Source organism: Crotalus tigris, unplaced genomic scaffold, assembly GCF_016545835.1.
Source record: "Crotalus tigris isolate CLP2741 ecotype Arizona unplaced genomic scaffold, ASM1654583v1 scf7180000017600.4437325, whole genome shotgun sequence".
In the NCBI taxonomy this organism is placed as follows: domain Eukaryota; kingdom Metazoa; phylum Chordata; class Lepidosauria; order Squamata; family Viperidae; genus Crotalus; species Crotalus tigris.
In genome coordinates this window covers 4,005,697-4,145,802 of record NW_024096504.1, presented here as the reverse complement: position 1 = coordinate 4,145,802, position 140,106 = coordinate 4,005,697, and the positions used below count along the sequence as shown (strand labels likewise).

Sequence of the window (140,106 nt, the reverse complement as noted above, 5' to 3'; positions counted from 1 at the left end):
CTTTGTAATTAATAAACATGTTCTTTGAGGAATTCACACGCCTCCAAATTCTGCATCATCTGTGTCTATCGTAACCATGACATTATTTGAGAGTTATACATAGCTTTCAAATTATCTTGGTAGGGATTCTATTAATTTACCAAACTGGCACCCATGGGCTCCCAACATGGACAGCTTCCATATCCATGTCTTCTTTCACTATATTTTCCAGCTTCTCAGTCTAGCCAGCAATTCTTCCTAGCTTTTTAGGATCAAGGAAGCTTGCCTTAATGCTGCTATTTAATTGGGCTCACTGTAATAACCCTTTCAAAGCATGGACACAGCAACTAATCATAAGAAATAAATTGCATTGGATGCTGAAAGTGATTTGGGTTTTTTAAAAGTTGCCATGGGTGTAGTCACTACTAATTATGCGGCCGTAACAATCTTGCGGTTGTAAGATTGATGAATGCTATGCAAAGAAGACTTGCTTTTATATGCCCAAATCTTTCACCATTTTTTTTGCATCATTTTGTAGATATCGTAGCATTGTTATTTTCACAACAACAAAAATCCTCAATCACAAAGAAAGTGTATCTATGGTGATTCTCAGTCATCCAGGTCATGGTTATCCCATGGTTGAAAAAAGGTGCTTTTTTCAAAAGACAACTGGACTTTCTTTGTTTTTCCTTGAAGACTTTTTGTTTCTCATCCAACAAGCTTCTTCAGTTCTGACTGAGTCAGAACTGTTGACTGAATCAGAACTTCTGGATTTCTATCTACATGCCTGTTGACCTTCTGAAGAATTTTTAAGATTAGTGAGGTAGGACTTCCAGATACTGCCTTATTTTTCTTTATATCCTTGTAGTTTTAGTAATGACTTAAGCGAGTTAATCCAGAAAAAAACTTGCTTGTAATTTCTTTCATCAGTATTGTGTACTCCTTTACATTCCTCCAGAGTGTAATATATTAGAATACTGAAGTTCTTATAGAAGAGAATATAGCTAGCTCAAGAATGAACTGTAGAATCCACCAGGAATGAATTCATCCACTAGGACTCCAAGGTCTCTCTCACAGATACTGTTTTTGAGCCAGGTCTCACCTAATCTGTACTTATACCTTTGATTTTTCCTGCCTAAATGTAAAACTTTGCTTTTCTCCACATTAAAATTCATTTTGTTGGATCGGGCCCATTGTTCAAGATCTTTTTGGATCCTGAGCTTGTCTTCTGGGGTGTTGGGTATTCCTGTCAGTTTAGTGTCATCTGCAAAAGAGTCCCCCTTCTATTCCCTCATCTAAGTCATTTATGAAGATATTAAAGAGTACTGGGTCTAAGACGGAGCCTTGTGGTACATTGTTGCTTACTTCTCTCCATGTGGATGTAATATCATTGAGGACTATTCACTGAATATGGTTTGTCAGCCAGCTACAGATCCATCTGCTGTTGATGTTGTCTATCCCAGCTTTTTCTAGTTTACTAAGCAGCAGGTTGTGGTCTACTTTGTCGAATGCCGTACTGAAATCTACTATGTCCACAGCATTTCGCTGGTCTACTAATTGAGTCACTTTATCAAAGAATGAAATAAGATTCATTTGGCATAATCTATTATTAACCCCTGCTGGCTACTAATTATAACTTTGTTTACTTCTAGTTGTTTGCAGATCTGTTTTTTGATTATCTTTTCCAGGATCTTCCCAGATATTGATGTTAGGCTGATTGCTCTGTAGTTTCCTGGGTCTGGTTTTTTTTTTCCTTTCTTGAAGATGGGAACCACATCAGCCCTTTCCCACTCCTGAGGTACTTCCCTAATGTTCCAGGAGTGGTAGTCACTCTTTCCTATTAGTTCAAGTAATCTGAAAATTCACAATAGATCCAAGCCGCCATTTAGGATTAATTCTGAAGTCATTTCTAGGGTGTAGTTAGTTCCCCTGTGCATTTGTTCAAGCCATGTAAATCTGAGTGACGCACCCATTAGAATTCTTCATTTAAATGTTCTGATTTCACTCTCTGATTCAAACTCCTGATAGTCACTTTCAACTTACATTATCACTTTTAACTTGTATTTTCACTCTCATCAATTCTGTGAAGATGTCTATTGGATCTGTGTTTAGAGCAAACTCTTGAAATCCAGAATTCAATGTTCTACTGTATGACAGTATGTTGTCTATCATACAATACTGGATTTGTCAATAATGAAATACATCAACAGCACAGGATATACAGATCCATATGCACAAAAATCCAACATGTTTTCTTTCTTTTTAAATTAACATGTCATCAGTTCCCACCAGATTCATGAAAGCTTTCAAACCATACAAAACCAATGTGTATGGTACATAAATTCCAAATATACAAGAACAGAATTTTAATAACAATATCAAATATAAATAACAATATTATAATAAATAAATAAGGAAAATCACCTGGACAAACAAAACAAATTCTCAAAAGCTCTTTGGCAAAAAAGCTTTTACTAATCTCTGGAAGGCTGTGTTATTAAGAGCTCCATTGCTAATGTAAGTACCCACATAAAGAAGTTTTTTTTTTTTTTAGTTTCTCTCTTCCCCTCTGTGTTTTCTATTCTTTTTCAGGAAGCAAAGTGCAAAGTTAAATCCTTGAAACATGAAGAAGAGGAAGTGAAAATGTAGAATGTATATTCTATTAAAGCAAGGAAGATATTGACCTTCAGTTGACTCCAATTTGCCTCTAGCAAAACTTTGGAGGTATTCTGTTTTCTCACAAAGACTTAAAAGTGTTCTTTTGCTTCTCTCTCCAATTCCAATGTGACAAAGTCTTTAAAACTGGTGCCACTTTCCAGTGAAAACCTCACAGTGATGACATGAGTGGAATTCAAAGACAGCATTGAATGCAAACGTTCCCATTATATGTGTAGTGCATTGAAAATCAAAAATAAACATCAGTGGGTTAATACTTGTTTTTTCCTGGAACTTCATAAACAATTATGTGCAACATAAACTGATCACACTTCCCATTATATGGATTAAATGGTGATAAGAGAATAAGATAGATAGAAATGACCAGGGAAAAGAAGACCCAATTTTGCGTTGTGCACCAGTTGCGACTTTTCCTGGACCAGGATTCCCTGTGCTCAGTCATTCAGTCTCTAGTCATCTCATGGCTGGGCTATGATGATGCACTCTACATGGGGTTACCCTTGAAGAGCATCCGGAAGCTACAGCTGGTGCAGAGTTTGGCAGCGCAGGCAGTTTTGGGTGGGCCCTGTGACACCACTGCTCTGCAAGCTGCACAAGTTACCAGTCTGCTTCTGGGTGCAGTCCAAGGTGTTGCTGATTACTTTTAAAGTCCTTCGTGGCATGGGTCCAGGTTACTTGAGGGACTATCTCACCCCACTGAGATTGGCCTGTACCACTTGTGCCAGCAGAGGAGGCATGCTGTGGGTCCTGTCAACCTGATTATTCCGGCTGGCAGGGTCCAAGAGGAGGGCCTTCTCTGCTGTTGCTCCTGCCCTCTGGAACATCTCCCCCCCCCAAGGTGAGATTGGTCCCAACCCTCCTATCCTTTCATAAGGGCCTTAAGATGTGGCTCTGCCAGTCAGCTTGGGACCCCAGTGGGGTCAGCACAGTGGAGATGGTTGATTAATCACAAATCCCACCCCCACTCCACCCTCCCTCTCCCCCGTGTGTCTTTGGTTTTAAGGTTTGATTTTAACATTTTTGTTTTAACCAAGGTATAAGTGTAAGCAGCCCAGAGTTAACATATGGTAAGATAGGTGACCAATAAATTTTATAAATAAATAAATAAAACTAGCTGAGATATCAACCCCATCTAACATAAAGCTGTGCAAAAAAGATTTGGATCCTGTCTATTGCATTTAGGTCACATTGAAATGAATAGAATTTGAGTCTTAATTAACTGATCTGGTTGATATTAGTGGAACCCAAATTCATCTTAAATAGCTTGGCTTCAGTCTTGTTGAAAATAAATAATCCTTACTATATGCACAGAGATGGAAAGATACAGCACTTCCTAGTCTGAAGAAATGGTTGATGAAGTTGATAGATTTTGCTGAAATGTATAAATTGACTTCTTTGATTAGAGGAAACTGGAACTCTCTTACGGACCTTTTTCATAAAACTGAATTTGTAATCTATGGGTTTGATGATTAGACAGGATAGATTATAGAAAGAAAAGTACTGTGATATAACTTCAGAGAGAGAGGTTAGAATATATTTGTACATATAACTGTTGGGAAGAATAATGGAAGTTACTTCTTTATATCTCTTTTTTCCTATTTTTCTTCACCTTTTCCTTTCTTGCATTTTTTTCTTTTGTTTGTTTTCTTTCTCTTTTTTTTCTTCCTTACTTTGTATTAGTTTGTGTTCATTTTTATCCTCTTGTTTAAAAACCTTAATAAAAAGTATATAGAAAAAAAATAAAATAATCCAATATGTTATAAAGGAGATATGCAAATATCCAAAATCCCTTTTTAACGTGACAAAAGGAGAAGCTATTTCTTTGCAAAATCAATCAAAATTATTATTTTTCTTTCCTGTTGTGCCCATAACTGGAATGCAATTCTGGAATGACACTCACATTCCATTCACTCACAGACATTCAGCCAAAGAAACTTTGTGTTTTTTCTGGCAATTCTTTTTGTCCAATACTTTTTGGCTCTTTTCTACATCCTTTTCAACATCATTCCCCCTTCTATACAATCATTTTTCAGGAAAAAATCTCTCCCCCTACCTCCCAATTATTTCTTATTTGGCTTTAAATATTTGGATGAAATAAATAATTTAACAGGCAAACACAATTACCATTCCAGCTGCCTTTTTTTTTTTTTTTTTACAAAATTTCTTGCCCATGATGGGTTATACAATGTTTCATCCTGGGTATTCTCCTTATCTCTGTTATTATCACTTACCAAAGGATTCCTGCACTACTATTAGCAGCAAGCAATTAAAAATATGATGATGAGTATAATCCCCAATGCAAAGTACTGTATAATGTTGGAGCGTAAATATAATAGTATAAGAGTAGGTTTTAGAGATTAAATGTAGAAGCATAAAGAGAAGGATTTAGAGATATGGATTTCATTTCCTATTTCCACATCTCATTTATTTCTCTATTTTTACAAAATGCTTATTTGATTCATTTTTTTGTATACTGCTGTTTCAGCATGTTGCCTTAGATTATTTTTCCATTGTCTACCTTGGTCTTCAGTTCCAGTAATGTTTCCGTTAAAGCCAAGTAAATTCTTTTTTCTTGCTTTTCTTGCTATTTTTAACTTTTGTCATGATGGAATGTGAGCTCCTAGAGTTGTAGTCTCACTTGTTTTTTTCCCTTTAATGTGAATTCCCCCCCCCCCTCTAGTTCTTTGACCCTTAGCAATCAATTTTGGAAGTATGTCTTATCTGCAGTGTTCAGCCTTGAAGTAAACAGCCCCAGGGCATTGTCATGGGAAGCTAGTTCTTGATGGCTTCACAATAGCTACAAAACACCAATGTTTCTCAATCCCCATTCCTGAAAGTTATTTCAGGTAGTCTTTGACTTACAACTACAATTGAGGTCAAGATTTCTGTTGTTAAATGAGACATTTGCTAAGTAAAAATGTGGGTTAGACAGCATCACCACCAGATGGATTTGTAGCTGCCTGACCGGCCGTACTCAGCATGTGGTCCTCAATGGAACTGCATCTACATGGAAGGATGTGTGTAGTGGGGTGCCCCAGGGCTCTGTTCTAGGCCCAGTGCTCTTCAACATCTTCATCAATGATTTGGACGAGGGGATAGATGGGGAACTCATCAAATTTGCAGATGACACCAAGCTGGCAGGAATAGCCAACACTACAGAAGACAGGCTTAAGATACAGGAGGACCTGGACAGACTTGAACACTGGGCACTATCTAACAAAATGAAATTCAATGGTGAAAAAAGTAAGGTTCTACATTTAGGCAAGAAAAACCAAATGTACAGGTACAGTATAGGGGGTACCTTGCTCAATAGTAGTAACTGTGAGAGGGATCTTGGAGTCCTTAAATATGAGCCAGCAGTGTGCTGCAGCTGCCAAAAAAGCCAACACAGTGCTGGGCTGCATTAACAGAGGGATAGAATCAAGATCACATGAAGTATTAATATACTTTACAATGCCTTGGTAAGGCCACACTTGGAATACTGCATCCAGTTTTGGTCACCACGATGTAAAAAAGATGCTGAGACTCTAGAAAGAGTACAGAGAAGAGCAACAAAGATGATTAGGGGACTGGAGGCTAAAACATATAAGGAACGGTTGCTGGAATTGGGTATGTCTAGTTTAACGAAGTGATGGAAATTAGCCCAGAGAAGAAATATTAAAAAGGGCAGAAAAATATATTTTTCCTCAAAAGGACTTTTTAAAACCAAACCTGGCCCCAAATCTATCTCTCTGCCCCAAGCAAGACTTTAGCCCTATACAAATGCAGATGTAAAACCATCAGAAAGTTGAAGCCAGAGCAATCAAGAAGACAAAAGAGAAGATCTGCATACCCCACCCAAACTCTAGGAGTCAGCCCCATCACCTGGGAATCAGGATATGATAATACAATTAAACCACAGATATCAAGGCCTAGACAAACACTGAGAAACAGCCTCAAGGTTCATGCCACAGGAACAGGAAACTATTCCAAACAAGGCTAGAGGGGGTATAAAAGCCTACTGCTCTGTGTGCTCAGCCCTTCTCTCTCCTCTGCACTTTCCTGAAGAACCATCTTTCTGCAATAAACTGTAACCTTCTTCCCAAAGCAGTCGCCATGTTTGCTTATTTATTCCCAGCTTGGTTGAACCAGGATGAAGACTTTACTTCTAACAATTTGGCGACCCAGATGGGACTCCAAGCTAACCTCTCCAATGGACTGAGACTGGTAAGCCCCATCTTGCCGGCAGCAGACCCCCTTGTGTCTGTGGATGGGTTTCCCAGGCCTTGCCATGTGGAGCTAGGGTAGTAAAGGGAGTTTTGGGAGTTTGAGCTCAAGGACTGCTTTGGAAAGAAGGTGAAGGTGAGTACCTCTAAATTTTAAGTTTAAAGCCCAGGGGAACAAAGAAAATGTGTGTATTTCTGTTTGTGTGAGTGAGAAGATCTTTTTTTTTCCCAATCACAGTTGGATTGTGCTGCTTCTGGCCTTTCCTAGCCGCAGAAAGGATCTGTTTAATTGGCAGAACCTGGAAAGCATGGGGGTTGGCCAGAGCACAGAACCTTTTGTTAGGGAAAGGGGAGAGACTGTGTGAAAATGAAATGGAATGAGTGAATGAAAGAATTGGATTTGGGCAACTAGCTAGTAAGGCCCTATAAGCAAAGCAAAGTTAGGAAATTAAGCCTCAAGAAGGGAGCGACCACCTACCTCCGAGAGCAAGTGGAGGTGCCCACGGACATTGGAGGCATCCGTAAACGGTGGGATAAAGCCGGCCGGTCGAAGAGTAGCCCGTACCTTCTGAGGGAAACTGGAAGGTCTCTGCAGGCCCCTTTTTGGTCTGAAAACGTGGAGGATCCCTCGGAGGAGCCCACAAACTCTGAGAGGGATCCAGAGAAGCTCCGTGAGTCCCCTTTTTTCGGACTCACAAAATCGTGATAGTAGGAAGAAGTCTCACAAGGAGACTTCTGACGGATCGTGCCCTTTAGTGGTAGGGAAATCCCATTATAGAAACATGGGAAGTTCTAATTCAAGGGCGGAAGTAGGTTTCCTGGTTGAGAGCTTGCTCGTGGCCTGGGACAGGAACCAGTTACCTGTCCAGGCCGGAATGGAAAAGAGGTAGGTAAAGAAACTATATGGGGGAAAAGAAAAAAAAATACAGACTTTGCTTAGGGCCTTGCTGGGAAACCAATTTGGCTAAATAAAGGTACTTAAAAGGGAAAATAAGAAATAGTGATTCTCTCTCTCTCTCTCTCTCTCTCTCTCTCTCTCCTCTATGCAATCACATGGTATGTTTAAAATGTATGCCTTCCCTAACTTGAGTTATCTGAAATTTATGGTGGGAATGACTAGGATGTGTAAAACTAAGACTTCTGTTCTCTTGTCTTTGTGTATATATGTTTGTCAAAGTCTGTGGGTGAGAGGTAAATGTGACTGTTAACTGTTTCAAATCCAAAGGAAAAAGAATTTTAAATTCTGCTAGAAATTCTGCTTAAAATAAGCCACAAAAAGGAAAAACCTCACTCTGTTTGTCTGGCCAACAAACAGAGTGAAGAAAAAAAAAATTGTGTTTGTTTGTTTGTTTTCCTCTTTCTCTCTGTGTACTCTCAAGAACAGCCTTAAGTTACCAGGAGGGATTGCTTTAAGTTTATCTGTTGGAAACGTTTCACTTGCATTTACTGTATGTGTTTTATCTATCCTTTTCCTGAAAAATGTGTGTCTATCTACAAGAGCCTTTTGAAGCTCAAGTCTGCTTGTGTGGGGAAATAATTTTCCTAAGTTACTTTTCATATCCTAAAACTTACTGGTGAAACTACTATGAAACTTTTCTGAAACAAATAAGCATTTTCTAATCTTTAAAATAATGTGGTCTATTTTAGAATAAATGTTCTCCTACCCTTGGCAAGTTGCACATCTTAAAATATTAGGCTTTTAAAATTATTTGGAGTTTTCAGCATTTTCAAACTGCCTGCAAGCTACCCCCCTTCCAATTCTTTTCCTGCCCTTTGTTCTCCATACCTTTTGTCTGCCTCTCCTGGGAGAGTCCACCTTGTTCTTGTATCTTTCAGCCCTGAAACCCTCTCCCAAGCCTTTGAAACAGAACACACAGACCCAGATGCTGCCTCCATCCATTTGAGCCATGGAATTGAGTTTTGAATCCAGCCATCCACTAAAAAGCCACCATGCAATCTGAGTGGAACATCTTCCCAAGTCCTACTATTTACCCAGATGCCTGTGAGAGCTGCAGAAGGAAGGTGGTGCCATGTGAAGCCTCAGAAGAGAAAATTAGACTATGGGGGGAGGATGGAAACTCATTGTAAACTTTTATTTCTTGCCGCATTTGTATTGTAACAAGCCAGTTGAATGTATTAGTGGAGAGATGGCACTTGGGAATATGTGGCAGAACAAGTACTGAACACCTTGGACTTCTATGTGGTGGGAGGGAAAATTTATCCAGAATGTTTGTATTGACTATTTTGTAAAAGTGCACACACACACCCCATTCAGAATCATACTTGAGTCTATCCCCTCCACCTACCTTTAGTAAAGTTCCCCAGGCTGATTTTTGCTCTATTGCACCAAAGCTTTGTGGGACCAACTTCCAACAGATTCCAAGGGGGAGGGAAACAAGCCCCCTCAGGTGATTTGCAATTCATATGCCCTGACTAAGGAAGCAACAGGAAAAATCCCAAACTTCAGCCCTGAATATCTTGCACTGGTGAGCCCAGATTGGGATTCCTAGAGCTCAGTATGTGCAATTTAAAGACAATTTAATAGCCTGGCATACTGGCTAACCTCAATTGGGCATTACAAACCTGGATGCACTGAATTAAGAGCTAAGGCAGGAAACAACCCTTGAAATTGGGCAGCCAGTGGTCATGTACTAAGGAAAACCATGGCTGTGAAGAATTTTGGGAGGTATACAAACCTGACTGAAAGCTAAAGGTGATATCCAACATTTGAAAATGATTGGCACAGAATATTGGACACTATAAATTTATTTTCCACCTAACAAAATTTTGCCCTGACTTTTAGAACTTTATGGGTGCAAGCTCCCCTTTTGGGAGCCACTAAAGGGATTTTTTTCTGCTGCCCCCATTAATGTCTTATTATTATTATTATTTTGCTTAACAGTTTAAAAGCTTGCCCACCAAGTCTCCCTGACCAGATCAATTTTAATGTTGTGCCAATAAGTGTGTCATAAATTCACACTTAAGGCACAAAGCGGGGATTGATGGAAGTTAGCCCAGAGAAGAAATATTAAAAAGGGCAGAAAAATATATTTTTCCTCAAAAGGACTTTTTAAAACCAAACCTGGCCCCAAATCTATCTCTCTGCCCCAAGCAAGACTTTAGCCCTATACAAATGCAGATGTAAAACCATCAGAAAGTTGAAGCCAGAGCAATCAAGAAGACAAAAGAGAAGATCTACATAACCCACCCAAACTCTAGGAGTCAGCCCCATCACCTGGGAAGCAGGATATGATAATAGAATTAAACCACAGATATCAAGGCCTAGACAAACACTGAGAAACAGCCTCAAGGTTCATGCCACAGGAACAGGAAACTATTCCAAACAAGGCTAGAGGGGGTATAAAAGCCTACTGCTCCATGTGCTCAGCCCTTCTCTCTCCTCTGCACTTTCCTGAAGAACCATCTTTCTGCAATAAACTGTAACCTTCTTCCCAAAGCAGTCGCCATGTTTGCTTATTTATTCCCGGCTTGGATGAACCAGGATGAAGACTTTACTTCTAACAGAAGAGAAGGACGAGGGGGGACATGATAGCAGCGTTCCAATACCTCCGGGGCTGCCAGAGAAGAGGGAGTCAAGCTATTCTCTAAGGCTCCTGAAGGCAGGATGAGAAGCAATGGATGGAAACTGATCAAGGAGAGAAGCAACTTAGAACTAAGGAGAAACTTCCTAACAGTTAGAACAATTAATCAATGGAACAACCTGCCTCCAGAAGCGGTGAATGCTCCAACACTGGAAGTTTTTAAGAAGAGATTGGACAGCCATTTGTTTGAAATGGTGTAGGGTTCCTGTTTGAGTAGGGAATTGGACTCAGTGACCTCCAAGGTCCCTTCCAACTTTATTATTATTATTATTATTATTATTATTATTATTATTATTATTATTATTATTATTATTATCGATCATCGCACAGTCAGCCAGATGTTCAGACTGGATTTGGCATTTTGTCTACCTATCGAGTCCTTACCCAGGACCTGGGATAGGCAGATGTGGATGTTTGATGGTATTACAGATATCGTCGCAGGATGGAAGCAGTTCCTAATAAGGCCGCCTTTTGCAATTGACTAATAGCGAATTTGTCAATGCCAATGGTGTTCAAGTGGTGCTCCAGTTGTTTTGGGATTGCACCCAAGGAGCCTATGACTATTGGTACTACCCTTGCTTGCTTTTGCCACAGTCTTTCTATTTCTATTTGTAGGTCTTTGTATTTTGTTATCTTCTCCAGTTCTTTCTCTTCTATTCTGCTATCTCCAGGCACTGCCACGTCCACTATCCAGACTTTTTTGTCTTTCTTATCGACAATTGTTAAGTCTGGGGTGTTATGTTGCAGGTGCTTGTCTGTTTGAATTCTGAAGTCCCAGAGCAGTTTAATTTTATCATTTTCTATGACTTTCTCTATTTTATGATCCCACCAGTTTTTGCTTACAGGCAAATGATATTTTTTGCAGATCTTCCAATGCACCATTGTTGCTACTTTGTCATGCCGCTGCTTGTAATCAGTTTGTGCAATCTTCTTGCAACAGCTTACCAAGTCGTCCACTGTTTCTTCAGCTTCTTTGCATAGGCGGCACTTACTGTCTGTTGCTGTCTTCTCAATTTTGACTTTGTATGCATTTGTCCTTAAGGCTTGGTCTTGTGCAGCCAGAATTAGTCCCTCGGTCTCTTTCTTCAATTTTCCTGCTCTTAGCCATTGCCAGGTTTTATTATTATCTGCTTTCCCAGCTATTTTTTTCATGTATTGGCCATGTAGTGCTTTGTCTTCCCATGCCTCTATTCTGTTCTTCGAATAGAGGCATGGGAAGACAAAGCACTACATGGTCAATACATGAAAAAAATAGCTGGGAAAGCAGATAATAATAAAACCTGGCAATGGTATTATTATTATTATTATTATTATTATTATTATTATTATTATTAAACAACTTTGTCCCGTTTTACAACCTTGCTTGCCACAGTTGTTAAGTGAATCACTGCAGTTATTATATTAGTAACACTGTTGTTAAATCAATCTGACTTGCCCACTGACTTTGCTTGTCAGAAGGTCGCAAAAAATTATCACATGACCCCAGGACACTGCAATGGTCATAAATATGAGTCAGATGCTGAGCATCTGAATTTTGATCACCCAATAGGATGCCACAATGGTCATAAGTATAAAAAACTTAAGTCACATTTTTCAGTGCTGCTGTAACTGTCAGTGGTCACTGAAGGAACAGTTATAAGTCAAGAATTACCTGTACTTAATGTGGCTATTTAATATATATGTAACACACACACATATCCACACACACATGCACACACATGCACACACACAAATATTTATGGTATCTGCCTGGAATGCAAAATAGAAGAGGGAATTAGTATCAGAAATGATCAGAATTTGAAAATGTGAACAAAGGAACCTTTAGTTGATTTTAGTCTTCATGAAATCTGCATTGCTGTCTGCTCAGAATCTATGTTTCTAAATAAATATTTCTATATCAGTAAGAAGTTTGAAACAATCCTCAGTTTGAAAGTGATAATCTTCTGGACAACATCATTCTTCTATTATGTTATATACTGTTTCTACTTATCCAGAAACAATGCAATTCTTAATTCTAGAAAAATACCTCTCAGGAGATTAGAAATTGTTATGTCCCGAGCCTTGAAAACGGCTCGGGCGTTTGCAGGCAGTCCCGGGCAGGTGCAAAGCTGCCCGGGACCAGACAGGCTGTCGCCAGCGCCGTGCGCATGCGCGGGCGCTGGCACGGGAAAAGTAACACTTTTACCCGGGAGTTGCCTATATAAGAGGCTGCAAAGCGTTTGGGCGTGCCAGAAGCCATCTACCTGTAAGCTGAACGCTGAATAAAGAAACCTGAGAACTCCAGCTGCTTCTCGTGTCTGTTTTCCCGCCACGGACTCAACACTGGCGACGAAGGTGGGATGCCTTGCACTACCTGGAAAGGAAGAAGTGTAAGCTTACCCAAGGAGTCCTGAGCGGCGGAAAGGAACGGCGTCGATTCGGCAGCTGCCCGCCAATCCGGTGCGCATTCGGGGGTAGGCTGGCTGATAGACCCGTCTCCTGAAGATTTGAAGATGGTGAAAATCGGAAGGCTTTCGGAATTCGACGTCTCACATCCAGAGCGGTGGGAGTCCTATGTATCCAGGATGGAGAACTACTTCAAGGCAAACCAAGTGAGGGAAGATAGCTTGAAGGCTGCCACCCTGCTTTGCGTTTGCGGCCAGGACGCCTTCGAAATCGCAGAAAACCTTGCAGCACCTGCTCCAGTAGAGTCTGTAAGCTACGCAGACCTGAAGAAGCTGCTGAAGGAGCACTTCCACCCCAAGGTGTCTGTCATCGCATGGCGCCACACCTTCGAACAGAGGGATCAACGGTCCGATGAGTCAGCCAAGGAATACATCGCCGCATTACGGAAGGCCGCCAAGCACTGCGAGTTTAAGGACCTCGAGGAACGACTGAGGGACCGATTCGTGTGCGGTTTAAGGCATCGAGAGCTACAACAGAGACTTTTCGCTAAGGAAGAATTATCCTTCCAAGATGCCTTAAGGGAAGTCACCGCAGAAGAAGCAGCAGGCGGCGCTGTCAAGAACATGCGGCCGATCAGAAACAGTCCAGAGGGTGCATCCGTGCACCAGGAAGACGTCCAACGAAACTCCGAGGAGGATCCGGACGAGGAAGTCGACCGTCTACACCCCGCGAAGGAAGAAAATCAGAAGGGAAGCTCTTCAGCTCCGCTCAAGTGCATCGGCTGTGGAGGTCGCCACAGGAGAACCGACTGCAAGTTCCGCTCCGCTACCTGCAGGGCATGTGGCAAACAAGGACACATTGCAGCTGTGTGTCTGGGCCGACGAAAGGTACAACCTCAGGAAGAACTGCGCCTGAAAGGTACCAGATTCCCCAGCCAGAATAGGGTAGGTTTTTGCGCTTCGCGAAGAAGCATCTGTAGGACAGGCACACACAAGCCCATTAAGAAAAAGCTGTCACTCAAAGTGAAGCTACAAGGGGTTCCATTATCTATGGAACTAGATACAGGGTCTGCCCTTTCCATCATTTCCTTGCATACATTTAGGAAGATCTGTTCCAGTAGTGGGACTAAGGCCAAGTTAAGGCCTTCTGATATTGTATTGACAGATTTTCAAAACTCAAGAGTGTGTATTAAGGGGGAGGCCACCCTTAATGTGCAATACAAGAGTTTTGAAGGTCCACTAGACTTATTAGTAGTAGGGGGTGAACGAACGAGTCTCATAGGACTCGATTGGTTTGAGGCCCTGGGGATACACGTCACAGGACTCAACAGTTTACAAACACTCGACCTACAGAAAGTCTGCAAAGAATTTGCAGATGTTTTCAGCCCCCAGCTGGGCACATTCAAAGGACCACCTGTGTCCTTAAAGCTAGACCCCACTGTCACTCCCATTAGAATTAAAGCAAGAAGGGTCCCTTTTGCTTTAAAGAGTAAGATTGACACTGAGTTAGACAAACTAATCCAACAGGGAGTTCTAGAACCTGTTGATTCCAGCCCTTGGGAGACCCCCATTGTCACGCCTCTAAAGGCAAATGGGGACATTCGCATTTGTGCTGATTACAAATGCACAATTAATAAGGCATTGCAGCAACATGCCTACCCTGTTCCTGTGGTCAGCCACATCCTGGCCTCCCTCAAGGGGGGGCGTGTTTTTGCAAAGCTTGACCTGGCTCAAGCATATCAACAGCTGCCTGTTGATGATGATGCTGCCATAGCTCAGACTATTGTGACCCACAGGGGAGACTTTAAGGTAAAAAGGCTACAGTTTGGAGTGAATGTCGCTCCTGGGATTTTCCAAAGCGTGATGGAAAACACACTACGAGGTATACCAGGGGTTTGCCCCTACTTTGATGATGTCTTGATTGCAGGAGACTCCACACACATTCTAGCTGAGAGGCTTAGGGCTGTCCTGTTAAGATTCAGGAAATCAGGCCTCAAGCTCAGAAAAGACAAATGCAAGATTGGGGTGCCTTCTACTGAATTTCTGGGATTCAAAATTGATGCTGCTGGGATTCATCCTGCTGAATCCAAACTAACTGCTATTTTAGAAGCACCCAGGCCAAAGTCCAAGGCCGAACTTCAGGCCTTCCTAGGCCTCCTGAATTTCTACAATTCTTTTCTTCCACATAAAGCTAGTGTAGCTGAGCCCCTTCACAGGCTACTAGACAAACAAGCTGTGTGGCAGTGGTCACAAGCGCATGAGGCTTGCTTTAAAGAAGTCAAGGCCTTGCTCACTTCTAACAGTGTTCTTGCACATTTCAACGAGTCTCTTCCTGTGTGCATCGCTTGTGATGCGTCCCCCTACGGGGTTGGAGCTGTCCTGAGTCACCTCAGGTCTGATGGAACTCAGGTTCCTATTGCATACTACTCCAGAACACTGTCTTCTGCTGAACGCAACTATGCTCAGATAGACAGGGAGGCTCTGGCTGTTGTTGCTGGAATTAAAAAATTCCATGACTTTCTATATGGCAGGCATTTCACGGTCTTCACTGACCATAAGCCTCTGCTGGGACTGTTTACCACACGTAAGCAGACTCCCCAAATCATTTCCCCTAGAATGCTTAGGTGGTCTATTTTTTTGTCTGCATATGATTTTTCCTTACTCCACAAGCCTGGAAAAGAAATGGGCCATGCTGATGGCCTCAGTAGATTGCCTCTGCCAGTAGTAGAAGCTGACCCTGCGCCAGCTGTCAACATTCTATCAATCCAAGCCTTGCCCAAGCTCCCTCTTAGTGCCAGGGATGTTGCCACTGAAACAGGTACAGATCACACACTTTCACGTGTCCGTTCCTGGGTTTTGTCTGGTTGGCCTGAGCACTGCCCTAGTCCTGAGTTTCAGAGTTTCTGGTCCAAAAGAAACGAGCTGTCCCTTTCTCAGGGTTGTCTGCTTTGGGGAAACAGAGTTGTCATTCCCACCTCAATGAGGACTAGGGTCTTAGATTCCCCCCACGAGGGTCATCCTGGCATTGTTCGTATGAAGACTCTTGCACGCAGCCACTTGTAGTGGCCTGTTTTAGATAAAGATATTGAGGCTAAGGTGCATGCATGCCACCTGTGCCAACGATCTCGCCCAGAGATGCCCCAAGCTCCTGTGCATAGATGGGAGGAAACACAATCCCCATGGTCTAGGGTGCACATTGACTACGCTGGGCCCTTTCAGGGCCAGTTCTTCTTGGTCCTTGTTGACAGCCATTCAAAATGGCTTGAGGTTGTGCCTGTCTCATCCACCACCACTGCAAAGACTATTCAGGTACTGAGGGGGATTTTTGCTGCACACGGGCTGCCAGATGTCATTGTGTCCGACAACGGCCCTCAATTCACTTCCTCCGAATTCCAAGCTTTTTTGCAGGCAAACCTGATTCGTCATGCCACATCTGCACCTTTTCACCCATCCACCAACGGTATGGCTGAACGTATGGTGCGCATCACAAAGGATGCCTTGAAGAGACTCACCTACGGGGACTGGCATCACAGGTTGGCTGACTTTCTCCTTTCTTATCGCACCACACCGTCCACTTCTACAGGGAGAAGTCCAGCTGAACTTCGTTGGGGGCGTCAACTTACTACTAAGCTTGACCGGTTGCATCCTGACAGATTGCCTCCATCTACCTCACATCCTAGGGCACCGAGACAATTACTTGTGGGTGCCCCGGTCTGGACTCGCAATTACGGGCCTGGTCATACATGGGTCCCCGCTTCTGTTTCCAGGGTCACTGGTCCTCTATCCTACGAGGTAGCCTTGGACAACGGTCGTGTCCTGCGCAGGCACATTGATCAACTCCGCCCTAGGCGGCATCTTCCAACTGAGACTCCTGGGTCTTTTCCAGGGGGGGGAGGGGGACCCTTTGGAGCAAAGGGAAGGGCAAGAGCTACTGCCCATCTCCACTGAAGGAGCCACAAACGGCCCATCCCAGGGTTCCGCAATTGCTCCGAAAAGGAATTCATGGAGCTTACCCACACAACAGGCACTCACGCCTACTCCAGCCAGGGAGTTACCCCGGGGGCATACTCACTTTCCATACACATCACACAGCACTCCAGCCAGGGAGGAAACCCGGGAGCATCCCAACAAATCATTCCCCGCAAGAGAGCTGGCATACAATCCCCAAAGTTGGCCTGACCTTACCCCAAATCCTACAGGGGGTCAAACATACACAGAGATAGTCGAGGAACCAAGTCCCGACTACAACACTTCTAGCACAAATCAGGGAACACCTGAGTTTTGGGAAAGTACAGAAACCCACACAAGCCCAAACACAGAACGAGGTTCAGGGAATGGACAGCCTCCTGACAGGTCTTGGACTGACCTAGGAGGTTCTACAGAGACGCCCAGCAGCGGCTATCACTTCAAGGGGCCCGAGGGTCTACAGCTAGGCAGGTCAACCAGGTCACATAGTGACAGAAGCCCTGGCCTGACGAGCCCGGTGGGCAAGCAAGCAGGCCAGGCATCGGGGTACAGTCCTTGGAAGGCACCAAGGCACAATAAGGAGAACAGGCTCACACCTCCCTTCAGTCAGGGAACTTCTGCTAGTAACCCAGAGCTGAGAAGGTCACAGAGAGCAAAGAAATCTCCTAAGTACTTAGAGGATTACATAACATTGCTGGCAAGGCAAAAGCCAGTAAACAGTGGGAGCACTGGGGAGCAAAATGTTGTATAAAATAAATGTTGTATGTTGGTAGTAGTTTTAGCCCGGGGGAAAGGGGTGTTATGTCCCGAGCTTTGCAAACGGCTCGGGCATTTGCAGGCAGTCCCGGGCAGGTGCAAAGCTGCCCGGGACCAGACAGGCTGTCGCCAGCGCCGTGCGCATGCACGGGCGCTGGCGCGGGAAAAGTAACACTTTTACCCGGGAGTTGCCTATATAAGAGGCTGCAAAGTGTTTGGGCGTGCCAGAAGCCATCTACCTGTAAGCTGAACGCTGAATAAAGAAACCTGAGAACTCCAGCTGCTTCTCGTGTCTGTTTTCCCGCCACGGACTCAACAGAAATCACATAACATTCTTCCACCATAGAATGGGAGATGGCGTTACTTCTCTGTTGCAGCCTTTAAAATAGGACAAACCTGAACTAGAGGTCACTGATCTTTTTGTTATAATCATTTCTCACTGAAAACCAGAGAGCTGAACCTAGTTTCAAAATGAATAATGTGAGCTATCAATGTATGCTGGGCAGGGAAAGGAAAACCAAGCACTAGAATCTTAATAGGTGCTGCTATTTCAAACCTGACATTTGTAATTTTAAAACTAAAGAATACAACAGCTCTTGCTCTGTAGTTGCTTCTCCCGTATTGTTCTATCTTCATCTACAGAAAAACCTACCATTTTTCTGTAAGGGTTCTGCAGTTTAAAAAAAAAAATCCGTTTTCATTCATTTGCTACCTATCAGTTTTTATCACAGCCATTTTCCACCTCTTCCCCATCACCCAATTACACGCAGAGGGAAATCTATGATTTTTAGGGTTGGTTAACCATTTTCAGCACTGCTCAGTGATTTCAGCTTGCCACAATTTCCCACCTATCATATACCAAAATAAGTCATTTTCCCCCCCTTGATTGACTCAAAAGATATCTGGCTCACCCTTTTGACCTTTCAAATTTGTGGGGGATGAACTATTTCCCAACATCTTTGGGGACAGATTGTTTCCCATCTTTAATCTCTTAATTCTCTCCTCCATCATCTACTCCTTTCTAACACCCAACTCACCCATTCTTGAGTAAGATGCTTCTGGGTTTTTCTAAAAGAATAAGAAAATGTGATTTCTTTCTGAACTATAGTTGCTTACATTAGGTAGAACCAAGTGGGGCTAAATCATAAAGAGATTTATGAGATTTGCCTTCTATTAAATCAAATAATTACAGGTGAGTCAAGATCCATAACAAGGCATGCAGAGATTGCACCTTTTTGGAGAGGAGGTGGGTGGGTTTGGAAGGGAAATGCAGTCAAAACATGTAGATGGCTTGGTGACCAGAATGGGACAACTCACCACTGACATTTCACCATGGCCAAGTCGCTGTGACCAACTCACTGTGGGACAACTTGTTGCGGGACAATTCAACAAATACAAAAGTTAAATTAATTTCAATGGAACCATGGCCAATAATAATAATTTTTTTATTTCAACAAAAATGTGGTCACCGATAATTCAACAAAAATGTGGTCACCGATAATAAATGGACCTGAATGAAACAATTAATGCAGTGTTGAATTGTCCCATGGTGAGTCGTCTTGTGGTGATTGATTGTGGCAAGTGAGCTGTGGCGAGTTGGCCACTGCTAGTAGACTTAGACCCTTTGGTGACAGATTGGGAAAGTTAAAAAATACAATTTAGGCAATCTATGTCCAGTCAACAACACAGTCCTTTCAGCAGTTCCAAGAAAGCTCCACACCCTTTTGCACTACTCATGTGACTCTGATGACACAGATAAACCTCCAAGTGGTCTCAACGACTCTCTAAAAGAAGGCAAATGACTAGCTCTCAGCAAGGAATATAAATCCTTCCATTCCCCACCATCCAGTCAGAGCTGAAGAAGCTTCTTGGATGAGAGACAAAACATCTTCAAAGAAAAACAAGAAAGTCCAGTTGCCTCATGAAAAACCACCTTTAGGATAGTTTTTTGCTTGTTTTCCAAGGCCTAACACAGAAGATCCATCTGGTTCCTTCTCTAATACCACTAGACATTTATTATTGTGGCCAGCTGAATGTCTGAAATGTATATTGCTGTATCTTATTCTGTATTATGTTTCTCTTGCTTGCAATGCTCTATTTCAGTATTCAATGTAGTGATGGGTTGATTAAAATTTTGTTTTAAATTTGCAAATAAATGTTTCTTAGATGGGCAAGAAAGAAGGGGTTGAAATTCTTGAATAATGTTCCTTGGAGTAGAAGTATTACTTGGTTCAGTAGGCCCAAGGAAACCAGCAACCTTTGACTTTGACTGACAATCGATGTTTATGGGATTTGCAACAGCAGGCAAAATCACCAGCTACAGATAATGTCAATCCATCATAACAAAGGAGCAAGGACAAAGGGGTGGGGCAGGAAAAAACAACCTCCGAAGTCTGAGTTCCCTGTGCTCCAGCCTAAAATTGCTGATGGCTCATCCTTGAATTCCTTGCTCAGAAGTTCTACACCAACACACCGGAAGTAGGTTACCTTTATAATGGTAGGAAATGCCTTTAGTTTATTCATTTTGCTTGGATGGTATCAGCCAGCCATATCAGACTATAGCCAGCTGGTGACAGAATTGGCAGCTGTAGTTTCACACATTTGGAGAACACCAGATTTGGAGAAGGCTTCACAGGGTTTCCTCCACCCCAAAATGTTTCCCTCCATTTTAGCAAAACCAGGAGTGAAGTATTGTTCTCTGTTGTTCTTCAATTTCAGAGTTGCTTTTCTTAGTCATAGAAGCAGAAAAGATAGATAAAGGCCACCATCTTCCCCCATCTCAACAGGATGTCTGTGTGTCTCTTCCTTAGTTGTCCTTCTGGATAAGATAGCAGATAGGTCACTACAGGGCACATTGCAAGCAAACAATTGGAGGATGGCTTTGCAAACAAAATGAATGACTCTGGGGAGAAAAATACCCCCCCTTGTCTCTGAAAAGCATTGCTGTTGTGGGCAGGTCAAGGCTACAGTGGAGGCTATTATCATCTTGGCCTCTTCCTCTGATAAAACCCCAGTGTCCACAAGACTTTCTCTCCGTATGTACACTTTGCTTCAAAATAGCAGAGCCTGAAGCTACCTGCTAGAATTATAAGAAATAGACTTCTTCAATGCATCCTGCTGAGTCTTCTCGATGCAGATATCTTTGCCACCAAGAGATGTTCCTGCTGTTTGTGTTGTCCTTTTGTGTCCACACTAATACGCAGTCCTTGCAGGAGAATACAGTGGGTGAGTACTTCAAACATCCGTTAACTGGAAAAAGGCTGTGTTCTTGTCCAGACCTGGTGTTTCTTTTGAGGCCTTTACAGGGCACTCATACGTAGTGGACAAAATGCCTCGTTGCTTGCTTGCTGCATGCAATTTGGAAGAAGATTTGCACTTTCTGTTTTGTTTTGTTTTGCAGACAACATGGATTTCTGTAGCATTTAGCACAGTAAATTGTTCTTGTAATTATTTTGTGTGATCCCAGAGGAATTAGAGTAACCAAAACTTCATATATAGTGTGAAAGGGTTGAGATGACTTTAATTCTCCTCACATCTGTTGTTGCCTGCTTGCTTATGCCATAGCTAGCTAAAGAATTCTGTAGACTCCCAGCAGCAGAATTTCAGATAACTACAGAAAAAGTAATGAGAAGTGGGAAGGACCCAATATATTAATGGAATTCTGTTCTATTTATGCCTTTGATGTGTAATAGAGTATCACCACTCACAAATATGGATACTTTCTCCTTTACTTTCTAATAAGACCAACATGGCTATATCTTTCTGCGGTAAGTAATGCACAACAGTTTCAGTCTACTCTATTTTTATTCAGTTCTGTGAAAATGGGAAAATTTATCCCATTCTAGTGCTAAAATACACAAGGAATAAACAGATTTTGCAATAGTCCCAGAAATCAAGACATCTCTCCCTCCCCCCCATTTAAAATTAAATGAGATCATCTTGAGTGAACCATAAAATGCTAGGTAGAATATTATTGCAAATAGAAGCATATTATTATTAAATAGAAGCATATTATTAGAACATGATTCTTGTGATTTGTAAATTTCTTTCAAATTATAGCTACATAACAGTTGAGGAGAGTCTTCTATATTCTAACATACTTTTGAATACTCTGATGTATTTGTGTGATACGTTTTATTCAGAGGCTAATACTGTGTGCCTAGAAATTTAGCAATTTTATTTTTATCCCAATTGTATTAGGTAGGTTATGCGCAAAAGACGACTTTCCCATTGCTACCATAAGGTTCATGGCAGATATTTCATTATACATGGGGAAGTCAAGCAAATATTGAGTGTTGATATATTTCCATATTTATTTGATAAGCAATTCTAAATTAGAATTCAATGAAGATGTCTCTAAAGAGTATGACAAAACACGGAAACATCCACACATTTACTGCTATTTTGAAATCAAGGGATGATTTTGAAAGGGAAATTGATTTATTGGTTATGTGATATCAAGTCAGCACTGACTCTTTGTAGCCATATAGCTAGATCTTCACCAGGATGAACAGTTCCCAGCCTGGTCCTTCAAGTCTTCCAATGGTGTATTCATCACTGTGCAGCTTGCTACTGGTCATCCTCTTCTTTTCTTCTGCCTTTCCCAGAATTATAGACTTCTCAAGGGAGCTTGGTCTTCACATAATGTGTCCCAAATATAACTACAATTAAAAATAATTAAAAGGGAGATTAGTATTGATAAATTCCAGTGGCAACAATCCATCTTCCAAGATCAGTCCATTCAGACGTTTGTGGAAAAGTGTTATGAGCCATAATTATATGAGCCATAATCCATAATACTATCATATTAACAGGGTGAAATTAATTATTCTAAATTCTGTGCAACCACAGAAGAAATTCAATTTTTAAGAATGTAATGGTAGAAAAGATCTATGAAATTCTAGACCAGTCAATCATAGTTTAGTCTGGCATGAAGGTACTTAATCTGGACAGCAAAATCTGGATGTTTACTTTTACAAATGTCTACTTGAATTCTTGTAACCCAAATCAGATACCCTTAGCCATGCAAGCAGTGGTGTAAATGCATTAAGATAGCAGTGATAGTTATTTTCTAACCCAGAGGCTCTTAGTCAGACTTTCAGCCTTTAAACCAAACCAACCTCTTTCTGATATGCAGCTACAGGGTCAAAAGGCATCCATAGAGGAGCCAAATTGCCTAGAAGGGTGGACTGGGTTGGACAGAATGACATGCAGGAGGTGCTGTGAGTGAGCAGAGTGGCCACACTCAGTGCATACCGACTAGACTGACCACTAGTTGGCAGCAAAGAGATACAACCCTCCTCTTTGCTATCATCTTGTGGTCATCTGGATACTTACAACCTATATCCAGGGCTTTTTTTGTCATAGAACACCCAGAACGGAGTTCCGGCACCTTTTTTGGATGGAACCTTTTAGGGTAGGCAAGGTGGGTTGTATGACGTGTGTGAGTTCCTGCACCTTTTTTTTTTTAACAAAAAAAGCACTGCCTATATCTGATAACTTAGTACTGACACAACTTAGTGGCATCGATCCATCCCCAAGAGAATGTCCTGAATTGCATAACTGCAGCTTCTCCTCAAAAAAAGCGTCTGCGCAAATCCCAGGCACTAACAAATCTGATCCCTTGAAATTGACCATTAGAGTATAAGCTGATTCCTAAAATTAACACAGAGATTCCATCTGATATTTTGCCTTGGGGCCCGGAAACCTTGACATATTCCTCCACTAGTATGATACCCAAACTTAGTTCATATGGTTGATTGCAACCTCAGAAAATTGTTTTAAATTAAGTAAATCATGATTAAGAGTTGCATGAAAACAGCCATTGACAAACATATACATTCATTCGGTGAGATTTATGTAACTGCTGAACTCATAGAACTACAACATAGAAAAGTAAAACAAGACACCCATAAACTTAAAATCATCACACATAACACAAATGCCATACCACTCACATATCATGTGTATTGAGTTCAATTCTCATCCTGGCCCACATAATCATGTGTTTAAATTTAAATCATGTATTTTTATTTTGACTCTAGCAACCGGCATGTATTGTCTGAATATTGGAAACAAAGAATGTGATGAATTGCACACACTCCACAATCTATATTCATAAGCAAATGAACCCACAATAAATTGCTAGCCATCACAGTATTTTCTCATTAAGTAACAAGGCATTTACATCGATATTTCACTGTACCTAAAATTCAGGTTGGATAATATAGGAGTCGAAGGCAGCCCAACGGCCAATGAAATTCTAAGAGGGAGGAAAATGTTTTTTGCTTCATTTTGATGTACCAAATTAAAGAAACTGACTTATTTAGCAAAAGAAGAAAGAAAACAATCCATTTGTTTCAGTCCCAAGAAGGTTAATAATAAATCCTGCTTTACTCCTACAGTCAGCTGGGATTACCTGGTGTTTAATCAGGTGTTAAATATATGCACAAATATAAAGGGCAAATTTGGAAGCTGCAGTGAATTAGATGCATCACCGATGAAAAGTGTAATGAATGTTCTTATCATATTCTCTTTTGCAGTCTTCACTTTAAATCTTGGGAGTTTTCTGAAATTCTGTTTGCTGGGAGGAGGTTGACAGAGATGTCTTTTGCTCATCTGAAATCTTGCATTGCAGGTGACAGGTTGTTGGATAATCAAGATCTGAGAATTGTTCAAAGGCAGCAACTCCTAGATCTGAATTGCAAAAAGGCGGACAGAGAGAGCTGGAAAGGAAAGCATGATGGCAAGGATCAGGGTTTGAAGATGGCTCATTATGGTCAAATGACACAGAACACTGACTCTTTCATTAGGAATGTAGAACCTGGATTCTTTGTTTGCATGAATTGGGAATCTCTAGCTCTCTGGTATCAGTCAGAATAACAGAATAATAAGAGTTGGAAGAGACCTTGGAAGTCTTCTAGTCCAACCCCCTGCTCAGGCAGGAGACCCTGGCAGATACCATTCCAGACAAGTGGCTCTCCAGTCTCTTCTTAAAAACCTCCACTGATGGATCACCCACAACTTCAGAAAGCAAGCTGTTCAAAATTGCTAAGATTTTGTCTTGTCTCCCTTTTAAGCCTATTTAAGCAGGTACTAATTTTCACATTCCCATTTGGTTATGTCTTGTTTAAAAAAAAGGAAAAGAAAAACATCTTCTTTGCAGAATAACACTAGCTTTCCTACTACCTGTCTGCAAATCTTTTGGGATGTATTTGTTTCCATTAAAATGAAGGATAAGCAAAATAAGTGTTGGGCATGATTTGTTATGCCCCTGTGACCACAAATGTTTTGCAAGCTGCACTTATTACCAGTTGGCACTTCAAGATGCTGGTTATCACTATGAAGCCACGAAGGGCTTGGTTATTTGAGGGATGGTCCATCTATGGCTGTTTCTAAGGTCCAGAGTGATCAGGCAGAGTGGACAAGCTCTGAGTCCTTCTGATCAAGCAGTGTTCTCTAATGTAGGGGTCTCCTGTCAGCTAGGCTCTGAAGCCCCAAGGAATTCCTCATATATATGCTGAATATAAGAGAGCCAGTTTGGTTAGGCAGGGCAGTTAATAATTAAGGTTGCAGGCTGGAAACAAGGAGATTGTAAATTCTAGTCCTGCCTTGGATACAAAGCCAACTGGGGCACCTTGAGCCAATCATTCACTCTCAGTTTCCCCAGGAAGCAGGCAATGGTAAACCGCTTCCAAAATCTTGCCAAGAAAACTGCATGGACTTGTGCAGGCATTCGCCAGGAGTCAACACTGACACAAATACCCTGTTTTGCTCCAGACCTACAGATCAGAGAAAAAAATCTCCTTCTTTTGCTTACTGATAGAAGATTAATGGGCTCATATAACACAACTTTCTTTTGATGGCAAAAGAAAAATCCTCTGGCATGCTTTATGCATCAATCAGATTAGTCCTTCCTTTGCTAGTTACAAGCAGCCCTTCTTGACAGAGCTGTCCTCAATTACTACCATAGGAAACTGAGAAGACATCCTAATCACACAGCCAAGCAAGAAAAGGCTTTGCTTTGTCTCTCTTTATAAGAAATAGGAAAGTTCTTCCTTCTTCCCAGAGACATTCTCACTCTCAATTATTGATTAAATATGTTTTCCCCAAGCCATCTATCAATGTTGGCTGTTGTAGTTATAGTTCTCACAATTTCCCATTGGTCACACTAGTGGGACTTTCAGTTGCATCGCAACAAGTGAGGAAAGCCTGAATAAATAAATGATATATTGCCAATATGCATCTGTTTTCCATCTTTTCCTTTTAAAGGAATCTTGAAACTTAGTTGGATTTGGGGTTTCAGGTACTATTTGAATGTTAAATGTTGTAGATACGTAGAAGGAGGAAGAAACCCTGTTTTTATTAAGTCTTTCCACATATGATCTCAGTAGAAGATGGCCTGGACTTTTCATTTTTCTCTTATTACAGTAGAAATCTGTAATTATTTCTTCAAGTTAGTATTGGACGTATTTTCTACAAATGAACCAGGCTGATTTGGCAGAGCCTGCAGCTGGTTAAGATACGTAAGAGATTGCTGAGAATGTTGAACTTGCAGGCAAGATTCCCTATCAAGATAATTTCTTGTGGACCTCAATTAACCTACAATAAACTATCACAGAATTGTGAATTGTGGAGTTAGAAAGTCCTCAAGGATCGTCTGGCCTTAAGTAAAAGAAAAATCAACCCTACAAGCCCCATAATGTAAAACTGCATCTTATGGATATTGAATGTAGTGATACATCCAGATTCCCCATAAGGCAACAAGTGATTTTCAGACTAGAAAATAGATTCCAGAATGAAAGATTGAGGGGACTGGGTTTATTTAGCCTCAGGAAGACATACTTGAATAATAGAAAAAGGCCATGAGTTAAGTCTGTATCACAGAGAGTTCAAGCCAAGTAATATTGTAGAAAAGCAGATCCCGCTGAAAATATTTAAATAGGACTACTTGGTTTAACAACAGAACCAACTGCCTAGAGTAGGGGTGTCAAACTGCCAGCCCATGGGCCCGATGCATCATGCCAAAACCACGCCCACCCCATGGTTGGCAATGGAAAAAAAGTCACGATACGTCGTGACACATTACATGACATTGCAAGTTTGACACCCCTGGTCTAGAGAAATGGTGAGCTTTCCCATAATTGGTTATGATCAAATTCATGTACTGGGCAGAAGATTGGCTTTAGTGGCCTTTCCCAAATATATGACTTTATGTTAGTAAATGTTTTATAAGGAAAATACAGCAAATTATTGTGAGAGAGCCCCACCTGACCATGAAGCTTGACTATGGATAAATATGTAATCTTGTGTAGTTGTGTAGAAAGTAAAGTGCCCCCAAGAATTCAACAATTGGCTGGTTCTATTCCTGCAATCGAACATTTATTTATCTCTTCCTCCTTATTGCTACAGGGTTCCAGTATCATCCTGCTACGGATAATGACTAGATTTTCTCTTCCTGTATTCCAGCTCTTGATCCTTGTTCTGCCTACATTAGTCTGAATGAGCCTTGGAGGAACACGGAATTCCAGTTCAATGACTCTACCGATCAGCCTGAATGTGACAGTCACGTGGATGGGGAATGGTATCGCTTTACAGGGATGGCCGGGGATGCCATGCCTACCTTCTGCATTCCTGAGAACCACTGTGGCACCCATGCCCCAATCTGGCTGAATGGCAGCCATCCTCAAGAATCAGATGGCATTGTCCAAAGGCAGGCCTGTGCAACTTTCAGTGGAAACTGCTGCCTCTGGAATACAACTGTTGAAATCAAGGCATGTCCAGGAGGTTATTATGTCTACCATCTAGCCAAGCCCAGTGTCTGCTACCATGCTTACTGTGGACGTAAGTGACCAAAACTTAATTGCTCTTTCCCATAGAAGAAAATATTTGGAGCTGAGGGGTCTCTGATCCCCTCTTGTGTGTGAGTCACCGTGAGCGTCATGGACGTTCATAGCCCCATGCACACAAGTGCTCATGGCCCCATGTGCATGAGCAAGGGATGTTTGTGCACATGCATGTGCACACACATGCATTCAACCCCCCCCACACAAAAAACCATTCCTTCTTTCCCCCCTCTCCCTGCTCCAGGCCGCCAACTCTGAAAGCCTGGGGAACTCTGCTCTATGAGGTTAATTGTTTTCTTGCAGACGTTTCATTACCAAACTAGGTAGGGAATGGGGTTTGCTCTCATTATATATACTAGTTGCTTGCCCTGTCAGTATTGGCGGGAGTGGTCTTGGAGGTTCTTGATTAGGCTACTTATTATTAACTTGTTCATCTAATTTGGTAGTTCCTTGATTGGAGCTTCTTGATTGTTGGTCTAATGTGAATCTTGGTATTAATCTCTGCTCATCTGGGTGTTGATTGCTGGTGAGGTTTTTTGGTCTTTTGTTTCCTTTTTAGCTTTTTTTATTTTCTTTTTTGAATGGTTTTGAACACCATTCCTTACTAGCAGTGACGATGTTAGCTAGTTTGGCAATGAAACATCTGCAAGAAAGTAACCAAGTTAGAGAACACCCTACACTTAATTGTCCTTTCTTATGTAAACACTTCTCTGAACACAGTATAACAAGAGGAATTTCACTTAGGGCCAAGTATATGCTTCTGTGTATGAATGATTCCTCATGATTTTGTTTCCCTCAAACAAATAGCAAACCTCCTTGCATGAACATAACTAATTTAGTTTACCATTTTACATGATTCTTCTCACTGGTAAGTGACCTCTTTTGCAATTTGTTCACTTATTACAAGAAATATATTTGTAGCTGTTCGAACATTCAGACCTGTGAAGCTTGGAATGATACATTTCTGCAAACAAAAAGCAGCTCCCCACCAATTTCTTGGCAAGATCATCTAAAAAATGGGTCTTATTCCTGCTCATAGCAAACATACTGTTGGGAATTATTCTGAGATGGGCAGTATCTAAATTTGAAAAATAAGTAAATAAAAATTTAGAATATAATTCACTGAAGGAGGCTCGGTAGCATCCGAGGTATTCCTTTGGCTGTGACAGGTCTCATTTTTCAGCTCTGGATCCAACCAAGTGTTATATCTGAACAGAACTTCAGAATCTGAGACCCAGGGGTGGGATTCAGCCAGTTTGCACCACTTTGGCAGAACTGGTAGCTAATTTTTTGTTGCCCAAGCCCAGAATGGACTTCTGGAAGCGACATCCACATAGAGAACCAGTTGTTCACATATTTGAATCCCACCACTGCTGAGACCCAATGCCTTGTCTGACCTTGGAAATTTTCTCATCCTTGAACACCATTCATGACAGAATGGCAAACTGGGGAGAGTCACCAGAATCAGCTGTAAGAGTGATCATTAGCATCATTAGACCATTAGCATCTAGCTTCTATTGAAGAACTGCTTGGTTTTATTTTTGCTCTGATTTCTTGCCATATAGTTTCCCCACTACCTTGAATTTTCTTTGGCATTTTGTTCCACGACCATTTGGATTCCAGTCACAGATCCATTCAGGAGCTCCTTCATCTCTTCAGCCTGGCAGAATAGTCAACCACGCTGCAGAATTGTTATAAAAAAATAAACCTATCATGATTGTACATTTCAGATTGGAGAATTATGAATAATCACGTTTTGACAATAGAAGCCAGGGCTCAGAAAGCAATTTGCTGTATTTCATGGATAATACATAAATGTGCTTTTGCCTATCCCTTATCTGTTTTGGAAGTTTTAAATCTATATTGACAGTGTATTTATCTCTATCTCTATTATCTCTATCTCAATGTCATCTCTATCTATGTAGTCTCTATCTCTATCATCTCTGTCTCTATATCTCTATTGTCTCTATCTATCATCTCTATCTCTATGTCAGCGGTTCTCAACCTGTGGGTCGGGACTCCATTTGGGGTTGAACGACCATTTCATGGGGGTCGCCAAACAATGCAGTCCGCCATTTTTCCCCTTTTTTCTTAGCTGTGCTACTCCCTTTTATTCTATTGGCTTTTGAAAGCCAATAGAATAGACTCTCTTGAATAGAGTCTAATTCTATTGGCTTTCAAAAGCCAATAGAAATTGTCCAGGCTGTCTCTGCCCTGCTGAGCCCACCAAAAGTCCCATTCTGCAAACGGTGCTGCAAGTTGTCTTCAGCGAAGGCAAGCTGTCTGGAAGTTTCTACCCCTCCCTGCTGAGCAACTACTAACTACAGGTGCAGGGAGGGTTGCTGGTGCACATGGGGCCCAGTGGGTGCCTTACCTCCCTTGGACTGGGCCAGCTGGTGGCCCAGCCGGTGGTCGGCCTGCTCCATCTCTGCCGCTTGTCAGCTATGCCTTGGCCGGCGCAGGGGGCGGCACCACGCATGTGCGGTGCTCCCGGGCAGGGAAAGTCCTCGACTTACGACCGGTTGGGTAGACCTCGACTTATGACCGATTTAGTCCTCAACTTACGACTGGTTTAGTCCTCGACTTACGACCGGTTGGGGGTCGCGGCATTAAAAAGGTTGAGAACCACTGCTCTATGTCATCTCTATCTGTATCTGTATCTCTATCATCTCTATCTCTATCATCTCTATCTCTCTATCTCTATTTCTATCATCTCTATCTTTAAATCAAGAAGCAATGGATGGAAACTAATCAAGCAGAGAAACAACCTAGAACAGTGATGGCGAACCTTTTAGAGACTGAGTGCCCAAACTGCAACCCAAAACTCACTTATGCATTGTTGGGTGCCGGGTGGGTGTGGCCCATTGGGTGGTTGTGGCCCATTGGGTGGGTGTGGCTGCAGTGGTAACAGACTGGGTGGGACTAAAAAGTTCAATCAATCAATTCCAACTTTGCAAGATCTTTTTTTTCCGCGAGAAGTTGAAATTGACTGACTGATTGTTTTTTGCACCCGGCGGCGGAGGCCTAAAGCAAAAAGGTTTTATAAAACCAAGCTGAAGGCCTAGGACTGGGGCGACAGCGCGCATGCTCACAGAGAAGGCTCTGAGTGCCGCCTCTGGCACCCGTGCCATAGGTTCACCACCACTGACCTAGAATTAAGGAGAAATCTGACAAAAATCAGTGGGACGACTTTTCTCCAGAAGTTGTGGGTCCTCCAACACTAGAGGTTTTTAAGAAGGGATTGGACAAAACATTTGTTTGAAATGGTATAGGGTTGCCTGCCTGAACAGGGGGTTGGTGTAGGACAGTGTTTCCCAAACTTGACAATTTTAAGGCATGTGGACTTCAACTCCCAGAATTCCACAGCCAGCATTGCTGGCTGTGGAATTCTGGGAGTTGAAGTCCACATGCCTTAAAATTGTCAAGTTTGGGAAACACTGGTGTAGAAGACCTCCAAGGTTCCTCCCAACTCTGTCATTCTATTCTATTCTATTCTATTCTATTCTATTCTATTCTATTCTATTCTATTCTATTCTATTCTATTCTATTCTATCTATTCTATTCTATTCTACTCTACTCTACTCTACTCTACTCTACTCTATTCTATTCTATTCCTATATCTATATCCTCTATAGCAACAAAACAGCACTCCTCTTGTTCTCTCTCTCTCTCTCTCTCTCTCTCTCTCTCTCACACACACACACACACACACACACACATACACACACACACACACACACAAATAGCATTCAAAAATACATTGGTATTGATATCAAAAGTTGTCTTCACTGGCTCAGATTACAATTTCTTTTCATATTACAATTTTCCTTTCTTTGAGGAAAAATTTTAGATTGTCAAATTTGAACAGTCTAAATTTTGGATTGTCAAATTTTGGACCCCCTCTTCTTTGTGGCAGTTCCTCAAATATTGGGACACTGCTATCAGGACTAGGGGTAACATGATAGTAGTCTTCCAATATTTGAGGGGCTGCTACAAAGAAGAGGGAGTCAACCTATTTTCCAAAGTACAGCTATTCTGTTATTCTGAATTTGTCAGTAAACTTTTTTTTTTAGTAATATTGCATACTGTTTTAAAAGTTGGCATTTAGTAAATTGTCTAAATGTACACTGACGAAATAGCTATTGTGCACATACAAGTAGTCCTTGACTTACAACCATTCATTTAGTGACCATTCAAAGTTACCACTGCACTGAAAAAAGTGACTTATGACCATTTTTCATACTTACAACTGTTGCAGCATCCTGTGGTCATGTGATCAGAATTTGGACACTTGACAACTGGCATGTATTTATGATGACTGCAGTGTCCCAGGGTCATGTGTGATCCCCTTTTGCGACTTTCTGATAAGCAAAGTCAATGGGGAAGCCAGTTTCACTTAACAAACGTGTTACTAACTTAACAACTGCAGTGATTCACTTAACAACTGTGGCAAGAAAGGTTGTAAAATGGGGCAAAACTCACTTAACTTGCTTAGCAATGGAAATGTTGTGCTCTATTGTGATCATAAGTCAAGGACTACCTGTATATTTGTGCGTGTATTTATGGCTGACTACATTTGTGGGTATCTTAATGGAAGGATTTTACCCTGCTGGACTTCAAGGTCCATTAGGCTCATCAAGTAACTTAATCCAAAAAGTTCACAACAGATTCTACAGACCTTAATAATGCTTTGAGTTTTTATTTCTTGACAGTTGTTTTATCCAATATTGTCTATGAGATATTAATCACTAATCTATAGCATATTCTTTGATCCAGGATTTGCTCAAACATAAATTTCGTCGTGATTTAAACTAACTGGTATCTCTTAAGTATCATCCTCAATTCATAAGAATGGGAGAAAAATATAAGCTTCTTGGAGAATTTTGGGTTCAAACTTAATAAATACAATTTTTTTTTAGGAAAAAAAAATCCTTTTGATCCTACTTACATACTGCTTTTCACACTCAAATCATCTACCACTGATTCAACTTCTCTAAACTGAAGAAAAATCCTATATATTTTTTATTGTATTGATGATTAGTTCTAAAAGAATGCACATGGACCAGCATTGATGCTGTAATAATTTCTAGATGGTATATACAAAATGTAAGGCCATGATGGGAGATTATTAAGTTAATTCGTTAAATTATTCTAAGGCAGTAAAAAAATTAAGCAAGTATACACTTAATTATAATTAATTAAATGCATATTTGCTTAATATACATTATATGTATATTAATATATGTTAAATGTATATTTGCTTAATATACATTAAGCAAATATACATTTAACATATATTTAACATAATTAATATAATATAATTTAATATGATATATATCAGTGATGGCGAACCTTTTAGAGACCGAATGCCCAAACTGCAACCCAAAACCCACTTATGCATTGTTGGGTGCCAGGTGGGTGTGGCCCATTGGGTGAATGTGGCCCATTGGGTGGGCGTGGCTGCGGTGGTAACAGTAGACTGGATGGGACTAAACAGTTTAATCAATCAATTCCAACTTTGCAAGATCTTTTTTTTCCGCGAGAAGTGGAAATTGACTGACTGAGTGAACCTCTTTTTTTTTTTGCACACGGTGGCAGAGGCCTAAAGCAAAAAGGCTTTATAAAACCCAGCTGAAGGCCTAGGACTGGGGCAACGGTGCGCGTGCCCACAGAGAGGGCTCTGAGTGCCACCTCTGGCACCCATGCCATAGGTTCGCCACCACTGATATATATATTTAATATGATACATTATTATAATTAATTATAATTCTGCTAATTAGCAGAAGGAGCTACGATTTCAGAAAATCATGGAAGAAAATGTACTAACTTTATGACATCTCCAAATGAGTGTCCATCTGACTTTGAAAAATACTTTTTTTTTCTTGGAGGATAAACTATTGATTTCCTTCCTTCTTGTTCAAGGTCTTATCAAACTGACTTATAAAACAGTTACAAATCAATAATATCAAACTTTTGCAGGCATGTCCAGTCTTTTCACATTACAGCATTTAAATCTTGAAAATTCTACAATAACACTAGACAACATGGTGCTAATGTGCCCATCTCCCTTAGTCTCCTCTCTGCCACTCCAGCTTTTCTGAAAAGTTTATTTTCATTAAAGAGAGAGAGAGATGGAGAGAGAGAGATGAAAAGAGAGAAGAAGTGCATAAGTTGTTGATGAAGACCTTGATTCAAGTTCATGGAAATTCACAGAGTGAATGTGATTGATCACTTTTTTCAGCCTAACCTATCTTAGTAGGATAGTAGTAGGTTGTGAGAAATAATGCAGTGCTATGTATATCTCACTGAATGCCTGCATTAAAGGCAAGCTATAAATCTAGCAAAGAGCCTCTAATATACATAAGTAAATGTGAAGTTCACTTATTTACTTACTTGTAATAAGTAAATGTGAAGTTTATTTATTACAAGTAAATGTGAAGTTCTTTACAAAGCCTTAATAAGACCATGCTTGGAATACTGCATCCAGTTCTGGTCACCACAATACAAAAAAGATGTTAGACTATGGAAAGAGTGAAGAAAAGAGCAATAAAAATGTTTAGGGGTCTGGAGACTAAAACATATGAACAATAGTTACAGGAATTGGGTATGCTTAGTCCAATAAAAAGGACTAGGGGGGACATGATAACACTATTCCAATATTTGAGGGGCTTCTACAAAGAGGGGGGGGGTCAAACTATTTTCCAAAGTTCTAGAATGTAAGACAAGAAACAATAGTTGGAAACTAACCAAGGAGAGAAGCAACATAGAAATAAGGAGAAATTTCCTGACAATTAGAACAATTAATTAGAGGAACGACTTGCCTCCAGAAGTTGAGGGTGCTCCAACACTGGGTTTTTAAGAAAAGATTGGACAACCATTTGTCTGAAATGGTATAGGGTCTCCTACTCGAGCAGAGGTTTGGACTAGAAGATCTCCCAGGTCCCTTCCAACTCTATTATTCTATGTTCTAAATCAGCAGTTCTCAACCTGTGGGTCGCGACCCTTTTGGGGCTCACATGAGCCTTTCACAGGGTTGCCTAAGACCATCGGAAAACACATATCTCCAATGGTCTTAGGCAGGGCTTGTCAACCGCCTTCTCTTCCTCTCCCCCTCTGCTCCACCTTGTTTGTGGAAAATATGCTGCTTGGCGGCAATCTGCACAAACTCTACCAAATGTGTCCTGCAGGGGGTGCATGAAGAGTGCAGGCGCAGACCAAGGCCCCGCCCTTCCCAGAGACTCATTGTGCAGCAACCGGATTGACTTCTTCTCGTGCACACAGATCAGCGAAGGGGAGGCCGCCGCAGCATCCAACTCCTGCGCCCGTCAGCTGGCGACCCCCGAACTTGCGCTTGTCAGCCGGGAGGTCTGGTGACGGCCGCCGGTCTCCTTCGCCACCCTGCCCGTCCTCGACTCTTCCTCCGCCCATTCATGTCAGGTCCACTGGGGCTTGACAGGGAGAGAGGGAGGGAAGGAGGAAGGGACTCCTCCTCCTCTCCTAAGCTTCAAAGCACAATCAGCTTCCCAAGGGTGCCACAATCCTCACGAAAGTGGAGGAGGGGGGAGAGAAACAAAGGGGGTGAGAAAGCTTGCGGCGGGCTCAAAGGAGCACCTGTCAGCGTTGTTGACGAGAAATTCCCCACAAACCCAGGGAAGGGGTGGAGAAAAGGAGCCCCCTTTGGGAGGAAACCGCCACCTTCTTCTCCTTGGCTTTGCGCTCTTCTGTTCCTCGGCAGCCTGGCTGTCAAGCCTCTGCTGGTTGGAACTTCCTTTCCTTCCCTCCCTCTTGGTCTCTTCCTCCTTCCCTCCCTCTCCCATTGTCCCTTCCTTCCTTCCTTCCTTCCTTCCTTCCTTCCTTCCTTCCTTCCTTTCCTTTGCCTCCCACTTTGTCCCTCCATCCCTCCCTCTTTCCCCTTGTCCCTTCTGTCCTTCCCTCTTGTCCAGGATTGGGGCGAACCTCTACAGCTGATCTGCGCTTTTGCAGAGCAGCCAAGAAGCAGGTCAGCTGTAGCAGCTCTCCTTGGCTCCTGCCCAGCAAACTTGCTCGAGCTTTGCTAGAAAACATGCCACTTGCTAATTTAGCAGAAGCGCGAATCAGCTGTAGCCCAGTGCTGATCCTGGGGCTTCTGCTAATTTAGCAAGCGGCTTGTTTTCTGGCGAAGCTGAGCAAGTGAGCTGGGCAGAGCTCTCCTCTGCCTCTGGCAGCCTGTCCCTCCCCTTGTCCCTTCCTGTGCATGGAGGGGGGGAGGAAGGAAGGGATGAAGAGGGAGGGAAGTAAGGGACAATGAGCAAGGGAAGGAAGGAAGGAACAATAGAAGGAGGGAAGGAAGGAAGGGACAAAGAGGAAAGGAAGGAAGGAAGCTAGGAAGGAAGGAAGGAAGGAAGGAAGGACGGAAGGAAGGAAGGAACTAAGAGGGAGGGGAACAAAAGGAAGGAAAGAAGGAAGGGACAATGGGCAAGAGGAAGGGAAGGAGGAAGAGACTAAGGGAGGTGAAGGAAAGGAAGGAAAGAGGGAAGGAAGGGACAATGGGAGAGAGAGAGGGAAGGAGGAAGAGACTAAAAAGGAGGTGAAGAAAAGGAAGGAAAGAAGGAGGGACAATGGGAAAGAGAGAGGGAAGGAGGAAGAGACTAAGGGAGGTGAAGGAAAGGAAGAAAAGAAGGAAGAAAGGAAGGAAGAGACAATGAGAGAGGGAGGGAAGGAGGAAGAGACTAAGAGGGAGGTGAAGGAAAGGAGGAAAAGAAGGAAGGAAGGGACAAGGGGAGAGAAGGGAGGGAAGGAAGGAAGGCACCCACCCCAGTCCCATCCCAGAGACCCACAGATTCCCCCCCACAGGTACTCTGCAACCTGAGTGATCAGCTGGCCTTGCCCCCGGCCATTGATCATGTGACCCTTGGACACTGTGAATGTCATAAGTATGAATCAGTTGTCAAGCATCCGAATGTAAATCACATGACCCTGGGGATGCTGCAACAATCATAAGTGTGAAAAATGATCATAATTCGCTTTTTCAGTGCTATTGTAACTTCTAACAGTCACTAAGTGAATTGTTGTAAGTCGAGGACTACCTATACTTTCCCATTTTTTCCTCTTTTTTTGTCAAGTTTTTGATACCCCCTCCTGGCCAGCCGGATGGGGAGTTGGGGGTCACCACAAAATGAAGAACTGTATTAAAGGGTCGCGGCATTAGGAAGGTTGAGAACCACTGTTCTAAATAGAAATTGGTGTGTTGCAAATGAAGGTTCTACCTTCTACCTGTGTTTTCATAAATTTATTTGGGTCCCATAAGGGTCCCACTGGACTGGAAGAGAACAATCTGATGGCTAGTTTCACTTTTGGTAAATATATTTTATGATTGATCATGCCTACCAATGATAAACATTTTATGAACATATAGTTTTCTCATAATAGCCATTGTGTGAATACATCTACAACAAGATATCAAAGTTCCTAATATGCATTTAGTCCAAAGATATTTTCACCAGTTTTCCTACAGAGATGATAGTTTTTATGCTTTTCAGCTTTTCAAATTAAAACTAGTTGTTCTAAGTATTCATAGATAGTACCCAGCAATCTTTTTTGATGAATTAGTCTGTGAGATCAAAACAGTTCCTTCTCTGCTGGCATTTAGAAAGGCAATGTACCTTTTTAAAGACTTTGTGCTACTACTTTCAAGATTTGTCTACTATTAGTTTTACTATTTGTTGCTGTTTTCTACTGTGTGCTATATGTTTTTTACTGTTAATAACATACATCATTCTGAATTTGAGGAATTGTTTCAGATGGCAGATAAAACAGCCTAAATATTAAAGCGATTGTTTGCCGTATAGCTCATAACAAGCTAGAATTGTATAGCAATATAAAATCATTACTGTATGGTTGTATGACATAACATTTGTCCCTATGATAAATGCATACACGCATGACCAAAATGGGGACCAGAATTTCTATTCCTAACCAAGGCAGTTCTTAAATGAATCATGCCAGATATTTTTGCCATGGCTGTTAACCAAATCACTGCAGTTGTTAAGTGAATTGTGTGGTCATTTCCCATTTGCTTGTTGGAAGTTGGCTGGGAAAATTGCAAGTGATGATTATATGACAGAAAACTGCAACTGTCATAAATACATGTCAGTTTTCATGTGCCCGAATTTTGATCCCATGGCTAAGGGAATATTCCTTCCTCTTCCTGTTTTCCCTACAACGCTGTGAGATGAGTTGGGCTGAGAGAGAGTGACTAGCTCTTAGCTTAAGTCCAACTAATTTAATTAAGTACGCCCAATCAGTTAATCAGCTTTTCTAACAACTTTCTTTTATCGTTTTGCAGATTTCTATGACATCTGTGATGTGGTTGATTGTCGAGGTTCCTGTTTGGACACTGGAGAATGCATTTGTTCCTTGGGGACAATTATGGGACCAGATGGACAGACTTGCCTTGGTAAGAAGCCTCTACACAAAGAAATATGAGAACCAAAAGGAAAATACCAAGCCAGGGGAGAGTTCTGAGGCAGGGAAAATTAAAAAGTTGCTTATAGATTGCACCACTACACAGAAATGGGCTCCACTTTTCTTAAGTGATAAGGAAAAAAAGAGGAATGTAAGCAATTATTATCACTATAAGAAGGAACTAACTTTCATTGTAAATGTCATCTGCTCATTGGTCCCACCCAGACAAATTGATCTCTGAAAAACTAATTAGAACAGGAACATAATTACGTACTTACTAATTCTGAATGAACTCATCTTCAAGAAATAACCCAGAGTTCTTCCAGCAGATGTGTACAAGGTTCAGTTTCAACTGATAGATTTTTCAGGGTAGAAACAAGAGTATTGTGGAGTTGAATACAGTTTATCTGCATGCTCTAATGAAATAACAGAATTGGAAGCACCTTGGAGGTCTTCAGGTCAACCCCCCTGCACAAACAGGAGGCCCTATACCATTCCAAATGGCTGTCCAATCTTGTCTTAAAAGCCTCCAGTGGTGGAACATCCAGAACTTCTGAAGGCAAGCTGTTCCACTGGTCAATTGTTCTCACTGTCCTTAGTTCTAGGCTGCTTCTCTCCTTAGTTAGTTTCCATCCATTCCTTCTTTCCTGTCTTCTGGTGCTTTGGTAAATAGATTGATCCCTTCTTCGTTGTGGCGGCCCTTCAAATATTGGAACACTGCTATCATGTCACCCCTGGTCTTTCTTTTCACTAGACTAGACATACCCAATTCCTGCAACTGTTCTTCCTATGTTTTAGCCCCCAGCCCCTAATCCTCTTTGTTGCTCTTTTCTGAACTCGTTCCAGAATCTCAATTTTTTTAATATAATATGGTAAGTAAAACTGGATGCAGTATTCTGATATTCTTGGAGTAAAATGGTAGCTAATGATCCCAGACAACTCCAGGAAATTATGTCAAGATTGTTGACTTTACAATGAAAAAATAAATCTGCAAACTCTAGAAAGAGTGTAGAGAAGATCACCAAAGATGATTAGGGCAATGGAAGCTAAAACATGAAGAACAGCTGGAGAAATTGGATATATCTAGTATAGTGAAAAGAAGGAATAGGGGTGACATGTTAGCAGTCTTCCAATATTTGAGGAGCTATCACAAAGAAGAAGGGATCAACCTATTTTCCAAACCACTTGAAGGCAGGGCAAGAAGCAATGGATGGAAACTAAACAAGGAGAGAACCAACCTAGAACTAAGGAGAAATTTCCTGACAGTTAGAACAATTAACTAGTGGAAAGGCTTGCCTTCAGAAGTTGTGGGTGCTCCATTACTGGACTTGAAGACCTCCAAGGTCCCTTCCAACTCTGTTATTTTGTTATTCTTTTCAAAACAGTATCCCAATGTATTTAACCAAAACAATACATTAATACAAAGAAAGTTAATAAAAGTTAGCTGCAGGTAAAGGGGAAAAAAGTTAAATTCCATCTAAGCTTTGTTTTAATTAGATTTTTGGTTTTGACGCTGTGCCAATAGTTTTAATTTGTTGAAGGTGTAGAAAGGACAATCAGAGAAGGTAATCTCCAGTGCAACACCACTTGGTAATATAATCAATTGCCACGAGTCAGAAAACAGCTGCATCACTATTAGGTTTTAAATTATCTTTCAGAATAATCAGATTCATGAAAGATAGACCATTATCTGTTAAATGTGTAAAGAGCATTCAGATGAGATACCTCATAAAGCATGAATTTCACCTTTACAAGCAAATATTCTGCCATATCCACACAAAAGCCCTTTAGAAAGCTCGTTTCTAAAGTTTCCCTCAAAGTTACCTTTGATTATATGATTTGTTTCATTTCACCATCAAAGTCTGATTCTTTTTCATGCGTGTGAACCCACACACACACACAAACACACACACCTACTGTGGCCTAAAAGCCAAGCACTGTGGGGCAGATTAGAAGCAACTCTTAATTACTGTGTTCACACAACACACCACTTAAGTCAGGAAAAACCTAGCAGATTAGAGAAGGGCAAGGAAGATGATGCAGGGACTTGAGGATGTGCCCTGTCAGGACAGGCTGAAAAAATCTGAGAAGTTCAATCTGAAGAAAAGAAAATTTAGGCCATCAGCTGTATTATTAATGGCCACCAGAAAGTAGGAACCAAAATAATGTGGCATATAAGTTTCAGCTGTCTAGATTTTGTTCAAATATAAGGAAAGGCTTCCTTAATTTTAAGGGTATGACAGTAAGATACTTAGCATGTTATAATAATTCATTCTGTATTAGGGTTAGTTAGTAGTAGTTTCATTGCAACTTACTAGGTATTAGTTAGATCAGTGTTTTTTTCAAATTCAGCCACTTTAAGGTATGTAAACTTTGAATGCCAGAATTCCCCAGCCAGAACTCAAAATTCAAGTTTGAAAAACACTGTGCTAGATGTTATGAATCTTACGTCTCAACTGCCATTGCTGAATTCCGTCTGCATCAGGCAGAAAAACCTAGAAAGACACATTAGAGATTTTTCTAACCAGATTTCTTTATTGTTCTTCACCTATAGACTGAAATCTTGCCAAACTAAAGCAGATTACTTGCCTCATAAAACATGTAATCTGAGAATTGTTAGACAGGAGCCATCTTTGCCCTCTTTTTCTCACACAAACTATCTAAATTTTGTTATCTTTTGCTCCTCCTCTCTTCCTCCTGGGAAACCAAACAACATTTCATCACAAGCTGGTTTTCTGATGTACTGCAGCTATCTCCAAGCAAATGAAGTTTATAACATTAGAATTTACACAAACATTTTTACATTTTAAAATAGCTATGCTTAAGTTGAACGTGCAAATGTTCAAGCCAGAGCTGGTCTATATAATCAGTTCATTAATGCTGGAAAATTATGGAGTATATAATTTGCAGTTTAATTTGCACCAGGATCCCAATCATTCTCTATATCAAAAATAAATATGTTTGAAGCTTATTTATTAAAAGTTAGCAAACATCCCAAAACAGCTAATTGGCAAATGTGAAAAATGGTCATGTCACTTTTTTCAGTGTCATTGTAACTTCGAACAGTCACTATACAAATAGTTGTAAATAGAGGGCTAGCTGGATTGAGTCTTATGTAACTGAGCTCCTTATCTTTATTCAGGGACAATGTATGGGACACAGAAAGCTTCTTTCATTCATGTTTTCCATTTGTGAGTGTTTGAGTCTATTACTTTCACATCCAAATGCTAGCTGTTCATATTGGTGGAAGCAGATAATTGCTTCATCGATGCTTCTTAATGAAAAATTGATTTCTCACATCAAATCATGCAAATTATGATGAAATGCACAATTGGAAACATAAGGGAAACAACAGGACAGTTACAGGAGGGAACAGGAACCATTACATAAGCAATTCTTGAGTCTGGGTCAGGGGGACACTTCAGAAGAGACTTAAGGAACTCCACCTAAAATGTTCTCAGTATACAGTAGGTTGAGTGGGAGAATTACTCTGGGTAGTTTTCAAGCAAGATCTAGCAAGAAAGATCTCAGAATTCAAGCGGGTCTGAACTCAGCAGCCTTGAAGGGCTTAACACAAATGGAGTCATTGGCTTTTGTACTTTTGTGGTGCAAAAATACCAAATCAGGCACATCTAACTTTTATGGATCAACCATCAAGGATGCTGACAAAATTCCACCCAACAAATACAGTTCTTTCAAACTGATGATCTAAAGATAGTATTACTGCACATGTCTTTCGCATATGTTTCCTTGTAGATGAAAATGAATGCGAAAGGAATAATGGAGGCTGCAGCGAATTCTGTATTAACCTAAAGAACTCCTATCGCTGTGAATGTGGAGTTGGCCGTGTCCTGGGGCTGGATGGAAAGATTTGTGAAGGTAAGGAAATAATTTAGAATTACTAGGAGAACTTTTCTAACTGACTAGTAGATTGATTTAATTAACATGCTTTAGGATTCTTGAGAGGATAAGGTCCAAAGTGCCAGAATATACTCTAGAAATCCGTGGTGGTGTTTGAGAGAAGGGGAAGGAGAGGAGAGGGGTGGAGAGGGGATGAGAGGGGAGGGAGGGGAAGGGAGGAAAGAGGAGAAAAAGGAAGGAGAGGAGGGAGGGGATGAAAGTGAATGGGAGGGGAGGGGGAAGAGAAGAGAGAGAAGAGAAGAGGAGAGAAGAGGAGAAGAAAAGAGAAGAGAAGAGGAAAATAAAATAAAATAAAATACAGGGCAATATTGTGGCAGCTTTCTGTTTTTGCAAGCTCCATCCAAAAACAGGTATTAGAGTGCCAGTGGGGATTTCCTTTAGTGCTGAGACGTGGGTGGAAAAATTGCAAAGACAGATATATGTCTTCATGTAACTAGATCTTGTATTGAAAGCCCAGAATTCACAAAAAGGATTATGCATAAATCCAAAGAGCAGTTTTCTTTCTGGAAGCATCAGTTAAGGTGACCTGCTTCCACAAAGAAGACACCTGCTAAGAAGGATCCATTTCAGGAGCTTATTATAATTTCTGCTTCTAGTTCCTTCACACAGTTTATCTTTGTAAGGCTTAATTGGAACAACTCTGAAACAGCACCTGTTCTCTGTGCTTTCCACAACTCATTAATTTCAGTGCAGAGATTCCTGAAACCTCTTTGCCCAATACAATTAAGAGGACATTGAAACATTTAGACAATTTAAATGACTATGAAATATGTAAATGTAATCGCCCCTCATATTTATCTGATTCTATAGTTTCATTCAATGTGAGCAGATAAGGGACATAGTTTCAGAGGCACTGCTAGATGGAAAAAAAGATTGTTTTTCTACTCATTATTTCTGCCTTAGAAATTGAAGGGTGTCACAACAACAATGGAGGCTGCAGCCATACATGCAACATGATGGAAACCAGTTATCAATGTGAATGCCCTCGAGGTCTTGTTTTGTCAGAGGACAACCACAGCTGCCAAGGTACAAAGGAAAAAGGGATGTGGCTGGTCTAGGATAATTTGTTAATTTGTTTATTTAGTAGATGTATATCCTGCTTTTGCTTTAGGAGGTGAAGGCCACAATTACTTTCTGGTGAGCTTCCAGGTTGAGGTGGTTCCTGAACCTAAATTTCTGTAGTAATTATTGTTACATTGCTATCTTATTTCTATGCCCCATCCTATCGGCATGGAAATGCATTTTGAAAAGACTGAATCAAAACATAATTTTAATCTGCAGGTCATCCCCATTATATTTTACCAGCCAGCCCAGAATTTGTAATCTGGTCCCTTCAGAGAGTTTAGCTGTGTGGCCAACAGCTAAAGATGACAGGAAGCAACAACCTCAGAGATCTGGCAGGCACTGGCTTGAGGGCTTCCTAGGAATTGAAGAAATGATTATCCAACACACATTTGGAGGGCATTGAAGAAGACTTAAAGATGATTGATCTATGAACAGACATAATGTCATATTCCACCACCACCAGTCCCATAGGAGAGGTTAATATTAAAGGGCTGGACATTGCTTTTTATGGAGGTATGAGTTGCATATCCACACATATGTGCCCAGTTTGATCATTGCAAAAGGGCCTGCTAAGTGTTACTCCACTTTCTGACATATGTGGGCTGTGGTAAGGTAGTAAGTCTTCTCAGAAGCAGCTTCCATATTATGGAACATCTCTCTCTCCCCCACCCCCACAAGTACATGCAACCTCCGTATTTCTGACTTTACATGAATTAGTGAACAAATTTATTCCAGGAATACCTTTGGTCCAGCAGACAAGGGAGGCCACTATGGCCTCATTAAAAGGGGCCACTTGTTAAAAGGGAAGGTCATTTAATTGCATAGAGAGAGCTGCCATCTTTATTTCTTTTTACCCTTGTACTCCTTCCCATAGATGTCTCTCATGGGAGTGACCTATTCTAATATGGTTTTTAATTCCAGTATTATATTGTTTTTCTAGCCAAGATAATTTTGTTTTGTTTTTTTAATTGTACACAACCAAGAGTCTACTTGGGGTGTGAAAGTAGACATCAAAAGGGGGAGAAAAAGTGAGAGAGGGAAAGGAAGAGAAAGGGAGAGAGAAGGAGAAGGAAAGGAAGAGGGAGGGAGAGAGAGAGGGAGAGAGGGAAAGAGGGAGGGAGAGAGAGAGAGATGAATTGCATGCAACACCATGCCCTTCATTCAATTTCCCTCTCCTTTCCTATCGTGGTATATTGTCTAAGAAGGGAGACATGGACAAGCATTAAGAATATGCAACTTTCTTGGAAACTTCCTTTCAAAAAAAGAAAGAAAAAAAATTTGGCCTCCAAAGCTCAAGGGAGCAGTGAAGATTTTTTAAATATATATATTTTGGGGGGAAGTTTTGGGGAGCCCCTCCAATCTTTCAGCTTGGTGCTTCTCACCTTCAAGTCTGTCTAAAGTTGGGCTGAAGGTCTCACCAATTACAATAGTGTCAGTCTTGTGGCAGCTGGAGTTGGCATTGCCACTGCATTGCTGCCACTACAGATGTGTGGTGACTGATGAGCTGGAAGAACAGTGAGTTTGATTGGAATTGACAGTTGAGGCAAGCAGGGCCTCACTGCACTGGAAAAATTTTTGGGGGGAGAGGCATGCACGTGTTGGATCTCTGTTCTACCTGGACCATGAGCTTCAGATTTTCACCTGAACTATTGATAACTTTGGCTTGCTGGTTTTAGAGCAGGGGGTCTTCAAACTTGGCAACTTTAAGACTTGTGGACCAACTCCCAGAATTCTTCAGCCAGCCAGTCCATAAGTCTTAAAGTGGAGCCAAGTTTGAAGACCACTGTTTTAGAGTTACTGAGCCTCCACTTCGTAGTGCTTTATAGCCCTCTCTAAGCAGTTTATAGAGCTGGCATATTGTGCCCAACAATCTGGGTCCTCATTTTACTGACCTCGGAAGTATGGAAAGCTGAGTCAACATTGAGCCAGTGCGAATTGAACTGCTGGCAATCAGCAGAGTCAGCCTGCAATTCTGCATTCTAACCACTGTGCCACCATGGCAAATCAAAGCATCATTTCTCCAGGCCCAAACCTGGAAAATTTGATTTAGAAGTGACAGATATTGAAAGGCTTCATCTTTTTCTTACAGGAACATCACTGAAAGGCAGTGTTTTAACCTCCAATTCACTTACTAGCTGTGCTCTTTCTTACAGTTCCAGTTATATGTAAATCTACATCTATAGAAGTGAATATTCCCAAGGATCTCGTTGGGGGAATGGACCTCTCGCTTACCAATGGCTCCTGCAAGGGAATATCCAATGGTACCCATGTCAACCTCATCTTCTCTCTGAAAACTTGTGGAACCTCTATAGATGTATGTATTGATTGCATTTGTTTGCTTTTGTCTTGCATTCATATCCTATCTTTCCTCTTGATATCTCAAGGTAGAGTCCATGGGGATCTCTCCTCATTTTTTTCACATAATATAACCTTTTGAGATAGAGCAATTGCAACTGAGCCAAGGGTGTCTACAAGTAGTCCTCAAATTATGACCACAATTAAGCTCAAAATTTCTGTTGCTAAATGAGACATTTGTTAAGTGAGTTTTGCCTCATTTAACGACCTTTCTTGCCACAGTTGCTAAGTGAATCGCTGCAGTTGTTAAGTTAACAATATGATTGTTAAATGAAGCTGGCTTCCCCATTGACTCTGCTTCTCAGAAGGTCGCAAAAGGTGATCACATGACCCTGGGACACTGCAACCATCACAAATATGAGTCAGTTGCCGAGTGTCCGAATTTTGATCACATGACCATAGGGATACTGCAACGGTCCTAAGTGTGAAAAATGTGTATAAGTCACTGTAGTCAGTGCCGTTGCAACTTCAAATGATCATTAAATGAACTGGTGTTGTTGAGTCCTTGGTTAATGGCAATGACGGCGCGAGACATTCTGTGGTTTCAGGAACTTTTTATTGGTCTTCAGTAGCCCCCGTTACAACTCTGAGCAGAACAAACCTCTCAGCCTCTGTTAAAGACGATCCCCGGGCCAAAAAGCAACATTTAGGCGCGCTGCGCGCCTCGCGCATGCGCACGAGTGCTGGCACCAGCCAGTCTGGTCCCGGGCAGCTTGCAACTGCCCGGGACCATTGCAATGTCCCGAGCCCTTCCCCCCCCCCGGCTAAGACTACATGAATAATTACACGCGACCTCAACACGAGCGTGGTGTGCCTACCCTTGCTCAATGGTACCATGCTATTGTTCTGGAGATTAATTCCCAGTGTCCCCTTTTGCGGCTTCCACAGAAACACCCTCTTACTGTTTCTGCTTTGCCAGCAGAGTTATAAAATCTTCGAGATATTTGGGAGACCTCTTATCTCTCTGTGATCTCCGTAGGCCCTGATAATTCCCAGATACACCTTGTCCAGAGGAGGCTATAGGTTCACCCCCTTTCTCAGACCCTGGTGGCCCCCGTGGACCATGCCCCGCTGCCTGGCCTGCTTGCTTGCCCACCGGGCTCGTCAGACCAGGACTTTGCTCTCTCTCTAACCTGGTTGACCTGCCTAGTTGCAGGCGTTCTGGCCCCTCTAGAAGGCTGCCACTGTTGGGCAACTCTGAAGAGCCTCTCGAGCCCACACTGGACCTAGCATGAGGCTGCCTTCCTCCACTCCCCAGTTCCATAGTAGGACTGTCTGTAATTTCAGTACTGTCCCAAAACTCAGTTGCCCCCTCCGTTGAACCAGAGGGTTCAGGATCTGTATTTGGCCCTTCTATCACTTCCCGGTGGAAGTGTCCTTTTCTGGGGATGGTGGCGAAGTTGGGCCAATTGCGTTGATTGTGTGCCAGCTCTCATGCAATGTTTGACTTATTAGGATGCTCCCGGTTATTCTCCCTGACTGGAGTGCTGAAAGGTGTAAGTGTGTAATGATTATGCCCCCGGGGTGACTCCCTGGCTGGAGTATGCACTGTAGCCTGTGTGCTAGCTGGTTCCCCTGAATTCCTGTTTGGAACACTCGTGGAATCTTGAGATAGGCCATCTGTGGCCTCTCTGTTGGGGCCTGGTTGCTGCCAACACCCCTCCCTTTGCCCGTAAGGGTCCCCCTCCCCCCTGGAAAGGAACCAGGAATCTCTGAAGGTAAGTCCAGTCTTGTACGCAGCTGGTCGATATGCCGTCGCAGGATACAACCGTCATCCAAGGAGACCTCGTAGGACAAAGGACCTGTAACCTTGCAAACTAGAGCAGGAACCCACAAGTGATCTGGCCCGTAGTTACGGGTCCATACTGGGGCACCCACTTGTAATTGCCTCGGTGCCCTGGGTTGTGTACCCCTAGGAGGCAATCTGTCTGGGTGCAACCGGTCAAGTTTAGTAGTCAGTTTGCGCCCCCAGCGAAGTTCAGCTGGGCTTCTCCCCGTAGAAGTGGAAGGTGTAGTGCGGTAAGCAAGGAGGAAGTCAGCCAACCTGTGATGCCAGTCCCCATAAGTCAGTTTCTTTAAAGCATCCTTGGTGATGCGGACCATCCGTTCAGCCATCCTGTTGGTAGAAGGGTGGAAGGGCGCAGAGGTGGCATGACGAATCATGTTGGCCTGTAAGAAAGCTTGGAATTCGGAAGAAGTGAATTGAGGGCCATTGTCAGACACCAAAACATCCGGAAGCCCATGTGCAGCAAAAATCCCCCTCAGTACTTGGATAGTCTTTGCAGTGGTGGTGGAAGAGACAGGTACAACCTCAAGCCATTTTGAATAGCTATCAACCAGGACCAAGAAGAATTGACCCTGAAAGGGCCCAGCGTAATCGATGTGCACCCTAGACCATGGAGACTGTGTTTCTTCCCATCTATGCACAGGAGCCTGAGGCATTTCTGGGCGTGAGCGCTGACAAAGGTGGCAAGTGTGCACCTTAGCCTCAATTTCCTTGTCTAACCCAGGCCACCACAAATGGCTGCGCGCAAGCGCCTTCATTCGTACAATGCCAGGATGACCCTCGTGAAGGGAACCTAAGACTCTAGACCTCATTGAGGTAGGAATAACAACTCTGCTGCCCCACAGCAGACAACCCTGAAAAGTGGATAACTCATGTCTCTTAAGCCAGACACTCTGAAACTCAGTGCCTGGACAACTCTCTGGCCATCCAGACAAAACCCAGGATAAGACATGAGAGAGTGTGAGATCTGTGGCTGATTCAGCAGCCACATCCCTGGCGTTTAGAGGTGATTCAGGCAGTCCTGAATTGAAAGGATGTTGATTGCCGGGGCCGGATCAGCCTCTACTACTTGTAAGGGTAATCTACTGAGGCCATCAGCATGGTCCATTTCTTTGCCAGGTTTGTGAATTAGAGAAAAGTCATAGGCTGACAGGAATATTGACCATCTGAGCATCCTGGGGGAGATGATGTGGGGGGTCTGTTTGTTAGTGGTAAACAACCCCAACAAAGGCTTATGATCAGTGTAGACCGTGAAATGTCTGCCATATAAAAAATCATGGAATTTTTTAATTCCAGCAACAACAGCTAAGGCCTCCCTGTCTATCTGGGCATAATTCCTTTCAGCAGAAGACAAGGTTCTGGAGTAATATGCAACAGGAACCTGAGTTCCATCTGGTCTGAGGTGACTGAGTACTGCTCCTACTCCATAAGGAGAAGCATCACAAGCGATGCACACAGGAAGAGTTTCATTGAAGTGTGCAAGCACATTGTTGGACGTTAGTGAGGCCTTAACCTCATTGAAGCTTGCCACACCGCCTGTTCGTCCAGAAGCCTATGAAGTGATTCAGCTACATTAGCCTTGTTAGGAATGAATGAATTCTAAAAATTCAAGAGTCCCAGAAAAGCTTGCAGTTCAGCTTTGGACTTAGGTCTAGGAGCTTGCATGATAGCTGTCAGAATCCAATTATATTTCATCTTTAATCATCAAATATAGAAAACCCCAATTCTGCCTTCTCTGGATTCTGCCATAAGAGGGAGAGAAGGGGGAGAACAAAGGGGCTTTATGGCCCTCACTTCCTTCAGTATACTTCTAAGGAATTGAATGTGTTTATTGCAACCTCAAAGAGTTTGAATGTAGTTAGCACCAAAGAACCTTACCATAACAAAGGGGGCTATTTACCTTTCATGTAGTTTATCTGAAGTCCCCATCCAGACGGAAGAAAGGAACAAAGGGGTGGAACTGTGATGCCTGAAACTATCACTGGAAGGGGGGTGATTGGGTGGGACTGCTGGGGAACCCCTTAAAACCTTGAATGGGAGAGCTTGGACCCCAAGTCCTGCCTAGCACACCTGCAACCACTTCTTCTTAATAAAGGATTCCTGTTGGAAGAATTATTCCAAGAGTTCTGTCTTCTTAAGATGCAAAGTGGGGTGGGTCCTTACAATAGCTTTTAATTTGGACTCAGCAGGATGAATCCCATTAGCATCAATTTTGAATCCCAGGAAATCTGTAGAAGGCACCCCAATTTTACATTTGTCCTTTTTAAGCTTGAGTCCTGTTTTCCGGAACCGCAGCAGGACAGCCCTCAATCTCTCAGCTAGATTTTGGGTGGAGTCTCCAGCAATTAAGACATCATCAAAATAGGGGCAAACCCCTGGTATACCCCTCAAAGTATTTTCCATTACACTTTGGAAAATTCCAGGAGCCACGTTTACTCCAAATTGTAGTCTCTTGACTTTGAATGCCCCCCTATGAGTTACAATGGTTTGTGCTACAGCAGCAGCTTCATCAACAGCCAGCTGTTGATAAGCCTGTGCTAAGTCAAGCTTTGCAAAAACACGCCCCCCCTTGAGGGAGGCCAGAATATGGCTGACTACAGGTACAGGATAGGCATGTTGTTGCAATGCCTTATTTTTTTATTATTATTATTATTAAAAGTTTTACAATTTTACAATAAAATCCCTCTCCCACTACCTCCCTGCCCTCCCAAAAACCCTCCCCCCCTCTTCCCAGAGCTGAATACAGGGTTAACTATAACTAAGAATACAAAACATTTAAACTTAAGTAAACCCCAAACAAAAGTTACATTAAAAAAAAAATCCAATATATATATATATATATAATAAAAAAATCCAATACATATATATAATTAAAAATACTTATTATCTTAAACTTTAAACTTTAAACATAAATTATTCAAAAGCTAAGTAATATCTTTTAATATCATACTTATACTGTATAAAGTTTATCCATTTTTTCCACTCCAAGAGATATTTCTCTTGCGATTGATCTTTCAAATAAGCCGAAATTTTTGCCATTTCAGATAAATAAGAAACTTTTAAAAACCATTCCTCCAAGGTAGGCAAAAATTCCTTCTTCCAATATTGTCCTATCAACAACCTTGCCGCTGTAATTAAATTTAACATTAAAATAATTTCTTTATCATCACAATTAACAATAATACCTAACAAAAACAATTGTGGAGTGAATTTTATCCTTCTCTTAAAAATTCTTTGAATATTCCACCATATCTTTATCCAAAAAGCTTTTATACTTTTACATGACCACCAAATATGATAATACGTTGCATCCAAACAACCACATCTCCAACATTTAGGTTGCAAATTTGAATACATACGAGACATCTTTTGTGGATCAAGGTGCCATCTGTAAAACATTTTGTAAAAATTTTCCCGTAAATTTTGTGCTTGCGTGAATTTAACATTCCTCACCCAAATTATCTCCCATGTTTCTAATAAAACCGGCTCATCAAAATTTTGAGCCCATTTAACCATGCAATCTTTAACTAATTCTGTTTCTGAATCCAACTCCACTAATACATCATAAATTCTTTTTATATGAGATCGACTTTGATCTTTAATTTGTTTCAACAAATTTTCATCCTCTCTAATCAAACCCACTTTATAATCTATCTTCCACCTTTCCAATAATTGTCTATACTGAAACCACGAATAAATAATATTTTCTTGTGCTAATTCATCTATATGTTTTAATTGCCAATTCTTCCCATCCCAATTAAGTAATTGTTTATAAGAAATACTGTCCATCTTCACTCCTTTCCTTATTCCTTCTACTGCATTCCCCGGGATAGCCCATAATGGAATTCTTGAGTCTATTCTACAATATTTCTTCCAAACTCAAAGTAGAGAAATTCTTAAAATATGAGACTTAAAAGCCCTATCTACCTTCTTGTTATAAATTAAATAGGCATGCCATCTATATAATAAATCCCACCCCTCCAAAAGGAGTATATCTTCATTTGTTAAATTAATCCAATCACTAATCAATGTTAAAACCACAGAATCATAATACAATTTGAAATTCGGTACCTTGAGTCCACCTCTCTCTCGTACATCTTGTATAATTTTAAATTTTACTCTTGGTTTTTTCCCTGCCCAAATAAATTTATTAATACCTTTCTGCCATTCATCTAAACTTGCCTCGTTCTTCAAAATAGGTATCATTTGAAATAAAAAAAGAAACTTTGGCAAAACATTCATTTTAACCGCTGCTATTCTCCCCAACAAAGATAATTGCAACTTTTTCCAATCGTTTAAATCCTTTTGTACTTTAAGTCACAACCTTTCATAATTATTTTTATACAGTTTTGCATTAGAAGCGGATAAAAATACCCCCAAATATTTCATATTTTACCTTATTAACAATTTCAAAACCTGTCAATCTAACTAAAGCCTCCTTATCCAAATTAGTCATATTTTTGGCAATATTTTAGTCTTATTGTTATTAACTTTAAAACCAGAGACTTGTCCAAATTGATTTATCAATTGTAACAACTCCATTACTGAATAAGTTGGTTGAGACAAAGTAACAACCAGATCATCTGCAATTAATCTCTATTCCTTAATTAATTTATTAATCTCTATTCCTTTTATTTTAGATGATTCACGAATTTTAATCAACAAAATTTCCAAAGTTAAAACAAACAACAAAGGCGACAATGGACAACCCTGTCTAGTCCCCTTTTCAATTTGAAATAATTCAGATAAACCTCCATTAACTTTAAGTTGTGCTGTTTGTCTTTGATAAATTGCTCGAAGAGCCTGTAAAATTTTATCTCCAAAATTCATTTCCTCAACCAATCTTAACATAAATTGCCAATTTACCTGATCAAAGGCTTTCTCAGCATCTAGAAAAATCAATCCTGCAGAGATCTGATTGTTCTTATCCAAATATTCTATTAAATTGATAATTTGTCCAACATTATTCTTCATATATCTTCCAGTTATAAAACCTGTTTGATCCATGTGTATTACTTGATTCAATACAATCATAAGTCTATTAGCTAAAATTTTTGAAAAGATTTTATAATCTACATTCAGAAGAGATATAGGTCTATAGTTTTTTGGTAAAGTAAGATCTTGATCCTCTTTTGGAATCAAAGATATAAAAGCCCTACCCCATGATGGGGGGGTCTCTGTTCCCTGTAATATCTTGTTAAAAAGTTCCTTTAAAGGTTCTATCAACTCATCTATCAGAGTTTTATAATAAATTGATGTCAATCCATCAGTGCCCGGTGCTTTACCTAATTTTAATTGTTTAATTGCCATAATAATTTCATCTGTAGTAATAAGTCCATTAATCTCTTGTTTCTGATCTTCTGTTAACTTAGAAAAATGAGCATCTTGTAAATATTTATCTATATCTAAACCCTGTACTTTCTTGCCCATACATAATTTTGTATAATAATCCCAAAAATATTTTTTAATCAATTCCTTCTGAAAAACCAATTTACCATTATAATTTATTTTATCTATAATTCTCAACCTCTGTTTCTTCCGCAGTTGATAAGCCAGCCATCTCCCTGGCTTATTGGCATTGCAAAATGTGTTATGTTTCATGTAAAGCAAATTGGTTGCAGTCTGGTCAGCCATTAACATATTAAACTGTGATTTGAGTAAATTTATAGCTACCTTTGCCTTCTCATCTAAAGGATTCAAAATTAAAGCTTTTTCTTTTAATTTAATCTCATCTTCCAACTCCTTACGTTTTTGCAGCTGTTTTTGCCTATAAGCCTTATTCGTTTGTATCAGAACCCCACTCATATAAGCTTTACTTGCATCCCATACCATTGACATTGGAATTCCCTTATACATGTTTAAAATAAAATATTCCTTTAAATAGTCTTTAAGTTTCTGAACATTCATTTCTTGTCTAAATAAATTCTCGTTCAGCCTCCAGGATCTTCTCTCCTCTTTTTCCATGGCTAACTCCATCCACACAGGACTATGATCTGTCAATGTCCTTGGAAAAATCTTTACATTCTTTACCCTAAAATATAAATCCGTTGTAATAAAAAAAAAAATCAATTCTTGAAAAAGATTGATGTCTATCAGAAAAAAAAGTAAAATCTCTCTCTTCCATATTATGTTCTCACCAATAGTCTCGCAACTCCCAGTCCTCTTTCAAATCAAAAAAGGCCTTAGGTAATTTAGCCTGTTTAAAAGAAGTAGAAAGTCCTTTTTTATCTCTATGTGTATCCAAAACTCCATTCCAATCTCCCATCAATATAACAGATCTATAATCCAATGAAATCAATTTTTGGTGTAAAAGCTTATAAAATTGTTCTTGTTGTTGATTTGGAGCATACAAACCCACTATAAGTATTTTTTTACCATACATTCCCACTTCAATCATTACATATCTCCCTTGAGGATTGGAATCTAGTAAAGAAGCTGATAAATTTTGCTTAACATAAATAACTACACCCCCTTTTTTCCCAGAAGCAAAGGATACAAAATGAGATCCCAATCGGGCATTAACTAAATATTTTTGATCTTTAGAAATAATATGGGTTTCCTGCAAACAAATAATACCATTATTATGTTGCTTCAAATAATGAAATATTTTCTTCCTTTTCTGTGGAGAATTAAGGCCGTTAACATTCCAGGTCAGGAGCTTTGCCATCTCCTCCATCCATTAGCCTAGAGAAGACTGCTTGGAGATCTGCCATCGAGGATTGCACCGATGATCTCTTAGGTCTTGCTCCTCCCACAGGCTCAGAAACAAATTCTTGTAAAACTTGTTTAACCTCCTTCTTCTGTTGTTCCTTTTCCTTACGCTTATGTGCTGCTCGAGTCATTCTCTGTTCCTTCATCTCAGCTTGTTGGTACCACTCAGCCTGTATTTTCCCAGCTTTCATCAATACAGCTTCTTCAGACTGCTGTTCTACCTCCTTTTCTTCCAAAACTTTCAACATTATAGGTGGTGATGAGCGCGCTCCCAGGACCGAAGTATAAAACTCTCTTGCTTTAAAAACAGTATTAAGTCTATAACATGTCCCTGCGTGATTCATCACAATTCCAGTTGGAATATCCCATCTGAATGGCATCTGCCTCTTTTTAAGTTCATCTGCTAAGAAAGCAAACTCTTTTCTTCTTCTTAGAATTTTAGATGGGATCTCCTTTAAAATTATTACATCTTGTGCAGCAATTTGAAATCTCTTGTTATAAAAAGCTTGTATAATTTCATTGCGTAAAGATCTTTTCCCAAAATAAATTACCACATGTCTTGGCAAATTTCTCTGTTTTGCCACCCAAGAATTAACTAAATATTTTTTCTATTTCTCCAAGTATTTCCTCCTTTTCTCTGTCCAAAATCACAGTAAAGTCATTTGCCACCATCTCTCTCAAGTTTTCTTGCATATTTTCCCTCAAGCCTCTGATTCTTAAAGCATACTCCATCTCTCTGTATTGAGACATAACAATTTCATCTTGTGAAATTTCCATCTTTTTTCCATTCTTTCAAACTTTTCCTCCAATATATCACTTTATCTACTACTTCTTCAACACAAGAATCCAACTTTTCAACAACAGAAGCAAGTCCTTTTAGGGCCAGAACTATATCTTGCCTCAAAATATTATTATTCTCCACTAAAATCTCCTTCACTTCTCCTCTAATTTGAGATATAACATTTCCCATGACATCTTGCAAGTCTTTTACCATGAGTGGTTGTATAGGAGGAGAAGATGGTTGTTGGGCTGGTAATATCGCCGGAGAAGAAGCCACCTTAGGTACTGTGGAAACTTGACGCTTTGAAGCCATTTTAAACAAAAGAAAAAAAATTTCCTTCTTTCCTTCTTCTTAAAAAAAAGTACAAAAAGATCCCAAACAAAAATAAAAAGATAAACAAAAGAGAGGGAAAATAACTAAACCCAAGTCTCTTTCAAAAAACCATAATAATAAAAAGCAAAAAAAAAATAAATAAAGAAAAAGTAACAAAGTAACAAAATCCGTTCCGTTTCTTTTCAAGCACTCAAAAAAAAAAAAGCCTCACATCGCCATTTTACTTTCCCTCTCAACCAAAAAAAAAAAAGAGAGAAAGTGAAAATAATTCTTTAAAATTAAAGTCCAAATAAATCCAAAAAGTAAAAATTCCCCAAAAAAACTTTTGGGGGGGTTTCAGAGGCTCTACCACTATTCAGGGTAAAACTCCCCTCCTTCCTTTAGCCCAGGAAGAAGGTTTTAAACCACGGAACAGCTGATATCTGCTGTCCTCGGCGGTTTTAACACTGTCTCAGGAGGACGGCTAAAAAATAACCGCCATCGACATTGCGACACCACCAGAAGTCGTTGCAATGCCTTATTGAGAGTGCATTTGTAATCTGCACAGATGCGAATGTCCCCATTAGTCTTAAGAGGCGTGACTATGGGAGTTTCCCAAGGACTGGAGTCAACAGGTTCTAAGATTCCTTGCTGAATTAATTTGTCCAATTCAGCATCAATTTTTCCTTTTAAAGCAAAAGGTACCCTTCTTGCCTTTACTCTGATAGGAGTGACAGTGGGGTCCAACTTCAAAGAGACTGGGGGCCCTTTGTATGTGCCCAGCTGTGGGCTGAAAACATCTGCAAATTCTTTGCAGACTTCCTGTAAATCTACTGTTTGCATGCTATTGAGCCCTGTAACTTGTATTCCCAAGGCCTCAAACCAATCGAATCCTATGAGACTCGTGCGCTCACACCCCACTATCAATACATCTAATGGACCTTCAAAATCCTTATACTGTACGTTAAGGGTGGTCTCCCCCTTAACACACACTTTGGAGTTTTGAAAGTCTGTTAGCACTATATTAGAGGGCCTAAGCTTGGCCTGAAAACCACTACCAGAACAAATCTTTCTGAATGTGTGAATGGAGATAATTGAAAGTGCAGACCCAGTGTCTAGTTCCATGATCAATGGAACCCCTTGCAATTTCACCTTAAGTGACAGTTTCTTTTTGAGTGGCTTGGTGTGCCTGTCCTATAAATGCTTCTTCGTGAAGCACAGAAACCCACCCTGTTTTGGCTGGGGACCCTGGTACCTTTCAGGCGCAATTCTTCTCAGGGTTGTACCTTCTGATGGCCCAGACACACAGCTGCTATGTGGCCTTGCTTCCCACATGCTCTACAGATTGCAGAACGGAACTTGCAGTCGGTCCTCTTGTGGCAACCTCCACACCCGAAGCACTTGGGTACAGCCTTCCTTCTGCTTCCTTTCTTTGGTTGGATAGAAATGATCTACTTCTTCATCAGGTTCCTCTTCCGAGCTTCCTTGGACTCCCTTGTGGGAACAAAAACAGCTTCTGGAGTACTTCTGATAGGCCTCATATTCTTGATTGCCCCACTTGCTGCCTCTTCTGCAGTAACCTCTCTCAAGGCATCTTGGAACGATATATCCTCTTTAGCAAAAAGTCTTTGCTGCACATCTCTGTTTCTCAGCCCACATACAAATCTGTCTCTCAGTCTTTCCTCTAAGTCTTTAAACTCACAATGTTTAGCTGCTCTTCTTAATGCAGCAATGTACTCTTTAGCTGACTCACCAGCCGTTGATCCCTCTGTTCAAAAGTATGTCTCCATGCAATAACAGAAAACTTGGGCTGAAAATGCTCTTTTAATAATTTCTTTAAATCTGTGTAGGTAACAGATTCAAGAGGTGCAGGGGCTACTAAGTTTTCAGCAATTTCAAATGCATCTTGACCACAAACACACAGCAGGGTGGCAGCCTTTAAGCCCTCTTCTCTCACTTGATTTACTCTGAAATAGTTTTCTGCTCGGGCCACATAAGATTCCCATCTTTCTGGATGTGTAACATCAAACTCAGAAAGTTTCCCTATCTTTGCCGTCTTCAGTACAGCCGGAAGGGTCTATCAGCCAGCTTAACTCCAACGAAGCTGTATTGGCAGGCAGTTGCTGAATTTAACGCCGTTTCCTCGCTGTCTCAGAACTCCAGGGTAAGCTTACAATCTTTTGTGTAATTGTAAGGCAATCCCACCTTCGTCACCAGTGTTGAGTCCTCGGTTAATGGCAATGACGGCGCGAGACATTCTGTGGTTTCAGGAACTCTTTATTGGTCTTCAGTAGCCCCCGTTACAACTCTGAGCAGAACAAACCTCTCAGCCTCTCTTAAAGACGATCCCCAGGCCAAAAAGCAACATTTAGGCACGCTGCGCACCTCGCACATGCGCGTGAGCGCTGGTGCCAGCCAGTCTGGTCCCGGGCAGCTTGCAACTGCCCGGGACCATTGCAACGTCCCGAGCCTGCCTTTGCAAGCTCAGGACACAACAGTTGTAATTTAAGGACTACTTGTATTGAGGACCATGTTCAAGTGAAGTATTATCTTGGCCCTCTGCACTTCAACTTGGCCATTATACTTTATTCCTTCATTATTAAATTTTCCACAGTGGCTTTAGCATACTTAAACAAATGGACGCATCTGTCACTTGAGGTGCAGACCTAAGTAACTGCTCTATATATAGATTGCCTAGCAACCATGTGGAGCAAAAAAAAATTCTCAATCTTTTGCTTTCAACCTGCTTCTCTGCCGCTGAGCAAAGGCCATTGTTTAAAAATCTGTAAATCAGTGGAATAGACTTCAGAGTGTTGTTTATGCCAATTCCACTTTGGGACTTTCCTAAAGAATCCTAGAAAATGAAATTTCTGCAAGCTTTCTGAATTACGGTGTTTGTTCCCTTGTTACATCCAGGAGCAGACCGAATAGGACCAAATGCAAAAATAACGATGACTGCTATTATGATTCTTCTTAAATTATCCAGACAAGAGTAGAGCCTCAAATAGCATTTCCTTCTCCACACCATTCATTGATTTTCAAATACAGGTAGTCCTCGGCTTACAACCACAATTGAGCTCAAAATGTATGTTGCTAAGCGAGACATTTGTTAAGTGAGTTTTGCCCCATTTTTCAACTTTCCTTGCCACAGTTGTTAAGTGGATCACTGCACTTGTTAAGTTAGTAACATAGTTGTTAAGTGTATCTGGCTTGCCCATTGATTTTGCTTGTTGGAAGGTTACAAAACGAGTTCACAGGACTCAGGGACACTGCAACCGTCATAAATATGAACCAATTGCCAAGCATCCCAATTTTGATCATGTGACCACAGAGGATGCTGCAAACGTTGCAAGTGTGAAAAATAGGTCATAAGTCACTTTTTTCAGCGCTGTTGTAACTTTGAATGGTCACTAAATGAATGGTTGTAAGCCAAGGACTACTGTAGACACGCATACATACATAAGCTTTTGGGAGTTGAAATCCACACAGCTTTAGGCTGCCAAATTTGAAAAAGACTATTCTAAAGGAGAGAGTGAGAGTTAACTTGTCTATCACCTATCAGGTCCCACAATGATATCAGTTATTGAATGAGAGGCAATTAGAAACAAATTTAATGAAACCAAGAAGGGAACTCTTGTTTACTTCTTTTATTATTGTAGGTGGGATATTCATTATGCTTGCCTTTTGCCTTTCTTGATGAATTCTGCAATTGATTTTTGTAACTTGCTAAAATTTGACTTTTGTACTCAGTTATGGCATAATCCTGTTAGCCCAAAGAGAATTCCAATTTCTCTCCAGAAGGGCATTTTTAATTAACTGTATACTGTTTTTAATGAAAATAATAAATACTGGAATATTTTACTTTTCTAAGATCATTGTATAAGCAGACTTTTTATGATCTATGGATACTATTATTTTTTCTTATTCTTATAATGTATTTTGTTTGTTATGGCAGGTAATAATATAACTAGCTCTGCTCATTAACCCTGGAAACCTTATTAGTCATGCATAGCTTATTAGCAGAGTCTCCATACGGCCCTTCTAATATATGGGCTAGAAATATATTTTTACAAAAAATAGAAACCAACTCTAGATGGCTGGTTTCTGGTTCTTGAGTCCCTTTTTGGCTATTTTCTTATTTTTTTTTATTTTGTATTCTTGCAGATCATCACCTATCACTAATGTTCTTCCTGAATATTCTTTTATTCAGATGGTCCACCTAATTTCACCGTACCGTCTTTGCCCTCTGTTTACAGGTAGTAAATGATAAAATAGTTGCTACCAATATGGTCACTGGCTTGCCAAAGCAAACACCTGGCAGTAATGGGGACATCATTGTTCGCACAGGAAAGCTGCTGATCCCTGTCACTTGTGAATTCCCTCGCCACTACACCATCTCAGAAGGCTACATCCCGAATGTGAAGAATTCACCACTGGAAATTATGGGGCACAATCAAGGTGTCTTCCCCTTCACCCTTGAGATATTTAAAGACAAAGATTTTGAAGAGTCCTATCAGGACTCCCTTCCCACTCTTAAACTCCGAGACGCTTTATATTTTGGGATTGAGCCTTTGGTGCATGTGAGTGGTCTGGAGACATTGGTGGAGAGTTGCTTTGCTACCCCTACATCCCAAACAGACGAGATCCTGAAGTACCACTTAATTCGAGATGGGTAAGCATTGACCACTTCTGTCTTTGATCTGAGATTTAAAACTCAGGTCCTTTGATTATTTAGTCACCTAAGTTTGAGGAAAGAAAGGAAGTCCAATCTTTCCTAAGACTGTCAGCATGCTTTTTGGCCAACAGAGAAATTGGAACAAAGGCCAGCTATCATGATTATGCAGGCAAAACTATCCATTTCATTAAAAAGGAAGCAGAGGCTGAGCAAATAGATGAAATGGATTTATTGGTATCCCACCTTTATCATTTTTACAAATAACTTAAGGCAGCAAATATATACACACCTTCCCCCTCCTATTTACCCCACAACAACAGTCCTGTGAGGTGGGTCAAGCTAGAAGTGAGTAGCCCTAAGTCAACCAGCTGGTTTTCATGGCTAAGTCAGGACTTGAACACATAGGCTTCCACTTTCTAGCGTGGTTGCCTTAACCACTAGACTAGACCAAATTGGCTCTCATTTACAATTAAAATTACAATACTGTTCAGCAGAGAAAGTTTTCTTTCTGATGATAATGGTGACCATAATTAGGTGGCCATAATTAAAGACATTTCCCCTTTTTATATAACCCAGCTGTTCACCCATTAGAACATATTTAACATTAATTAACAGAAGTATCTTTTATAGCTGTTCCAGGCCTCAAAGAGAGCCCAGTCCTTTTGCCTTTGCAAAGAATTTATTTTTTTTGTATGAGAATTGTATTTACAATGTTCATAGGTAAGCATCCACTCTTGGTTTCTATCTGTTTTTAAATTATTCTTGGTTGCACAGTCAGCCAGATGTTTAGACTGGATCTGGCATTTTTATCTATCTAGTGAGTCCTTCCCAAGGACCTGGGTAGGCAGATGTTGTTGTTGGTATTAAAGGTATCATTGCAGGATATAAGGTGTTCGAAGTAGGGCTATCTTTTTCAATTGACTGATGGTGATTTTTGTCAGTGCTGATGGTGCTCCAGTTGTTTTGGAATTGCACCCAAGGTGTCTATTACTATTGATACTATCTTTGTTTTTTTTGCCACAGTAATTCAACTTCTATTTGTAAGTCAAATAGAAATCTCAAATCATATTGTAATCTTCTCCCATTCTTTTCTATTTTGCTCCTCTCCAGGTATTATAATATTCACTAGCCAGACTTTTTTGACTTTGTTATTAACAATTGTTATTTTAATATTATATTTTATCCCACCTTTATATACGTGTATATGAATGTGTGTGCATATAACTCAAGGCAGGCAGCCTTTGTATTGCAAATCTTAAATTGTACAGGACAACCAGATGTATATGATGATCATAGCACCCTGTATGAAATTTGATTCCAAATCTTGTTATCCCTGTGGTTAGGTAGCCCAAACCACATGAGTATGAATAAGAGAGAGGAGGAGGATCGGCCAAGAGTTTTGTAGACTGAATGTTGAGAATGGAAACCCAGAGATGGCAAAATATCTCAAATGAACCTTAAACTACTATAGAGATAGAGAATTTGAACAATAGAGAGGAAAATATGACACAACTAGGTGGCAAGAGAAAAAGAGAATAATTAGATAACCCAAGGTAGTAGAACAAGGGTCTTCAAACTTGGCAACCTTAAGACTTGTGGACTTCAACTCCCAAAATTCTGGGAGTTGAAGTCCACAAGTCTTAAAGTTGCCAAGTTTGAAGATCCCTGTAGTAGAACTTAAAAGGACATCCCACAGACATGAGAAGAAGTACATTGGTCTCACCTTATATCTACATGAAGTGGCCAAATGCCCCCTAATCTTCCTAGTCATGACCAAAGAGATCATGAAAGATCAGAGTTGATTGGAAGAAGTACAATCTCAGTGCAACTGGGAGCCTTAATAAACTACCATGTAAATACTTATGTTCAGCTGGAGGTGAATAGAACTTCCCCAACCGATGGTTAAATTTATGGTTTATTTATTTATTTATTTATTTATTTATGAGACTTATATACTGCTTTAAGTGCAAGCACTCTCTAAGCGGTGTACACCAGTAAGCAATGTATATATATATTTACATTGCCCCCAACAATCTGGGTCCTCATTTTACCTATCCCGGAAGGATGGAAGGCTGAGTCAACCTTGAGCCGGTGAGATTTGAACCGCTGACCTGCTGAACACAGTCAGCTAAAGTGGCCTGCAGTACTGCACTCTAACTGCTGAGCCACCTCGGCTCTTTAGCCTCAAGTTATATATGGACTCAAACAGATTAGGGAGCGATTGTGTAAAAGCAGTAACAAATTCAGAGTATCTCTGGCTGCTTTCAAATGAATTGTTCCTGGACTAGTTAACAGACCAACAAATATTCAAAATATTAAAACTAATCACAGCTTGGCTCAAGGAACTGTAGAATAATTCTTGATTTCTTTATCATTCTCATTGGTTTGTTCCATGTTTCTGAATGCTCAGAATTCAGATTCCAAGCATTTGTATGCCCTGCTGAACATCAACATTCACAAATAATAAAATGACAGCAAGTGCAAATAAAAAAAACCCCCACAGCAACAGGAAATGACAGTCTTGAGACTTTTATCATTACAAGTTAACATAATGTTTAGGCAATTCTAAGGGTATAGTGTTCTTTTAGAGAAATGAAAGATTAAATAAATAGTTGGGGGTCTCTTAAAATATAAATCCTCTAAGCAGATGGAAGGGTAAGAAAGCATTTACTCATTATGCTAAACCACACTTATGATTGATAGGCTGGAAATTATTATCCTAACACAGACATGTCAAACACAAGGCCCGCAAGCCAAATCCGGCCCACAAAGTGATTTCATGTGGCCCGCAAAGCCATCTTGGAAACAGTGAGGGAATGGCCCCCACTGCCTTGGCCCCAGCCCAAACCGGCCAGGAGCCAATGTACAATTTCGTGGTGGCCATCTATGCTGAAACACATTCAGTCTTAGCTCCACAGGGCCATCTGGAAACAGCGAGGGACCGGCTCCTGCCATGTCGGCCCCGCCCCCTGGGCGTGCGCTGGGGAGGTGTCACCCTTTGTGAGGAATGAAGAAATGCACCATTGCATGGAAGTGGCCACCAAATTTGCCTCACCTACTTCACAGATCCGGCTTCATGGGCTCCATAGGAAGGGACGCCGCGAACAGTATGAGAGTCGACGTTATCTGTGCAACACCACCCAGCCCCAGCCTGCCCAGTTTCGGCAGCCAGTGGGGCGCTTCTCACAATGTCGAGAGGCTGAGCCAGGCAGCGCAAATCCGACGAGAAGCGCGACACCGCCCAGCCCCCAGCCTGCCTAGTTTCAGCAGGCAGTGGGGTGCTCTCCTCACAGCACCAAGAGCTGGGTCGAGTGGTGTAACTCTGACAAGAAGTGTGATACCACCCAGCCCCCAACCTGCCCAGTTTCAGCAGGCAACAAGGTATGAAGCTGGCGAGCTTTGCACAACCAGGCTCAGCCTCTCAGCACTGTGAGGAGAGCACCCTGCTGCCTGCCAAAATCGGGCAGGCTGGGGGTTGGGCGGCATTGCGCTTCTTGACAGATTCATGCCACCCACTTCAGCTCTTGGCGCTGTGAGGAGAGCACACCACTGCCTGCCAAAACTGGGCAGTCTGGGGGCTGGGCGTCATCATACTTCTCTTCAGATTTGCACCACCTGGCTCAGCCTCTTGGCGCTGTGAGGAGAGCGCCCTGCTGCCTGTCAAAACCGAGCAGGCTGGGGGCTGGGCAAGTAATGTCAACTCTCATGCTGCTCATGGCATCCCCTCCCCCAGAGCCCACCAAGCTGGATATGTAAAGTAGGTGAGGGCCATGTGCTGGCCATTTCCATGCGATGGTGCATTTCTTTATTCCTCACGAAGGGTGACACCTCCCCATCTGCGTTTCTTGCCTGTTTTTCTCCCTCCCTCATCTCAAATATTTTCCCACCATTCTGTTCTTAGGAAGGAAGGAAGGAAGGGAGGAAGGGAGGGAGGGTGGGTCTGAGGGAAGTCCTGCCTTAGTCCTGCCCTGCTGCCCTATCACCATCCCCTTGCCCCCTCTCCTGGTCTATCCTGGGGGGTCTCCCATCCTATTGCTAAGGAAGCTTTGGATACAAAGCTGGGTCTCGTCACATGGAGAGGGAGTGGGCCTCCCCTCTGACTTTGCCTTCATATCCATCATGAGCAACCTGACTAAGGAGAGCAAGCACAGCAGCAGCAGCCTTGAGGAGGAAGTAAGTGCAGCTGGGCACCCCCTTGGGGAAGTGGGACTGGGCTTGGTGCCAGGGTGCTCGAGGGCTGGGCTGGGCATTTGACCTCTGCTGCCCAGGGCTCCGGGCAGCCCATGCCACTGTCCAGCCCCCCCCGCATGGCATGAGAGGAACAGTGAGGCTCCTCCAGTAGACCATGCCTTGGCAGTTGCCCCGGGCCTACGCCCTTCTGCCAGACACCCTCAGATCTGTCCCACTCCTGCCCAGGCCCCCACAGGCACTCTTCCTGCGAACGATGTAGAGTTGGCCATGCCTACCCAGTAGGCCACACCCACTACAGCCACACCCACCCAGTAGGCCATGCCCACCCTGGCCACACACACACACCCCCGAGGACAACCACAATGCTGATGCGGCCCTCAATGAAATTGAGTTTGATATCCCTGTCCTAACACATACCGCATAAAGGCTGAAGTTTGGGCACAGCCCAAACAAACCACAAAGCTTGTTGAAAAAGAAGTGTGGTTAATGACTCCTCCTTTGAAACCCAGTATTAGATCTGCCTCAGCCTGAGCCGCTAAGTAAAAACGACTCTATTTGTTGAGAAAGATATAGTTTACTAGAAGTCTTTTAGAAAACTTTTCCTTTCCTTAGGTGCCTCCCATTACTGCCCCCTCCCAACCAAATTCAAAGATGTTCTTCGAACAGTCACTTCAAGTGACTGCATGTAGCTGTGTTCCGATCCCAGCCGGTTGATCTTGAAGGCACGTCTCAGGGAGATACAGTGAACTTTTTGCTTCCCTTGAAATGTCCTCCCCCTCCCATCCAACCCCAACCCCCCCCTCCATAAAATCCATGGCAGACTGTCACCGAGTAATAGTAAAGCGCAAGCATGTGAGGTGGCAGCTGACACCCAGCTTGGAAACTAGGAGTATACTTACTCTGTAGATGGGAGCTAATTCAGATTCCACACAATAATTGTTTTCTCTGCTGCTGAAATTCTTTTAGAAACTACTTTGGTGCTAAAGGAGGGCCTTGCACAGGAATGCCATACAGCCAGTTCTACTTGCATAAGCCCTGCATTCTTAATTATAGGAAGTAGTGTCTCCTTGCCTATGGCACATGTGAACATATACTGTGGAAAAGAAGAAGGCTTTTGATGAAGAAAGATATCCAGATGAAGCACAATAAAAAAAGATTTCCCAACTGTGTTCTTAAAAGCCAGATTGCCTACCATTAAGGACATATCTCTTGCTAGACTAGGTTATTTCTATAGTAAGGGGAAGAGATGACAGTTTTAAACACAATGGGATAGGTGGATTTTGCTGTTCAACACAAACCTCTAAAAGTCTTGTAGCACTATAAATATTAGCCAATTTCTAATGCCATAAACCTGGATGGGCTATATTCCACTCTATAGCAAATACAGTTCCTAAAATACAAAGGTTTTTTTTTTTTTTTAGAATACGCAGTTAATGACATTCTCGTCCTGAATATCTATTACATGGATCTATTTTTTTAAAAAATAACAAAATAAAATACCCTTTTAAATCAATGTAGAGTGATCATGCCTTCAAAGAAGGTCTTATATAGCATCTGGTGTTTATCCAGTCTCTTAATTTATGTTGGTGCTGTTGTTTGCTGATGCACTTCATACATTTATAAGTTCCCCTAGGGATCATCTTTATACCTATTATTTATGAAACAATTTTAGATGTATTATCCCTAACATTTTCATTTGTGAATAACAATGTCAAGTTCCTTCATAAATGTTTTATGAAGTTCATTAAATCTCACTGACAAAATGACAGGTGGAAATTTACTAAATTGGCATTCTGGCATTCTTATTCTTGTAATACTAAAATACAAATAGAAATGTATGTTAAAGTAACTCAGTCCTAGTCTTGAGTTTTGCATCATCTATTTGGATTCCTTACCATTCCTTCCATTGTTCTTTGGAGTAGTTCTGCTGTTAATCATAAAGATACACATTGATTGAACATTAGAGAAATGGAGAAAACTTCACAAAGGCAAAAAAGCATTAAGGAGCATCTGTTGTAGGGATAAAAACAACTCAAGAAACAGCTGGGCTTTGAATTTGAACAGCAACCTTCTTGAATTTTTGAATTTCTCCTCATTTACTCCCTATCCTCCAAGGATGGCCTTGGAAGAACTACTCCCTGGAGTAAAACTAGCTGTATCTCATAATCCAAAGCAGCTCCTGAAGAACTGCTTGCTGGAATTGGGTATGTCTAGTTTAATGAAGAGAAGGACTAGGGGTGAAATGATAGCAGTGTACCACTATTTAGGAGGCTGCCACAAAGAAGAGGGAGTCAAGCTATTCTCTAAAGCACCTGAAGACAGGACAAGAAGCAACAGATGGAAACTAACCAAAGAGAGAAGCAACCTAGAACTAAGAAATTTCTTGGCAGTTAGAACAATTAATCAGTGGAACAACTTGCCTCCAGAAATTGTGACTGTTCCAACACTGGAAGTTTTTAAGAAGAGACTGGACAGCCATTTGTCTGAAATGATATAGGGTTTCCTGCCTGAGCAGGAGATTGGACTAGAAGACCTCTAAGGTCCCTTCCAGCTCTGTTATTCTATTCTGTTCCGTTCCGTTCCCTTCTGTTCCACTCCATTCCATTCCATTCCTACCACTTAGCAAGGAATTTTCTGCCATTCACCTTTCTTTGTAGAAGATGACTTGGTAGCATCATAATCCATATTCCAGGTGCCATTGATTTTTTTAAAAGCTCTCACAGAGACCTAAGTACAGAGTATTCATCTGAGTTCTCTCTCTGCTCTCTCTCCATCTCTCTCTCTGTCTCTGTCTCTCTGTGTGTGTGTGTGTGTCTGTCTCTGTCTCTCTGTCTGTGTCTGCCTCTCTGTCTGTCTGTCTATGACTTTGTCTGTCTCTGTTTCTCTGTCTCTTTGTCTCTCAATTGATTTATTATAGCATAGATTTTAACTAGCAAAGATAACAATATTTTCTTATATGGACTATTTTATCCTTTGAAGTCTGTCTTGGGTACTTACCACAGAAAAAAATGTTGAACTTTTCTTGGTATGGTTACAAAATGATTCCCCCCCCCATCTAGCAATAATACAAGGAACGATAGTCCACATCCTGAAAAGGCAAGTTCTGTCTGATAATCTCTTCTCACTCAGCATAAATGCAATTAATGAGCAATTTATGTCAGATTCCAAGAGGCAAAGGTTATTTCTATTTAGGACATTGCTGTCCACATCTGGTACTTTTCCTTTGCTTTTTGTTCTGGGTAGCAAGTTTTATAATGTTCAAAGTTTGCATTCTGGAGATTAGATTGCTGTAAGCATTCCCTCCTGTTATCATTAACCACCAAAGAAGATACTTTTTCTTTAAAGACACAGACCCACAAGAAGCTAAACACTGAGGAATAACAACACTCATTCTCAGTATTTTTATGTCCTTAGAATGACATCTCATTTTTCAAGGAAATTCATTTTGCTTTCCTCAGCCTACTTTCTTTATATTAATTCAGTGGTTTTGATTCTCCATTAAGGCTTAGAAGGCACATTGACAAAACAACAACCCCCCCCCCAAAAAAAAGATGTCTGTAATCATTTGATTAATTCATCTTTTGGACTCAGAAATCCTGAAAACTTATAAACATAATGGAATAAAATGACTTGGGGATAATGCATTCTGTTGCCCATTTCTTCTCTCAGATAAGTGTCTTAATTATTTTCAGGAGTGTCTGGCAGGCAATGAAGATAGCAGCCACAGCTCTCCAATTGATGTCTTGCTCTTTTTTGGAGTGCATCACAGTGTACATTCAAAGAGGGGAGGGCTTTGATCCTAGGAGTGTGGCAGCTATTTTGATATTTTCCTCTTTGTGAATACAGTTGGTTATTTGCCAATAATAAAATAATTAAATACAGAATATTGAATGCATCCTCTGTTGAAAGAAAAGTCTTCATCATGGTTCAGTCCAAGCCTGGAATAAACAACATGGCGACTGCTTTAAAAAGAAGGTTGCAATTTATTGAAAAGGAGAGCCAGACAGAAAGATGGCTCTAGAAGAGAAAACACACATAGGGAGTGGGTTTTTATACCCTCTGGAGCCTTTTGTTTGGAGTTGTTCCTGTGGCATGAACTTTGACCTGAGTCTGAGTGTGCCTTTCTGGTATTCTGATGGTGGTGGGTTAATCCTATTATGTCCCAAGGGTCATATCCTGCTTCCCTGGGGCTGGGGCTGATGACTCTTAGATTTTTGGTGTTGATTCTAGGGATCTTTCTTCCTAATCCCAGTTTCCTGATTCCAGTGTTTCTGACAAGATTATCACCTGCATTTCTACAGAGCTGGTTTCTGCTTGATGGAGGGAAACCTGGGGCTATTAAGAAAAACTGGGCATGCTTTTCTGCCTTTTTAAGATCCTTTGAGGAAATATATTTTTCTGCCCTTTTAATATTTCCTTCTCTGGGGGACTGACTTCCCACACCTCTATACATTCAGAAGGTCCACTTCCAACCTGTGTCTAAAAACTGCTTTCTCCAACTCAAGGATTTGGAATCTACTTTAAAGAAATATACAAACATTAACAGAAAAGTTCAGGTTAAAAATTATCAGGAAAAATTATTTGACTTTGTTGTCATTAATCCCACATTTTTTGAAACCTGAGAAGAAAAATTTCCTACAATATTTTCTCCATTAGCTCTTTGGTTTTGCCACGTCATCACTATATCTTTGTTGAAGAAATCAAAGGTTGGCTAAGGATTTCTTTGTTTTAGGATGCTGGTAAATCTTTTGGTCTTTAGCAGAACTGCAAATCCAGACTATGAGGGAAGCCTAATGCATTCTTTTTTTTGTTGCAATGGGTATTTTTTACATTTCTGGAATGCAATTAGACTCCACTTCTGTTTTTTCATGGAAGGCTCTAAAATATCTTCTTTCTTTTGACCATCACTCTATGAAAGCCATTGACATTTGTCTTCTCTCTCCTTCTCCTCAGCTGTGTTTCAGATGATTCGATAAAGCAATATACATCAAAGGATCACTTGGCTAAACATTTTCAGGTCCCAGTGTTCAAATTTGTGGGTAAAGACAACAAGGTGAGCAAAAATTCAAATTGCTGAATTTAAGAAGAGCTGACAAATTCAGAGGTCTATTGAAATGGATTAGCAGAAGATCCAGATGCCACCAAAATCTTCTCTCACTTTTGATAGATTTGATTAGGAGAGCATGAAAATGAATATTATTGGTAAATGGGGGTTTAAGTTAATTAAAAAGCGATTTAGAGGCAAAACCAAATTGATGAAAGCCAATATTAATACTGTAAAAGGTTTGCAAAATGTTTTCAAGTCTTGCCTAGCTCTGATGCTTTCTTCTTTTAATTCTCAAACCTACCATATTCTCTTTCTCCTGAAATGGAAACGAAATGGACTGTCTGAGATTAGTTGCTAAACACTACCAGTTGCACCAAATAGATGAGTTCACAGCTTGGTTCCCTTGGAAATTTTATATTATTATTTTAGAATGGGCGATATTAAAACTCTCTGTTCTGAAATGAGAACTTCTCATGTGAAAGCACTTCTTAACAATTCAGTCTTTGCAAGATAAATAAATATAAATGGATTCTTCCTAAGAATCAATTCAACACTATCCATTTTATGACACTAACCAAAACATTCAACAAGGAGTTTTGGATCCAACCAAAACTGCTGGCAGTCCAGCAATTTCAAAATTTCAAGAAAAGAATGACAAGGAAACCAGCTTTTATTCTACAGCATAGAGGTATCATCAGTTTTTCTTGAAAAAAGTTAACACCATTATTCCTTTTAAGTTTTTGCTCAGGAATAAAATACTACTGTTATTTAAAATGATATATAAAATCTGGCTGCTTTTAAACATCTCCAACCATTCTGATTCATTCTCTGAAGTGCACATCTAGTGTTGGACAGATCCATTTAATTTGCCTTTACAAATGTATCTGTTTGAGGTAAGGGCTATAGCTGGATGAAAGTAAGCCTGGACTTTTATTTGGATATTTGAGCTGGAGGCTGACATACTGTCTGTTCCATATTATGGGATGGCTGAAGGTTCAGTGCAAATAAATTTCCACCAGGCTAATGTTACTTCTACTATTTTATTTCTGTCTTACCTCCTGAATGAGAGAAGTTTCAAAATATTGTACCAAGAACTGCAGCTAAGGCAAAATGAACACGTCTTTATCTCTTAGACTGCCAATCTTCAGACATGGGGGGTCTGCTTCTTTCATAGTCAGAAGCTTAGATATTCTTTGTGTCTGAGAAGCAAAGCAATATGAAATAGCATTTTTTCTGAGCCAGTGGTTCTCCTTCCCCTAGATCAGGGGTAGGCAACCTTGGCTCTGTTATGATTTATGGACTTCAACTCCCAGAATTTCTGAGCCAGCTGTGCTGAGGGGAAAGAGAGAGGTTTCCAAAATGAGCCATGCTGGCTCAGGAATTCTGGGAGTTGAAGTCCACGAGTCATAAAAGAGCTAAGGTTGCCTACCCCTGCCCTAGATAATGTATGTATGTATTAATAAGAATAGTGAAAATAAAAATGTGATTCCTGGATGAATCCATAGTCAATTACCAATAAAACGTGAACACCAGGAATATAATAAACTATAAAAGTTTAATACCATCACCAAAAAAGGGGAGGAAAGAACCTCCCTAATTCAAGACAGTGGGAGGTAGAGGGGAATAATGACACCCCCACAAGCAGTAAAAGCAAGAAAAGAGGAGTCATCAGTATGGAAGCCATAATTAAAAAGCAGTTAAATCAATTAGGACCTACGACAAGATCTAAGAGCCGTGTGCAAATGACAGCTCACCTATAAAGGCACTCTCCCACAGACCAGCATTAACCCTGACGATGTCAGAAGTATCTGACGAATGCTTGGTGATCGGTGATGGTATTAAACTTTTATAGTTTATTATATTCCTGGTGTTCACGTTTTATTGGTAATTGACTATGTATGTATGTATGTATGTATGCATGCATGCATGCATGCATATAGGAAGGTATATATATGTAGACATAAATATGCTTTTTTCCATTTAGGAAGTGTTCCTACATTGTCGTATTCTTGTATGTGGAGTAACAGATGAGAGATCTCGCTGTGCACAGGGTTGTCACAGACGGATGCGCAGAAGAGTTAAACCACAAGAGGAAGGGCATCACATCACACACCATATCCTGATAAGTGGCCCAATTAAAATTGATGTGCAGGAATAGATGTATGAATATATATACACAGATGAAAGTGTACAGCCCATTTATTTCAGAAGCATATGTCCCCCTTGTGTTCAAATTAGATGTAATCTTACATCTCAGTTCTGTTGCATGTGGCAGGGACATTGCATGGGAATTTTGATTTTATAGGGTCAAAGCAGGGTCCTCTTTAATTAGACATGATTTATTCAAAGCATAGTCAAAAATGCAGGGCCATCCACAGCTCAAACAAGTGTCAAGTTGAAGCTACAGCTGTACAATTGAAGCCTTGCCTCTTTTTTGTATGCATCTAAACAAGTCTTCATACGTGTCAAAATTTTGAGTTTCTATAAAGCAGTACTGACATTGGGATAACAGTTGGGACTGGTGGTAATGTATCAACATATTAAATTGTCATGCTTAATTGTGTGTGTGTGTGTGTGTGTGTGTGTGTTTTGGAAAGTTTACATGCTCATAGGCTTAATTATGGTTTCACAGATCTAGGGTCTTTCCCTACTGATCTGAAATAGGCACTGCTGTTCTGCACCCTCACAATACTTTAAAGCTGCTGGCAGTCTTTTCTTTCTCAATCAATTGATTTCAGAAGTTAATTGGCTACTAATTTAAAGGAAACACAACAAAGGCATATTTGTTGCATATTTTCTTGGTTCCTATTTGAAATCTTCCTCAGCTTCCCCATTCCTAAGAGCTTCCCTCCCCTCCTGAAATGATTACAATATAATTTACGCTATTGCTCCACTACTTTCAGGCTGTTTTGAGAGATGTTTTCTCTGTGCCCCTGTAGAATGATCACTTTCTTTTGAAGAAAAAAAATACAGAAAACCCCCATGAAAAGCAAATGCAACATGAAAATAAGAAAGAAGGGGAAGGGTACCAGTTAATATGAAACCAATAAAGGAGAATATTTGTAGCTCATGGCTGAAATGAAGGGTCTTTGGTGCTCTCTGAGCTTGGTTGTTTTCTTGCAGATGTTTTATTACCCAAACTAAGTACATCATTAGTGTTAGTAGGGAGTGGGGTTTGCTCTCAAATTATATTTTAATCCTAACAACAGAAGTAAACAATACCCCAATTAAGGAACTGCCAAACAAGCTAACAGTAAACAGGCCAACCAAAGAATATCTAAAACCACCCCCACCAACACTGACAAGGTAAGCCACTAGATAGAATATAAATTGAGAGCAAACTCCACTCCTTACTAGCACTGATGATGTTACATAGTTTGGGTAATGAAATGTCTGCAAGAAACCAACCAAGTTCAGAAAGCACTAAGGACCCCTCACCATTAAGGACTCCCATTGGCCAGCTGCAGGAAGAGGAAAGGAACAATTCTTGGAAAGTGATGGGGCAAAAATGTTAGTGATGATTGGGTAGACAGCATTGTGGTAGTGTGAAAAGAGCACTAGCCATTCTAATGCTTTCTTAGCAGCTCTGCAGGTGTTGAGAACGTTCTCCATGATAACTAAGAAAATCTTGCAAATGGGAAGGAAAAGAATAATAATTTGTAGGTCATACAAGGATTGAAAACTTTCCTGTTCTCAGATTAATGCACACATTCATAAAGTTTTCAGCCTGCTCAAACTCAGGTTGTAAAACTTGGCTGTGCAACCATAGAAACTGATAGGCTCAAGTCTGAATTATTCAACTTCCTGAAGAGAAAACCATGACATTTAAATACACATTTTTCCAGAAAATTTATACATCACACTATTACAGACTTTGAAAATGTTCTGCAACTGCTGCATACCTTACTATTATCTCTTTCTTACCACTCTCCCCTTTTTTTTCCTTTATGGAATTATCAGGAATTTTTTTTCCAACAACTTGATTTATGATAGCTCTTTATGCTGTTTAAGAAACTGTGCATCAGTTAATATTGTCAGCAATTCTCCCACCCATCCTGAGTAATTTTTCCAATCTATTTTGAAAAAAAAACACCACATTAATATTTACACAACTGAAAATGACATGTTTTAACTTGCTAAATGTGTTTTAAAAAACCTACTTTCAGAGGTGAGAGTAGTTTTCATGCAAATGTTCTTTTTCCTCTTGATTTGAAAAGCTTCTTGTTTTTTTTTTTCATTAGGATAATATGATATGGTTGTGTATGCTGTTGTGTGTAGGTAGTCCTCAACTTCAGCACTGAAAAAAGTGACTTATGACCATTGTTCACACTTATGACTGTTGCAGCATCCCCATGGTCACGTGATCAAACTCAGATGCTTTGAAATTGACTCATATTTATGATAGTTGCAGTGTCCTGGGGTTATGTGACTACTTTTTGCAACCTTCTGACAAGCAAAATCTGGAGAAGCCAAGTTCACTTAACAACCGTGTTATTAACTTAACAACCACAGTGATTTTACTTAACAACTATGGCAAGAAAGGTCGCAAAATGGGGCAACATTCATTTAAGATATGTCTCACTTAGCAACAAAAAGTTTGGGGTCAATTGTGGTCATAAGTCAAGGTCTACCTGTATTGTGATAATAACAATTTGGGGGAAACCAATGAAACATTCCTTATAAACAGCATGTCTTTCACAGGATCATAAGAAAAGGGGAAAGGGAAAGTTTTTCTCTGGGGGATTGTGAAAAAGAACCAATCCATCTGATGGATTGTTGGCCAATGCAACCCAATTACTGTAGTACAATAAAGCAGTTCCAAATACTTCAGTCTCAGTCAGAAGGAGATTTAATTCCTTTACCCTGTGTTCAGAGGAAAAAAAATCAGTTCTCTTTCTTCAGCGAGCAATGGACAATCTATCAGAATGGTTCAATTTTAAAGAGGAGGATATGGAAAAAGAATCAAGACAACCCAAGAATTTTACGTGTATGAAATATATAGAGTTGTGTCACTTGAAGTTGTAGAATAGTAGTAACTCTATGTAGTTAGAAGTAAATTTGTTGCAATCCTTGATATTGTTTTAAACCATATATGTCAGTGATGGCGAACCTTTTAAAGACTGAGTGCCCAAACTTATTTTTCGCCGAGTGCCAGGTGGGCGTGGCCCACTAGGTGGGCGTGGCTGTGGTGGTCATGGCAAACTGGGTGGGTATGGCCAAGGTGGGCATGGTCACCTTGATGTTGCTTGTGGGGAGGGACGCCTCTGGGGACTGGGCAGAGTTGGGGGAGATCTGGGGGGCTCTGGCAGATGAGGCAGTGGGCAGGAGGCTCGTCCTACGGGGTGAGGCGAGGCAAGAGGAGGCAGGGCGGGGATGTCATTGTCACAGGGCAAGGCAAGGCAGGGGCCAGGGCGGCTGCTGCCTGACACATCGGCACCCACACACAGAGGCCAGCGAGCGCATGGGGGCCAACAGTGTCCGTCAGCAGCCACAGCCTGCTGGCCCCTCAACCGGTGCACTCTGGGGCTCTGCAGTCCACCAGCAGCAGTTCAGAGAAGCCGACAGCTGAGGAGGTGATGCAGTGGGTCGTGCCCAGGAAAAGGAGACCATGCAAGGCCAGGAGGGATGGGATGGAGGGGAGGGAAACCAGCCGTGCTGGGATGCATCCGGCCACATGGGACCTCGGTGAGTTAGCGGGCGCCTGGTTGAAGAGGGACGGTTGCCATCTCTGGGGCATGGTGCACGTGCCCACAGAGAGAGCTCTGAGTACCGCCTCTGGCACACATGCCATAGGTTTACCACCACTGGTATATGTTATTTAATAAAAGTTTGAAATGCTCTGCATTTTATATAGTTCTTATCATGTACCATTCATACCTTTTTCTTATTATGAGATGATCCATAATTTTCCTCTTTAAATGGAACAATATTTAGTGAAAATAAAACAAATATTATACAATGACTTCTTACTCTGATCTTGGCCTTTGTCTCTCTCTTGTCTTCAAGCAGATGCCCACAACTCTTGTTTTTGTGTCAAACTGAGATCTGCAGTTGGTAATCTAGTCAATATTGACGGGCTTCTTTTTACAGCAATGTAAGATTTCTATGACTTTGTATCCCTTGAAAAGCAAAAGCAACAGCATCTGAGGAAAGCCATGGGCTTAGCATACACATATGGGCTGCAAAGGTGTATATTGTCAGTGTCATCTTGCAGCCTCAGATCTTCTTTGATGCATGGATTGCTCATGTGTATCTCAGCTGCTCTTCACATATAACAAATCATCTCTAAGTCAAGCAGATGCTCTGGGAAGTGGATAGAAGCAATTGGATAGAACAAATGAGGGTATCGGACCAAGCAATTCCATTGCTTTTTGGAATTTCTTTCTCAGTCGTGCTCACTTGACAATTAATGCATGGGTGGACACAAGAAGCTGATTCCCAAGCCCCAAAGTTAAGAAACTTGTGCTTGTTCCAGAAGATAGAAGACCAAGCCTCTTGTAAACAAAGGATACCAGAAGCCAACATTATCTCACACTACCAAACAGCTAGATGATCATTTCACAATTCATCTCGTTCTTCTTCATTACAGATGCAGGCACTTCTTTGGCTGTTCATGAAGGGACGGCAACCCAAGGTCCTGACTGTTTGGAATATCGTATCAGCTATTGATTCACATGCTGTAGCAAAAGAGAAAGAGATCAAATCGGTCACCCCTTTCTTTTATAAGCCTACTGAGATTTCTTTTCCTTAGACCATAGGAAAGTGATCAAGATCTGAGTCAACCTCCAGAACTGTGCCTAAAGTTTCTATGCTAACACAACAAACAGAGCCCAAAAGCAACAGTTTTCTTGTTTTATGTAAGCTTCCAAAAATGGATCCAATATTATGAATATTGGTCTCTTGCTTGAGCAAGGGGTTGGACTAGAAGACCTCCAAGGTCCTGTCCACCTCTATTCTGATTGATTTTGATTTTTTTTTTATTTTGAAAAGGTGCAGTACTCACTTTAGGAACGTTTGCTATAATAGTGTTATATATACAGCACTGACAGAAACATGAGGTAAAGATACCTCATTTTTATTACATTAAGCCTTTAGTATCAAGAAATCATAAGCTGCTCAGTGCTACATTTCTCATCAAATATGCATGATTCTTATCATCATGGAAGGGCATTTCTTCTTGAGCCTCAAAGTACTTTTATCTCTAAAGGGATTGCCATCTTTCTGTTTGGTCCTAAGAGGTGCGTGAGCTGGACCTCAGGCTGTATTCCAGGTTTAGCAACACTAGTGCATCTTTGCCACTCAGCCAAAGTCCATTCCTGGCAGTTCTTTAGTCCCTCAGATACATTGGAAATAGTCCAGTTTCTCCTTTCTCTGGCACTTTTGAGATAACTTGGACAATAAATTCTTTCCCATCAGCGGGAGAAGTCAATAAGCTGTAAAATGCTGTTACCATATATTTATTGTTCCCTTCAATTTGGCATGATATGCTAAAAATATAGTAAAGATTGCCATTTTAAAAATAAAAGCTCTTATTTTCTGGACATATGAAAGAGAATGAGCTATGAGAAACATAGCAAGGAGGAAAATGGTTTTAATATTTTTTTTCCTGTGCCATTTTCCTATTTAAAAATCCCTCCTTCCCCTGTTGCTACATTATCACCTTGTGGCTAACTTTAGGGTCTCCTTTATCCAGTTAAGACAGAAGTTTTAATAAGTTTGCCTAAAATGCTCTTTCACAGGGCTATGCTTTTGCTCAGAAGCACTTTGGAGATCACCAATACCATCAAGACTATCAAGCTGACAGGGCAAACCACTGTATATAAACAAAGAGCAAACCCCCATCTCTTCTAGCACTTAACATGTTTCCTAGTTGGGTAATGAAATATCTGCAAGAAAACAAGCAAGGACCCCACACCTTGGAGATCATTTCTGTCCAATTCATCCAACATGAAAGGCTACAAACAAGAGGTGCTCAATGCCATTCAGAAAAAAAGGAAAGAGAACAAGAGGAAACGACAGTAGAAGTATCTATGGAGAGATCAAAGCAAATTAATATAAGGGCTGCAGACGAGTGATCAAGAATTCCCGGAAAAAAAATAGTGGAGTTTCAGTCATGCAGTCATGACCATGTCCTGACATTTTTAGTACCCTTTTTTCCCTGGAAGGGAAGGAAAATAGGAACCAATCTGGGTCAGTCACTGGGACCAGAAGTTCTCTGAAGATGGGCTCCAGCGTGAGTCCAAAAGCTCAGAAGACTAAACCTCTGGTCCCGGTGACTGACCCAGATTGGATCCTGCAACATTATCCTGGCATACATATATTTACCTTCATTTGTGGGAAGGAAAATAGCCTGGCATTTTAGATGGAAAAACACAGGGAAAGGAGAAACTGTCATTTTCAAGCTTACTACTACTATTACTACTACTACTACTACTAATAATAATAATAATAATAATAATAAAGTTGGAAGGGACCTTAGAGGTCATCTAGTCCAACTCCCTGCTCAGGCAGGAAACCCTGTACCATTTCAAACAAATGGCTGTCCAGTCTCTTCTTCTTTTTTTTAAATAAGTTTTATTAATTTTCCATTTTTACAAAGCTTCAGGTATTAAGGAAGCAACATGGTGGTTGGGTAATACATAGTCCAATAACACGCTTATCAATACATATATCAGTTTACATCATCAAAAATTTCCTCTCTGTTTCCCGTAGTTATTATACCAAATTCAAATTAATATATTGCAAGTTATAACTCAATCATTTAAAACATTTATCAACAACTTTTAACTTATATGTCTCCAAATCCTGTTTTAAATTTTTATCTAATTTCAATTACAATATTCCAGTTGGCTTAATGTTCATAGTATTTAAGTTTCGGATAACCCACGGTTCCTTTAGTTCCTTACAAAATAATTATCATGTCTAAAATACGCTTATTATTTATTCAAATAGATTTTTAGTTTATTTCACAATCATATTCTACTTCTCATTCTAATATCATCGCTTACTCATAAAATAATCTTTATCCTCTAAATCCATCTTCTACTTTATAATTCAAAACTATTATTTTAGTAACTAATTTGTTCCCCTTATAGATATAAATCCTGAATATTAAATCAAATAATATCTTTTAAAATCTCCTTATCCCATTACGTGAGATTTGAAGCTCTTCCATTAAATGTCACATACATAAAACCATTTTTAAGTCTAACTCTGGCCTTCCTTTTGTGCCAAACCGGCTTCCATAAAAGAGCTTTTAGATCCTCGGGTGGATCTCCCTTCATTCCTGCATATATCATTTGAATCAAGAGAGACCATCCAATCATCAGCCTATCAAGTAAGCTAGTCCCTTCACAATCGTTAGATTGTTGACCAAATGGTTTAAATCTCCATATTTGACTTAATATATTTGTCATGCGTTCAGGCTGATCATCTTCTTCTGGTTTCAGGTAGTTTAGCTGAAAAGTCATGTTCAATGTTGTAGTTATTTTTGGATCATCTGGATTGTCTAGATTCTCAGTATATTGTGTATGTAAGTCCTCAGCATGTTCCGTCTTAGTATTGCTTTCTTCAGTTTCTATTGCTGTTGTAGTTGTAGAGTCTTTAAATGAGATCAAAGTTTGAGTGTCGGAGTTCTGAGTAATTTGTAGCTGACATTCTTTAAAATCCACTTTGTTATTAATTCCTTTTCTTCTGTTGCTTTTTGGGTTGTAGGTTCATCTATTCAAGTTAAAGCTGCGTTTTGTAGCTTTAAGGTGGCGTGTATATCTTTCATTAAAGCATTCATTAGCTCAGGAGCCTCTAAGATTTTTTCAAGTATAAGTTTGAAATTAAGCTGTGGGTGGTGTTCCTCCATTTCTGTAATGTTTACGAATAGTCTTTAGTGGAGGCTATTTTTAATAAAAGTCAATAACTGTCCACCTCCACTATAAAGAATCATTTTCACCATCCAGCTGTTTCAAGTTCTTATCTTTTTCTTAATGTCAAGGACAAATTTTAGTCTCAAAAGTCTCCCTGTCAGAAAAAAAATTTTCATTTGCTGTACCAGATTTTGCCACAAGAAGTCCCCAGTAACATACAGAATGGAGCTTTTATCCAGTTCAGCGAAGGAAAAAAGAAATATTCCTCCTTTTTTCCCAGCTTAACAAAGGAATAAAACAATAATTTTTTGTAGAAATGCAGAATTTTTAGGGAACATGTGGTCATTTAGTCTTGTTGTCCTTCTCTCTCTCTCTCTCTCTCTTTTAGCTTTATATTCCCAGAGTAAGCAAAAGCCGCAGAATTAAGCTGGGAGAAGAGGGTATTTCCAAGGGCTTTTACAGGAGCATAGTTGGGAAAGAGAAAAGGTAAAATAAAGTCTCACCCAACTCCTCCAGTTGCTTCATCATGCTTTGTAGTGCTTTGGCCTTCGGCTGGTGCGACTTAATGAGCGTCTTCTTCGGTCCTGAGGAGCTGCCTCAGATCAAATGGAGGGGCTGCCACTCCTCTGCAATCTAGCGAGAGTCCTCCCCAATGGTGGTCGCCCCTCCAGGACAACTTTTGAACCCTTTCCAGAGTCTCCCGAAGAAGGAAAACCGGACAGCGGGGACAGCAGTCTCTCCGCTCGTCTGCTAGCGCTGCGATCCGGAACCGGAAGCCCTCCAATCTCTTCTTTAAAACAGTGTTGGAGCATTCACAGCTTCTGGAGACAGGTTGTTCCACTGATTAATTGTTCTGTCAGGAAATTTCTCCTTAGTTCTAGGTGGCTTCTCTCTTTGGTTAGTTTTTATCTGTTTGCTTCTTGTCCTGACTTCAGGTGCTTTGGAGAATAGTTTGACTCCCTCTTCTATGTTGCAGCCCCTGAGATATTGGAATACTGCTATCATTTCACTCCATTCTTTATTAAACTAGATATACCCAATTCCAGCAACTGTTCCTTATATGTTTTAGCCTCTAGTCCCCTAATCATCTTTGTTGCTCTTCTCTGTACTCTTTCTAGACCTCTGTTATTGTACTTGTGAATGTAAGTGCATGTTAGAACACAGAACACAGAATCATAAGGTGGAAGGGAACTCGGTGGTCTTCTTATCCAACCCCCTGCTCAAGGCAAGAGCTCCTATATTATCCCAATTTAATGGTTGTCCAGTCTATTTTTGAAAACTTCCAGTGTTGGAGCACCAACAATTCCGGGAGGCAAGCTATTCCATTGATTGTTCTCAGTGCAGAAAATTTCTCCTTATTTCTAGGTTGGATCTTTCTTTAACAAGTTTCCACCTGTAGGAAGTCACCTCCCCCCCCCCAAGAATGAAATATTTTGGGGATATTAAAAGAGGCAGGGTAGTATATTTCCCCTGAAGGAAAAATGGAGAAAAAATCTTAGACAGAAACAGCACCAGTCTCCCTTTCCTCAGGCAGAAACCTGAGGAGGCCAACCTTTAGAAATGGAGATTTGGTAATCCATTCAGAAACACTGGGGCACAATAAACAGCTGATGAGATTAAGAATTTACTTTCTCCCACCCAGCTCCAAGGATAATGGGAATCAGGCAACAATAATTAGAAAAGGGCACACTCAAGCACAGGTCAAAGTACATTTCACAACAGGCATCTCAAACACAAACCCCAAAAAAAGGTGTAAAAACTCACCCACTCTCAACTCCATTTATCAGCTGTCCCAGAACTGCATGCTGTTGCTGGTTCTGCTCATCAATAAACAGGAACTTTCTTTCTTAAGCAGCCTCCATTTTATTCCTGGCTTGGAACTGGACCTGATTTTTCTTTCAACACACCAATTACTTCTTGTCCTGTCTTTTGGTGCTTTGAAGAATAATTCTATCTTTGTAATAGCCCCTTAAATACTGGAAGATAGTTATCATGTCCTTCCAATCCTTCTCTTTGATAAACTAGACTTACCTCCCTCCCTACCTCCATCATATGATTTAGACTCCAGGCCCTTTATCATCTTTGTTGCTCTTCTTTGCACACTTTCTAGGATCTCAGCATCTTTATTGTGGCCATCATTAATATGAGACTAAAACATACAAAGAACAGTTGCAGGATTGGGGTATGGCTAGTCTAGAAAAAAGAAGGACTAGGGATGACATGATAACAGTATTCCAAAATTTGAGAGGCTGCCACAAAGAAGAGGGAGTCAACTTATTTTCCAAAGCAACAGAGAGTAGGACAAGAAAGAATGGATGGAAACTAATCAAGGAGAGAAGCAACATGGAATTAAGGAGAAACTTCTTTACAGTGAGAATAATTAATCAGTGCAACAGCTTGCCTTCAGAAGTTGTGGGTGCTTCATCACTGGAGGTTTTTAAGAAGAGACTGGACAGCCACTTGTCTGAAATGGTATGGGGTCTCCTGCTTGAGCAGGGGGTTGGACTAGAAGATCTCCAAGGTACCTTTCAGTTCTATTCTGACTGACTGGATGCAGTATTCCAAGTGTGGCCTCATTAGTATGGTATAGAGCAGTATTATCACTTCTCATGATCTTAACACTATCCTTCTGTTGACACAGCCCAAGACTGCATTGTCTTTTTTTGGCAACTGCAAGACATTGCTGGCTCGTATTCAAATGGTGGTCCTCTAGGACATCTAGATCTCTCTGTGGAAGAAGATTTGCAAACTTTCCTTATAGTCTCTGAAGTAAGGAGCTGGAGACAAGAGTACTGGGTTAATGGAGACTCAGCGTCTCTAAACATTTCTGACCTGTAGGAACACCGTGGGACTTTCAAGCTCATGAAGAATCCCTGTTCAGGAGTGCCCTAAGTCTTGATGAAAAACAACTATTTCCCCCACTGTGGTTTCTTCTTGGCTTCTGAAATGATTTATGAAAAATAGTTTCTTCTTTTCAGCAGAGTTTCTTACCTCTTGGCATTCTAGCCAATATTTATAACTTTATTCACCTTTATTAACTAGTAGAATTAAACTGGAAAAGATTTTTGGCAACGTGATTTAAAATATATAGCTTTATAAATATGCATGAGACATTTGCTGTAAGAAAGGGAGAACATCTCTTTCCAGATAAATACTTAAAGGAGGATTAAAAAGAGAGAACAGAGAAATTCAAGGAAAATAAATACAGAAATCAAGGATTGAGTATTTAAAAGGGTGCCTGGATCTGTGAGACCACAGAAAATTATATAAATGGAAAAAAGTGCTTCATAATTAAAATATGGGTTTCATTATTTCTTTCAACTAAATTAATTCAGAAGACAGACTGTAGCAAAGGTTTGGAATCTAGAAGCCTAATATTTTCAGAGCTAGCTGTAATATGCTTGGGTATCATAATTTTTAAAAGAAGTGTATATGAATTCAGAAATACAAATGAGATTTTCTATTCTAATTAGTATGATTCAGCATTTTGGGGGATTTTATTCAGGCTAACTGAAGGATAATTTTAGCTAATATGAGAGTTTATTAGCTCATCCAATCATTTTTTTTCAACAAGCTGTGCATTTATTATTTGTGGCTTTGTTATTGTTCTACATATTTCATTAATGCTGTTTATTATGAATTAATTATGTTGTTTTCATTAATTAAAGCATATACATAACTCACAGAGTTCTTTCACCTTTTTCTATAAACTGTTAGATTTAATGATATTTATATGTAAATTGGAGCAGATTTAATGATAACACTATATTTAAATCATAATTATAATTAATAATTCAATAAATATTGAATAATAGATATAACAGCAAGCAAACATTCTCAGAACAAAATAACATAGTAGTTCCTCCAATATGATATTTATGAAAAATGGATTATACTATTAAATTCACAATTCATCACAATGGTCTTAAAACATTATTTTCCATCATCCTTCTTTCCTTCCATTTTTCCCTTAGAAGAGTAGATCAGTCAAACTGTCCGTCATATAATTGCTTGTTTTTGTGTGATAGAAAAGGACCGAGGCTGTGATCGGATGCTCTTTAGACAGGATAAGGTCAAAGATCCCCTTAACAGATTGGAGGAAGATGTGTTTTGATCATAGCCAAAATTAAATGTTGTCCCTGTCTTATATACAGTAGGAGCTGTAGTGGGGCAGTGGTTAGAATGCAGTACTGCAGGCTGACTCTTCTCACAACCAGGATTCAATTGTGACCAACTCAAGGTTGACTCAGCCTTCCATCCTTCCAATGTCCGTAAAATGAGGACCCAGATTGTTCGGGGCAATATGCTGATTCTGTAAACTGCTTGGAGAGCGCTGAATCTAAGTGCCGTTGCTCTATGATAATCTCTAATATTAGCCTGCTGGAAAAGTCACTCACTCCTAAAAGAGAAATGAGTAAACAGCTTCTCACGCTAAGTGCAGGAAGAAATTTTGCTAGAAATTAAGTAGAAAATGGAGGAAATAGGATAGCAAATGGTTTGTATACATAAGATTGTAGGTTCAGTTCTACAATCAAAAAGAGCTAAGATAGATGCTTCTCTGGACATCTAGAAGATAATGCCAGTGAATGTATTGTATCTAAACCTGAGCAAGGATAACTAAAAGTCTAATCTTGTGTATTAAGGTAAATTCCTAGAGTAGCCTCATGCAGAACTGGGCTACATACCCAGAACTAAAGGACAATATCCTAATCCCAAACTTCATGGAAATCAAATTAGACCTCACCCCCATTTACAGATATATAAATAATTACTGAATTCAAACCTGGCAACCAAGAAGTAGTAAATCTACACATTTTATCACCCTAATGAAGCCAGTAAATTAGTAAGTCGCTTTTTTTTGAGACTGTTCCCTACATCAGTAGCTCTGAAATATGAACTTCCTAATTTATCTTGTTACATCCGAAAACTAAATTAGCAACCCCTCTTCCATCTAAGTGCTTCTGATTGAACCAAAGAGAACTTAATGGTGCAAGGGAATGAAATGCTATTTTCTGCCTGAATGAGCTTTTTCAAAATATTTTGTTCAGTGTTCCACACCTTTTTTAGCTCACAAATATATTTTAATAAACTTCTTCATCTTTCAATGTAATAGGCTTCCTTCCTTCCTTCCTTCCTCCTTCCCTCCCTCCCTCCCTTCCTCCCTCCCTCCCTCCCTTCTTTCCTTCTTTCCACTGGCTGGCTTTAGAGCAGCACCACCCAACCTTTTGGGCACCAGGGACCAGTTCCATGGAGAGAAGTTTTCCCACAGCCCAGAAGGGACATGATTTCACATGTGGCCTACATCCTGTGGATGGGGCGTTGCTTGTTTGCGCGGACCGGTTTCTCGCATGCCACAGACCTGTGCCAGTCGACGGACCTCTGCTTTAGAGGAAGTTTTGTTTTTATTCTGATGGAGGTACAGCCATTTGTTGAGTGGCTGTTCAAAATTACAACACCACTGGAAAATGTGACTTATGAGCAATTCTCACACTGATGACTATCACAGCATCCCCATGGGCACATGGACGAAATTCAGGTGCTTGGCAACCAGCATGGTTGCAGTGTCCCAAGGTCATGTGATCACCATTTCAACACTTCCCAGCTGGCTTATGACAAGCAAAGTCACTGGGGGAAGTGGGATTTGCTTAACAACCATGTGGTTCACTTCAGTGACCCGTTTAACAGACATGGCAAAAAGTCATAACATTGAGTGTGATTCACTTAACAGCCACCTTGCTTAGCAACAGAAATTCTGGTCCTCATTGGGGTCATGAGTCAAGGACTACTTGCATAACCTGCAGACATTCTTGGGCTTCAGTTCCAGAGTGGGAGTTAAGTCCTAATATGTGAAGAACCACACTTTCTCTATTGGTCCTTTCAGAAACACAAGCACTGCAATAAAAATTGTTAAATCACCTTGGTAACATCCATCTGAAATTATTTTGCTTCCCTTCCTACTTAATTATATCCTATAAATCTCACAGGAAAAAAATGCACTTTTTGGGTCTGGAGCATGCAGCTTGGTATGCTTTTTAATTATTTCAGGATGAGTATAATAAGTCTGGTCTAGCCTTCTTTGTCCATCGGTGCGATAATTTAAAAAAAAATTCAGATAATCTCAACAGAGGAAGTCCTTCACATACGATCACAACTGAGCCCAAAATTTCTGTTGTTAAATGAGACATTTGTTAAGTGAATTTTCCTCCATTTTACAACCTTTCTTGCCACAGTGGTTAAGTGACTCACTTCAGTATTAAGTTAGTAACATGGTTGTTAAGTGAATCTGGCTTCCCCATTGACTTTCCTTGTCAGAAGGTTGAAAAAGAGGATCCCATGACCCTAGGACACCGCAACTGTCATAGATATGAGTCAGTTGCCAAGCGTCTGAATTTTGATCACGTGACCACAAGGAGGCTGCAATGGATGTGAGAGGGAAAACAATCATAAGCCCATTGTGAGGACCCACCCCACTTTGCATCTTAAGAAGACAGAACTCTTGGAATAATTCTTCCAACAGGAATCCTTTATTAAGAGAAAATGGTTGCAGGCATGCTAGACAGGACTTGGGGTTCAAGCTCTCCCATTCAAGGTTTTAAGGGGTTCCCCAGTAGTCCCACCCAATCAACCCCCCTTCCAGTGATAGTTTCAAGTATCACAATTCCATCCCCTTTCTTCTTCCGTCTGGATGGAGACTTCAGATAACTACATGAAAGGCAATTACTCTTCTTTGATATGTTAAAGCTTAGAGGCCACAATAAACACACATTCAGTCCTTTGAAGTGTGCTGAAGGAAGTGAGGGCCATAAAGCCCCTTTGCTCTCCCCCTTTTCTCCCTCTTATGGCAGAATCCAGAGAAGGCAGAATTGGGAGTTTCTATGTTTGATAATTAAAGATGAAATATAATTGGATTCTGACATCCGGCCCCTCTTAACAATAAGAGAGATCCACCTGAAAGAAAACACAAGTAAAAAATTTAGTTAGGCTTGTTAGGATACTCTGTGTGAAACTTCTTCAATAGCTTCGGGGCTCTGACGTGACGTTTATGGACCCACTCATTTTGTGAGGCAGGGAGGTGTTTCCAGGCAACTAGGTACTGAGTTGTTCCACGATATCTCCTAGAGTCAAGGATCTCTTTTATTTCGAAGTGTTGTTCCCCCTCCACCATGATTGGAGGTGGTGGGGGGGGGATTTTTGGCCGTAGAGGTGACTGATGCTCTCTTTTCAGCAAGCTGCAATGAAAAATTGGGTGTATTTGCCTGAGGTTTTTGGGTAATTCTAATTCTACTGTTACTGGATTTATGATCCTTTTAATTGGAAAAGGTCCTATATATTTTGGTCCAAGTTTTTTACAGGGCTGTAGGGACTTTAGGTATTTTGTAGATAAGTACACCATTTCTCCTATAATGAATGGTGTAGGCTCAACCCTTTTTTTATCGGCTTGTGCTTTGTATGCCCGCCTAGCTTCATCTAGTGATTTTCTGACTATTGGCCAGGTGTTTTGTAGGTTTTCCATCCATTCTTTCAGTGAAGGGATCGTTGGTTCTTTTGGGGTTAACTCTGGCATAGGGTTGAAACTTTGGCCGTTGGCTATTTGAAAAGGAGTGTAGCCTGTGCTGGAGTGGACTGCATTATTGTAGGCAACTTCTGCAAAAGGAAGTAAGTCCGTCCAATCACTCTGTTGGAAATTTAAAAAACATCTCAAATATTGCTCAAGTACCGACTGGCAGCGTTCCGCTTGTCCATCTGTCTGAGGGTGATGGCTAGATGTCAGTCCCTGAGTGGTCCCTAAGAGGGATAAAAATTCCTTCCAAAATGTAGACGTAAATTGCACTCCCCTATCAGAGATGATGCGTTGGGGTGCCCCGTGCAATCTGTAAATGTGCTGGATAAAAAGTTTTGCTAAGGCCTTTGCAGTGGGAATTTTTTGGCAAGGGATAAAGTGCACCTGTTTGGAAAATAGGTCCGTGACTGTCCAGATAACAGTATTCCCATTGCTTTCAGGCAATTCCACTATAAAATCCATGGCTATTTCCCTCCAGGGGGCTGAGGGACTTGCCACTGGTTGTAACAGCCCTGGCGATTTCCCTTGCAACCTCTTTGCTGATGCACAGGTTGGGCAGCTGGCAACATAACTTTCTATGTCCTTTTTTATTGATGGCCACCAAAATTGCCGTTTAATTAAGTGTAAAGTTTTTACAAATCCAAAATGCCCTGCTGATTTTGTGTCATGGCAAAGTTGCATGAAAGTTAGTCTTTGAGTTGTTGGTATATATAACTTTTCCCCTACCCAAGGCAATCCGTCTCTCATTGTGCACACATGTTTGTTTTTCTGGAACCAATCATCTGTTTCCAAACTTTTTCTGAATTCAATCCCAGTTTGGCTGTCCAGTTGTGGTTTTATTTTGGCTTGGGTTCTTGTGGTTACTGGCGCTGCCAGTTGTGATTCTGCCATTATTGGTCTAGAGTCTGTGGTTCGTGCGCTGTTATATTGGGGCATGCGAGATAGTGCATCTGCCAGGAAGTTCTTTCTTCCTGGTAAATGTTTGAGCTTAAATTGGAATTGGTGAAAATGCTGGGACCAGCGGGCTTGTTTGGGATTGAGTTTCCTGGGAGTTTTCAGGGCTTCTAAATTTTTGTGATCAGTCCATACCTGGAAGGGGATTTTGTTGCCTTCCAGGAACTGTCGCCACGTGAGTAATGCCCAACGTATCCCATAAGCCTCCTTCTCCCATACGGGCCAGCGCTGTTCTGTTTCCGTGAGTTTCTTAGATGTATATGCACAGGGTTGCAATACTGCATCATCATTTTCTTGTAATAGCACAGCCCCCACTGCCACATCACTTGCATCTGCCTGTATTATGAAGGGTTTGTCCATGTCTGGGTGCCTTAGTACTGGTTCGGCAGAAAAAAGTCTCTTTAGTCTCTCAAACGCTGCTTGGCACTCCATTGTCCATTTTAGTGGCTGGCTAGGTTTTACTGAGGATGTTCCCTTCGTTTTTAGTAAGTTAGTGAGGGGCAAGGCTATCTGTGCAAATGAGGGGATGAATTGGCGGTAAAAATTTGCAAAGCCCAGGAAACTTTGTAGTTGCTTTCTTGTGCGGGGTGGTGCCCATTCTAATACTGCTCTGACCTTCTCTGGGTCCATTTCAATGCCCTGTGGGGATATGCGATAGCCTAGGTAGTCTATCCTTTCCTGGTGGAATTCGCATTTTGAGAGTTTGGCATATAGGTGAGCGGCTCGCAGCTTCTTTAAAACCGCTCTGACAAGTTTGACGTGTTCTTCTTTTGTTTCGGTAAAGATAAGAATGTCGTCCAAGTAAACAAGGACCCCCTTAAACAGGTGCTCCCTTAGAACGTCATTGATTAATTGCATAAAGACTGCAGGGCCCCCTTGTAATCCAAATGGCAAGACTTTGAATTGATAGCACCCCATGGGGCAGTTAAATGCAGTCTTCCATTCGTCCCCTTCCTTGATTCTTACTCGATAGTAAGCTTCCCTTAAGTCTAGTTTAGAAAAAATTTTCCCTTTCGATAGGTGTGACAGCATGTCTTTCATGAGGGGCAGCGGGTATAGGTTGCTTTCACTGATTGTATTCAGGGCCCTATAATCCACGCATAAACGTAAAGAGCCATCCTTCTTCTCTCTAAAAAGGACCGGGGCAGCCACTTTAGGCTTGGCTGGCTCAATGAAACCTCTCTCCAGGTTTTTTTTTATAAATCTTTCCATTTCCTCCTTCTCCTTTGGGCTCATGGAGTATAATCTGGGCTTCGGGAGTTTTGCCCCAGGCTTGAATTCAATGGTACAGTCTGTGGGTCGGTGGGGGGGAAGCTCATTCGCCCTCTCCTCACTGAAGACTTCAGCAAGGTCCCTATATTCCTCTGGTATTTCTGTTAATCTTTTTTCCTCTCCTATGGATGCTTTTTCTATTCTTGATTCTGGTAGCCTCCCTTGGGGTTTTAAGTCCATAGGGTCCCCCTTCGGGAATTTGATTTCTGTCGTCCTCCAATTTACCCAGGGGTTCCATTTTTTCAACCATTCCATCCCTAGAATCATTGGGCATTCCATACCTGGGGTCACCACAAACGTTAAGTCCTCTTCATGGTTGCCCAGGGAGAGATGTATTGGCAAAGTGGCTAGGGTAGCTGGCACCCCCCCTGCTATGGATCCATCTAGCTGGCCAAATGAGATTGGTTGTTCCAGTCTCCTGGATGGGATGCCCAGATTCCCCACTAGTGTTGGGCTAATGAGGCAGCGGGTGCAGCCAGAGTCTATTAAGGCTTTCACCTTCACAGCTTCGGGCATGGGGGGGATTAATATAGTCACTGTTTTGAAGATGGGTGTGATGCATCCACTTACCAGGGGTTCGCCCTCCGAGCTGTCATCTGAGGCATCCACCGGCCCTGTGGTGTAGGCTGGAGTCCTTTCCCCTTGGTGAGCAGAGGTGGGGGTTTCTGCAATTTCCATCATTCTCATGGCCGTTTCTTTTGGCTTAGCTGAATACTTTCCGGGTTTGTTGATTGGGGATCTGTCTGGGTTGTGTTGGGGGGCCTTTGAGCGGCATTCTACAGCTCGATGCCCTTCTCTTCCGCACTTGAAACATCCCATTTGCTTCTTGGCTGTATCCGATGATTTCACCGGTTGGTGTGTCAGCTCAGGCGGGGGGCGGCTCCATTGTTTTCCTCGGCGGTGCCTCTTCAATATGTCGATCTCTGCTTCCTCTGCCAAGACGTACCATTCCTCAAGTCGATGTGGGTCCCCTCGGGGTAGGCAAGCATCATATAGATCATAGTTTAGTCCGTCTTTGAAATGGCCAAGGAGGATGTCTTCTGGCCAATTCAGTTTGCTGGCAATGGCCCGGAATTCTTGTGTATACTCAGCCACTGGGCGTTTGCCCTGCCTCATCGTTGTTATTCTTTCACGGGCTTTGCGATCAGCCAGGGGGTCTTCAAATCGTCTTCTCAAAGAGGACATGAAACGGTTGAAGTTACTGAGTTCTGGGGCATTGGAGTCATGCAAGTTCACTACCCAATCCGCAGCTGGTCCATCCAGGGCAGATTGCACGATCCGGATGCGGGCTTTGTCGCTGGGAATGTCCTGCCCATATTCCTCCATGTAGCTGAGGACTTGGGTTAGGAAAAATCCCAAGCGTGTTGGCTCCCCTTTGAATTTCACTTCCAACGGTGGACGTCTTGGAATGGATCGGTGCCTCTGTTGTGGGTGGTAGTGCCTTCCGTCCAGATTGCCATCTGTGGTCCGGTAGGGGGTGGGAGCTCCTGGATCAGTAGATGTCCCTGGGGTTGCAGGTTCCACGTTCCCCTCGGTGTCTCTCCCTTTGCGGCTCCAGGAACTGGGGCAGCCGTAGGGTTCAGTATTCTCCTCTCCTAGGGAGCTGAGAGTTCTCTTCATCAGGTCAATAGCTTTCTCTAGGATCCAGTCTGAGTACGGTGCCCAGCTTTCTCCCTCTTCACTTGCGTGCAGGGATTTCTCCATCTCCTGCTTCCATTCTGGTTGCTTGGTCCCCCGTCTCAGGGTCACCTTTCTTGATTCCTTTCCCCACTCACTTTTCTTTCCAACGCCCATCGACCAGCGAGGCTTGTGGTCCTGTGTCTCCACCACTTCTTCTCCTGAGGAATCTGGCCTCTCGGATCCCAACATCTGGCAAGGTTCCAACTGGGTCAGCGGCTCTCTTTCCAGGGAGTTTTCCCCCTCTTTTGCTCCATTGTCTGACATGGTAAATTTTTGCAAAATCCCCCGGCAAGGGTCTCCTTCCAGGTGGATTAATTTTGCAAGTCCTGTCTAATGTGAGGACCCACCCCACTTTGCATCTTAAGAAGACAGAACTCTTGGAATAAGCTCTTCCAACAGGAATCCTTTATTAAGAGAAAATGGTTGCAGGCATGCTAGACAGGACTTGGGGTTCAAGCTCTCCCATTCAAGGTTTTAAGGGGTTCCCCAGTAGTCCCACCCAATCAACCCCCCTTCCAGTGATAGTTTCAAGTATCACAATTCCATCCCCTTTCTTCTTCCGTCTGGATGGAGACTTCAGATAACTACATGAAAGGCAATTACTCTTCTTTGATATGTTAAAGCTTAGAGGCCACAATAAACACACATTCAGTCCTTTGAAGTGTGCTGAAGGAAGTGAGGGCCATAAAGCCCCTTTGCTCTCCCCCTTTTCTCCCTCTTATGGCAGAATCCAGAGAAGGCAGAATTGGGAGTTTCTCTGTTTGATAATTAAAGATGAAATATAATTGGATTCTGACACCCATTTTTTCAGTGCTGTTGTAACTTTGAACGGTCACTGAATGAACTGTTGTCGAGGACCAGCTGTATTTGGTTTCTGAGTTCACTCATAAGCGCCTGAGTCCAGGTCACTAGATGGTCCCTGTCCCTACTGGCAGCTCAGAATCTGGTGTGGCAGTGCAGCCATGTGTTTATGTGTTTAACATCTTCTCCAACAGGAAACTTACCTTCTACCTTGGAGACAAAACCAAGGCTACGTTTAAGGTCCGAGCAGATGGACTGCATGCACCAACGAAACTTGGCATCACAGCGATATTTATTAGACCCACAGGTATCATAACATACATCCACCTGGTTGCAGCATTTAGTCATGGCTGGGATGCCCATATCAAGCTGTAAAAAGAATGCCAAGAGACGACAAAATTATTCTGGGGGTTGAAATGATTTTCCCCTCCTTCCATATTTCTCCTATAAAAAAAGCATGTCTCGCCAGACGATGAATATTTTAACAAGTGAAAGTGCTATATATTTGACTGTCCTGCCCAGCAGGAGGACTGCAGTGAAATGTGAGATTATGCAAATTGATCTATTTATTTTGGGAATAAATAGGAACCAGGAGAGGATCTCCTTTAGCTGTATCTGCCTATGGGTTTTAACTGCTTTACAGAATGACAAGATATTGTTCAACGTCCAAGGATGCATTCAGCCAACCTGAATATGTCAACAAAGCAGCAACTGTCCCAAACTTTCTTGGAGATTTACCAGGAAATTTTATAGTTGCAGAGCAAGCCTTTGCTTCTGTTGCATCAGGTTGAAAGTATCAGCAATCAGTGAACAGTGAGCCTGAAGCTTGTGCACTTTAATATGCCATCCAGGGTGAACTTATGCAAAGAAAATATGGAATATGAAAAATGCAAGTTTTATTCAGCAAACACAGATCATTCTTGCAACAAAGAATTCTGTGATTAGGGGACTGGAGGCTAAAACATATAAGGAACAGTTGCTGGAATTGGGTATGTCTAGTTTAATGAAAAAGAAGGACTAGGGGTGACATGATAGCAGCATTCCAATATCTCAGGGGCTGCCACAAAGAAGAGGAAATCAAGCTATTCTCCAAAGCATGAAAAGGCAACACAAGAATCAATGAATGGAAACTAACCAAGGAGAGAAGCAACCTAAAATAAGGAGAAATTTTCTGACAGTTAGAACAATTAATCAGTGGAACAACCTGCCTCCAGAAGTTGTGAATGCTCCAACATTGGAATTTTTTAAGAGACTGGACAGCCATTTGTCTGAAATGGTATAGGGCCATGGTGACGAACTTATGGCTCGTGTGCCACAAGTGACACGCAGAGCCCTCTCTGTGGGCATGCAAGCCGTTGCCCCGGTCCTAGGCCTTCAGCTGGGTTTTATAAAACCCTTTTGCTTTAGGGCGCCACCGTGTGCAAAATAAAAAAAAAGGTTCAATCAATCAATCAATTTCAACTTCTCGCAGGCAAAAAAAAGATCTCACAAAGTTGGAATTGATTGATTGAACTTTTTAGTCCCACCCAGTTTGCCATTACCACCGCAGCCACACCCACCCAATGGGCCATGCCCACCCAATTGGCCACACACACCCAATGGGCCATGCCCACTCGGCACACAACGATACATAAGTGGGTTTTGGGTTGCAGTTTGGGCACTCGGTCTCTAAAAGGTTCACCATCACTGGTATAGGGTTTCCTGCATGAGCAGGGGATTGGACTAGAAGATCTCCAAGATCCTTTCCAACTCTTTTATTCTGAATTCTGTAATGTGGGAATTTCACTGCTAGAAAATTGTTCATCTGCTAGGAAATATCAGATGCTGGCTTAATTCTTAAGTCATGGCACCAGCTGAGGTGAGATTAATGGACTTTAATCTTAATCAGATATAAGTTTTTGAGCAATCTTCTTATTGCTAATATTCATGTTAAAGTACTCTGGCCCTTTAACTTTAATTATTAAGACGGTTTTCTAGCCAGCATCCATTTCCAAATCTTCCATTTGTAGAAGATATATTTAACACTACAGCTGTTCCTAACAGTTGGGGATTAAATATTCTGTGTCCAACCAATCAAAGAGTGAATTCTATGGGCAGCGGTCAGACAAAAACAAATTTGTTTTGTCTGCCATAAGCAGCTGGCCATCCCTTTTGGCATGTATAGGAAAATAGCTTGCATAACATGGGGTAAGTGACTGTCTAGGCCAACTTTGAATAGAAATAGTTGAGCAATTGCAGTTATTTGTAACAAAGTCAAACGCTTCTTTCTTCCTGGATGTTTTGATCAATTAATTATTTCATTATTTCGTCAGGGAAATGGGTTGTTAGTACATACACTTTCTGGTACCTTGAGACCCAGGAAATAGGAGCTACAGCCATTGGGTTCTGGAGATTTATAATTTGGTCTAGGCAATGGTGCTTTCCCTGGGGGAAAAAAAAGCAAAGAAAAGTACTTTGTGGCAGCCTTGAAAAGAATTATACAGTATAACATAAAGTCCTGTACGTGCACCTGATGTACTTCAGAGGTTGAATTCCAATTATCATCAGGCCTAGTCAGCATGGCCAGTGATAAGCATGATAAAATCTAGCAGCAGCTCAAAAGCTAAAAATTGCATTTCTGTCTTTTACAATGTTGTTGGAAAATAGGAAAGACAAAGCTAGGATTTGCCAAAGACAAGATCATAAATTTAATTAGGAATCCTTGAAACATAACCAATAGGCATACAGAAGATCAGAAACTTTACGTATGTTAACTCTTCTAACTACAGCTGTCTTTCTATTCTGGACATTTAAGTTTTGAATTGCTCATTCTCCTTCTGAAATATAAAAGTAGACTTTGAAAGGAATTCCTTTTGTCTCAGACTTTTAGCCACTAGTTGTTGCCACTGCAAACAAAAGAACTTTTGGATGTCAAAATTTATGATCAAATAGATGCCACTTCGTATTAACATTAAAGTATTAAACATAAAATAATATGCTGGCAGTCAAAGCCTGCAGTTTTTCTATTCCGTATTTAATATTGCAGTTCATGCCCACATTAGAAACTCAGTAGATTTTTTTTTAAAAGCCTTGCTTTTATTTATTTATACTGTAATAAGGTAATATAACTCAATTACAGAAAGAGAACATTATATTTTTAGAGATAGCATAAAAGAAGCAGGTTTTAAGAGGAAGGATGTATACATGAGAGTTCAAAAGAATCAAAATGTCAATAACAACTGCATAAGGGGAGCCCCAGTGGTGGAATTCAGCCGGTTCGCACCACTTCGGCAGAACCAGTAGCTAATTTTTTGTTGCCCAGGCTCAGAATGGACTTCCGGAAGTGGCATCCACACAGAGAACCAGTTGTTCACATATTTGAATCCCACCACTGGGGAGCCCTGTGTGTCAAATGTGCAGTGCACTTGAAAAAATGGGTGGGGCTTCAAATTACAGGTAGTCCTTGACTTATGACAATTGGGACCAGGATGCCAATTGGTAAGCAATATGGTTATTAAGTGACTTGTGCCGAATTTTAGGACTTTCTTTGCCATTGTTTTGAAGCAAATCACTGCAGTTGTTAAGTGACTTACCAGTCATGGCTTCTCCCATGACTTTGCTTGCCAAAAGTCAGCTGGGAAATTTACAAATTGTGATCATATGACCCTGGGACAGTGTAACCATTGCAAATGCATGCCAGTTGCCAAGTGCCCAAATTTATGATCACAGGACTATGGAGATGCTGCAATGATCATAAGCATGAACACCAATCATAGGTCACTTTTTCAATGCCATTGTAACATCAACAGGTCACTAAATGAATGGTTGTAAGTCAAGGATTACCTGTGTGTGGTTGTGACCATCATTGTGCCCCCTCACCTGCAAAGACCCTGTTTGAGGAAGTTGATAACCTCAAATAAAGAGGAAAACCTAAGCTGCAAGCAAAAATTAACTCTTTTCATTACTTATTAACACAGGTAATAATGTTTAACATAAATGGAGTATAACAACACTATCTGGGCTGGCAAAACAATTCTGAGTCTTAGTCCTCAAAAAGAGTTGAAAAGATAACTGAAACTCAGGTTTAATCTGTTCTGGAAAGCAGTGAGCAGGCAAGTACCCCATCAAAGAGATAATATTCTTTAAAAAAAAATAAATCTCTTCATCCTAGCCCCTTTGTAGATGGTTTTCCTAATACAGTCCCATCTTGCAGATAGTGAAAAATGTGCTATTTCACATGTTGTCAACATCATTTCAACAGGGAAACCCACTCACACTGCAAAAGAATTCATCTTTGGACAGAGATGATTAGTACTGGAAAAAGAAGATTATCTGTCAAACATTTGCTTAGTGCAAAACAAACCTGAAATTTGCTTCACTGTATTTTCAGAGTTGCAAGTCCTAGTCCTCCTAGGTAAACTAGACCGGAAGCACAACTAGATGAACTCATTTTACCTCATTCTAAAATGCCATTGACATAATCTTGCAAGCTACAAAAGATCAACATTGGATGGAACCTGCGGAGAAGCTGGCACCTGGCCATGATGAAAACTGGGAAGTTTGGCAATCACTAAATAGACTTTGCATCTTAAGAAGACAGACCTCTTGGAATAATTCTTCCAACAGGAATCCTTTATTAAGAAGAAGTGGTTGCAGGCGTGCTAGACAGGACTTGGGGTCCAAGCCCTCCCATTCAAGGTTTTAAGGGGTTCCCCAGTAGTCCCACCCAATCAACCCCCCTTCCAGTGATAGTTTCAGGTATCACAATTCCACCCCCTTTTTTCTTTCTTCCGTCTGGATGGAGACTTCAGATAAACTACATGAAAGGCAAATACCCTTCTTTGTTATGGTAAGGTTCTTTGCTAACGCTTTGAGGTTACAATAAACACACATTCAGCATTCAGCTCCTTAGAAGTATACTGAAGGAAGTGAGGGCCATAAAGCCCCTTTGTTCTCCCCCTTCTCTCCCTCTTATGGCAGAATCCAGAGAAGGCAGAATTGGGAGTTTCTATATTTGATAATTAAAGATGAAATATAATTGGATTCTGACATCCGGCCCCTCTTAAAAATAAGAGAGATCCACCTGAAAGAAAACAAAACAAGTATAAAATTTAGTCAGGCTTGTTAGGATACTCTGTGTGAAACTTCTTCAATAGCTTCGGGGCTCTGACATGACGTTTATGGACCCACTCGTTTTGTGAGGGAGGGAGGTGTTTCCAGGCAACTAGGTACTGAGTTGCTCCATGATATCTCCTAGAATCAAGGATTTCCTTTATTTCGAAGTGTTGTTCACCCTCCACCATGAGTGGAGGTGGTGGGGGGGGGATTTTTGGCCGTAGAGGTGACTGATGCTCTCTTTTCAGCAAGCTGCAATGAAAAATTGGGTGTATTTGCCTGAGATTTTTGGGTAATTCTAATTCTACTGTTACTGGATTTATGATTCTTTTAATTGGAAAAGGTCCTATATATTTTGGTCCAAGTTTTTTTACAGGGCTGTAGGGACTTTAGGTATTTTGTAGATAAGTACACCATTTCTCCTATAATGAATGGTGTAGGCTCAACCCTTTTTTTATCGGCTTGTGCTTTGTATGCCTGCCTAGCTTCATCTAGTGCTTTTCTAACTATTGGCCAGGTGTTTTGTAGTTTTTCCATCCATTCTTTCAGTGAAGGGATCGTTGGTTCATTTGGGGTTAATTCTGGCATGGGGCTGAAACTTTGACCGTTGGCTACTTGAAAAGGAGTGTAACCTGTGCTGGAGTGGACTGCATTATTGTAGGCAACTTCTGCAAAAGGGAGTAAGTCTGCCCACTCAGTTTGCTGGAAACTAAGAAAACATCTTAAATATTGCTTAAGTACGGAGTTCATTTTTTCAGCCCCCCCCCCATTTCCTTGAGGGTGGTGGCTAGATGTCAGTCCCTGAGTGGTTCCTAAGAGGGATAAAAATTCCTTCCAAAATGCAGACGTAAATTGCACCCCCCTGTCAGAGATGATGCGTTGGGGTGCCCCATGCAATCTGTAAATGTGTTGGATGAAAAGTTTTGCTAAGGCTTTTGCAGTGGGAATCTTTTGGCAAGGGATAAAGTGCACCTGTTTGGAAAACAAGTCCGTGACCATCCAGACCACAGTATTCCCATTGCTTTCTGGCAATTCCACTATAAAATCCATGGCTATTTCTCTCCAGGGGGCTGAGGGACTTGCCACTGTTTGCAATAGTCCTGGCAATTTCCCTTGCAACCTCTTTGCCGTGGCACATTTTGGACAACTGGCTACATAACTTTCTATGTCCTTTTTCATGGATGGCCACCAAAATTGTCGTTTAATTAAATGTAAAGTTTTTACAAATCCAAAATGCCCTGCTGATTTTGTGTCATGGCAAAGCTGCATGAAAGTGACTCTTTGAGTTGTTGGTATATATAATTTTTCCCCTACCCAAGGCAACCCGTCTTTCATTGTGCACACATTTTTGTTTTTCTGGAACCATTCATCTGTTTCCAAACTTTTTCTGAATTCAATTCCAGTTTGGCTGTCCAGTTGTGGTTTTAATTTGGCTTGGGTTCTTGTGGTTACTGGTGCTGCCAGTTGTGACTCTGCCAGTTCTTTCTTCCTGGTAAATGCTTGAGCTTAAATTGGAACTGGTGAAAATGCTGGGACCAGCAGGCTTGTTTGGGATTGAGTTTCCTGGACGTTTTCAGGGCTTCCAAATTTTTGTGATCAGTCCACACCTGGAAGGGGATTTTGTTGCCTTCCAGGAATTGTCGCCACGTGAGTAATGCCCAACGTATCCCATAAGCCTCCTTCTCCCATACGGGCCAGCGCTGTTCTGTTTCTGTGAGTTTCTTGGATGTATATGCACAGGGTTGCAATACTCCTTCATTGTTTTCTTGTAATAGAACAGCCCCCACTGCCACATCACTCGCATCTGCCTGTATTACGAAGGGCTTGTCCATGTCTGGGTGCCTTAGTACTGGTTCGGCAGAAAAAAGTCTCTTTAGTCTCTCAAACGCTGCTTGGCACTCCATTGTCCATGTTAGTGGCTGGCTAGGTTTTACTGAGGATGTTCCCTTTGTTTTTAGCAAGTTAGTGAGGGGCAAGGCTATCTGGGCAAATGAGGGGATGAATTGGCGGTAAAAGTTTGCAAAACCCAGGAAGCTTTGTAGTTGCTTTCTTGTGCGGTGTGGTGCCCAATTTAATACTGCTTTGACTTTCTCTGGGTCCATTTCAATGCCCTGGGGGGATATGCGATAACCTAGGTAGTCTATCCTTTCCTGGTGGAATTCTCATTTTGAGAGTTTGGCATATAGGTGGGCGGCTCGCAGCTTCTTTAAAACCGCTCTGACAAGGTTGACGTCTTCCTCTTTTGTTTCAGTAAAGATAAGAATGTCGTCCAAGTATGGACTTCCGGTGGTTAAGGCGGTGGAGATGGCGGCTACTTTGTAGCCGTCCTCCTGAGATGGTGTTAGATCCGCGGAGCACAGCGTTCATCAGCTGGCCCGCGGCTCGCAATCCTCTTCCCGGGCGAAGGGAAGGGGTAGAGATCGCATGAATAGAGGTAGAACCTCTTAACCTTCCCTGGATTTTTATTTTAGGGGGGTAGAAAGAGTGCTCCCTCGGAGTTCATTGCCTTCTCCGCCTCTCAGCTGTCTTTGTTTCTTCGGAAACAAAGCGAAACGCCGCTACCATCTCCGTATTCAAAGTAACTGTGAGTAATTTTAAACCGGACAGAACTGTTTAAAGGACTTTATTTATAGTTTAGCTTTATTTTATTATTTTTTTTAGTTTACTTAGTTTATTTAGTATGTGCTGATTTTTTTTTATTTTTCGAGCTTTCTTTTTTTTTCTCGCGGGCGGAAAAGTGAGAGTGAAAGTAAAATGGCGTTTTGAAAGTTTTTCTTTTGAAAGACGGACTGGCTGAATTATTGCTTAATACTGTTTTCTTTTTTAAGTATTTTTCTATCTTCTGGGAGTTTTCCAAATTGATTCTATTTTATTCTATTTTATTTTATTTTTAATCTTTTGGATTTTTTATTTTTTACTGGTATTTTTATGAAGAAAGGAAGATAAATTAAAATGGCTTCAAAACGACAACCAGCCACTACAGCTCCTAAGGTAATCTCTTCTCCTGTTACTTCTACTGGGCAACAACAACTTAAAATAATACCCTCAGTGCAGCAACCTAAAACTACTCCACCTTCACCTCCCCCATCTGGTACATCAGCACAAGACATTAAAGAAATAATGGTAAATGCTGTGTCACAGTTTAGGGAGGAAATGAAGCAATTGTTGGAACAGAATAAATCTGAAAGTAAGGAAGAAATGAAGCAAGAGATGAAGGAACTTTTAGAACAGAATAATACTATTTTGAGGGATGATATACTTTTAGCTTTATCTGGAGTGGCCTCAGTGGTCGTGAAGCTGGACTCTAGAGTGGAGGAAATTGAAGAAACAGTAGAACTTTTGGATTATAAATTCCAAGATATGGAGAAAAAAGTGGAAGCTTCACAAGATGATATTCTTATGTTCCAGTATAGACAGATGGAATATGCTTTGAGAATAAGAGGCCTGAAAGAAGATAAAACCCAAGACTTGATGGAAATGGTGATTAATGACTTGGCTGTTATTTTGAATATAGATAAAGATGAGTTACGTGGGGAAGTGGAAAGAATTTATAGAGTTAATTCTTGGATTGCAAAACAGAAGAATCTGCCTAGAGATGTGGTGATATATTTTGCTAAGAAGTCTTTGCGAAACCAGATTTTGCAAATTTTCTACAACAAAAGATTCCAGATTGCTGCCCAAGATATTATTATATTAAAGGAAATTCCACATAAAATTTTAAGAAGCAGAAAAGATTTTGCTTTTTTAGCAAATGAACTTAAAGCAAGACTGATGCCATTTAGATGGGAGATTCCGATGGGTATTGTCCTGAGCCATGCGGGGACACGTTACAGACTTAATACAGTTGCTAAAGCTAAGGATTTTTACAAAACGGTCCTGGGTGCAGGCTCACCTCTGCCCATGATGCACAAAGTCTTGAGTGATAAAGAGATGGAACAGAAACCTGAAGGTACAGGTGTGATGACTGCTGGACAGGTGGTATGGATGTCCCAAGCAGAGGTTAAAGAACAGAGAATGACCCGTGCAGCACATAAACGCAAAGAAAAAGAACAACAGAAAAAAGAAAAAGAAATTAAAGAATCTACTCAGCAAATTGTCTCAATGCCGGTGGGAGGAGCAAGACCCAAAAGCTCTGCAACATACTCTTCAGTAGCAGAATTTGAGGGGATCTTCTCCAGGCTCAAGGCCAAGGGAGATGGCAAAGCTCCTGACCTGGAATGTTAATGGATTAAATATTCCTCAAAAGAGAAAAAAAATCTACCATTATTTAAAGCAACACAACAATGATATTATCTGTTTGCAAGAAACTCATATTACATCTAAAGACCAAAAATATTTAAACAATCCTCGTTTGGGATCTCATTTTGTATCTCCCGCCCCTGGGAAAAAAGGGGGTGTGGTAATCTATGTTAAGAAGAATTTATCTGCTATCCTGTTAGAATCAGATCCTCATGGAAGATATGTTATGCTTGAACTTGGTTTATATGGCAAGAAAATTCTTATCGTGGGGCTGTATGCACCAAACCAGCAACAGGAGCAATTCTACAGGTTGCTACATCAGAAAATAACCTTGTTGGACTATAGATCTGTGATTTTAATGGGAGACTGGAATGGTGTCTTAGATATACAAAAGGATAAAAAAGGCTCTTCTACTTTTTTTAAACAGGCTAAGCTACCTAAAGCCTTCTTTGACATGAAAGAAGATTGGGAATTGAGAGACTATTGGCGTGAACGTAACCAGGAAGAAAGGGACTTTACCTTCTTCTCAGATAGACACCAATCTTTCTCAAGAATTGATTTTTTTTTATTACAACAGATTTATACAACAGGGTGAAGAATGTAAAAATTTTTCCTAGGACATTGTCTGATCATAGTCCAGTTTGGATGGAACTGTTTGCCGAGAAAGAAGACAGGAGATCCTGGAGGGTGAATGAGAATTTATTTAAACAAGAAAAAAATGTCCATAAACTAAAGGAATGTTTAAAGGAATATTTTGCTTTAAATATGAATAAGGGAACATCAATGTCAATGGTGTGGGATGCAAGTAAAGCTTTTATGAGTGGTATTTTGATAAAAATGAATAACTTGCATAGACAGAAACAGATTCAGAAACGTAAAGATTTAGAAGAGGAGATTAAATTAAAAGAGAAACTCCTAATTTCAAATCCTTTAGATGAAAAGGTGAAAGGAGCTATAAAATTGTTAAAAACACAATTTAACATGTTGATGGCTGATCAAGCTGCAACCAATTTACTATTTATGAAACAAAATACATTTTGTAATGCTAATAAACCAGGGAGATGGTTGGCTTATCAGTTAAGAAAAAAACAGAAACAGAGGAATATAGATAAAATAAATTATAATGGTAAATTGGTTTATCAGAAAGAATTGATTAAGAAATCTTTTTTAGAATACTACCAAAAATTATACAAGAGTACTAATATTCAAACTACAGATATAAACAATTATTTAGTTAAAGTTAATTTTCCTAAATTAACAGAAGATCAGGAAAAAGAGATTAATGGTTTAATTACTAAGGAAGAAATTGTTACAGCTATTAAACAATTGAAATTGGGCAAAGCGCCGGGTACGGATGGGTTGACATCTATTTATTATAAAACTCTAGTAGAAGAGATGACTCAACCGTTGTGTGAATTGTTTAATAACTTATTACAGGGGTTAGAGATCCCTCCATCTTGGCGTAATGCATTTATATCATTGATTCCAAAAGACAATCAAGATCTTACATTGCCTAAAAATTATAGGCCTATATCTCTTTTAAATGTGGATTATAAAATTTTTGCAAAAAATTTAGCTAATAGGTTTATGGGGATTTTGCAGCAGATTATACATAAGGATCAATCGGGTTTTATAACTGGAAGGTATATGAAAAATAACGTTAGACAAATTATTAACTTATTAGAGTATTTAGAAAAGAATAACCAAGTCTCTGCAGGCTTGATATTTTTGGATGCTGAAAAAGCCTTTGACCAAGTGAAATGGCAGTTTATGTTATGTTTAATTAAGGAGATGAATTTTGGACAAAATATATTACAAGTACTATCTAATATATATCAAAAACAGACTGCTCAACTTATTGTAACTGGGGGTTTGTCAGAGGCTTTTGTAATAGAAAAAGGTACAAGACAGGGATGCCCGTTATCCCCGTTATTGTTTGTTTTAACATTGGAAATATTGTTGATTAAACTTCGGGAGTCTCAAGAAATAAAAGGAATAGAAATTAATAAAAAAGAATATAAATTAAGAGCCTTTGCAGATGACTTGGTTGTTACTTTGTCTCAACCTATTTGTTCGGTGGTAAAATTATTACAATTGATCCAACAATATGGACGTGTTTCTGGTTTTAAAATTAATAATAATAAGACCAAAATATTAGCTAAAAATATGACTAATGGTGATAAACAGGTTTTAGTTAAGTTAACAGACTTTGAAATTGTTGATAAGGTAAAATATTTGGGGGTTACATTATCTGCTTCCAATGCAAAACTGTATAAAAATAACTATGAAAAGTTGTGGACGGAGATACAGAAGGATTTAAAAAATTGGAACAATTTACAGTTATCCCTTATGGGTAGAATTGCAGTTATTAAAATGAATGTCCTGCCAAAGTTTATTTTTCTGTTTCAAATGTTACCTATTTTAAAGAGTGATCGTAATTTAGATGAATGGCAAAAAAGTATTAATAAATTTGTTTGGGCAGGGAAAAAACCAAGGGTGAAACTTAAAATAATGCAAGATTTTCGTGAGAGAGGTGGACTCAAGGTACCAAATATGAAATTGTATTATGATGCTGTAGTACTAACATTGATCAGCGATTGGGTGAATTTAACAAATATAGAAATACTTCCTTTGGAAGGTTGGGATTTACTTTTTGGATGGCATGCCTATTTAATATTTAATAAAAAAGTGGATTGGGTTTTTAAGTCTCATATTATAAGAATCTCTTTGATTAGAGTGTGGAGGAAGTATTATAAATTTGATTTTAAAATACCATTATGGGCTATACCTCGGCATGCCATAGAAGGTATAAGGAAAGGGGTTAATATGGATATGGTTTCTTATGCACAGTTACTTAGATGGGATGGCCAAGACTGGCAGTTAAAATCTTTGGAAGAACTAATACATGAAAATCTAACTTATTCATGGTTCCAATATAGACAAATAGTGGACAGATGGAAGATGGATTGTAAAATGGGCTGGCTTAGAGAAGATGAAACTCTCCTAAAACAAGTAAGAGATCAAAGGCCAACCCATATTAAGAGAGTTTATGGGGTTTTAGTGGAATTGGATTCAGAATCTGAATTAGTTAAAGAGTGTATGATTAAATGGGCACAGAATATTGGTGAATCGATTTCAATGGATACTTGGGAACTTATTTGGACAAGAAATGTTAAATTCACACAAGCGCAAAATTTAAGAGAGAATTTTTATAAGATGTTTTATAGATGGCACCTTGATCCAAAGAAAAGGTCCATTATGTACTCTAATTTACAGCCGAAATGCTGGAGATGTGGACACTTGGATGCTACTTATTATCATATCTGGTGGACGTGTAAGCATATAAAAGATTTTTGGATTAAGATATGGTGGAATATTCAGAGAATTTTTAGAAGGAGGGTAAAATTTACTCCGCAATTATTTTTATTAGGTATTGTTACTGATTGTGATGCTAGGGAGGTTATATTGATGCTAAATTTGATTACAGCCGCTAGGCTGTTAATAGGACAATATTGGAAGAATGAATCCTTGCCTATTTTACAAGAGTGGTTTTATAAAGTTTCGTATTTGGCAGAAATGGCAAAGATTTCGGCTTTTTTAAAGGAGCAATCTCAAGAGAAATTTTTTGCGGTATGGGAAAAATGGATAAACTTTATACAACATAATTTAGATATGGAAAAATATTATTTAGCCTTTTTATAACTTGTAATGATTGTTTTTTCTTTCTTTCTTTCTTTCTTCTTCTGTATTATTATTTATATACTTTTCTATATATGTTTTATTTTTCGCCTACCTCTTTCTTTTTTCTTTCTCTCTCTCTTTTCTTTGTCCCTTTTTTCTTCTTCCTTTTTTTTACGTATATTATTATTATATATATTATTATTATGATTTTTATTATTATTATTAATTATCTTATAAATTGTATATGTTATTTTTTAAAATTTGTTAAATAATCCTATATTCAGTTCTGGGAAGTCGGGGGGGGGAGGGGGGGGGGTTTGGGAGGGGGGGGTGGATGTTTATTTGTAAAATTTTTGAAAAAAATTCAATAAAAAAAAAAAAAGAATGTCGTCCAAGTAAACAAGGACCCCCTTAAACAGGTGCTCCCTTAGAACGTCATTGATTAATTGCATAAAGACTGCAGGGCCCCCTTGTAATCCAAATGGCAAGACTTTGAATTGATAGCACCCCATGGGGCAGTTAAATGCAGTCTTCTATTCATCCCCTTCCTTAATTCTCACGCGATAGTAAGCTTCCCTTAGGTCTAGTTTAGAAAAAATTTTTCCCTTTCGATAGGTGTGACAGCATGTCTTTCATGAGGGGCAGAGGGTATAGGTTGCTTTCACTGATTGTATTCAGGGCCCTATAATCCACGCATAAACGTAAAGAGCCATCCTTCTTCTCTCTAAAAAGGACCGGGGCAGCCAATTTAGGCTTGGCTGGCTCAATGAACCCTCTCTCCAGGTTTTTTTTTATAAATCTTTCCATTTCCTCCTTCTCCTTTGGGCTCATGGAGTATAATCTGGGCTTCGGGAGTTTTGCCCCAGGCTTGAATTCAATGGTACAGTCTGTGGGTCGGTGGGGGGGGGAGCTCATTCGCCCTTTCCTCACTGAAGACTTCAGCAAGGTCTCTATATTCCTCTGGTATTTCTGTTAATCCTTTTTCCTCTCCTATGGATGCTTTTTCTATTCTTGATTCTGGTAGCCTCCCTTGGGGTTTTAAGTCCATAGGGTCTCCCTTTGGGAATTTGATTTCTGTTGTCCTCCAATTTACCCAGGGGTTCCATTTTTTCAACCATTCCATCCCTAGAATCATTGGGCATTCCATACCTGGGGTCACCACAAACGTTATGTCCTCTTCATGTTCGCCCAGGGAGAGGTGTATTGGTAGAGTGGCTAGCGTAGCTGGCACCCCCCCCCCTGCTATGGATCCATCTAACTGGCCAAATGAGATTGGTTGTTCCAGTCTTCTCGATGGGATGCCTAGATTTCCCACTAATGTTGGGCTAATGAGGCAGCGGGTGCAGCCAGAGTCTATTAAGGCTTTCACCTTCACAGCTTCGGGCATGGGGGGGATTAATATAGTCACTGTCTTGAGGATGGGTGTGATGCATCCACTTACCAGGGGTTCGCCCTCCGAGCTGTCATCTGAGGCATCCACCGGCCCTGTGGTGTAGGCTGGAGTTCTTTCCCCTTGGTGAGCGGAGGTGGGGGGTACTGCAATTTCCATCATTCTCATGGCCGTTTCTTTTGGCTTAGCTGAAGACTTTCCAGATTTGTTGATTGGGGATCTGTCTGGGTTGTGCTCGGGGACCTTTGAACGGCATTCTACAGCTCGATGCCCTTCTCTTCCGCACTTGAAACACCCCATTTGCTTCTTGGCTGTAGCCGATGATTTCACCGGTTCGTGCGTCAGCTCAGGCGGGGGGCGGCTCCATTGTTTTCCTTGGCGGTGCCTCTTCAATATGTCGATCTCTGCTTCCTCTGCCAAGACGTACCATTCCTCAAGTCGGTGTGGGTCCCCTCGGGGCAGGCAAGCGTCATATAGATCATAGTTGAGTCCGTCTTTGAAATGGCTAAGGAGGATGTCTTCTGGCCAATTCAGTTTGCTGGCAATGGCCCGGAATTCTTGTGTATATTCAGCCACCGGGTGTTTGCCTTGCCTCATCGTTTTTATCCTTTCACGGGCTTTGCGATCAGCCAGGGGGTCTTCAAATCGTCTTCTCAAAGAGGACATGAAACGGTTGAAGTTACTGAGTTCTGGGGCATTGGAGTCATGCAAGTTCACCACCCAATCTACAGCCAGTCCATCCAGGGCAGATTGCATGATCCGGATGCGGGCTTTGTCGCTGGGAATGTCCTGCCCGTATTCCTCCATGTAGCTGAGGACTTGGGTTAGGAAAAACCCCAAGCATGTTGGCTCCCCTTTGAATTTCACCTCCAACGGTGGACGTCTTGGAATGGATCGGTGCCTCCGTTGTTGGTGGTAGTGTCTTCCGTCCAGATTGCCATCTGTGGTCCGGTAGGGGGTGGGGGCTACTGGATCAGTAGATGTCCCCGGGGTTGCAGGTTCCACGTCCCCCTCGGTGACTCTCCCTTTGCGGCTCCAGGAGCTGGGGCGGCCGTAGGGCTCAGGATTCTCCTCTCCTAGGGAGCTGAGAGTTCTCTTCATCAGGTCGATAGCTTTCTCTAGGATCCAGTCTGAGTACGGTGCCCAGCTTTCTCCCTCTTCACTTGTGTGCAGGGATTTCTCCATCTCCTGCTTCCATTCTGGTTGCTTGGTCCCCCGTCTCAGGGTCACCTTTCTTGATTCCTTTCTCCACTCACTTTTCTTTCCAACGCCCATTGACCAGTGAGGCTTGTGGTCCCATGTCTCCACCACTTCTTCTCCTGAGGAATCTGACCTCTCGGATCCCAACATCTGACAAGGTTCCAATTTGGTCAGCGGCTCTCTTTCCAGGGAGTTTTCCCCCTCTCTTGCTCCATTGTCTGACATGGTAAAATTTCTGCAAAATCCCCCGGCAAGGGTCTCCCTTCCAGGTGGATTAATTTTGCAAGTCCTGTCTAATGTAAGGACCCACCCCACTTTGCATCTTGAGAAGACAGAACTCTTGGAATAATTCTTCCAACAGGAATCCTTTATTAAGAAGAAGTGGTTGCAGGCGTGCTAGACAGGACTTGGGGTCCAAGCCCTCCCATTCAAGGTTTTAAGGGTTCCCCAGTAGTCCCACCCAATCAACCCCCCTTCCAGTGATAGTTTCAGGTATCACAATTCCACCCCCTTTTTTCTTTCTTCCGTCTGGATGGAGACTTCAGATAAACTACATGAAAGGCAAATAACCTTCTTTGTTATGGTAAGGTTCTTTGTTGCTAACGCTTTGAGGTTACAATAAACACACATTCAGCATTCAGCTCCTTAGAAGTATACTGAAGGAAGTGAGGGCCATAAAGCCCCTTTGTTCTCCCCCTTCTCTCCCTCTTATGGCAGAATCCAGAGAAGGCAGAATTGGGAGTTTCTATATTTGATAATTAAAGATGAAATATAATTGGATTCTGACATCGCGCACAGGTACAGAAAGAGATAGTTGAATAAATGGGGATATTTAGTGACTTCTGCCTACTGCGAGTTGGAGATCTACAGACAACTACACACATGTACACTTGCCCCTTGTGCTCTTGCCCAATGTACTCTTATGACAGTGCAACAGAATGCTATCGATTTTGCATACTTCTGGGCAAGCGCTGCCTAAATCAGGCTTTTTTACATTTTAAATGTTATATTCTTATGTTTGTATTCATGCATACAATTGCATACAATTTAAATAATGATGCTCGTGACAAGAATACATCAATAAATCTTGCAAAAGTGAAAATACAGACTTCCCACTTCCACTTCTAACTATCTGATTGATTAAGGTGGTCTTCCCCTCCTTTCCCAAGGTCATCTACACATTCTATTACACATCCGCTCTCCCCAGAGAGAAGATTAACCCCAAGCCTGCTGGCCTCTGAAGATCTGATTATGCCATAATGCATGCGGGTGGGATGGGATGCTCATACTTGCGATGTTTTTTGCCTCAGATGCCAATTTGCATTCAGTGTGATATTATTACTAATATCAATTAAGAGCCATGGTGGTGCAGTGGTTAGAATGCAGAATCACAGGCTAATTCTGCCAACTGCCAGCAATTCGATTCTCTCAAGATTGACTCAGCCTTCCATCCTTCCGAGATCGGTAAAATGAGGACCCAGATTGTTGGGGAAAAATATGCTGACTCTGTAAACCACTCTGTAAACCACTATTGCTATTGCTACTATTTTATATTTTTAACTGCAGTTTACCACCCAGAGTCATGAGGCTGAGAAGGATGACTATGTGGAATTCTGGGAGTTGAAGTCCACACATCTTAAAGTTGCCAGGTTGAGAAACAGTATTTTGAGCTATTCAAAGAAACAGGAACACAGATATATATGCACAAACATTCAGTTAAAATTTAAACCTAACCATTTAATGTTAAGACTGTTTCTATAAACAGATTGGCACATTTGAAGTGATTTAACAGATTTTTCAAACAAACACAACAGCAGAACTATAGGCTGTAAAAGACGAAGTAAAAGGCTTTATAGTTCCACGTGTCTTGTGCTTATGTTTTAAGCATGGTGGATGTTGTGCTAAATGGTTCAATATAGATGCCTGCTGATTAGCAGTTGCATTTCAGAGAAATAGCACCTCAAAAGGGATTCCAATGTACAGTATATCCTGCCAAAGACATGGACTTAGAACAAGGCTGATGATAATTATAATAGATTATGGGTAATGTAATTTAATAAGAAAGGAAATGATCCTTCAACTATCCTAGAGCTGACTCCACGGATTTTTCTAGATTAAAAAGAGGGACACTTTGATTTATGTCAAAAAATAACTGGAAGCTGGTAAAATTGTTCCAGCATGATCTTCAAAAGACTCTTCTGATCAAAGCCAAAATACTATAGTTTGAACCATCTATAGTTTCTCAGACACTTTTCAAGGAGAGTGGTATATAGAGCATATTGCCATCATGTAAATGAGGCAATTAAAATATAAATCACTATAAGCAATCTCAGCTCTTTAATGAGGATATTAGAATAACATGCTTTTTTATTATGATGATATAGGAACTGGCACTGAATCTTCTATATACCTTGGAACGTCTAAGTACGAATCAAATGTCTCCCTTTTTAAACCTTAAAGTAAGAGAAGGAAGTCAGAGTAAATTATCAACAATATGAATAGGGAAAAAAAAGAAGGTAAAGAGTTGATTAACAGTGGCTGGGGAATTCATTAGTACCAATTTCAGAGGCTAATGGAGTATAGAAAGTATAATTAAAACAATATCCATTATCAAGCAAACCAGAACAAATAACAAGAATATAATACTTTTCATACACAAGATTATCCGTGCTTTTCTCTTTCACTGTTTCACAGCCACAAGGGACTATGTATGTATCACAAGGACCTGTGTGTGTGTTAATTTCACTGATCCTAAAAATCATTTTTAGTTTTTGTCCAAGGAGAAGAATGGAATGCATCTCTGCATTCTAAAAGAAGAAATCAGTCTTGACAGCACCACATGCAAAAATTTCCCATTCCAGAAGTTATTTGGGCCCTGAATCTATATGGCTAGTCAGGGCAAGTGATTTTCCTCAACCTATGATAGACATCCTTCTAGGTTTTTGGATGGAAGGGGAACATAATATGATTTTATACTAAGAAACCATTCGTGGAATGCATAAATGAGCAGGACTGATGGATAGGGCCATAACAAGTGTGAATGCATGCCCACACATATATTTATATAATACATCCACTCTCTCATTCACTCACCTTTGCCATCCTAATTATTGTCACTGTTTTTCATTGCTGTTTGCAGTTAGAAAACAGTGGTGTGTTACCCATTTCTTAGATGATGTGAGATGTAAAAAAAAAAAAAAAAGACAGGGATTATGGGTCTATGCAAGAAGAAAGGAGAATTACATATAGTCTATGCGTATCCATACTGTTCTAGTCCAGTGTTTGAAAACTAAATTCCATAAGCGCATACTCTAATTACTCTTTCTCAACCTTGTATCCTTCAGCTCTGTAAACAATACTCCATTTCCCCCACTGTTACAGATTGAGGATGAGGGATGTACAGTGATCCTACAAAACTAGAAGGCATTCAAAAGTTCACCTAGTACAGAAAGTAAGTTGGCATTTTGACAAATCTGGCTTCTTAAAATGTGTGGGAAGTAGAACAATTCAATTAGTAAGGCAAAATAAACAATCATTTGGAGAGAGTGCAGCCAATATACCACATTTTAGTTATAGAAACATACTGCAAAGAGAACTGTCACCTTCTAACAGGTGAAAGTTCTAACTTGTTAGAAAAGAAGACAACTTGTTAGAAAAATGATTGCCATCTCAGTTTTTGTAACCAAAGAGTAATGCTGACAGCTTATTATTAGTTGTTTTGCTAGAATAAATGGAACTACAAACATGATATTTAAAGGATACATCCCTTTGTGTAGATGAAATATGTAATCATGTTGATAATAGAGGCAGTGTTGAGTTCAAATATACTAATCTGCATCATAAAAGGGCAGCGGTTCAGTGAAGTAAAACATGACAGTAAGAATACAGTGTCTTGGTCAATTACTTATCATTAAAGCATCTAGTCAAACAAAACAAGGAAACATTGCCTTGTGTAGGGAAACAACAACTGTCAACACAAAATAACAATGTGTCAGGGACTGGATATGAAAGAAGTAGCAGCCGAAATGCTTACCATATCTGCACCTGTATTGACAGACTCCATTCTTTCCTCCTAACAGCTCTGAGACAAAGTCAAAATAGCCATTAACAGCATCAATGCCATCCCGGATGGTCCCAATTCCCCAGTCAGAATAGGAGTTTTCCTCTGGCAATGGAGAAGGAGGGATGACATTATCCTGCATGGTTTCTTCAGTGCATTTCCCTTGACTCAGAGACAAGCACAGAATCAGTGCCCTGATGAACAACTTCATGCTGAAGTTGGACAAAACAAAATTGGGCCCAGGAAATCTCCAAGAACAGAAGCGGTGCCAGTGGGATCGTGATAACAAGACTGAAGATATTTTGAGTGTGCTTTTGCAGTGGACTTTAAACACTGCTGTGTTAACAGGATGGAGTCACCATAATCAGGGAGCACAAAGTTCACATGAAAGCGTGTGTTGCCCAATATTTAAGGGCTTTGATATGCTCTGCCCAGGTGGACGCAGAGGTGGCAGAATTCCAAGGCTAATCATAAACTCCCGCAGACAAACTCATCCTCTCCCCCAAACCTTTGAGTCCCCCATCCACACCTCCATTATGGGTCCATTTAGTTATTTATGGCTTCTGCTGAAATGCCCAGAGCAGTTTATGTTTGAAAAAAAGCATAAAAGAAAGGGAGCCTCCAACCTTAGTTTTTGAAAGACTGGTATTTGCCTGCAACCTTAGGTTTTCCTTGGTCTCAGACCCGAAAAACTGTTCCAAAAGCACATTCCCTTATATTAAAGAGGGAAAAAAGGCCTCTTCCAAGTTGTGCATCACAAAACAATCTTCCAAAGTAGAAAATCCAGCAGGATTTAGTTGTATTCAGTACCTAATCAAACACTAGAATGCAGGAGGCACCTGAAACTCCTGGGATCAATAGTGTTCTGTTTTGTTTGTTGTGAAGGCATTGAGACAAAGCAGGAGTAACACAGTCCTTCTTTATTCAATCTCCAACAGAACAATACAAAATGGCGTCAATTCCTTTTATACCCTTTTGCAGGGACAGCATCAACCAATCAATGTAACGGATTCTCCTGCCTTGCACATGCGCAATAGGCTGGAGATAGCCTGTCTGGTCCCAGGCATCCACATAGTCTGCCTGGGCCTCTCTGAAGCTTCCTGCACCTGCTGAGTCACTCAGCAGGTTCAGGACATAACACCCCTCCCCTCTTAGATCAAAAACAATAGCACTTAGTATTTTAAAATACTTCAGATCTAACACTTATTCTTTTGAGCGTGTTCTGATTTCTAAGTAAACTTAAGCCTGCCCAACTACTGATAGGAACCTTATGTAGCCCTGTAAGTGCTTGGGTGGACCTCTGGCCCACTCTGATCTTCTTAGAACAGGTGTGCTTGCCTGGTCTGCAAGCTCGCCTGCTAAGCTCAGCAGACCAGGACTTTGATGCCCCCTATATTCAGGTGGCCGTCTATCATGCTGACTGGCCGGATCCTGTAAACCCAGAGCAGAGTTCCTTGGTGGGTGGAATTCCCCAAGTCCACAATGGACCCCTCTTGGAAGCACTGTCCCGTGAGCCCAAGACCAGCAGATGGAGTGGCCAGAACAGCCAGTTGCGAGCAATGTCCCATGGACCCGATGCCAGAGTCAAGAGCCGCCTTGTTGGCAAACCCCCCTACTGGTGCATGTGAAGTTCCACTTTCGCAGAGAGACTGCAGTCCACGATCATAATCATGGTCCTCCTCCCCCCCCCAAGAGCAGAGTCAGGAGTGGAAGTGTGGCTGTGAAGTCTCCAGTGCGGTTGGTCGATGTGTCTACGTAACACACGACCATCATCCAAGGCCACTTCGTATGACAGTGGCCCAGTTACTTTGCAGACCACTGCTGTCACCCAGAGATGACCAGGTCCATAATTCCTTGCCCAAACCAGATCGCCCACCTGTAGTCTCCTAGGTGCCCTCGGCTGTGAATCTGTGAAGCCATTCAGTCTGGGTGCAACCTGTCCAGTTTTGTAATGAGTCGGCAACCCCAGCAGAGTTTAGCTGGGCTCTTTCCTGTGGCTGTGCAAGGTGTGGTGTGGTGGCAAAGAAGAAAGTCAGCTAACCTGTAATGCCAGCTTCCATGAGTGATCCTCTTTAAAGCATCCTTGGTTGTGCGCACCATACACTCAGCTTGACCGTTAGAAGCTGGATGAAACGGTGCTGATATGGCATGACGGATCATGTTGGCCTGTAGAAAAGCCTGAAACTCAGAAGAAGTGAATTGGGGTCCGTTGTCAGAGACAAGGACACCTGGAAGCCCATGAGAGGCAAAGATCCCTCTCAACACCTGGATGGTCCTGGCAGCAGTCGTGGAGAAGACTGGAATGACCTCTAGCCACTTGGAATGGCTGTCCACGAGGAGAAGGAAGAATTGCCCCTGAAAGGGGCCAGCGTAGTCGATATGGACCCTCGACCAAGGGGTATGTGTCTCCTCCCACCTATGTATAGGAACCTGAAGCATTTCAGGCCTAGACTGTTGGCAAACACTGCACCCATGGACCTGGGCCTCGATCTCCTTATCACGCCCAGGCCACCAAAGATGGCTGCATGCAAGCGCCTTCATCCGGACTATTCCCGGATGTCCCTCATGCAGAGACTGGGATCACTACCCTGCTACCTCATAGGACACACCCCTTGAAGGTGGATAGCTCGTGCTTCCTCTTCCAGAAACTCTGGAACTCTGAGCCTGGACATGTGTCAGGCCATCCTGACAGCACCCATGTCAACACATGTGTTAACATGTGAGCAGTGGCTGTTTCTGCAGCCATATCTCTAGCATTGAGGCAAGACTCAGGCAAATCCTGAATAGAAAGTATGTGGTTAGCTGGAGTAAGATATGACTCTACTAACTGTAGAGGTGATCTGCTGAGGCCATCTGCATGGCCCATTTCGTTGCCCAGCTTGTGAACCAATGTGTAGTCATATGCAGAAAGGAAAATTGACCATCTCAGCATTCTAGGAGAAATTATGTGTGGGGTTTGCTTGTTGGTTGTAAAGACTGTGAAATGGTGACCATATAAAAAGTCATGGAACTTTTTTATGCCAGCCACTATGGCCAAGGCTTCTCTATCTATCTGTGCATAATTACGCTTGGCAGATGATAGTGTCCTAGAATAGTAAGCTACAGGGACTTGTGTCCCATCAGCCTTTAAGTGACTTAACACAGCCCCAATCCCATAAGGAGATGCATCACAGGCTATGCACACAGGTAGTTGCTCATTGAAATGCACTAAAACCGCATTTGAAGACTGCAAGGCCTTGACCTCTGCAAAACTCCTTTCGTGGATTTTTGTCCACTGCCATGGAGCCTGTTTATCCAAGAGCTGGTGTAACGGCTCAGCCACTGCAGCCTTGTGAGGGAGGAATGAATAGTAAAAGTTTAACAGTCCCAGAAAAGCTTGACATTCGCTCTTTGACTTGGGACTTGGGGCCTGCTGAATAGCTTTGAGCTTGGATTCAGGAGGATGGATGCCTTCAGCATCAATACGGAACCCCAGAAACTCTGTGGAGGTGACTCCAATTTTACATTTGTCTTGCTTGAGCTTCAGCCCTGCTTGGCGGAAATGCAGCAAGACGGCCCTAAGCCTGTCAGCCAGATTTTTGGATGATTCCCCAGCGATGAGGACATCATCGAAGTAAGGGCAAACTCCTGGAATATTGTGGAGCATTCGCTCCATCATGCTTTGGAAAATGCCAGGGGTTACATTAGCCCCGAACTGCAGCCTTTTAACTTTAAACGCTCCCCGGTGTGTTACAATTGTTTGGGCCTCTGCTGTTGCCTCATCAACTGGTAATTGTTGATAGGCCTGAGCCAAGTTAAGTTTGGTGAAAACTTGTCCTCCTTTGAGGAAGGCCAGAATGTGGCTTACCATCGGCACTGGGTACGAATGCTGCTGCAATGCTTTGTTAAGTGTATATTTATAGTCCGCACAAATGCAGACTTCTCCATTGGCTTTCAGTGGCGTGACTATGGGAGTTTCCCATGGACTACTGTCCACAGGTTCTAGAATACCCTGCTGAATCAGTTTGTCCAGCTCTGCGTTAATTTTGTTCTTCAACGCGAAGGGCACCCGATGGGGCTTAATCCTAGTGGGGGCGACGGATGGGTTTAACTGTAAAGCAATGGAAGGCCCCTTGTACTATCTAAGTTCTGGACTGAACACATCAGCAAACTCCTTGCAAACTGCCACAAGGCCTGTCGTTTGCAAGTTGTAAAGTCCGGTCACTTGAATCCCAAGGGCCTTGAACCAATCGAGTCCAATGAGACTCGTGCGGTCACCCCCGACCACAACTATATCTAACAACCCTTCTTTCTTAGCGACCTATGGGCCCCAGTTTTAAAAATGCTTCTACAGGAGGCACAAAAACCCATCCTATTCTGGCTGGGGACCCTGGTACCTTTCCGAGGCAATTCTTCCGCAGGACGATCCTCCTTGCGACCCAAACAGACGGTGGAAATGTGGCCTTGCCGGCCACACACCCGGCAAACAGCAGAACAGAAGCGGCAATCAGAGCGCTTGTGTAGTCCTCCACATTCAAAACACCAAGGGAATAGAGTTGCCTTGTTGTTTTGCTCTTGGGGCCTTCTCTCTGCTGGCTGCTGTAAATGGTCGACCTCGTTCTCTGTCCTGTTCGGATACCTCTCGAGTGACCTCTTGATGGACTGAGCTCGATGTTGTAGGGTTCTTGGAGAGCCTCAAGGCCTTCATAGTTCTGCCTGCTGCTTTGTTGGCCATAATCTCTCTCAGAGCATCCTGGAAAGAAACGTCTTCCTTTACAAAGATCTTCTGTTGCAGCTCACGACTTCTCAGTCCACAGACTAAATGATCATGAAGTCTTTCTTCCAGGTCTTTGAATTCGCATGGCCTAGCTGCTTGTTGCAACACAGCAATAAAATCCGCAGCAGATTCTCCCAGACGCTGGTCCCTCTGCTCGAATGCGTGTCGCCATGCAATCACCGAAAGCTTTGGTTCAAAATGTTCTCGCAACATCCTCTTCAGCTCAGTATAAGCGATGGATTCAAGTGGTGCTGGGGTGACCAGATTCTCAGCAATATCGAAAGTCTCTTGCCCACAGACACACAGTAGCATAGCAGCCTTAAGACCGTCCTCCTGAACTTGGTTTACCTGAAAATAGTTCTCTACCCAGGCCACGTAAGAACTCCAACGTTCCAGATGAGCTGTGTCGAATTCTGACAAACGGCCTAACTTGGACATCGTTACTTCCCGGCGGCCTCATCAATACCTCGTGCTGCAATGGTTTGAGAAGGGGTCCCTTTTTCCAAGCTCTCCTCCAGCATTCTCATACTGGCAGGCAGAGTCGCACTCTTCGGACGCCAAACTTCCCAGAGCTTCAGGCCTTCCGTGGTGAGTCAGCCTATCTTCTTTCATCATTTCCCTTGTAGCACGATCCCACCTTCATCGCCAATATTCTGTTTTGTTCATTGTGAAGGAATTGAGACGAGGCAGGAGTAACACAGTCCTTTATTCAATCTCCAACAGAACAATACAAAATGACGTCAATTCCTTTTATACCCTTTTGCAGGGACAGCATCAACCAATCAATGCAACGGATTCTCCCGCCTTGCACATGTGCAATAGGCTGGAGACAGCCTGTCTGGTCCCAGGCATCCACGTGATCTGCCCGGGCCTCTCTGCAGCTTCTTGCACCTTCTGAGTCACTCAGCAGGCCCAGGATATAACAAATAGTTTCATAAAATGAGGGCCAAACTAAAGAGGTCCCTCTTCTTGTCCCTAATCTCCTGCTGAGGAGGACTTGAGTCAGACCTTCTTGAATTCTTACCTTATTGGAAATACAGATTCAATTTTGGTAAAGCGGGACCTGCTAGAACCCAGTACACCATCTAGATCAGGGGTCCCCCAACCCCCAACCTCCTGGTGGCTATAGCTTATTTGCAACTGGGCTACGTGAATGGTGGGCCGGCATGCACACATGCAGCTTGACTTGCACAAGTGGTGGGCCAGCATGATCACACACATGCATGTAGCTCAACTTTAGCTACATGAGTGTGCGCACACTCACTGGCCCACCACTTGTACAAGTCAAGCTGCAGCTGCGCATGCCGGCCTGCCACTCACACGGCCCAGTTCCTCCCCCCCCCCCAGCTGGACTGCCAAGCCACAAAAGTAGGGGACTGCTGATCTAAATTTCAGTTCCCACCTTCATCTTTAACTCCCCAGCCCTTGGAACAAGTCATTTCATGTCACTACACAGCAGTGAGATGACCACTTACCCCATCAAACAATAACAAGGTTATCTCTGTCCCCAAGAAGTTATACTGATTTGAAAAAAAATGTACATATGTTGCTGCCTAAGTAGAATTGCAAATTTAAAAATAACTACTTTAATTTCAGTGGAATTACAAGGAATCATTAAAATTAAATTTTGGGTATATCTTTTCAGTTTGTTATTCATCTTATTATCCTGGTGGGCAACTTTAAGGACCCCATTCTATCAATGGCATTCTGAAAGCAACCTTCAGAAGGTCCCACCATCTGGGTCAATGGTAATGGATGCTGGAGTTGTTCCTCAACAACAACAACAACAACAACATAGTAATAATAATAATAATAATAATAATAATAATAATAATAATAATAATAATGTTGGAAGGGACCTTGGAGGTCATCCAGTCCAACCCCCTGCTAAGGCAGGAAACCCTATACCATTTCAGACAAATGGCTGTCCAGTCTCTTCTTAAAAACTTCCAGTGTTGGAAGCATTCATCGCTTCTGGAGGCAGGTTGTTCCACTGGTTAATTGTTCTAACTGTCAGGAAGTTTCTCCTTAGTTCTAGGTTGCTTCTCTCCTTGATTAGTTTCCACCCGTTGCTTCTTGTCCTGCCTTCAGGTGCTTTGGAAAATAGCTTGACTCCCTCTTCTTTTGTGGCAGACCCTGAGATATTGGAATACTGCTATCATGTCCCCCCTTGTCCTTCTCTTCATTAAACTAGACATACCCAATTCAGCAGCCTTTCCTTATGTATGCTTTGGCCTCCAGTCCCCTAATCATCTTTGTTGCTCTTCTCTGTATTCTTTCTAGAGTCTCAAAATCTTTTTTACATCGTGGTGACCAAAACTGGATGCAGTATTCCAAGTGTGGCCTTATCAAGGCATTGTAAAGTGGTATTAATACTTCATGTGATCTTGATTCTATCCCTCTTGTTAATGCAGCCCAGCACTGTGTTGGCCTTTTTGGTAGCTGCAGCACACTGCTGGCTCATATTTAAGTGATTGTCCACTAGGATTCCGAGGTCCCTCTCACAGTTACTACTATTGAGCAAGGTACCCCTTATACTATACCTGTACATCTTGCCTAAATGTAGAACCTTAGTTTTTTCACCATTGAATTTCATTTTGTTAGATAGCGCCCAGTGTTCAAGTCTGTCCAGATCCTCCTGTATCTTAAGCCTGTCTTCTGGAGTGTTGGCTATTCCTGCCAGCTTGGTGTCATCTGCAAATTTGATGATTTCCCCATCTATCCCCTCGTCCAAATCATTGATGAAGATGTTGAAGAGCACTGGGCCCTGAACAGAGCCCTGAGGCACCCCACTACATACTTCCCTCCACGTAGATGCGGTTCCATTGAGGACCACATGCTGAGTATGGCCGGTCAGCCAGTTACAGATCCATCTGGTGGTGATGCTGTCTAACCCACATTTTTCTATCTTATCAAGTAGTAGGTTGTGATCTACTTTATCAAATGCTTTACTGAAGTCCAAGTAAATTATATCCACAGCATTCCTCTGATCCACTAATTTTGTCACTTGGTTAAAGAATGCAATAAGATTTGTCTGGCATGATCTGCTTTTGACAAACCCATGTTGGCTTATAGAGCCTCCATCTTTTTTGCCAGATCTTTTCTTTGGCCTGGATTATCTTTCAGATGGAGAATTACCCTCTGTAAATTTGGATATATGGCTCATTCTTTCTGATAAGCAGTCACCAACTGGGTCTTTTCTTCTCTTGGTTTGCTTCATTTACTCTTATAGCAGTCAAGGAAAGCTTAAAGACAAAAATAATCTCCCTTTCATTGCAGCCAGTGAAAGAAGGAGAAAGGGAGGAGATGAGATTGTCTCCTTGAGCAGCAAAGCAAATGAGCCATTTATTTCAGAGCAGAAGTGCCACTCAGGTTTTATCTAGAGCAGTGGTTCTCAACTTTTCTAATGCCGTGATACCTTAATACAGTTCCTCATGTTGTGGTGACCCCCAACCAAAAAATTATTTTTGTTGCTATTTCATAACTGTAATTTTGCTACTGTTATGAATCGTAACGTAAATATCTGATATGCAGGGTGTATTTTCATTGTTACGAATTGAACATAATTAAAGCATAGTGATTAATCACAAAAACAATAGAGCAATGCTCGATGGAGAAGTTTACTTTTCCTTGCTCAAAAATGTTGGAAGGGAGGGAAGGGGAAGGAAGGAAGGAAGATTGAAGGGGAAAGGAAGGAGATGGAGAAGGAAGGAGATTGAAGGGAGAAGGAAGGAAGGAAGGAAGGAGAGAGAGAGAGAGATTGAAGGGGAAGGGATGGAGATGGAAGAAAGGAAGATTGAAGGGGAAAGGAAGGAGATGGAGAAGGAAGGAGATTGAAGGGGGGAGGCGCTGCCAAGGACGCACAAGCAGCTCCGCACAATTGCCCAGGGAGGGGGGGAGGCTCTGGCAGAGAGCCTGGTGGAGAGCCAAGCGCGGCACCTCTGAGGCCTCGGAAGTCGCGCGGATGATCCGCGTGCCTCAGAGCCACCGGCCGCCCTCTCATACCCGCCAACCTGGAGCCTCCCATCATCCCTGCACCTCTTGCCCTCTCCCAGCTGCCCCCCCGGGACCTGCCTGCCCCTCCAGCCATCGCAGCGGGGGGTCACAGGAGCCCCTTTCCATGCCACGCAGCCCATCGCATGCAAGAGGGGTGCGGCCGGAGCGCCAGCTCCCACTCGGAAGGTGCTGCTTCTCCCCTCCCGGCCTGGCCGGCTGGCCTCTGATGCACATGCTGGCATCACCGCCACCTCGCCCTCTTCCCTGCCCCCTGGCCGCTTCTGAGGCCCCTTAGCCCGGCAAGCTGGGAAGGAGCCACTCCTGCCCGGCAGCCCCACGGCCACGCCGGGCGCCAGAGGATCGAGGTGGCCTTCAACGGCGAGGGAGGCGGGCTGGGCAGCGTGGGGGAGATTCCCACACAGTGCAGAGGGCAGCCGGGGGCGGAGCATGGCTGGGCAACCAGGAGGCATGGAGACTGGCTCGGCACCACACCTCAGCTCAGCCGGCAGTGGCAGCAGTGGTTTTCTCGCCCTTCTTATCTCCTTCCTCCTGCTGCCCCCCAAAGTGGCTCAGGCAGGAGCCAGGAGGAAGAGGGGTGCTTGGGGGGAGCAGCTGGGCTGGCGGGCCGCATGGCACCAGCCCCCATCACAGCTCCATTGATGGACAGAGGACCAGGCTGGGCAGCGCAGGGGTGGTGGGGATGGTGGCAGCGGCAGCCACTGCTGCATCATCAGGGGTCCCCGCACCCCCACGCTGCCCAGCCTGGTCCTCCATCCATCAATGGAGCCACGGTGGGGGCTGGGGCAGTGCAGCCCACCAGCCTGGCTGCTCCCCCCCAGGCACCCCTCTTCCTCCCAGTGCCCGCCCGAGCCACCTTGGGGGCAGCAGGAGGAAGAAGGAGAAGACAAGGGCGAGAAAACCACTGCTGCTGTCCCTGCTGTCCCCCCCCCCGCTGCCTGGCCTCACCCTTCACCCATCTGATAGAGCCGTGGTGGGGGCTGGTGCCATGCAGCCCACCAGCCCTTTGTCCAGCCTGGCTGCTCCCCCAGGCACCCCTCTTGCCCTGGCACCTGCCCGAGCCGCCTTGGGGGCAGTAGGAAGAAGAAGGGGAGGAGGAAGAGGATGGCAAGGAAGCCGCCACCAGTGCTGGGCCCCGGGAGGCGGCTCTCCTCTCCTACCTTTGCTGAATCTCCTTCTTCCTTCCCAGCAGCCTGGACTCTGGTGCGCCTTCTTGGCCAGCAGGTCCAATGGTCAGGCTGGCTGGGGATCGCAGGGGCTGGTCTCCCTTGGGCCGCAGCTTGTGGGCGGGCTGGCCTGCTCAGTGGAGCTTCCAGCGGGCTGCTCCCAACAGGGATCCCGGGGCTTCCCCGGGCGGCTCCAAGGCCACGAGGCCCTGGCCACACTTCTCCCAGGGGGTGGGGCACCCAGGCACAGGGCCAATCAGGAGCCCTGCAGGAGGTAAGTCCACCTGAGAGAGAGAGAGAAGGGAAGCGAAAGTGCCTCTCTGTCTCTCTCTCTCTCTGCAAATGGCGGAGGAGGCCATGCGGAGACAGATGCGGAGCAGTGTCTCGGTTCCTAAGACCATCGGAAATATGTGTTTTCCGATGATCTTAGGCGACCCTTGTGAAACGGTCATTCGACCCCAAAAGGGGTCGCGACCCCAGGTTGAGAACTGCTGATCTAGAGGCTGTCCTCTTTAATCCTTTGATGAATGTTACTGCAGATCTGGGCACACTTAAATATTCATCATATAAACCTCTACAACTTCAGCTAACCAACAATCCACTATCTCACAAGTAAGATATACTGTATAAGTGAAGAGTAGGAAGTTTATTCGAGTTTAAATTTTAATGAATTAGACCATGTCTAATTCCTTCTCTGGGTAGTTTGAAAGAAGGCTCTGTAATTTTATTCTCAGGCATGTATTGAAAGGAAAGATGCTATAGCTTATATCTTTAAGATATGCTATAACCTTGACATACACCACTGAACCTTGCCGGCCTCAGGCCACAATACCTCATCAGAAGTAGATATTTTCAGAGGGTTTTCCTAACTTTGTGATTCTCAGTGCCACACAGAGTTAGCCTTTCACTGACAAACTAACTCACGGGGTCTGGTATTCTACAACACATGGGATTTCCACTCAAAGCTTGTTCAATACATTCCATTATTTGAGGCAGAGAAGCAATATAGTATGTTTTGCTCTAGGTCAGGAGTATCAAAGTGCCGGCCCGCTGGCCGGTTGCATCATACGGAGGCAGCGCCCACCCCAGCTCCAGCAATGCAAAAAATGTCTTGATACATCGTGACACATCACGTGATGCGGCAAGTTTGACACCCATGCTTTAGGTCAAGAGTACAGTATCCCCTAAACTAAGTGAATTATTTTAACCTATGAGATGGGAAATATAAGAACCTGTTTCAATCCCTGACCCTAAAATTATAATAAGAACAATATATGTTACTAACCATCTGATGCCCTCTTTTGAATGCCAAAATCTGAGTGATATGTTGGCTAATGCTAAGGACCTAACTAAGTTAACCCTAGTAACAACTGGCTCATTTTGCTAGACACCTGAGGATTCTAGGTTAGGCTGAGACTTTGAGCAGTGACTGCACCCATAATGCTGAGAAACTGAATAAAATAGTCAAAAGAAATGATGTTTCCATACAATTGTTTCTAATCTTCTTTGTGTGCACCACTACATTGCGTCTAAAACATTTTGAGGACCCCTAAATTAGAGTGGAGTCAGCAGCATAACGGCTTATCTAAACTGGCTCATATGATGGTCTTCTGAAGATGTCTGCAAATTCATAAAATTAAAGAAAAAATATTTTTCATTTATCTTTTCTTTTAAATGGTTGAAATCTGATTAAACTACCAATTCTTGAAAGATGTTCATGTTCCTGTAGAAACTTCTGCAAGATATGGAGCAAAACTCATAAGTTTTCAATTGAATTTGAAATTAAACTAGATGTTGAGTGTTCAGTTTTCTGCTTGGTTCAGCATTGAAGAGGCAGCAATAGAAACAAGTACTTCTTGTACAGGAACAAATTCTTTATATTGTAAGGACCCACCCCACTTTGCATCTTAAGAAGACAGAACTCTTGGAATACTTCTTCCAACAGGGATCCTTTATTAAGAGAAAATGATTGCAGGCGTTCTAGACAGGACTTGGGGTTCAAGCTCTCCCATTCGAGGTTTTAAGGGGTTCCCCAATAGTCCCACCCAATCACCCCCCTCTTCCAGTGACAGTTTCAGGCATCACAATCCCACCCCCTTTTCTCCTTTCTTCCGTCTGGATGGAGACTTCAGATAAACTACATGAAAGGTAAATAGCCTCCTTGGTTATGATAAGGTCTTTTGGTGCTAACCACATTCAAACTCTTTGAGGTTGCAATAAACACATTCAGTTCCTTAGAAGTATACTGAAGGAAGTGAGGGCCATAAAGCCCCTTTGTTCTTCCCCTTCTCTCCCTCTTATGGCAGAATCCAGAGAAGGCAGAATTGGGGTTTTCTATATTTGATAACTAAAGATGAAATATAATTGGATTCTGATATCCGGCCCCCTCAAAATAAGAGAGATCCACCTGGAAGAAACAAAACAGGTATAAAAGTTAGTCAGGCTTGTTAGGATACTCTGTGTGAAACTTCTTCAATAGCTTCGGGGCTCTGACATGACATTTATGGACCCACTCGTTTTGTGAGGGAGGGAGGTGTTTCCAGGCAACTAGGTACTGAGTTGCTCCATGATATCTCCTAGAGTCAAGGATTTCCTTTATTTCGAAGTGTTGTTCACCCTCCACCATGAGTGGAGGTGGTGGGGGGGGGATTTTGGCCGTAGAGGTGACTGATGCTCTCTTTTCAGCAAGCTGCAATGAAAAATTGGGTGTATTTGCCTGAGATTTTTGGGTAATTCTAATTCTACTGTTACTGGATTTATGATTCTTTTAATTGGAAAAGGTCCTATATATTTTGGTCCAAGTTTTTTACAGGGCTGTAGGGACTTGAGGTATTTTGTAGATAAGTACACCATTTCTCCTATAATGAATGGTGTAGGCTCAACCCTTTTTTTATCGGCTTGTGCTTTGTATGCCTGCCTAGCTTCATCTAGTGCTTTTCTAACTATTGGCCAGGTGTTTTGTAGTGTTTCCATCCATTCTTTCAGTGAAGGGATCGTTGGTTCGTTTGGGGTTAATTCTGGCATGGGGCTGAAACTTTGACCGTTGGCTACTTGAAAAGGAGTGTAGCCTGTGCTGGAGTGGACTGCATTATTGTAGGCAACTTCTGCAAACGGAAGTAAGTCCGTCCAATCACTCTGTTGGAAATTTAAAAAACATCTCAAATATTGCTCAAGTACTGAATGACAACGTTCCGTTTGTCCACCTGTCTGAGGGTGATGGCTAGATGTCAGTCCCTGAATGGTCCCTAAGAGGGATAAAAATTCCTTCCAAAATGCAGACGTAAATTGCACTCCCCTATCAGAGATGATGCGTTGGGGTGCCCCGTGCAATCTGTAAATGTGCTGGATGAAAAGTTTTGCTAAGGCCTTTGCAGTGGGAATCTTTTGGCAAGGGATAAAGTGCACCTGTTTGGAAAACAAGTCCGTGACCATCCAGATAACAGTATTCCCATTGCTTTCTGGCAATTCCACTATAAAATCCATGGCTATTTCCCTCCAGGGGGCTGAGGGATTTGCCACTGTTTGTAATAGCCCTGGCGATTTCCCTTGCAACCTCGTTGCAGATGCACATGTTGGGCAGCTGGCAATATAACTTTCTATGTCCTTTTTCATGGATGGCCACCAAAATTGCCGTTTAATTAAATGTAAAGTTTTTACAAATCCAAAATGCCCTGCTGATTTTGTGTCATGGCAAAGGTGCATGAAAGTGACTCTTTGAGTTGTTGGTATATATAACTTTTCTCCTACCCAAGGCAACCCGTCTCTCATTGTGCACACATTTTTGTTTTTCTGGAACCATTCATCTGTTTCTAAACTTTTTCTGAATTCAATTCCAGTTTGGCTGTCCAGTTGTGGTTTTAATTTGGCTTGGGTTCTTGTGGTTACTGGTGCTGCCAGTTGTGACTCTGCCATTATTGGTCGAGAGTCTGTGGTTCGTGCGCTGTTATATTGAGGCATGCGAGATAGAGCATCTGCCAGGAAGTTCTTTCTTCCTGGTAAATGTTTGAGCTTAAATTGGAACTGGTGAAAATGCTGGACCAGCGGGCTTGTTTGGGATTGAGTTTCCTGGACGTTTTCAGGGCTTCCAAATTTTTGTGATCAGTCCACACCTGGAAGGGGATTTTGTTGCCTTCCAGGAACTGTCGCCATGTGAGTAATGCCCAACATATCCCATAAGCCTCCTTCTCCCATACGGGCCAGCGCTGTTCTGTTTCCATGAGTTTCTTGGATGTATATGCACAGGGTTGCAATACTCCATCATCATTTTCTTGTAATAGAACAGCCCCCACTGCCACATCACTTGCATCTGTCTGTATTACGAAGGGCTTGTCCATGTCTGGGTGCCTTAGTACTGATTCAGCAGAAAAAAGTCTCTTTAGTCTCTCAAACGCTGCTTGGCACTCCATTGTCCATTTTAGTGGCTGGCTAGGTTTTACTGAGGATGTTCCCTTCGTTTTTAGTAAGTTAGTGAGGGGCAAGGCTATCTGTGCAAATGAGGGGATGAATTGGCGGTAAAAATTTGCAAAGCCCAGGAAACTTTGTAGTTGATTTCTTGTGCGGGGTGGTGCCCAATCTAATACTGCTTTGACCTTCTCTGGGTCCATTTCAATGCCCTGTGGGGATATGCGATAGCCTAGGTAGTCTATCCTTTCCTGGTGGAATTCACATTTTGAGAGTTTGGCATATAGGTGGGCGGCTCGCAGCTTCTTTAAAACCGCTCTGACAAGGTTGACATGTTCCTCTTTTGTTTTGGTGAAGATAAGAATGTCGTCCAAGTAAACAAGGACCCCCTTAAACAGGTGCTCCCTTAGAACATCATTGATTAATTGCATAAAGACTGCAGGGCCCCCTTGTAATCCAAATGGCAAGACTTTGAATTGATAGCACCTCATGGGGCAGTTAAATGCAGTCTTCCATTCGTCCCCTTCCTTAATTCTCACACGATAGTAAGCTTCCCTTAGGTCTAGTTTAGAAAAAAATTTTCCTTTCGATAGGTGTGACAGCATGTCTTTCATGAGGGGTAGAGGGTATAGGTTGCTTTCACTGATTGTATTCAGGGCCCTATAATCCACGCATAAACGTAAAGAGCCATCCTTCTTCTCTCTAAAAAGGACCGGGGCAGACACTTTAGGCTTGGCTGGCTCAATGAAACCTCTCTCCAGGTTTTTTTTTATAAATCTTTCCATTTCCTCCTTCTCCTTTGGGCTCATGGAGTATAATCTGGGCTTCAGGAGTTTTGCCCCAGGCTTGAATTCAATGGTACAGTCTGTGGGTCGGTGGGGGGGGAGCTCATTTGCCCTCTCCTCACTGAAGACTTCAGCAAGGTCCCTATATTCCTCTGGTATTTCTGTTAATCTTTTTTCCTCTCCTATGGATGCTTTTTCTATTCTTGATTCTGGTAGCCTCCCTTGCGGTTTTAAGTCCATAGGGTCTCCCTTCGGGAATTTGATTTCTGTCGTCCTCCAATTTACCCAGGGGTTCCATTTTTTCAACCATTCCATCCCTAGAATCATTGGGCATTCCATGCCTGGGGTCACCACAAACGTTATGTCCTCTTCGTGTTTGCCCAGGGAGAGGTGTATTGGTAGAGTGGCTAGGGTAGCCGGCACCCCCCCTGCTATGGATCCATCTAACTGGCCAAATGAGATTGGTTGTTCCAGTCTTCTCGATGGGATGCCTAGATTTCCCACTAGTGTTGGGCTAATGAGGCAGCGGGTGCAGCCAGAGTCTATTAAGGCTTTCACCTTCACAGCTTCGGGCATGGGGAGGATTAATATAGTCACTGTCTTGAGGATGGGTGTGATGTGTCCACTTACCAGGGGTTCGCCCTCCGAGCTGTCATCTGAGGCATCCACCAGCCCTGTGGTGTAGGCTGGAGTTCTTTCCCCTTGGTGAGCAGAAGTGGGGGGTTCTGCAATTTTCATCATTCTCATGGCCGTTTCTTTGTAGCGGCATTCTACAGCTCGATGCCCTTCTCTTCCGCACTTGAAACACCCCATTTGCTTCTTGGCTGTAGCTGATGATTTCACCGGTTCATGTGTTAGCTCAGGCGGGGGGGCGGCTCCATTGTTTTCCTCGGCAGTGTCTCTTCAATATGTCGATCTCTGCTTCCTCTGCCAAGATGTCCCATTCCTCAAGTTGGTGTGGGTCCCCTCGGGGCAGGCAAGTGTCATATAGATCATAATTTAGTCCGTCTTTGAAATGGCTAAGGAGGATGTCTTCTGGCCAATTCAGTTTGCTGGCAATGGCCCGGAATTCTTGGGTATATTCAGCCACCGAACGTTTGCCTTGCTTCCTCGTCTTTATCCTTTCACGGGCTTTGCGATCAGCCAGGGGGTCTTCAAATCGTCTTCTCAGAGAGGACATGAAACGGTTGAGGTTACTGAGTTCTGGGACATTGGAGTCATGCAAGTTCACCACCCAATCTGCAGCCGGTCCATCCAGGGCAGATTGCACGATCCGGATGCGGGCTTTGTCGCTGGGAATGTCCTGCCCGTATTCCTCCATGTAGCTGAGGACTTGGGTTAGGAAAAACCCCAAGCATGTTGGCTCCCCTTTGAATTTCACCTCCAACGGTGGACGTCTTGGAATGGATCGGTGCCTCCGTTGTTGGTGGTAGTGTCTTCCGTCCAGATTGCCATCTGTGGTCCGGTAGGGGGTGGGGGCTACTGGATCAGTAGATGTCTCCGGGGTTGCAAGTTCCACGTCCCCCTCGGTGTCTCTCCCTTTGCAGCTCCAGGAGCTGGGGCGGCCGTAGGGCTCAGGATTCTCCCCTCCTAGGGAGCTGAGAATTCTCTTCATCAGGTCAATAGCTTTCTCTAGGATCCAGTCTGAGTACAGTGCCCAGCTTCCTCCCTCTTCACTTGCGTGCAGGGATTTCTCCATCTCCTGCTTCCATTCTGGTTGCTTGGTCCCCCGTCTCAGGGTCACCTTTCTTGATTCCTTTCCCCACTCACTTTTCTTTCCAACGCCCATTGACCAGTGAGGCTTGTGGTCCCATGTCTCCACCACTTCTCCTGAGGAATCTGACCTCTCGGATCCCAACATCTGGCAAGGTTCCAACTGGGTCAGCGGCTCTCTTTCCAGGGAGTTTTCCCCTCTCTTGCTCCATGGTCTGACATGGTAAATTTTTTGCAAAATCCCCCGGCAAGGGTCTCCCTTCCAGGTGGATTAATTTTGCAAGTCCTGTCTAATGTAAGGACCCACCCCACTTTGCATCTTAAGAAGACAGAACTCTTGGAATAATTCTTCCAACAGGGATCCTTTATTAAGAGAAAATGGTTGCAGGTGTTCTAGACAGGACTTGGGGTTCAAGCTCTCCCATTCGAGGTTTTAAGGGGTTCCCCAGTAGTCCCACCCAATCACCCCCCTCTTCCAGTGACAGTTTCAGGCATCACAATCCCACCCCCTTTTCTCCTTTCTTCCGTCTGGATGGAAACTTCAGATAAACTACATGAAACGTAAATAGCCTCCTTTGTTATGATGAGGCCTTTTGGTGCTAACCACATTCAAACTCTTTGAAGTTGCAATACACACATTCAGTTCCTTAGAAGTATACTGAAGGAAGTGAGGGCCATAAAGCCCCTTTGTTCTCCCCCTTCTCTCCCTCTTATGGCAGAATCCAGAGAAGGCAGAATTGGGGTTTTCTATATTTGATAACTAAAGATGAAATATAATTGGATTCTGACATATATGTTAAAAGCAATTATCCAAACTCTCTGTATGCAAGCTCAAACTATGACTTCAACTAAAGAATCATCTATACAGAATTCTATAGAGAAGGGGAAACAACCAAATATTATGATGGAAGGCTTAGATACTCAACAAATATAAACTGTGGAAAACATGGAGAGGAAACGGATAATAGAGAACAAGGAAATGACTTTTCTTATAAACCAGAAGGAATTTGAAGATAAAAAAGAAAAACAGATGAAAGACAAGATAAATACTTTGGGATAACTGCATCGAACTGGAAAAATAAAGAGATGACCTGTTAAATCAGTTAGCCCTCTTAAAAAAACAACAACTGAACGCCTTTATCAATATCAAACAATAGTTACAACAATACAAGGAGATCTTTTTGATGATTTAAAAGCAAAGATACAAAAGATGATTTGGCAGAGGAAAAAAGCTAGAATTAGACTGAAAGGGATTGGGGTTTTGATCTATATATGAGATCTAAAATGCAATATATTTAAATGGATAAAATATGTATTTTGAACATAAGATATTGTAATGATTTGAGATTTTAAAAATTGGTTTTATAAAATTTAGAAATATAAATATTGAAATAAGAATATTATATTGTCTTATTAGTTTGTTAACATATATGATAGAATTTACATATAAGGTCTGTATTTTAAATATTAGATCATATGAGGAATTGTGATAAAGGAATTGTGTTTAATTAAAATTTGGAAAAAAGATAAATATTAAATGTTAAATTAAAATATTAAGGGAAAATCAGTTACCAGGTTACTGATTTGCTAAAAGTTTGAATGTTTATAGATAACTAAGACTTGAATTTAAGATATTGTCATGAGCTGAGATACAGGTTAAATAAAACTTAGAAGTATAAATACTAATAATTAAATTCGTATATTAGCTTGGGATATAAATGCTGACGGTTTATTTATTTATTTATTTTTCTCTTTTTCTGGAAAGGAAGAAAGAAAAGAAGTAGAAAAAGGAAAAGAAAAGAAAAATTATTAACCCTAAATATGAGATAGGAGACCGAGAAATTGGGATCATTTAAAATCTGAAAATGTTAAATATTAAACATTAATTTTAAATATTAATGCAAAATCAAAGTTAAGAAAAACTTATTAGGTTATTGTCTAAAAAATGGAATGTCAAATTAATTAAGATATGTATAGACTGAAAATTATTGATGAATATTAGAAAGGTATTTTTGTTTGATTGATAGAATAAGAACTGTATTGATCTGAATATGATAGTAAATCTTATAGGGGAAAGAGAGGGAATTTGTTGTTGTAATACTTTGAGATTTGTACTGATGATATTTAAATGTAATGGAATTACGATGTTCAACCGCCACGCTACTTTTCAAATATGTAAATGCAATATTGGAAAATTAATAAAAAACTTGGACATGCAAGAGAAAAAAGAAAAAAGAAACAAGTACTTCTTTATTGAAGTCAAAACAGAAACTAACAAGCATTGCTCCGCCCCTATATATACATTCAGCCTTGTAGACGGCAAGTCTGGCTAGCAGGCCATGTGGTCTGCTAACTGTTCCTGCACAGATCCCAGCCACCTGCTTCATAAATTTAACTCAATACATTACATTGAGTATTTAATTAAATACATATTTGAATACTTCATTATGTTATCCTTGGGCACCACCAGTTGTTTCTGATTCTCAAACTGAATATTTTTATTCTAGTCCTTATTGATAAACCAAGTCAGATGGCATCTCTCTGAGTCCTTTAAAACTTCGAACGTGAAATAGCGATCTAAGAGACAACTTGAACACTGCAAGCTAGTTTGATGAGCATCCATTCTAGGTGAATTGGTGAAAAAATATTTTTAATGATAACCTCATAATGCTCAGAGTCATGATTAGCTCAATAAAATATTATATGGAGTAAAAATTATTACATAAATTGAAGTGAACCCATCAACAAAGTCTTCCTAAATTATGAAGGATTCTTGGGGTCCTAGTGGACAATAACTGAAATATGAGCCAACATTGTGCTGCAACAGCCAAAAAGCAGTTTGCCAAAAACTTCTGGGCTGCATTAACAGAATGATAGAATCAAGATCACGTGAAGTGTTAGTATGGCTTTGTAGAGGCTTGGTAGGAACACACTTGGAACAGTGCATCCAGTTTTGGTCACCACAAAAAAAATGTAAATGTAAAAAATGTAAAAAATATATAAAAAAAATGTTGAGACTCTGGAAAGAATTCAGAGAAGATGAACAAAGATTATTAAGGGGCTGGAGGCTAAAATATATGAAGACTGGTTGCAAGAATTGGGTATATCTAGTTTAATGAAAAGAAGGAATAGGGGTGACATGATAGCATTGTTCCAACATCTAAGGGGCTGTTACAATGAAGAGGGAGTTAACCTATTCTCCAAAGCATCTGAAGGCAGGACAAGAAGCAATGGATGGAAACTAATCAAGGAGAGAGCTGTCCTAGAACTAAGGAGAAATTTCCTGACAGAACAATTAATCAATGGAATGTCTGGCCTCCAGATGTTTTGTGTTCTCCAGCACTGGAGGTTTTTAAGAAGAGATTGGACAACTATTTGTCTGAAATGGTATAAGATCTCTTACTTGAACAGGGGGTTGGACTAGAGAATACCTCTTATTTTTTATGTTGTTCTCTACCAACAAGATTACCCTTTAATTGCATATAAAGAACATCTGCTTAGGATATATTTTTCAGTTCTAAGATGGTATATTTTAATTAGAGATGAGCTTCTAATCTTCTGCAATATGATGCTTCATGAAATGCTGCATACAGAAAAAGGTGGTTGTCAGAATCCAATTATATTTCATCTCTAGTTATCAATACTGCATACAGAAAAAAGTGGTTGTCAGAATCCAATTATATTTCATCTCTAGATATCAATTATAGAAAACCCCATTTCTGCCTTCTCTGGATTCTGTCAAACAAGGAAGGGAAGGGGGTGAACAAAGGGGCTTTATGGCCCTCACTTCCTTCGGTACAACTTCAAAGGGATTGAATGTGGATAGCACCAAAAAGGCCTAATCATAACAAAGGGGGCTATTACCTTTCATGTAGTTTTCTCTGAAGTCTCCATCCAGCCGGCAGTAAGGAAAAGGGGTGGGAAATGTAATGCCTGAGACTGTTGCTGGAAGTAGGGGGGGGATTGGGTGGGGCTACTGGGAAACCCCTTAAAACCTTGAATGGGAGTGATTTGACCCTAAGTCCTGTCTAGAATGCCTGCAACCATCTTCTCTTAATAAAGGATTCCTGTTGGAAGAATTATTCCAAGAGTTCTGTCTTCTTAAGATGCAAAGTGGGGTGGGTCCTTACATTGGTCAGATAAAACCCTTTTTCTTCCTACATTTTGTTACCATCTGTTTCAGTGGTTCTCAACCTTTCTAATGCTGCAACGCCTTAATACAGTTCCTCATGTTGTGGTGACCCCCAACCATAAAATTATTTTTGTTGCCATTTCATAACTGTAATTTTGCTACTGTTATGAATCATAATGTAAATATCTGACATGCGGCGTGTATTTTATTTTATTTTATTTTATTTATTTATTTATTTATTTGTTTGTTTATTTTTAAAATTTATAAGCCACCCCACTCCCGGAGGACTCTGGGCAGCTAACAATAAAAACACATAAAACATAACAAAACAAACAGTACAAGAACAGTCATCCAGGGGTCAGATTTTATAAACCCCAGGCCTGCCGGAAAAGCCAGATCTTAAGCAGCTTACGGAAAACCAACAGGGTGGGAGCGGTCCTAATCTCCGGGGGGAGCTGGTTCCAAGAGGTGGGCGCCATCACAGAGAAAGCCCTCCTCCGCGGCCCCACCAAATGGCACTGCTTGGCCGACGGGACCTGAAGGAGGCCCAGCCTGTGGGATCTAACTGGACGAAGGGAATTATGAGGTAGTAGGCGGTCTCACAAATAGCCTGGCCCTGAGCCACATAGGGCTTTAAAGGTAATAACCAACACCTTGAATTGGACCCAGAGACCAATAGACAACCAGTGCAGCTCACGGAGGATAGGTGTAACGTGGGTGTATCGAGGAGCACCCACTATCACTCACGTGGCTGCATTCTGGACCAACTGTAGTCTCCGAATACTTTTCAAGGGTAGCCCCATGTAGAGCGCGTTGCAGTAGTCCAGATGTGAGGTGACAAGGGCATGAGTGACTGTAAGGAGAGTCTCCCATCCAGGTAGAGTCGCAACTGGTGCAACAGACGAACTTGTTCAAACGTCCTCCCAGCCACAGCCGTCAAATGATGTTCCAAATTCAGTTGTGGATCAAGGAGGACACCCAAGTTGCGAACCCGCTCCAAAGGGGGTGTATTTTCCCCCGCAAGAGTCAACACTGGACAGTCGACATGGTCCTTGGGAGGCAACATCCAAAGCCACTCGGTCTTGTCAGGATTGAGCCTGAGTCTGTTAACCCCCATCCAGACCCTCACGGCTTCGAGGCAATGGCCCATCACATCGGCCGCTTCATTGAGAGAGCTCGGGGAGGAGATATATAACTGGGTATCATCAGCATACTGATGAAACCTCACCCCGTGCTGTCTGATGATCTCACCCAGCAGCTTCATATAAATGTTAAATAGGAGGGGGGAGAGGACCGACCCCTGTGGCACCCCGCATTCAAGGGGCCTCGGGGTTGACCTCTGCCCTCCCACCAATACTGATTGCGACCGGCTAGAGAGGTAGGAGGAGAACCACCATAAAATGGTGCCTCCCACTCCCACCCCTTCAAGCCGTCGCAAAAGGATACCATGATCGATGGTATCAAAAGCCGCTGAGAGGTCAAGTAGCACCAAGACAGAGGAATAACCCCTGTCTCGGGCCTGCCAGAGATCATCCATCAGCGCGACCAAAGCGGTTTCTGTGCTGAAGCCGAGCCTGAAGCCAGATTGAAAAGGGTCTAGATAATCCGTTTCATCCAGATTTTCATTGTTACGAATTGAACATAATTAAAGCATAGTGATTAATCACAAAAACAATATAGCAATGCTCGATGGAGAAGCTTACTCTTCCTTGCTCAAAAATGTTGGGAGGGAGGGAAGAGGAAGGAAGGAAGGAAGGAAGGAAGGAAGGAAGGAAGATTGAAGGGAAAAGGAAGGAGATGGAGAAGGAAGGAGATTGAAGGGGGAAGGAAGGAAGGAAGGAAGGAAGGAAGGAAGGAAGGAAGGAAGGAAGGAGAGAGAGATTGAAGGGGAAGGGATGGAGATGGAAGGAAGGAAGGAAGATTGAAGGGGAAAGGAAGGAGATGGAGAAGGAAGGAGATTGAAGGGGAGAGGCGCTGCCAAGGACACACAAGCAGCTCCGCACAATTGCCCGGGGAGGGGGGGGGACTCTGGCAGAGAGCCTGGTGGAGAGCCAAGCAGCGGCATGTCCGAGGCCTCGGAAGTCGTGTGGACGATCCGCGTGCCTCAGAGCCGCCAGCTGCCCTCTCGCACCTGCCAACCTGGAGCCCCCTATCCTCATCCCGGCACCTCTTGCCCTCTACCAGCCCGCCCCTCCAGCCATCGCAGCGGCGTGGTCGTGGGAGCCCCTTTGCACGCTGCGCAGTCCATCGCACGCGAGAGAGGTGCGGTCGGAGCGCCAGTTTCCGCTCGGAAGGCACCGCTTCTCTCTTCCCGGCCCAGCCAGCTGGCCTCCGACACACATGCAGGCATCGCCGCAGCCTCACCCTCTTCCTCGCCCCCTGGCCGCTTCCGAGGCCCCTTAGCCCGGCAAGCCGGGAAGGAGCCGCTTCTGTACGGTAGCCCCACGGCCACGCCGAGCGCCAGAGGGCGGAGGCGGCCTTTGACAGCAAGGGAAGCGGGCTTGGTGGTGTGGGGGAGACTCCCATGTGGTGCGGAGGGCGGCCCAGGGCAACCAGGAGGCATGGAGACCGGCTCGGCGCTGCAGCTCAGCTCAGGTGGCAGCGGCGGCAGAGGTTTTCTCGCCCTTCTCCTCTCCTTCCTCCTGCTGCCCCCAAAGTGGCTCAGGTGGGAGCCAGGAGGAAGAGGGGTGCTTGTGGGGAGCAGCCGGGCTGGCGGGCCGCATGGCACCAGCCCCCACCACAGCTCCATTGATGGACGGAGGACCAGGCCAGGCAGTGCGGGGGCAGCGGGGACGGCAGCAGCAGTGGCCACTGCTGCATCATCAGGAGTCCCCACCACCCCCATGCTGCCTGGCCTGGTCTTCCATCCATCAATGGAGCCACGGTGGGGGCTGGGGCAGTGTGGCCCACCAGCCCGGCTGCTCCCCCCCAGGCACCCCTCTTCCTCCCAGCACCCGCCCGAGCCGCCTTGGGGGCAGCAGGAGGAAGGAGAGGACAAGGGCGAGAAAACTGCTGCCGCCGTCCCCGCCGCCCCCCTGTTGCCCGGCCTCGCCCTTCACCCATCTGATAGAGCCATGGTGGGGGCTGGTGCCATGCAGCCCACCAGCCCCTCGACCAGCCTGGCTGCTCCCCCCCAGGTACCCCTCTTGTCCCGGCGCCGGCCCAAGCTGCCTTGGGGGCAGTAGGAGGAAGAAGGGGAGGAGGAAGAGGATGGCAAGGAATCCGCTGCCAGTGCTGGCCCCAGGAGGCGGCTCTCCTCTCCTACCTGTCAGACCCAGCGTGCTGCTTACCTGCCTATATCCCCACTTCCGGCGTCAAGGGAGGCGACGGACGATCCAGTTGGCCCCGCTGACGTAGCGAGCTATACCGTCAACGTTGGTCCTGCTTGTTGCCGACGCCGGTTGTAGTAATCAGTTGATGGACATGTGACCACCTCACGAAGAGAGCCGTGCGTGGAGTGGGAGGAGCCGTATTCGGCGGGCACATTGGGATACTGTGTTGCCTGAGACGCTGGGTCTGACAGGGTTTGGGTGTCAGGGGGGCAGGGAGACTGGTTTGGGTCCGGCGAGATTTGGAACGCCAGTATGCACAGTGCGAATGGACGGGCTGTGGGGAGACTGGTTGTGGGTGGAGTTTTAGCACAGGGTGGGTGGCTGGGTGCGGCATGGGCGGAGTCTGGTTATATGGGATGAGTAGGGTGTGTGCTGGGGGCGTGGTACGCGTTGTATTTAGAACACTGGGAGGAGGCTCCTCCCAGGGCTAACTTTGTTCTCCGCAAACTGAAATAAACCTTTGTTGGATACTGCAGCGTTCCTGGTGTCTTGATTCTCCGAAACTTAACCAGGACGTTCTTACAATAAGTTAGCCCTCAACCCGAAGCCAGCCTTAACGCGGCGATATGGCGGAGGGAACACAGGGGGAAGACCCGGGGATGGCAGAGGAATCCGTAAAGCCCTACGAGCAGCTGGAAAGCCCGGACTCAAGCAATGCAGGGGACGAGCCGCCGGTGGTTCGACCTAAGGAGAGGGTGCGCATCCCTGTGGCGGCGGAGCTGGCAACCAGGCAGCGACGCTCGGTAGATACTGAAGGCGAGTGGTGGCTTAGCCCGGGTTTGGGGATTCCGGAGGACGGCAGGGGACGAAGGTTGGTGCCAAGCTTCACCGGGTGGAGAGAACGTCTGGTGACTGGGGATCACGAGGAGGAGTGGAGCTGTTCTACGGCTCCGGGACAGTATACGTTGGAGGTCCTCAGAGAGCAGTTTGGCGAACGTGTTTATCCCGCTACGATCCGCAGCCCCGTTAAGGGCAGCCCATCCTATGCCTCCCATTTTCGCTTATCAAGTCCGGGACTCAAATTGCAACCAGGTGACCACTTTATGATTCAGGACCCTGGAGCGCGGCAGGCTGAAACAGAGCATCCCTGATACGGGCTGGGAGCGCGGGCGACAGGAGGTCAGCCGGCAGGATCTGATAGGCTCGGGGCGGGACCCACGGGAGCAGGACCCCGCCCTATACCGCATCCGGAAGCCGTTCCGTACGGAGGTCAGGTGCCGGCCCCGTGGCCTCAAAATATGATATGGAATCCTCCTCCGATTACACTCACATTTGATGGTGATCCGGACCACCTGGCGGTATTCCTTAGCCATGTGCTCAACCATCTGGACCGCTATACTACTCTCTACTCGTCCAATTGGGTAACAGCGAGCTTGCAGGGAGAGGCTGCTGCCTGGGCCGCTGATCTATACAGCGATCAGGCTAGGGAGCTAGCTGATGTAGGCCTTTTCGTCGATGCATTAAAAATGAGATTCGAGGACCCAACCCGTTTACAATGGGCGGAGGCCCACTTAGTGGGCTTAAGGCAAAGGGGCAGACCAGTGCAGGAATATATCCACGAGTTCCAGAAGGTGGCGGGGAGGCTGAGATCGTGGCCAGACCGTCTGCTGATCCACCACTTCCGTACCGGCCTGGATGCGGACATACGTAGAGCATGTGTGGTCAGGGGAATCGTGGGACGCCTAACTGATTGGTTCAAAGCTGCTGTGGAGTTGGATATTGGGTTGCGGGATCGTCCCGGAATACGTGAGGATAGACCACAACCCCGACGGAACCAGGCAGCACCAGTCAGAGCATACCAGGTACTGTACACCCGAGATCCGTCTTCAGATGTTTCCGCTGCAACCGGCCAGGCCACCGAGCTGCGGAGTGTGGAGTGAACGAGCCAACAGGCACGCCAACGGCAATTGGTAGGCCAGGCGCTACGCCAACGAAAACGGTGGAGAAGTCACGGGTTGCCTACCAGGCGGGACAGGGGTCAGTCCAGCGATCCCCCGGTGATGCATCCCCGGCGGTGCAGGAATACGAGGAGGAGGATCCAGTGGAAGATCCAATGGTGAGTGAGCCCATAGTCCCTTTAACATTCCGGAAACACTGACAAGCCCAGTTACCGGGGAGTCAGCGCCCTTTCAGGCACTGATTGACACCGGATGCACCAGGTGTCTAATTAGCAAGGGGGTAGTGCACCAAATGCGTATTAGGGTGACCCGACTAAAATCTCCCATTCGCTTTGAGCAAGTGGATGGCTAATTGTTAGGGGGGGCTCCAACCACGTTAGTAACAGAACCAGTCAGAATGGAAGTAGGGGCCCATTGGGAGGTCTTAAGGTTTATAGTGGTCCCCTCCATGTCTGAGCCTATTATCCTTGGATTGGCATGGTTGGATAAATGGACCCCAACCATCTGGTGGGCGGATGGGTCCCGTCATCTAAGGCTTGCAGTGGGTCCTCAACCACTGCCCTCCGAGGCTTATAGTAGAGACAAGAAGGTGGAAGCTTCAAAAACATTATAGAAGGGGGGTCAAACCGCATACCCGCAGGCGTATAATGATCTCGCAGCGGTTTTCAGCGAACAAGAGTGCGATAGTTTACCGCCCCATAGGCTGACAGACTGTGCAATCGAACTTGTTCCTGGTGCCAAATTGCCTAAGCCCAGGATGTATCCGATGACCTTCGCGGAGCTGCAGGAGATGAGGAAGTACATAGATAAGAACCTGGCCCGGGGCTTCATAGAACTGGCACGTTCTCGGATAGCGGCCCCCGTATTGTTCCAGGGGAAAAAGGATGGGGGGTTACGGTTATGTGTAGACTTCCGAGGTCTTAATGCCGTATGCATAGAACAGGTTTATCCCCTGCCACTGATGAAAGACCTCCTTAACCATTTGGCTGCCGGAAAAATCTTTACAAAGCTAGACCTCCGTGAGGCATACTACAGGATACGAATTAGGGAAGGAGATGAGTGGAAAACCACATTTAACTGCCCGCTAGGCAGCTATCAATTCAAAGTGATGCCTTTCGGATTACAAGGGGCCCCAGCTGTATTTATGCAGCTGATCAACGAAGTATTGCATGACCATCTATATAGGGGCGTTCTTGTGTATCTGGACGACATACTCATCTACTCGCAAACACTGGAGGACCACGTGAAACTGGTGCGTACGGTGTTGAGGAAATTATTAGATGCTAAACTATACTGTAAGCTATCGAAGTGTGAATTCCACAAGGAACGCATTGACTATTTAGGATTCAGAGTGTCAGCAGCGGGGATAGAGATGGACCCTAGTAAAGTTCAGTGTGTATTGGAATGGCAAGCCCCGAGGACCCGTCGCCAACTACAGCGGTTCTTGGGGTTCGCTAATTTTTACCGTCAATTCATACCTTCGTTCGCTGATGTGGCCCTGCCGCTGACCCAACTATTGCGCACCAAACATATAGCTGGAATACCCCGCCCGAGACAACCTTTGGATTGGACTATAGCCTGTCAACAGGCCTTTGAGTCCTTAAAACGATTATTTGCACGCGAACCTGTGCTGGTACATCCGGATCCGGGTCGGCCGTTCGTTGTCCAGGCCGACGCCAGCGATGTGGCTATTGGAGCAATTTTGCTGCAACGTAATGATCAAGGCGATCTACAGCCATGTGCATATACCTCCAAAAAATTCACCGACACAGAACGACGGTGGGCAGTGTGGGAAAAGGAGGCATTTGCAGTAAAATGGGCCCTGTCCACCTGGCGCCATTTGTTAGAGGGCGCACAGCACCCCTTTGAGGTATGGACGGACCACCAAAACCTAACAGTTCTCCAAACACCAAGGAGATTAGCGCCTAAACATGTCCGATGGGCGCAATACTTTCAACGTTTTAGGTTCCATCTGAAAGTTTTTCCGGGAGGGAAGAATTTCCTAGCGGACGCACTCTCCCGGCTACCGCAATACGACAGCAAGAGGGAGCAGGTGGTCCAGGCCGTTATACCTCTATGTAGCACGGACTCCACCCGGGCAGAGGTGGGCGCAAAATTGATAGCCTTCGAGGACGAACTGAAATCAGCTTTGCTAACAGATCCGTGGCTACTGGCTAATCCCGGATTGTTAACCCACCGTAATGGCTTGGCTTGGTATGGGGGTAAACTGTATGTTCCACAGGAGTTGAGGAATCGGGTGTACCATAGATGCCATGACTCCAAATTAGCAGGCCATTTCGGATTTGTAAAGACATTACATTTAGCGAGACGCCAGTTCTGGTGGCCGGGATTGAGGAAAGACATCGAGAAGTATGTAAAAGGGTGTCATGTCTGCGCTCAGGTGAAAGTGGTCCCGAAAAAGCCAATGGGATTGCTACAACCGGTGTCCGACCCAGATCGCCCGTGGCAGGACATCGGAATGGATTTCATCGTGGACCTACCTAATGTAAGGGGATACACAGTTATATGGACGTGGTTGATCTATTTTCGAAGCAGGCTCATTTTATCCCCTGCAAGGGACTGCCGTCCGCAAGAAGGTTGGCAAAAATGTTCGTGCAACACATCTACCGGCTACATGGAGCGCCCCGTCGGATTATCTCTGACCGTGGTGTTCAGTTCACAGCTCAATTCTGGCGCCGCTTCCTTGCAAGCATTGGAACCACACAAGGACTGAGCTCTGCATACCATCCGTGTACCAACGGAGCGGCGGAACGAGCAAATGCCGCAATTGAACGATACCTACGGTGTTATGTGTCCTACCAGCAGTCGAATTGGGTAGATTTCGTGCCATTTGCAGAACTGGCTTATAATAACGCAGTACCCAAAAGCACTGGTTTAACCCCTTTCCAGGTGGTGTATGGACATGACCCGATTTCCTTACACGTAGGTGACTCACAAGAATCCCTCCCACATCAGTCGAAGAACTGGTTGTCCCGAGTGGACCAGGTATGGTGCACAGTAAAGAAGGCGCTGGGTCAAGCGGGACAAGCGGCAAAATATCAAGCTGATAAGGGTCGTAGAATGCCAGTCCAGCTACGAGTGGGCGATCAGGTATATCTGTCGACTAAGTATATTAAGTTACAGGTGCCATGCAAGAAGCTAGCGCCGAAATACATTGGGCCCTTCCGCATAGTACAGGTCATCAATCCTGTTACAATGAAGCTCCAATTGCCGAAACTGCTGGGTAAAATACATCCGGTTTTCCACGTAAGTTTATTAAAGCCGGTGGGAGGAGACCCCCATGAAAACCCTCCAGGACCCGTCACCCCGGGACGGTACGAAATACAAGACATATTGGATTCACGGCTGCGGGGGGGGGTAAAATGTATTACCTAGTGTTATGGAAGGGGTACCCCC

The 140,106-nt window shown here is 42.3% G+C and overlaps 2 protein-coding genes and 1 long non-coding RNA gene across 6 annotated transcripts; 1 reads left to right on the top strand and 2 right to left on the bottom strand.

Annotated features, from left to right (window-relative positions):
* The first annotated feature begins 20,023 nt into the window (after positions 1-20,023).
* OIT3 (oncoprotein induced transcript 3) lies at positions 20,024-71,171 on the top strand. Its single transcript, XM_039367740.1, has 9 exons — positions 20,024-20,793; positions 27,037-27,411; positions 37,738-37,848; positions 41,613-41,735; positions 42,681-42,803; positions 44,996-45,156; positions 59,044-59,459; positions 68,607-68,706; positions 70,685-71,171. Exons 1-9 carry the CDS (start codon positions 20,676-20,678, stop codon positions 70,856-70,858), a joined length of 1,701 nt encoding a protein of 566 aa, XP_039223674.1. The 5' UTR covers positions 20,024-20,675; the 3' UTR covers positions 70,859-71,171.
* Positions 21,966-66,954, bottom strand: LOC120319193. Its single transcript, XR_005559701.1, has 2 exons — positions 66,651-66,954; positions 21,966-22,229 (listed from the first exon to the last, which is right to left on the bottom strand). It is a non-coding gene; the product is annotated as an uncharacterized LOC120319193 (long non-coding RNA).
* Positions 71,172-74,438: 3,267 nt separating the features above from the next.
* Positions 74,439-111,055, bottom strand: PLA2G12B (phospholipase A2 group XIIB). Of its 4 annotated transcripts, none has more exons than XM_039367726.1 (4): positions 110,466-110,843; positions 93,176-93,252; positions 91,032-91,197; positions 74,439-75,377 (listed from the first exon to the last, which is right to left on the bottom strand). In XM_039367726.1, the coding sequence occupies exons 1-4, from the start codon at positions 110,701-110,703 to the stop codon at positions 75,259-75,261; spliced, it is 600 nt and encodes a 199-aa protein (XP_039223660.1). In that variant the 5' UTR covers positions 110,704-110,843; the 3' UTR covers positions 74,439-75,258. The 4 variants fall into 4 exon arrangements, with proteins under 4 accessions (XP_039223660.1, XP_039223651.1, XP_039223642.1 ...); XM_039367717.1 differs by having other exon boundaries at positions 93,164-93,252; positions 110,466-110,840; XM_039367708.1 differs by lacking the exon at positions 74,439-75,377 and adding an exon at positions 80,962-82,959 and having other exon boundaries at positions 110,466-111,055.
* Between the last annotated feature and the right edge of the window lie 29,051 nt (positions 111,056-140,106).

Excerpts from the sequence above, each read along its gene's own strand:
- OIT3 (XM_039367740.1), top strand. The coding sequence starts at position 20,676 with ATGCATCCTGCTGAGTCTTCTCGATGCAGATATCTTTGCCACCAAGAG. Across the intron at positions 37,849-41,612 it reads AGATGGACAGACTTGCCTTG|ATGAAAATGAATGCGAAAGG; the intron begins GTAAGAAGCCTC and ends GTTTCCTTGTAG. Across the intron at positions 68,707-70,684 it reads TTGTGGGTAAAGACAACAAG|GAAGTGTTCCTACATTGTCG; the intron begins GTGAGCAAAAAT and ends TTTTCCATTTAG.
- PLA2G12B (XM_039367699.1), bottom strand. The coding sequence starts at position 110,703 with ATGAAGTTGTTCATCAGGGCACTGATTCTGTGCTTGTCTCTGAGTCAA. Across the intron at positions 93,253-110,465 it reads TCAATACAGGTGCAGATATG|GGAAAGCACCATTGCCTAGA; the intron begins GTAAGCATTTCG and ends TTTTTCCCCCAG. Across the intron at positions 91,198-93,163 it reads GTCTCAAGGTACCAGAAAGT|CTTGATATGGGCATCCCAGC; the intron begins GTATGTACTAAC and ends TTCTTTTTACAG.